The sequence below is a fragment of the Ptychodera flava genome, chromosome 11 (assembly GCF_041260155.1).
Source record: "Ptychodera flava strain L36383 chromosome 11, AS_Pfla_20210202, whole genome shotgun sequence".
Classification (NCBI taxonomy): Eukaryota; Metazoa; Hemichordata; class Enteropneusta; family Ptychoderidae; genus Ptychodera; species Ptychodera flava.
In genome coordinates, this window is record NC_091938.1 from 32,370,559 (window position 1) to 32,514,737 (window position 144,179).

Consider the following 144,179-nt stretch of genomic DNA (forward strand, 5'->3'; position numbering starts at 1 on the left):
TACTTTTTGGATTTTTCCTAATTTCAGAAATATGGGGCCTATGTTCATGCAGGAAGATTTCCATAATTTTAAACAGCTCTCTCTCTCTCTCTCTCTCTCTCTCTCTCTCTCTCTCTCTCTCTCTCTCTCTCTCTCTCTCTCTCTCTCTCTCAAGTTCACTGTGCACAATATTAAAATACAGACATTGACGCCGTTTCTTGCTTTCGGTTAAAAATAAAAATCCGTTAATGTATCTGGTGATTCAAAATTCAAAATAAAGGTCTAACACGAAAATTACAGGGCTAATTTAGAGGGCGCACATACAAGTATCAAGCAGCCAACTACAGCCCCTGCATGTATTTGTTATCGTCATCAAATGATAGCAGACGCACCGATAATGCCGCTTCTTGCAATTGAAGATATGTTACGCTTTGGTCTATGAGTATATGTAGGCACATGTTATGAAGACAGTGATTTCTTTAGGTAATTTGAAATCCCCATCCGACAAGTATTTATAGTTAAAAGTGCGTCGTGGAATTAATCGTGCAGACACCCAACTTTTGGAGTGTAATTGTTGAGAAATCATGGCAAGTTTTCGCCAACACTCCTGGCCTCCTAAGCTCACTTCAGGTGTATTAAGGCAATGAAGCCGAGTCAGAAGTTGGTATTCTAACTTTAACCCCACAGAATGTACAGTTGTAAGTTATTGACAAATACTTGGTAATTCAATTACTGCTAATGTGTGTTCACGCACACAAGCTTTTATCTGATTTTGACAACCACAAGTATTTTCGAACAAACAAGGGCGCTAGTGATACTGCGTGGCAGCAAACACGTGCTATGTTCTGAGTGCAACTGAGGTCAAGCATTCACAAAATTATTAGGATATTAAAACCAGGACAAACCTTAAAAACCTCGACCAAAGAAGGGTTGCTCGATCCGTGTTGGATGAAGTTTTGATTTTTTTTCCCTCTCGGCATGTGCCCATGCACGATTTTCTGTAAAGACAAAACCATTGCAAGATTACAATCACAAAATTCTCGACATCAGTGTGAAAACGCACAAAACATAACATTACCTGAAACGAACTTTGACCAGATTGCGTAGTACGTGTGTAATTCGTAGACATTTGACCTTTTATATCGCGTTGGTTGTCCTCTTATCTCAATGTGTGCACAAGTGGGCGACAAGCTCGGATAAAGGAGTGGACTTTTGTAAAAACAGTGTAGATTTCGTCGCTCTATTGTTAAAACACACAACGCAGACAGATATGCCATTGATAAAGTCAAACTAAGGGCCTGGGCATCATCACCGTGACAGAGAGGGTGGTGGCGGTTGCAGCATGTGTTTGGTTTGTTTAACTTGATACGTGAAAAATAGTGTTATGGTCAGTGATTAACGGTGACAGTGATGACGGACTTGACAGGGGATTTCGATGACGTATGTTTGTGAGATATGAGACGCAAAATAATTAATTGTACACTTTATAATATTATAAATTACCGTAGTATGCGTAAATATTTCATTCTGTAAGTATGATGATTACAGAGTACCAACACAAACAGAAAAAATTCTCGTTAATACAGTGTCAGCGGAGAGCTGACTAGAGATTAAGTTTTCAAGTTGACATGGTCGTTGAAAGTTCAAGTGACTGAAATTTCTCCTTATTCTCCGTATTCTAAGAAATAGCGAAAACATTTTACAGAGAATATATTCCGTTTGTACTCATCTTGCTTACATTGTCTTTCAAAAATATTTGTATCCAAGTTGAAACTATGTGTTAAACTATAGGTTTCGAAACCCTATGATCGTCTGTGTTTGCGAACCCGGAAGTGAAATTCAGGTCTTAACACCTGATAAGGATAGCTTCGCATCCGGGCTTCGCATATTCGCAAGAATATATTGATCAGTGTTTGAGTAGTTTTCTAAATGTAATGATATTCCTCAAACCAATGCAGATCATAAACAAAGGATGCCCTTCCACAAGCGCCTCTGCCCTCCAGCATTTAAATGCTTATGCCCTAGGTAAAACAGTTGTATGCTATAATTCACTTGAACTTTGGCCTGAAAGGCAAAGGGGTCCCGGTGGCGTTTGTCCCTGAAGGTTTGATCCAACGTATGGTTTCTGAATAGCAGACTTCTGATAAATTATTACCGTTCAAGTCGAGAGAGTTCACGGACGACTCGGGTAACGACTGCCAGTGGTGATCTAATAATATACGACGTCACAGCATCGATATGTCCGATAACACTTACCTTAAACAGCTCACCGTCGCAGGTTTAGCAGTGTGTGCGTTTGGTGCTGCGTGGATGTTATGGCGTAGATCGAAACAGGCAAGAAGGACAATGGTCGCGGTCGGTAAAGTTTCGGGGCTGTTTATATATCCCGTGAAATCGTGCGCAAGAATCGAAGTCCAAAGCGGTAAATGTTGTAGAATTGGCTTGATAAGTGGAATTCTCAAGGATAGGCAAGTAAAAGTTATATTGATGGTGTTAATACTGCTATTATTATTACAATGAGTGGTTCAATTGTGAACCCATGACCTTAGAGTACCATAACCTAGTTAACAATCCAAGTGAATGCCACGTCGTCACATTTACCGATCACCAAGAATTGGCTTTTCTTCACCCTTAGCGGGCAATCATTGGTATATTATATTGAAGTAGCTGTAACGTTTGATGATTTTTATTCACACAGTTTATTGTTCTACTCTCACAGCATGTTGAGAAACACAGTATTCGGGTTGTCAACTCAGCCAGTACATGTGTAAACTGCATTGTCATTGTTGACAGGTGAATTCTTGTCCGGACTAGAATTCATGTTTAAACAATAAGGCCAAAGTAATTAATTTGTTTTGCGTCCCCATCCGCTTATGTTTTTAAGGTTTTCATGAAAAACACACATAGTGTATTTGAATAGGAAATTTTAGGACATAACCGCTTAGCTTTCTGAACTAAAATTTTGTAATACAATATTTTATTTGCTGCAATCAAATACATTGTGTTAATTTTCATGTGTGTGTTTTTCAGCCGCTCAGACGCGTGTACCACCCTTTCCCATTTAGAGTGGACGCAAACAAAGAATTAATTACTTTGGCCTAATAGTACATTTCACATGTATAGACGCCGTGCTGACGAACTGAATGGTAAATATTTCAACATGCTTTGGGGGTTAGAACAAAAACTTGCCATCAACAGAACAAAAATATGTAAAACATCATCAACTTACAGCTACGCCCTTCAATAATATTTTACTTAAAATCATTTACATATATTTTTCATCTATTTATTATTTACTGATCGTTTATTGTTTATGATATACACAACAATATCGTTACGGTTTTCAGAGTAGAGCACAGAACTGCAATGTGCAAACAGAAACAATACTAGAAATATCACAAAAATCATAGTGGGAGCATTTAATGATACCAGACACACAAAAACTGTGTAATATTTACCTTCAGACATTGGATGGTCGTTGATGGCGAAAACACATTTATGACGATCGGCAAAGAACCAAGAATGTGCCTGATTCAACCAAGTTTATCAGAAGATGAACGGTATTTATATTTAGATGCTGTGAACATGCCTAGACTGAAAGTGCCAATCGATTACAACGAAATCCAAGACAGTGGACAGGAAATTATCCAGACAAGGTACAGGGCTAGCACGGTGATTCTTTTGCTAAGTTGACCTGCATTCATTCGCGTCTGATCGAAGACGATATCAATCTTTTCATTTTAAGGTAGTACGCGCCTCGAAAGTGAAAGATTTAAAGTTTTATTCCATCTTTTCTCAAGGAATCTTCCGATCTTCTTTTAATATCAAGAATAAAAGTCGGGGTCACCGTGCAAATTTTGGTACCAGAGAAACAAATCACCAAAGATTTACCGATATTTGAAATTCAAAATGGCCACCATCCCTTTGTTAATTTTATGGGGAAAAGTAAAATTTTTGATTTTCGAAAAAGTAAGACGGTAAAATTTTTCTTACACGGAGAATTTTAAAATAAAACCCCACAAGTGGTAGATGAGAAAATAATTGAAAAAGTTTAAGAGTCCGGTTACCTGTCCCCGAGACGCATTCTACCTTAAGGGTAGGGTATTCATGTCCCGATTTTAGAGTGCATGCCGTTGGACTAGTAACATTATGTACAATATATGTGTACTCCATACGTCTTTGACATGTTAGCATATGCTTCACTAAATATTCAAGTGTACAAATTTAAATGTGGAAAATGGAAACTTAATAAACTGTGGAATGTTGCCACATGAAAGCGTTTATTGTCAGAATTAGTGTGTAGTAATACTGTCAACCCATCAATAATACGGGTTCCGTGAACATATTGATTGACAACTTGTTGGTATGGTTATCACACTATTGTGGCATTGGCCATCACAGCCACCAGTATGATGTAAATACGATTGTTCAGAGAAGTCGTGAACACTTGTGATTGTGTTTTCTTTTTTTCCCACTGTTCTACTGATCATTTTGCAGAGTATGGCGACACGACATCAAGGGAAAGTACTGCGGTAAAGAAGCAGCGGAGTGGATCAATACTTTCCTTGGCAAAACTGACTTCAAACTGCTCGTCCTCGATGATTTGCCACCGTCACTCTGCAGTGAAGACCCAAAATACTCAGTATTTGCCCAGGAGGGCGATATAGTAAGCCACGTGACCTTTCTGATTTATCTGCCTATTCTTTGCTTTTACATATTTCAGCATGCGAACTTTGTTCTGACATCGCGAGCGTGAAAGGTACATGTGCGGAGAAAATGGTTAGTTATAAGTATTTCAATCTCCTTCAGTTTAAATTTGCCGTAGTTTTTGACTACAACTCATTTGACTACTACTCATTGCTATTGTGCACCCATAGATCGCTTACCAAAACAACAGTCCTTACTTGGTCCTCGGGGAAGCGTCTGTGGAAGACCTGAATCGAAGACTGGATAACCCTGTCTCTATGAAAAACTTCAGACCAAATATCGCTTTATCAGGAATGACAGCACATGAAGAGGTATGCGTTGCTTATACTAACCTCCATACTACGTACGCCGCATTTTTATGGTGTTATTTTATCGCTGAGATAAGAATAATTCACGTCAGCTGCAATAATTTATCGTCCAAAATAAACATCGATATCGAAGGAAAGGGATAATTTCATGACGTGTGTAATTTCATGATGTATATCAATGGATTCTGACATTAGATCGATATCAAGTAATACTTCAATACATGAAGTGGCATTGTGCACCCGTTTACTTTGTAGGACTGTGTAGTACAGTACAAGTCAGGCAGCTTCCATAACTCTTCCATCCTCAGCTACATGCCATTATCATCGTGATTGAAATCGAATATCACGTGATTTACTGAGTGATTCCATTTAAATCACATTCACTCCAAATGCAAATCAAGTGATTATGAAGTAGTAGTAGGAGAAGAATGTGCAAATATTAATCATTCGAATTTGCAGTTTGTTTTCGGAATATGCAGTCTATATTCTAGCATGTGGTACTCCAACATGATAAAAAGGATTTTTGTGTTGCTTAGATGGCTACCTCGATTACGAATCCTTTATTATCTATCAATTGTTTTCGTCGAAATTTTCTTTTAGGACAACTGGACATTCATGCAGATAGGTGACGCTTTATTCAGACGTTATAAGTACTGCCAAAGGTATGTACGTGCAGAGAATTTCATATCTGGCTTGCAGAGGAAATATGTGGCTAAAAACGTACGTGTATGTTTCGACAACACGCTCGTATGAAGCACGTGAAAGAATTCAAGCTTCTGTTTACAAAGGGAACGGTGTGTTTTAATATCCATGGGATAACGCATATCTAATTGAATTCAAGTCCTAAGCTTCAATATGTGATCCCTACTTCTGCGCGTGTTTGGCATGCATTCTGAACATTATACTATCAGAACGGCCAAGATACTGCCATAATTATCGTCAATCATTTCCTAAAAATTAACCTCTCCACCCTGTATCCTATGTTCTTTTGTCCGCATCAAAGTGTTCGATGTTGTACATTAACATTGGCTGGGGTATTTATTGATTTTTGGTATGTTAAAATTAAGGTTTACTGTTAACGGCACGTAATGTTTTACTAATGAAGTTGATTATTAATCACAAATTTGAACATGCTTGACTGGGATCGACAGAATAGAGTTTCAAACCCGTTTTCAGAGAGGTGCGAGGAACGAAACCCTTTCTTCTTATATAAGAATCAAGTTACCTTCTCGTTTCAGATGCAAAATCACCACAGTAGATCCACAGACGGGAATAATGCACAAATCAGAACCTATGAAAACAATGAAAAGGTAAAGTTACTGTAGAGTGATGATGATTTCAATGTCACGTCGTAGATTATGTCAGCACTTTCATTCACAGACAATCAAATTTCCCTGTGCTTTGGAAAAACTACAGCACTCACTTGAAATATCGTCCAATACCTTATGGACGGATTTATTGTGGTTTCATTGTTGTAGTCTACCCTAACACGTGGAAAACGGAGCTTATGGTCACCGTAATTAGCAATAACATCGTAGTTTGTACGTAGCGGAGCATTTGCGGCATAATTGCCGGTCACAATTTTCGCAAACATGGCGATAAACTCTTACGTGTAATAGGTAGTTGCCGATCGTTCAAACAGTAGTGATCATAGGAGATCCTAACCGCGATTATTATGAATATTTTCCAGCTATCGACTGTGCAACGACGATCCTGAAAGTAAGTCAATGTACGGACAGAGTCCTTTGTTTGGAGTCAACATGGCTATAGTGGAAGAAGGCACAGTTAACGTTGGAGATACTGTGTATGCATGCTACGATTAGATGCAACCGAGTATACAGTTGGCAGCTACTACCTAGGATAGAAACCACCTCGTGAGAACATGAATAATACCATGTCCTGCTGATTTTATCAGAAACATTGAATATTCATAAAATATATAAGGTGGTGTATCGTCAACAGCAACTTTGGGTGGCAGCTGAATTAGAATTACTCTATTGAAATTATCTGTTCTGGTACAGGCAGTGGCACATTCTGCAGTCGTCATTTAATACCCCATCACCTTTGGGGAATTGATGCAAAGGTGGCAGAACCAAATCAAAGCTGTAATGAAAACGAAAGTTAATTTCGCTAGTGTGGAGGAACATTTTGATTTCAATATACGTGCTTCAATGAAGTGTTGGGGATAATCTTCACCGAACACAGAGAGACGTGAATTCGGGATGACAGATAAATTGAAGAGTGGGGGGGGGGGGGGGGGTTAGAGGCTAGCATTTTTGTAACTTTCTACATTGTGGGAAATTAGTTTTAGGCGGGTGTCATAACACTGGGTCTCGAGTTTGACTAAAATCCATGAGAGATCAGTTTCCTACTTGTCGCCGTATTGAAGGTGAAAGCGTCATCTCCATTCCACAGATAATTTGATGAGATCATGACAGAGAGAGTGACTCAAATCGATGAACACGGAAATAAGGAGACACAATATATTGTAATTGCATGAAATGTGTGACTGGTAATTTCCTGTTTCCATCTTCCGATCTAAACAGATTTTTCATCCCATAGCTTTTACGGTAGTAGTTTTGACACTCGGTTGTGATAACAGCAAAACATAGCGGTTATTCCTTGCTTACGAAAGCACAGAGTAAGTGGAATCCTTTGCAAATCAGATTTGCTTGGGCTGAGTACATTATGGAGTGCAAAGTTTGCTTGATTCCATTATGGACCAGAACATTATATTGTTATTTTTTTATAATTTTGACAATGTCGGTGAATTTGTAGATGCAGAAAACATCTGGGATCACACTGCAGGATAATCGAATACATCATCAGTAATAATCTTGGAGGATGACGTCACAAAATTCACTGGTTTTGATAAAGCTATGATATGATAATATATCATTTAGCAATTTAAAATATGACATTTATATATAATACAATATATCATATGTAATTTAAGCAATGTGAATGAACATATGCTCTTCAAGAGCGTAATGTTCCTATTGGCTGTACCAATTACTTCCGAGTATCACGCCGTCATGTGATCGTTTACTAATCCGTATAAAAACAGTCACTGTGGACTTTGGTGTACTTTATTTTGACAGCATTAAGCCAGTCACAATTGAAACAATGAAATTTGTTACAAATGTGTTAGGCTCACGACTATAATAAACACAAAAACGATCTTAAACGTTCATCCCATAGATGCGGTAAAGAAATTCTATTTCCAATTTACAAACTGAAGCTGCAATTCCAGGGAGATTGTTTAAACAGAATTGTATTTATTTAATGAGGCATTCCAAGACTTGAATGTAAAGTCCACGTTTGTTACCAATGGAAATCAAGTGCACGACAGTGCAGGGTATAATACCTTACAATGAACCACATGGAGCGAAATGCCAAACTCCGCCAGTTGTTGTTGATTTATACGAGGACAGTCTATTATCTCACAAAAAAGCATTGTACATGTTAAGAAACACACACCTACTGACGTCTAGACATATGGTTCATTGGGAGAATGTCACTTTTGAACACCAATACAATATTAATTTTAGCATGATGTGACGATTTATTTGCATTCTGCTTCGTAAGGTTATGCTGTGCACGACAACAAAGTTACACATTGTCGAAGCCTACATGTGCTTGCCATGACAGAGAAGTGCACAACATGTACAAGTTGAATAACCCGTTCAGCCATGGATAAAGTCTGTTATACAGCGAGTAACGAGGTTGTCACGATATGTACTACTCTGGGTATATCAGATGTACCCAAAGTTTGGATGTATACATATACATGTTTGGTGAGTATATTATTGGCTTTGCAATCATTTGAACTTGAGATCAGACAGATCCATTCCACCGTCTACGTACAAGCATATACACGAGGAAGAAAATATTATTCGACATCAATTAAATTTTTAGAGTGTGAAAACCACCAGAACAACAAATATTAGCATGGTGAACAGAGAACGGAGACAAATGAAGTTCGGAATTCATCAACAACCATCCTTTTGAGGCTCTAAAAATATTGAGCCCCTTGAACTTCAAGCAAATGTTAAACATGTTTGAACTTATGGCAGCTTATATACAACTGTTTCAGTTCTGTGTGTCTTGTCTCACCAAAAATCAACATGGACTGTCGTCAAACGCGTTAATGGTATACCGTCTCTGATTGGCTCTCGCAACTGCAATGTTCCTTTGACGCTGGAACGCAGTGTACTGAATACTTGCACCGCAAAGAAGTCCAGCGGCGAGTAGCGCAAGTGCGATGGACATCCAGCCTATCACAATTGAGTATCCCCAGATGATATCAGCGTTGGTGTCTTCTGCATGCTTCGACGTTCTGGCGGCGTACCATCCACTTCCAAAAAGGGCAGAAATACCTGGATTGTGATGCCAATAAAGGAAAGAATGGAGAAAAGAGGAATGATAATAGACAAAGCGGCTGACAGGTGAATAGACAGGCAAAATGTGGTTAAAAAGACTTATTAATTTCTCGCCAGGAGATTTGATGTCATTTTCTCATGATCAAAGTCTCTGTTGATGAGCATAATACTTTTACAGTAGTGACCACCTCAAAACTGACTGTTTTGCACCTTAACTCAACTTTCCCTGATAATCTAATTATACCTCAAGCAATTCCCGTCAATAATCGAGCATAAAAATCAGAGATCATGGATCAATTTTTATCTGAAATTCAAAATGTGGCTTTTCCCAGGTTAATGTTCGATTCTCATGTCAAAAACAATACGATGAAAACTTAAGCTGCATAACAATTAACTCACACACGCTCATGCAGCAGACCAACAAAGCATCAAGTTGTAAATTTTTAGAGTTCTAAATAAATCTGTCACTTGTAGAGAGCCTTAAGTCTATATTCTAAACTCACAATTCTTTATTTGATTTGGTAGTATAATTTTCACATTGAAAAAGATGGATGTACTTGTAAAAATGTAAAATGAAGACATACTTGACATCGACATCAGAATACTGACACATTTCAGACACCCTGCAGTTAATCGTCCACTGAAAATGAAGATCATCATCAAAATGGACGTGACGGATATTATACATGCCAGAACCATACAGAACTGTGCCACCTTTATCTGAGCTGATGAGAGAGAGAGAGAGAGAGAGAGAGAGAGAGAGAGAGAGAGAGAGAGAGAGAGAGAGAGAGAGAGAGAGAGAGAGAGAGAGAGAGAGAGAGAGATTGAGATTTGCCGATTAAAGAATTTCATTAAAATGCAAGATCTGTTGATTAAAATGCAAGATCGACTTTCAAGTATAGAACAGTCATATTTACGAGCATATAAAGGAACAATCATTTTGGGCTTTCAGCTGCCAAACAATACAAAGTATATAGTAAATGATGAAACAAAAAATGGCACAACATCAATTTTGGAACAGTTAAAATAAACAATGCGAACATGAAAATCGCGGAAGTAAGATTTTAGAGGCATACGGGTAAACCACTTTCGCTACATTAAGGGAAAATACTCAGATTTTGTAGGTTTTCATGATATGATATGATAGTATATAATTTAGCAATTTAAAATATGATATTTATATATAATACAATATATCATATGTAAAATATAATTTAAGCAACACTTGCTATTCAAGAGCGTAATGTTCATACTGGCTGTACCAATTTCTTCTGAGTATGACGCGGTCATGTGATAGTTACTAATACGTATAAGAACATTGGTGAACTTTATTTTGACAGCATTCATATCAGCCAGAGTCACAATTGAAACAGTGAATTTTGTTACAAATATGCTAGGCTCACGACTATTTGAAAAGTAGAATTAATGGTTGAAATGGTTGAAAGTAAAATTACAAAAGATGTGCTGCTTCATTTTGATATTTAGTACCACTAGTCAAAATGTTGATGCCAAGGTTAGATGGGATTTAATTAAGAAGGATGTTAAAGAGTGTACCATCACTTACTGTCAAAATACAACAAAAAATAATAACATCCTTATCCCAGAGTTAGAGAAACAACTGCATATAGCAGAAAAAAACATGATTTATGAGCCATCAGATGTTAACATTGAGACTTACGCAACAATTAAACAGCGTTTAGAAGATTTGTATACTTTACGTGCTGAGGGTGCGCAAATACGCTCCAGGGCACGATGGGTAGAAAAGGGAGAAAAAAGCACCAAGTACTTTTTGGGGCTAGAAAAGTCAAACGCCTCTAAAAAGGAAATGAATGTCCTCCATACTTCTGATGGTAATTATGTCACAGACACTGACGATATTCTTGATGGGCAGAAGAAATTTTATCATAATTTATACAAAGCAAGACAAAGGGATACGAATTTAAATGATTTTCTTGGAGATACACCTGTTCCACAACTGTCAAATGATCAGATGAATATTTGTGAAGGCGAGTTATCTGTTAGAGAATGTTTTAAAGCATTATGCAGTATGCCTCAAAACAAATCCCCAGGCTCTGATGGGTTGACTGTGGAATTTTATCGTTTTTTCTGGAATGATATTTGTGATTTTGTTTTGTCATCCTTAAATGAGAGCTATCGGAGTGGAGCACTTTCGTTATCTCAGAAACGTGGTGTTCTTACACTCCTATTTAAGAAGGGTTCTGAAGATGATCTCAATAATTGGAGGCCGATTTCTCTTTTAAACATTGATTACAAAATTGCTACAAAAGCCCTCTCTAATCGTCTGAAACTTGTCCTCCCATCGCTGATCCACAGTGATCAAACAGGATACATGAAGGGCGTTTTATTGGTGAGAATGTCAGACTCATTGCTGACATCTTTCATTATTCAAAGAAACACAACACTGGAGGTGTAGCCATTTTTATTGACTACGAAAAGGCTTTTGATAGTGTCAATTGGGACTATCTTGATGAAACACTACGACGCATGAATTTTGGGCGTTCTTTTCGTCAATGGGTGAAAACGTTCTATACCGAATATTCAAAGTTGTATCTTGTATAAAGGTTGGTGCTCTAGTTACTTCAAGCTAGAAAGAGGGGTCCGTCAAGGATGCTCACTTTCAGCTTTATTATTTGTTATTGCAATTGAAATGTTGGCATGCAAAATCAGGCATGATAAGAACATAAAAGGGTTTCGTTTACCATCTCATAATGACCAAGTTAAAGAAGCAAAGATTTCTTTACTTGCAGACGACACAACTGTTTTTGTTCAGGATATTACCTCTGTAAAATCTGTTCTCACTGTTATGGAAGAATTTCACGATTGTAGTGGTCTGAAGTTGAATAAGAAGAAAACCAAGGCCTTTAAGTTGGGCGCATTACAACTTTGTAATGACACGGTTGGCGATATTAGTTGGACAAATGACCCCATCAAAACCCTGGGGGTCTATTTTGGTTATGACGATCTGTTGTGTAGAAAACTGAATTGGGACAGTAAACTTAATTCTCTGGAAACAATTTTAAATACATGGAGAAGACGACAACTCACAATTTATGGCCGTATTCTTGTCACTAAATCTCTTGCTATTTCACAGATTTTGTATCTTTCATCAGTTATTGGCATTCCAAGCGATGTATGTTGTAAAGTACAAAGTCTTGTTGAGTTTTGTTAAACGGAAAAGAAGAATTTCTAACAAACTTATTCAAAGTGATTACAAGCTTGGTGGTGTTAGACACGCAAAGGTAAAGTGTCAAGTCGATGCCATGTTGGCTTTGTGGGTGAAAAGATTGATAAATTGTAAAGATGTGACTTGGTCTGTTTTACCATGGTCGTATTTTCATTTAGATGCTACTAGTAACCTTCTACACCAGTTTACAATTTGGAAGACGATTCCAGAAAACATATTACGTATTCTTCCAGATTTCTATGTAAATGTGTTAAATGCATGGTTTGTAGTGAACCGCAATGCTAGTCAGACTGGTAATCAGGTTCTGTTAGGTTGGTCCTCCAAATTCCGTTGTTTTTACGCAATTCGCACCGCAGGGGATGATTTTAATGTACGTCTCTGTAATTCTATTTCTCCACTTCATAAATTAACCTGTAAAGCATTGTATTCACATCTCATACAAATGTATTCAGCGCATGCTGGTAATAAGCTCTTGAAATGGTTCAACAATCTTAATGTGACGCCTCTTGAATCACTGAGTGATTGCAGCAAAATCTGGACTAATGTTTACAATTTAACAAAAGAAACAAAACTTAGAGAGTTCCAATGGAAATTGTTACATCGTTTAATACCATGTAATAAGTATCTGTATTTTTGGAAGTTAAAGGATTCTATGTATTGTCCAATATGCCAACAGATAGACTCTTTAGAACATAGATTTATACATTGTCAAATTGCTGCCAAGTGTTGGAATAGAGTAAGACTCATTATTTCAAGGTATTTTGAGATACAGGTAGATATAACCCAGCCAATATTATTTTACAGAGGTCTGTGGTGACATAAACTTAAAGAAACAGGATTGTATTGTTAATCTTCTTATCTTACTGGGTAAATGGAGCATCCATAAATATTGGATAACTAACACAAATACACCAGTTGAAGTGATACTTAAAAACGAATTCATCTTGAGATATAAATAGAAAAGCAGATTGGTACAAAAGAGTATGTATTACAAACCTTTGAGAAAATTATTAATTTAATGTGAATTCTCCTCTTCAAGATATAGACTGTATCGTATTTCATCATTACACTTTACCTCGCATTGTATATATTTCTTATAAGCTCATGATGATTTACAATAAAGATAAAAAAAAAAAAACAAAAGATGTGCGGCTTCAAGGTAAAATGGAAACATAAATATTTCAAGAGCTCTCTCATTAAATACTAGTTTTTGAACATTATTTTGCTATAAAGAATATACTTTTAACGCAGGTGACGAAAATTTGTAGTAATTTCCATGGTTCTCAACCTTACCACACTTTCATCAGTTTAGGTGGGGACACCATACCTGCAGTAGCAGTCCAATCCAGCGGTTCGTAACTACAGTTCTGGGTCCTTGTCCTTGAAACTGACGTTACGCAGTGCTTCCAGAGACCATAGGTGTATTTCAGTCCATTGTCCTGGACTGTGTGCCAGTCTGATGTAGCGGTACTCACGATTTCGGACAACAACGCAACCGCGGTGATAACGAAACCAAGAACGGGTAGGATAGGAACCATGGCGTTCGCTTCATGGCGAAAATACCAGTCGGCGTACAGATGGTCCGGAAACAAAATGTGTTGTGTTATTCGCAGCTATTTAAGTCGATCATATAGGTCTAGACAATGCGGGGGACACCAAGCTTACAAATAAATGACAAATCAGTGAAGCGAGAAGCGGTGTCTTTCCCAAAGATCGGCACTTTTTGAAAAGGTTTCTACTGTGTGTTAAAAGGCGCAAAAAGTGAACATGGGGGGTACATTCTCGATCGCTTAGCTCTGTAGCTTGGGAACTAATAGTCTTTTTCGTGCCATGGTCGATCTATCTCTTTAATTTTATTGGTGTTTGCTAAACCTCTGTTCATCTGCGGCCGAACTTTAACCTTGCAACCAAGGTTAATAAAATACTTTGAATACGTATTTGTAGTATGTTGCCATAGTTACGACCACACGCGACTGAGACTAAAGTTTTGTTAGCTGACATACTATTATCGAATGGCTAATATACCAAGTCATCAATTTCAATCATGGATAGCAGTATAAAAGGAAACATATGGTGATATGGTCCAAATAAAAGGCGTAAACTTTTGGATATAAATGAAAATAGCGTTAATTACGCCTCCCAGTCGGCGGTGAGGCATTGTCTGTAACATCTACTAGTTCGCTGTGTGCGTGGTGCGTATCGAGTCTACTTCAGAACTCGCAAAGTTTCACAAGAGCTATGGACACGACTGGAACTAATTTGGGATAATTGGATTTTCATATTTTTCAAATTTCTCAAAAGTGAGTATTAGGTGCCATATAACTGAATGTTGCAATATCGCAAATTAACTCATAAAAACAAGTGTGTAGGCTGATATAAAAAGAAAAGCAGATGAGATAACATGTGTAGATCAAATCGACATTACTTCACCATCCAATTATCCCAAATTAGTTCCAATCGTATTTGTGAGGCCTTCTGGGCTTTTATATTAACTGATTGAACAATCGGAGTGACGGTGTTCTCAGTGTCGTATTTTGAGGAATCCTGTCGGTGAACTTGGAGATCATGTTCAAACACATAAAAACCAAATTTCAAAGCATCAAGCTATAGAGTTGCTGACCGCTTGATTTTAGGTGAAGTTGAAAAGAGCGCCCTCAGGGCGCCAGTGCTGTTGATTGATAAGAATTTGGAGGAAATTTTACTAGATACAAGGGGTTCTCGAAAATTTTCGATTTAAAAAGAGACATATATTCTAAAAGTAGAGCATTAATAATGTCATTTTTCTATTAAAGGGCCAGTATGCTAACTTTTGATAAATTTTTCACAAATTTTGTTTTGAATGTGAACGATAATTTCGTATTCTACTGCACAAGGCATGTTTATCTACACGTGTTCAGCTTGTCAACTCTGCCCGTACGTATGTAAACTGCATTGTTATTGTTGAAAAGTGACTTCTTGTCTAGACTAGAATTCAAGTGTAATAAATAACAATGCATTTTATATATATAGACGCTAAGTTGACAAGCTAAATAGTTGCAATTGAGATACAAAATAAAAATTATGAAAAAATCATCAACAGTTAGCATTACTGGCCCATTAAGGTAATAGGGGCCACGAAGTGAAAGACAAACTTTTGCTCAAACTTTCCTCCATGAAACTTTCAACCATTCTCTCACCAAATCATGAATACAAATCAGGGGTCACTGTGCACAGTTTGGTTCTAGAGAAAAAATTAGGTAACAATTATCGATATTTGAATTCAAAATGGCCATCATGCCTGTGTCCTGTTCCCGCAACTCTATTGGGAAATAAATATTCGTTTTCGTGAACCTAAATCCACTATAAGGTGGCTCATTTGATTATGACTTGATCTTTGAGGCTATCCCAACTTCCTAAAGGCTCCCCAAATATGAATTATTGGATGGAGGTTTCCATGAAAATGCTCTTCACAAACTTTGGATTAGAAATGTTTTTTTCTTCAACACAAAACAACATAAAATACATTTTATGTTACATAATAGGTAGGTACATGAAGGTGACAATTCTTGAAATGTGAATTAGGCTTGTTAGTTTCTTATGGACTATTCTAACCCCATGGTATGCATTAAATGTAGTCAGATCAATTCAACATTGAAATTAAGGTTGTACAGGCATGCGCCTCAAAAGTGAAAGACTGAAACTTGTTCAAAGTTTTCCTGAATGAAACTTACAACCATTCTCTCACCAAACCAAACTAGAAATCTGGGGTCACCATGTAAAGCTTTGGTACTGGAGAAACAAATCAGCTAATATTTACAGGTATTTGAAAATTCAAAATAGCTGCAATCCCTGGGGAATGGGGAAAAATTACATTTTTGAGTTTTGAAAAATAAGACAGTAAAAGTTTTCTTATTCCAAGAGCTTTTAAATGAGCCTACACATGTGGTAGACCATAGACCATAGACTTCGCTGGTCTACGGGTGGACCAGCAAAATATTGGAAAAGTCTGAGAGTCCAAATATCTGTCCCTAACCCAAGGTGAATTCTACCTTAATTATGCCGAAGAAACTAGTCACACAAACACATACACAAAGTCAAGGACAGGACAATATATGATACTTAGTGTCTTACTAAAATATTAATATACTTTATTTCAGTCACTCAACTCGTTCTATAAGATTTGACTGAATACGATCAGTGTATCAAAAAATCAGACAGTGATACAAGCTATCATCCCCTGATGACAACTTATACAAAAACCTTTTCATTCACAATGAACGGATCAAACCAAAAACGGCAGTTTCATAGGGGTGTTGTAGCTTGTTTGATGCTCTTGCTCTCTTCAATAAGGAACTGTTTCAAGACACTGAGTAGGTTGTCATCACATCTGGCCATCTGTTTCTCCATGGCGATTTTGAAATCTTCCTCGCCACCTTTGGTCACACCCCTGGTGACAGTCCTGGTCCTGAAACGACAAAGGGGGAGAGACGTGGCTAAGGTAACAATGCCGGGCTATGTTTGTGAGTTGGCTAAATAGGAAATGCATAATTGATAGTCTGTATACTTACGTTTGTGATCTACTGTACATGATGGTAATTACAAATTGAGAAAAAGAAGGAGACAGAAATGAGTATAGGCAAGGAAAGGTATAAAGGTCATACAACAGACAATCAGAAACCTTGTCACACAAACACGACAGTGCTAGACAGTATTACTGTATTTGTGGTTGGATTTAGATTCCATGCAGCTTTTATTACAGCATACATGTACATGTACAATTGACAAATGAAGCAATCCTACACAAAGGCTGTTGTGCTTGGTAGACTCTATATTTCACTGAATCATTGGTATTTCTGTTTCAGTGTCATGCACGTACACGGCTGAACACAGTAGAGTCATGCTACGGCATGCACAGAGGTGAATTCACCGGAGATCAAAATAACAGTGTGCACACACACTGCAATATGCATGTCAATGTTGCCATGGTGCAGGTAGATTGCCAGAAATATGTCTACATACTGCGTATGTTGAAAATAATACAGAATACATTCTGAGGTTTACCTGAATATAATGATAACAATGTGTTTTGCAAGTTTTCCACAATTTTAGTGTTTCATTGAAAAAATTGAAAAATAAGCTAAATTCACTGATGGCAGTCAGTAAAATACAATTTTGACATGTATTAAAGTACATGTGGCCCAGCAATTAAACTTTGAAGCAAAAGCTGGTAAAACACACACCAGACTGAACACATGGCCATGTGGTCAACAAATACAAAAGGATGGACTTATATGTGGGATGATAACCTAATCAATGTAACATATAAATCTGTAACTTTTTATTTGCATTTCCAGTGTCCTGTGTAATTTGTTGCTCCTATGGCTTTAAGTGAGCCCCTGCTTTAAAAGTGTTGCAACAAATAGATAAATAAATAAATACAATATATTATTGATAAACTATAAACCAGTCTCTGTGCATATAGTGGGAAGCTGCTGGATTTTGATGTAATAACTGACTAACACAGTGTGCATGTCGGCAAACTAAATGTTGTTTTTTTTTGCATCCCTGTTAATGTAGAGTTTGGATGGAAAACAAATCTGATAGGCAATCAAAAATGCCAGTCACCGAACACAAATCATTGAAGACACAGTTTGGGAGAGTGGTAATCAACGAATAAGCAACAGAGTTATATGAAACAGTCTAGGCTTTGCACAGTGGAAAGTTTTTAAAGGCTAGTGCCAACACTGAATTAATCTAAACACAACCTTGAAGTAACTATTTTTCCCCTGACTTTATATTTCAGAAGGGAACATTAGAGATGTGATGACAATTTGCAATTTCTTACCTTTGCAGTGCCACTGGGTGTGGTATGAGATCTAACTCTACTCTACCGCCCTCATCTGTCTTCAGATAAGCAATTTCTTCAAGAATGTCAATATCTGTGTTGTTCCCCATGAAAGGATAACACTGCCACACAACAACAACAAACCGGGCAAAAATGACCAAAAAACATGAAAAACACACATATCAATGCATAACACTGAAATGGAAACAAAATAGACATTTTTAACAAAATTGCTACATTAAATTTTTAATCTAGTTTTGGAGGGAATATGAGATTACCAGTTGCATTGTTGATGAATCACTAACAGTTTTATAGTTTATTGATGTCATTGTCTTTCCTTACAAGATATATCCTGGATCAAAACACATGATACAAAGCACTGGGGACTGATGGGGTCACATGCACTCTATTACTACCCTGTAAGTCATAATATCAAATGTGCATTCATCGCTCACACGGACATATTTCACTAACACGATCTGACACAATGCTTTCATGCCTTGCCCCACAAGTTTACTCCACTGATGGTCATAGACCCTACTGTCTGGTGCAATCAGCAGACATAAGATAAATCACAAAGAAAACTCCGCCAAAGCAAAGCACATCTGTACTCACTATTTTTTGTTAATACACATTTCTATGACATGATAGGCAGACAGTAATAATACTCAATCTGGCATTTCTTGATGTTTCATAAGAGCAAATCATAGGTTATCTGTGTTGCAACAACTGATTCAACTTTGACACAAGATGAAACATGTACTCAGAACACTCATCACACCAACCAAACAACCAAATCTTGTTTAACACAATTCATAAACAACTTTACAGTGTTGTGCCGTTTCATTGCAAAGGATACTGATGACATAATTGAAGAATGGGAAGTAAGTCAGACTGCCTTGCTGACAAATGACGTCTATTACTTGTGTGAATAGCTTCTCTTCTTTTGGCCAATCATACTGCATCATTGTGATCATGTGACCCAGGGCCATTTCATTTACACCACCAGAGTTGAAGATTTTCTGAGGAGAAAATGAAAGTATAATGTTCATGTAAATACATCAGCAGTAAGGAATGAGCCGTGGTGATGAATATGAGAAAAAGCAAAATGTAGATTTCATGAACTACATGTATGATGAAGCTTTTACAAAATAAAGAGAATATACAACTTGCATGTGTAAAAAGCTTCTAAATATTTCTGGTTACTGTCAAAGAGAAGTTCATCATGTGTAACAAACAAGAACATGCAACAATAATAGGAATTGTATTATTGCTCTGTCAATACAAATGCATTTTGTGATGTCATTCCCCTCAGATTATTGCTGATCATACATCCCATTATCCAGTATTGCCTCCCCATCTACAAAGTCCCTCCCATTGGCAAACTATAAAATAATAGCAATAATGTACCCCTCTCAGTCAATAATGGACTCAAGCAAACTTTGCTCTCCATGATATACTCGGCGTTGCCTCATACATTATGTCATGCAGATTTCACACAGTATGAGCCAGGACTGAATACATTATTGCTCAAATCCAGTGCAAAAAAAAATTGAAAATGAATGGTTTGAATGAACTCAGTTCACCAGTAGCAATGCACTCTTGTGAGAAAGTCACTTAATGTATGTTATGGCGTACACTTACCTTAAAACACATAAGTACAAGTTTAATACAGTACGGTAAAATGTAGGTAGGTGTGCATGATACAAACTGAAGATTATGGGTTGGCTTGCTCTCCTCCTGATGCGGTGGTTTACAATCCATTGTTTCCGGTAACTTAGCAACTGCATTCAGGGCCATGTCACAGGCTTTCTGATGGAGAGAGTGTGAATTTATGAAGTTGAAGCAACTTTCATAAATTCCTTTGAAATTTCATATAAATAATATTCTTGATTGAAACAATTTAGGAATTACTTTCACAATTTGATTTGTCAATTTTTCATGCTTAAAAATTCAAATGTTGCCAGAGCATTTAAATCATGTGTACAATATACACACCATATTTTGCAGTCATGAAATTAAATGCGTGAATCACAAACAACCGTGACTGTCAGCACTTCATACCTTGTCTTTCTTTATCAAATGAACAGAAACAAAACTCATGAACAAAACTTACTTTGTAGAGCTTCATGGCAAGAGAGCAAGATGATAGCTGAAGAGCTGCCTCCAACTGACCCTGAAGGAAAAAACACAATTATAAACACTATCAGCCTTGTCTGAATTCTTGGCAAAGGATTTCTGTCAGCCATGGACATTAATAATTCCTCCTAGCTTTTGTTTTGTATTTTATTCTGTATGCACTTATAATACTAAGCAGTCTATTGATAGACAATGAAAATTGATTTAGTATATTTTAAGTATTTGTATCTACATATTAATTAAACAATACTTCAATGTTGTTTCGCACTAATATAGTGAGTCCTCTTGCAGTATACATTGCATTCTGCCCTAGCAAGTACATGATACAGAACATATCATGAAGCTTCATTTTTAAAGTGAAAGAAACCCAACAGAGATCAATAAAAAAGTATCTTAACATTATAGGCTTCATTTTGACATTTGAGTCAATTATAATTATTATGGAAGAGGTGTATCTGCTTGCCTATGTACAAACTCATTCAGACACTCATTAACTCACTCTCTCTTTCTCTCTCTCCCCAACCCTCACCTGTACTTCACCTGACTCTTGCCTGTCTTCTAACATGATCAGCGCCTTGGCTGTGTCTCCCTGTGAACAGTTACAGTGGAAACCATGTATATTGTGTGAGCATGGAATTTCAGTTGCAAAATGATTTGTATGTAATTGATGCATGGAAACTTTTCGTGATTGCTGTATGAAAGCAAGTTACAATTATTTGAAGGCTTTTATTTGGAAGACTATAAACTTTGAAAAAGGTTTGAACTGCGATGCCCCTTTAACATTACATTTTCACTGATATCTTAAACTTTGGTACAAAGATGATTAATTGTATGGTAAGGTACTGTATGAGTTGTGCAACACATGACGTTGAGGGCACCCTTAAACAAAGTCTGACTGTGCCAAATGTGTGCAAGTCGTTCACAATGATATTGATTGCGGCACCAAAGCCATGCTTGCAGTTGAATTACTGCTCAAGAATAATTAAAGAAAAAATCATTATCTTCAAATTATCATTTCCAATTTCTAAACCTCAATTTCCAACTCCACCACAGAAAACATTCTTGATGTTGTGATCACAATAACTTGAAAAGGACAATGACAAAAAGTTCACTTACAGAGAATATGCCCATATCAATTTGGAATGACACCAACCATGTCCATCTTTCTGATCTCCAATGATGTAATAACCACTTGAAATCTATAATATGAAAAGTTTGCAAAAATTGAGTGTAAAAGCGATAGAGTAAAGAAAAAACTTGTGTTTCTTTGATTATGAACTGACAGAAAAGAATATTTATGATGCAATCTGGTGGCAATAGTTTTGTATTTGTCTGGGCAAATTAGCTACTTACATGCATTTATGCAGGGAAACTTTAAATTCTTCGGTAAAATAGTCGTTACTTTGGTGAAATAACTTCTGATTCACTTGATGATACCACATCAAGTAATCAAATGCGGCAGGATAAACAAATTCTATCCATTTTCAAAACCTGTTTATTGTATAGCTACCCCCTTTGAAAAACACTTTCCCATTTAAAATCAAGATCTGCAAGTCTTAAGTCTGTACTTCTGATAAATAATCTTCTGCAAATCAATCTGGGATAAAAATTGCTAAACAAGGCAAGCCCCAATTCTGAATTTACGAAACACAGATACTTTTATTGTAATTGGAAGGGCCTTCACACCATTCCATATACTAGAATGGTGCCAATGTCACTTTCAAACTCCAATGGGGTTCATCTGAACAAAATTAGCATTTACCTTTGTCAAATGTTTCATCTGATTGGAGTAACTGCCAACAGTGTACAGCTGTAGTGAATGATTCCAGCAGATCAGCTTTGTCTTTGCTGACACCAAACACACTGATTTGATCTTTACTGCCTTCACCGCCATCCTCCTGCTGGGGAGATAACAAACATACGCATGGTGTGCTCATCACATGCTTTCTCATAGCTGCTGCTGTGGCAAAGTTATCTTAGTATTGATTCAATTTGGGACACATACTGTACTCTACTACGCAATTCTGGGAGTTGCGAGAGGTGTATAACTTACCAGAACATGCAAGTACATACCAAAATGTACACACATACATTCTGATAATGTTTGTGATCTACAGAAATTCCAGTAACTAACATATTTTCTTTGAATTCATGGAAGAATGAAGGCTCGCATATCAGGAAGTGCAAAGTCAAAATTGAGACTTCAGGCTAATATTGTCAATAAACGATTCATTATAAATTTTCTAATACCAACATGCAATATCTGTATGGGCCCTTTAAACCTACCAGTAGAACCATACATGGTAGACACAGCTGTAAAGTTATGATGCTTGAAACGTTGTGATATTTGATAGCAAAACAGTTTTCAAATTTGAACCATTAGTATGGACAGTTCTATTCTTATTTCATTTGAAAACATGATGCATAACCTGTATTCCAAAACCGACTGAAATATATACTCTGTCAATGATACAACATGTTGATTATGGGAATGGATTATTATTTAAGAACAATTGGACATTAACTTACAAGATATACTGGCTTTAAGTTGTATTTATTTATAAATTCTTTGTACTTTCCATACCTTTTCCAACCTGGCCCTTTTATGTTCACCTCTGTCTTTCTTTTTCTTCAAAGCAATATCAACATTGTGAAGTAGAACCAGTGTGCCGTACTGAAAGCCTGGTGAACCACTCCCTGTGGAGGCAATGCAAGTCTGTGTCAATAATTACAGCCACTGTCAGCATAAAATTGACAAATTTACATTAATACATCTACTGGTATATACACAACTTGAAATCCATAAATGCATGTACATTGTAAACTAATTAAATAAGTTGAAGTATTGTAATTGATAGTTTTGCAAAAACAATTATTCAATCTTGACATGTACACCCCAGGAGCCCAGCAAATATGTCCATAATCACTATTGATAACAATGGGTATGAGTAAAACCATGGCAGTCATAGGGCAATGCTGCATTCATACTAAACTCTACATACATAGTTGCCTTGCTTGACAATATTAGCTTTCTAGCCCAGAGCAAGTATAAACATACTACTTGGTGCATTTGGATGCTGTATCACTGAGTGTCACAAGGTGAAGGTGAATGAACTTTTCTGTACAATCTCAGTGTATATTTAACTTCATGAGTACAGCTTATGCTTATGCTATGTAAAACATTCAATACATTATCTGGATAGGAACAGAAATCAAGCAAGGTAATCATAGAAAAAGCAGCATGCTATGATTTGCATTGCATTTGCATTGTCTGCAATGCATTCCATGTACACATACAGTACAATTGTACCATATCAACTCATACCATACATGTACTCTTTTAGCAATCTTTGATTCATACCTGCAAACTGTTCAGGGTCTTTGTATTTCAGGAAACCATGGAGACACTGAAAGAAGAGCAGTATCAGGGAATAGAAGATTGGTTTCAAGTTAGCTGTCTTGTTTTCCTCCACTACTTTACTGCAAGATTTGTAGACTCTGGACAGATACAACCACTGCTGTCTGCTGCTCCTGTGTGAGAAAGAACAGAGGCTAGCATTTTACAACATAGCAAGATTATCAAATTACTTGATGCTACCTTGCGGTCTGCCAAGATTAAATGCTTTGTATGAGAACGGAAATTGATCAGTAATGCGTGATTAGTCATAAATTTTATGTGAGCAAAGAATGTTTGAAATCATGAGCACTTGTAGAGTTTTGTTGCACATAGTAAATTTTCATTTTCCTGTAATGCTAAACCTTTAGGTTTCTTTAAAATTCCACCATGACTGCAGGATGATACAGCAAAAATATTACTAAATGTTGTCCAATTTTCATGCGACAGAACAAAATTTCAAATGTTTCTGTGAGTGGAACTATTAATTACTTGCACAGGTTGTCTGTACTTGTTCACCTTTCTAGAGGTGTATGTTCATATATGTACGTGTATATACAGCACACTTGGAGTCTGAGTAACCTTGCCTTCATTTATTGAATAGTCGCAACACACATGTACATGTACATGTATCCCCTGGACATGAAATTGTTTCTCTCAAAAATGTATCCCCTTTAAGGATTACATTACCTGTCTGTTGGTACAACATTCTCTGTGTTCCATCCAAGTCTTGTGGCTGATAACATCAGTAAATTGTGTAAGTTGGTCCATGGTTTGTCAACTTGGCTCTCCCGCTCTGTCAAACCATCAATGTGAGTGAATCTGTCACAAGAGAAATGGACAAACATTTCATGTGACTAGAGATTTGAAATGTGGTTTGCTGTGAGAATACCGGTAGTTATGGCTAAAGTACCGTATATTTTATGGTTTATGACAATATTTGTTATTGCATGTCGCACCAGACCGTTGTGCATTGCCAATGCTGTCAGTAGGTTAGGCAGACCTACTATGCATCAGGAAAATAATGTGGAGGGTTATAACTACTATTTTGTACAGATTAATGAACTTCCCTGCCATAAGTGATGTCTATGTGAAAGTGGAAAACAATGGTATAAATACTACAACTGAATGCTAATGCGTATACAGTATACAGACAAAACAGCGGATTGTGGGTGGATTTGATTTGGTGCACTGGTAGCTCTAAATGTCCTCATTCAATTTGTTGCTTGAAACTAAATTTCATATTTTCCACTGGGGATTAGGCTTCCACTATTACTGGTATCATACAGTCACTTATGACAAACATTCTTTTTCACAAAAGTAAATTATTACAATTGACAAAAGTGGCTGTACTGGCGATTTACCTGGCCGATGAGGAGTCAGGTGATTTCAAAGGACTCTTGAAGCCACCACTATCATGTGATTTAGGTCTGACCACAAAGGTGACGTAGAACTCCAGTGATTTCTGAAGCCATTTTGATAGTTGTTTATGACTGCACTGAGTGTCATGGTTGGATAAAATGATAGGAAGTACATCACAGACTGCAAGAAAATGGAAGAAAAGCACCAAAGGATGAGTTTCTGATGAAAGAGAATACATGTATATACATGTTAGTATGGATATTTTGTAAATTTACAAACTCAAGTCTGATGTTGAGATTATTACTGTAGATTAACACAGTTTGTAATGTGTATATAGATAAAATTCCAGTAGACTGAGTATAAAACAGGAAATGGGTTAAACCCGGAATTTCCACGGACGACGGTACAAACAATACCACATGCTAAAACATGCATAGAAATATGTGTCTTTCAATACAAGTTTGTACATGTGAGTTTGTTTGTACAGCTACCTTGTGTTCTCTTCATACTCTCTGGTGCACTGAGCCTGAGGAACACCACATCCTTTTCATTACATAGTAGAACCACTGATGACACATTTGTAACAATGTTTATATCAGTCATGCTACTGTGACTCTCCATGTATTGGATAACTAGTATCACATACATGATTATGCCAGGTAACTTTTACTGAGAATGACATAAATGTAATTGAACGTAGTGGTTCTAAAAATAAGATAATCCTTCAAGTCAAATCATTCTAAGGGCCAGTACATACCGAGCAGTTTGCGGAAACAGTTGACTGGATTCTTGTCTGATTGAAGCTTCTCAGCATTCAATAAAGTCTCAACAAGCTTCACCTGGTATCAAATGAAATTTAAGCATTTGTAGAAAAAGTGAATTGTGTGATCTACCATTAATGTACAGTACGGTACATGTTACCAGACACCTTTACAGTCATGTATGATTTTAAATTCAAGTCTGTCCATTAGAAATTGATTGTTGGTGAATCTTTGCATTTTGAAAGGCGAAATCAAATTCTGTATTCATAGCCGGATCAAACTTTTATCTTTGTTGGGGTAGAATGCATCTTCAAGACAGATATCAAGACTCAACTTTTTCCAATACTTTTCTGGTCTACCACTTATTTGGGCTCATTTTAAAGCTCTTGGAGTAGGAAAAGTTTTCACCTTCTCAGATATCTTGAAAATCGGAAATATTGTTTTTCTCAATTGAGTTTTGATTTTTGAATTTCAAGGTAAATGTTAGCTAATTTTGTTTTCATGTACTAAACTTTGCATGGTGAGCCCTCATTTTATTCTTGATTTCAAAAGAGAATGGTTGAAAGTTTCATTAAGAAAAGTTTCTTCAAATGTTTAAACAGGAAATTCCCCTATAAAAAGCCAGATTATCGTAATTCTATGCAAATGTGAAAAGGCACGCTACTGATTGGACGTGCCTTGTTTGGTCCCAGAATCTCATAAATTTACCATGTTTCAGGCGTTCATTGTCATTGAATCTTGCATAAGATGTCTGTGAATATATAGCGACTAAACTTTAGTCGAAAATAAACTGAAAAATGTTCCGTTTTCTGTTGGAGGATGCATATGTTTCAAAATGTGTTCCATGTACGACCATATGAGCCCTTTTTGCACAAGTCACGAAAATGCCCATCATGATTATTCAAATTTATCATACAGTCAAAGCGATGCTATGAGAATTCAAAAACTCCCGCCCAGTGTATGCGAATGGCTGCGTCATCAGTAATCCCCCAATTGTGCACCTACAGTCCTGTAACTTCCCATTTAAGTCCTTGTAATTTCTAGGTGCATATAACACAGGTAAAATACATAACACTTACCCCATGAGTCACAACAGCTGATGAAAATCTACCTAGCAAGAGAAGTTGCAATTTACAGTGTGCTAGAATGTCCTTGGTGTGTTCTGTAAACAAAAATAGATGACAGTCATTATCAAATGTCACTAATTTACCATTTGTTTAGGAAGTACAGTAACAATAACTATCTCATAGACAGGCAACAAGTTATGAACAGATTCTACAGGAATTATGATAAGAGTGGTACATACAAATTATTCGTTGGTGTTTGATATGCTGATCTTATTCACATTTAAAAATGAAAAACAATTGCGCAGTTCCTGTACACCAATTATCAAAGTAAATGTCAGTACAACACTGTCACTTCATTCACTTCAATTATGAAGATACAATTTCAACAGGTTATAATTTTAGTTATGACCTGTTTACAGAAACTGGCAACCTTCATGTGCGACACAGTGTCTGAACAATTCCAATTCCAGTTCATTGTTCAAAGTCACTGCTTGCACTATGAAAAAAAAGACTTTCAGATTTGTGTGTTTGTATGAAGTTCCTACCTGAAACCTGAAGAAGTATATCATGTTGTGCTTGACTTGGCAGTGTTTCAAATAATTCTGCAACACAGAGAAATAACAAAGTAACAAAGTAACATGATTTGGGAGTTGGAAACTACAAGTTCATTGTTTAATAATATGTGCTTAACGAGCATCATTAAAATGTGAATTTTGTATGAATTCTACATGGGTACATAGCCTTTATTATGAGAAACAGTCATAAGTCTAATTAAAAGCGATGAAAGACATTATACACAATATGAATTCTCATCACAATGATTCAATCAGCTGATACATTGTTGAAACATATGGTCACCAATATCTGGAGATGCTGTGGGATGCTCATTGAAATTGAAATCAACACTGACACTGGTATGGCAAGACACAGTGACTGAATAATCCATGTTTATTTCCTTACCTGAGAGAAACAAAGTGTAAGGGTCTGATTGGTCAGATTGCATCGCCATGGTGATACAATGAAGTTCTTGCCATAGTGTGGCTTCATGGTGGAACTGAATAAACCTAAAGATTTAAAGTTGTTAAATATATATTAAAATTTGGTTAGAACTCTTGCAAGGGAATCCACAATATTGTACATTGTACAAACATGGGGGGTATTTTCCATTGGAAATGCAATGATAGACTGTTGACAGTCTCTAGTGTATAAAATAACAAAGGAGTCACTGTTGCAGGTGCCGTGTGCATAGAGTATGCTTGTCCAAACAACTGAGAGCTGAAGCCTCAAGGCCTAGTACCATAGACATGAGGCTTGTGCCCATCTATTCAAAATGCACTGACAGCCTCAATGCTAGAGGTGGCTGTCAACAGTCTAATATAACGGTGACGTCATATATGTACATGCTTCTTGGATAAACTTCATTTGAAATTAAATGATGGGTCTTTTGAGGAGAAATGAAAGCCAGAAAATTCTGTTCATTGTTAGGTGACAATAAATGATTGTTTTGGAACATTTCAATTGTCTATTAAAATACTCCTATTAATTCAGCTTCATGGATTCCCTTAGTACCATTAATTTACAATTTGACAAGGGGTCACAGGTCATGCAATAAAATGAACAACGGCATCTTATATGATTAATTCTGCCACGGGTCAATGATTCTGCCAATCATTTTATATAAAGCCTCAGAGACACATAAGAAAACAGAGTAACATATACAGTATTGTATTCATTTCTACAACGATATCAATAATAGAACACATTTATGACTACTCAAATGCTGAGCAAAGATGACAGCTGGGTGGAGATACAATGAACTTTTCTGTCTGAGACCATAGCTGTAATGACCATGGCTGGAAGAAGTTTTTTAGATACACATGATGAGCACAAGAATATTCTATAAAGGACTTACAGATTGTACAGTGATCTGGCAGCTTCCTTCAAATGCCTTGATGATTTTGCAATACAGTATGACTGGTACTGTGAAAAAATACAACAACTTTGTTATTTACATTTGAAAACAACAATATTTGTTTATTTTTGTTTATTTTCGTTATTTTCGTTTATTTTGTTTTTGGGTGATGCACTGGAAATACAGGGCAATTTGAATCAGCACACAGTGTATGAATAATAAATTTTTTGCAATAATCATTTTTAAAAAGTCCTAAAAATTAGCTTTCTTATTCTGTGATAATTATACTTTTAAGATCATGTGAGCACCCACAGATACATGTACACTTATAGATACATGATGTGCCGGTGTTAAGGTTCAAAGACAAGAAATTGACCTTTTTAAGCTAATAATTCTCTAGTGATTAATAAGTTGAGAACCCAGTAAATTATATATTTTTGGAAATCCCGATATAGGGGAACATTTCGGTTACCATAGTGTCACCATTGTTTACATAACTATCATGTGACATAATTTGCATAACCTTTCAAAAATCGGTTTTCCCTATGTTTTGTTTCAATGCTTTGAGATAAAAGGCTGAAATTTGTGTGAGTGCAAGCTGTCCTTAAGATCTTCCAAATTGTGTCTAAAAAATTTTTTTAACCTTCTCAAACAATTTTTATGCCAGAAAAACTTCCAGAGTGGTGAATTTTACCCTAGTTGATTTCTTTAAAATTGTGTTCCAAAAAAATAAGCAAGATATAAAAAATCTGAGACAAACTCAGGAAGAGCGTTGTGACAGCTTGCATTCCAGAAAGTTTGAATCAGATATTTTGAAGTATTGAAACAGGACATACGGAAAACCTATTTTTGAAAGGTTATGCAAATTACCTGTCACGTCATGTGATATTTATGTAAATAATGGTGACCATTATTTACATAAATATCACGTGACGGTACCAAAATGTTTTCCTATATCTAGGCTTTCAGAAAATGTATAATTTGCGGGGGCTCTGAGCTTACTAACCACCAGAGAATTATTAGATTAAAAAGGTCAATTTCTTGTCTTGGAACCTTAAGTTGATGAGAGAGAGTATTGATAGATTCATTGAGCAAATGAAAGAGAAGCTGCTAGTCAATTTGATACCACACCATTTTGATTCAAGTCACTTAATTTAACACCTTTGCTTACCTATTTCATATTGACATGTATAATCTGGCTACTTTGATAAAGTAAAGTATCGCCTGATAGCCTAATTGGTATGTATACAAATATGGCGTGTCTATTGTGCCGTGCATTTATCAGCGATTGAAGCAACGTCTGCAATATGCAGTATTGTGGCAAGTTTATTTGTGTTTTCATAGCAATGCTAACAATACTAAGAAGTGTACATCAGTAAGTGGATTTTGTCTATTGACAGGTGCTTGTTGATTCATAAATCATCAATTCTGCACCATAGGTTTCCATTGAAGATCATGGGTAAATCATGGACAGTAGAGAAACTACTGTCTGTGGGTAAATCATGTCTGGATTGAACAAAGATTATTTGAACTAGAAGAAAATGTGCTGTTTTGTGTATTGAAATGCAACTCTTGTAGTACATGACACATGTACATATGATACAACTGTAATTCTTCAAGATTGCTGTATAGTTGACAAACAATAAAATCCATGGAATCCCTGCTTGCATTTTCAATACTGATAGCTCATCTGAATGATATGATTGACCCTATCACCTTGCTGGAAGTACCCTAGTGATTTTTGTAATGCCATGGCCATAAAACTATGTAGGAGTGAGTGCTAGTGTTGATAGCCTGAACTCACATGTTCTTTTAAACTCCTGTTCCTTACCACCAATGTGTTAGTTCTGGCTGGTTTTTTTAGGGTTGTGAACGGTATGCCAAACATGTTTACTGCACTGTTCATGGCTATAACTGCACGCTTGACATCGGACACTATAGCTGTACTGCTTGAAATGCAGACAAATTTTGGCAGTGTTGTATGTATGGCTGTGTTGCAGCTTGTAGTCTGAGCCGTAAATATGTCTTTTTTAATGTGAGCATAGAGGTACTATTACCTCTACAAAGTGAGCATTATGCATGTGATCACCAGGCCTGGCCGCAAGTGCCGTACATGTACACTGAAAACGGTGTACAGTGACCAGTGTACTGCAGCTCTGCATGGCAGGGCTGTGTGTTATCAGCCATAGGCCTCATACATGTACCACAGGCCTACGGCAGGTGACACACAGCCCTGCCAGGCAGAGCTATGTAATTAATATAATATATGATGTAGCTGCAGTGCAGTTAGCTGCAAAATTGTAGCTCTACAGTGAGGCGGTCGGTGAGTTTTGGTTTTTGCGACATCGCTCACCAGTAGAGCTACAATGCCGAAGGCCCTGTAGCATACAAAATAAGCGCGCCACACATGGCGCGGCATTTTCATGTAAAATCCCACATATTTACTGCATTTGGTCATACCGATTTATCACTACTGAAGACTAAACACTATACTACACTAACCTTGTCGTTTATGGGGTTTGGTATTAGCACAGACACGTCGATCGCGTTCCATAAACATCGAGCGTGTTTCTGGGAGCCGCCATTACCGGAAGTTGGTAATGGCGGCTCCAAGAAATGTTTTTGGAACGCGATCGACGTATTTGAACAAATACCAAACCCCATACATGACAAGGTTAGTGTAGTATAGTGTTTAATCTTCAGTAGTGATAAATCGGTACGACCGAATGCAGTAAATATGTGGGATTTTACATCAAAATGCCGTGCCATGTGCAGCGTGCTTATTTTGTATGCTTCAGGGCCTTCGGCATTGTAGCTCTACTGGTGAGCAATGTCGCAAAAACCAAAACTCACCGACCGCCTCACCGTAGAGCTACAATTTTGCAGCTACAGTGCAGTAGATCGACGTTTTGCCTTGGTATTTGGGTCAGACAAAAGCAAGCTACAGCACTGCAGCTAAGCTATGACCAGTGTACTAGCGTAGTAGTAACATGTACCCGATATTACTATTTTGGCTAATGATGCGTTTGATTTGCCTGTCTGCTTCTCGTAGTTGCGATACTTAGCATGGCATCACAGTCGTTTGGTGGGCTATTCAGCTCTGGGACTATTCGCCCCATAGACGAGTGTACAGAAGCGAGAAACAACCCAAGTCTGGAAACAGAATGGCTATAAAAACCACGCCATGTCACATTCCGTGTCCGATTTCACTGTGAAAATTAGCAAGTTCATCTATCATGCAACCGTCGATCGTTCCCTATCATTCTAAAATTTCATACCTGATACTTTATCTGATTCAAAAACGCTCGTTTCGTGTGATTTTCGGCCGAATTCGACGGACACCTCGCCAAAACCTGGGGGTGAGCAACATTCCGGTCACCTCACAGTGGACGTTGGGCACCTCCACTTTACTGACGTTAGCGCTGCGTACCCATGAGGGGTGACTGGAAGGTTGTTCATGCCTTATGTTTTGGCGACGTGTCTTCTGAACTCGGCCGAAAATCACACGAAAATTCATACCTGATACTTCATCTGCTTACAAAATGCTCATTTCCTGTGATTTTCGGCCGAGTTCGAGAGACACCTGGCCAAAACATAAGCGTGAGCAACATTCCAGTCATCCCTCATGGGTAGGCGGCGCCAACGTCAGTAAAGTGGAGGTACCCAAGAGGTGACCGGAATGTTGCTCACCCCAGGTTTTGGCGAGGTGTCCGTCGAATTCGGCCGAAAATCACACGAAACGAGCGTTTTTGAATCAGATAAAGTATCAGGTATGAAATTTTAGAATGATAGGGAACGATCGACGGTTGCATGATAGATGAACTTGCTAATTTTCACAGTGAAATCGGACACGGAATGTGACATGGCGTGGTTTTTATAGCCATTCTGTTTCCAGACTTGGGTTGTTTCTCGCTTCTGTACACTCGTCTATGGGGCGAATAGTCCCAGAGCTGAATAGCCCACCAAACGACTGTGATGGCATCCTCCTCTGCTGTCTATGGATTAAGTTCGGCTTGTACCACCATGTTGACTGAAACACGAAAATATATTGTCGTTCAAAATCCACCATAGCCCTGTGTACGATGCTGTGTTGCCGATGTTACGCCGGGAACGGGAACACAGCATCGTACGCGGTGCTATATCCATAGCTCACCCACCGTCACTCGTGACCGTGGCTCACCATTAAATGAAACCACCGGGCATAGCTCACCTGGATGCCAAAATCTCGTGGAAACAGTGCCCTTGCTGTAAGTAACCAGGCTTTCGCCGCTGCTGGGTCCTTTCCGAGTAGACTTTGTGCCGTTTCAACGAGCCACTTCTGATCTGCACCTCGGAACGTCGCCATGTTGTTGTCCGCACTGTTGCCGTAAAAGAGTATGATTATTCTGTCGTAATGAACCAAGTTCGTTGTGACTGCTGTGCTGTAGCGGTAGAGCCACTACCCGTTTACAGTAGAGCCCCTACCTGTAGCAACGAATAGCCAGCTTACCCACCAACGAGAATGGTTTGTGCGATATCATGTTTCTGCGATTCATGAGCAATCAGGACACGGGGCGCTTTCCCGGTGGGGATGAGGGAGAGGTGGACATTATGGAATGGAGGGAGTGAAAAATTTTCAAATCGTTTATAGGGGAGGGAATTCCCCTTCTAGTGGGGGTGGGGGTTGCGAACAATTAAATAACTTTCCCTAAAATGTCATTTTTTCGGAGGCCTATCCGAGATCGATCAGGGGGCATAAGCTTATATAAGCTTACAATTAAAATGCTTCCCATAATAATGTCTTACAATAATTACAGGTTGGTGAGCAGAAGAATTTTCACCAATTTTAAACTTTCTTACATCTTTGGGGGCTCTTTTATTAAAGAACGTTACCGCCAGGCGCCAGCGACAAATACCCAAAACAGTGAGCGCCGCAGCACATTAACGTGTTTTAATTATTTTTAGAAGCCTAAGAGCCCAAGGAAGTGTTAATGTTCACTTATTATGGCCGGTGGTCAGGCAAATTAAAATTGAGGGAGGGAAGGGGTTATCTGAAATTGGAGAAAAGCGAAGGGATTCCTTTTTCTCACACAGCACTTTGGCGGGGCGTCTCAATTTAAATTTCTAAAGCCTTGTTTCAGTATGCATAGATACTCCTTAGCCTAAAGAAATAAGCTAAGCGGTGTTTCTCTGCTTGCCTTCGTTCTCTGGAGTCATTTAATTGTGTAGTCGGAAGACAAGTGACCTTAACAAATGTCTTACCGTGGCAAGTCTATGATAAGTTTCATCTTGTCATATAAATGTTTATGCAAAAATTAAAGATTTATTACCGTGATCCTTGCGTGGATTATGGGTTCCTTGCAACTTTTTGCAGAGATTAGGCAAACGATTGGGCCGAGTAGAATTTTAAACGTTTTTTTTTTTTTTTTTTTTTTTTGTTATTGCAATATGTTAGCCTAATAGAAGTGCGTTAAACCGGACGATCGCTTTTTCTATCGAATTCATCCCAGATCTTAAAGTGATATGGTTTCTCGATTGCGAAGAATATTGTGGTTGGACTGACCTCGTTACAACATTTCTGTAATTGAAACGAAGACCTGTCGTTGTTTAGAAATTCACTTCGTGATGTTTGGTAGAGATACTGTCGGCAGTTGTTACTTTAAAAACAGATATCGATGCACAAACCTATCCTGGGAAATAAAACCCTTAGAAATATGAATGAATAGTTTGAGTTTTGTTTTGTTATTGTCAATCAGCATTAGCATCAGCTAATATGTAAAGTATATCATCATAGTAGCTCTTTTACGGTAAGGGACGATTCAGAATTTACTTCAGGGGGAGGGTGGAGGATTTTCAGGGGGGGGGCACCCATTTTTCCCAAGAAAATTTAGGGGGGGGGCAGACAAAAATACCACAATCTTTTAGGGGGGCCAAGGAAAAAAATCATCAATTCAATATTTGCCCAGAATTTCTGATCTCTATAAAAGAGAACCATAGATGCTACCTGGGTGACAGATAAACTCAACGTGTTTAGTTAAACTCCTTTAGCTGCCAAATTCGGTAATATTCACAGTGGTTTGTTTTATGCATCTACTGCAGTATCTTGTTCTCCTCCCTGAAGCGTCATGAAATGTCCAGTATTTAGCATGTCAACACAAACCATACAGTAAACAGTCGGGGTTGTTTTTGTTGAAAAGAGATCTCGAATCAAGTCCAGGCTAGAATTCATTTATCAACAATAACAATGGTCATTTATGTTCACACTGGTATGTTGCTAAATACAGCATTGGGTGTTCTATGTAGTGATAGAATAACAAACAAATGCTGATACACAGAGATGAACATTGAACAAATGCTAAAAATTACAGCAAATATTCAGCATCATTAGGTTGGGTTCACCTTGTAGCTTGTAAAGCAGTGTAAAGTTGCATGATAAAGAAGTGTTAATTTGTGCAAATGTATGCAAATCACCCGATTTCTTGGCTTCTTTTGCCTCCCAATTTCAAAATTTCCGAAGAATATAACTCCACTCCGACTGGGTCAAATTTTCTGAAATTTCACATTATGTTTTTTAAATGCTATATAACAAACGACTATCAATTGGTTTTGTTTGGCAATAAAGCTCTTACATTTTTAAAAAGAGGTATTTTGAATAAGAGGCATTTTAATTTTGCTGATCATGATTTTAATCAATTATTAGAGTGTCAGTCTTTAAACCCCTACAATTTTAAAATGAGGATGGATAATGCCAAATAAAATAGTCGTTTTATTCTACATATACTCTCCTTTCAAGTGAAATATTACATTTCATGAAAATACTGTCTAGTTTTTGACTTAAAGTAATTTTTATCATTAATACCAAAATTGAGGTTTTTTACCCCAAATATACACCCACTTCATCCTTTGAGTAACTACTGCTACCATACTAAACTTTAGAGTCTCTGCTTTTTGAAAATATATGGTATGAGGGGGTTTCCTTGTCATCTTTGATGAGAAATATTGCTTTGAAAAAAACTGTGTTGGCAACATGCAGCTCCACCTTAATTCAAAAAAATACCGTCAAGGACAGTGTGCTCACATTCGGTTTGAATTGGTCCATTCGAGAAATATTTAAACCAGGAAAAACAAGAATGACAAAAGCAAATAAGGTCTCCAACTTAGGTAATGGAGGTCATCTTTAGGAACATGCGTATCAACTTCTGTAGCAATGGAACAAGCAGATCCTAAATACATAAGCAAATGTCAACAACAAAAAATAGACAGAGAAGGCTTGATAAAAAGAAAAGGTGGGAGTGGGTAAAAAAATGTAGAAGGGATCTGGCAAAAAAAGTAATGCTACCTCATCAATCTTCTAGACCCTACCCCCTCCGAAATATCAAATGTTCCATCCCTTGGTATTACATAACGCCAGATGACAGGAAATGTATTACAACTTGGGGATGTTTTCAATTAATGCGATGAGTGTTATCATTCAAATGTAACAACACTTAAGTACGTTACAGATAGGGAAATGCCTTCCACTGTGGGCGGTGATTACAACATTGGAATTATCCTGGATCCAAATTTCTCATCAGTTCTTGTATTTCTTACAAAGAAAAGTTGCAAAAATTGGTCCGCAATGAAAAAATTCACCTCAGCTTTGTTTTCTGGATCAAAGTTTCCTACAAATTGATACCAAATATGACAAAATTATGTTCACAGCCTTCGAAACTGTCTCACAACATATCCTGGGTTGGTGTAGGTCATTTAAGGTCACAAACTGAGAAAATTACCTAAAATATACAAATTTGGGGGTTTCCAACACTTTGAGCAGAAAATTTATCTAATGACATCTTTCGGGACTTTATACCAAATTACAAAGCTATCAAACAAGTAATTTTGAGAACAAGTTTTCTTGACCAAAAATGACAATATTATCTTAAAAATACAAATTTATATATTTCAGGACAATTTCCACATATCTAACTATTGTCATCTCTGTAGTCTGTGTACCAAATATAAAAACAGTCTGTCAAGGGGTTTCAAAAAGAAAATATTGTGTAATTTTTTTTGACCAAAAATGACAAAATTGCTCCAAAATAGTAATTTTCCCAATTTTGTCATAATTTCAACAAATTAGAAGAGTAACACCCTTGCAAAGATCCAACCCAAATTTGAGAGCGATTGGGCTGGCGGTTTCAGAGAAGAAGAATTTTTACTGAAAATGAAAAAAATCACCAAAAAATTCGGCAAAAATACAAAATTAAGGATATCTTCACAATATTCATAAAACTGTATAAGGTTTACCTAAGGTACTTGCACACAAATTTTTAAAGCAATCAAAACAGCGATTCTCGAGATATTAATTCTTGACCATTTTTACATTTTGTAAGCTCATTTGCATAATTTTGGCAATGCAAACTTCATTTGAACAAAATCCCATCTATAGCCCAGGATGCATCCACACACCAAATACCAAGCTGAAATGTGCAGCGATTTGCGTGTTTTTGATGTTGATGGACAAACTGTACATACATACATACATACATACATACAGACGCCATCGACTTCAGCTTATACGATAAACTCACATTAGTATAACCAAATGTGAGCTAACAAAACGACTTGCTACTCTGCCACTTCTTAAAGTAACATGGTCACGTTTGTTCTCTGGGATTTCGTCAGTTCAGTGTCTGTGTCACTATTATATTCAGAACCAACACCATCATCATCACTCTCAATGACTCCATTGACAGAGATTTCCAATTCAGAGTCACTGCTATCTGACTCTGACTCATCTGTGACATAAGTTGTTACATCTTTCCCTGACAGTTTTCTTAAATTGAATGAAGGTTGTGCATGTATATGTGCGGTTATAATTTGAACTTTTTCAGCTTTCAATTTTTTTTTTTTGGTAATTTATGTTTATCAAGGTATTTATCTAATTCTTTTACGTTTAAATTTTGAAGGTTCCCACTCAAGAGCAACTTTAACCAGTCATAGTCCTCGTATTTTTATCCTCTCTTCTTTTCTGCTCCTTTTTCAATGTTTCATTCTCATCAATTTTACCCTTTCTAAATTTTTTAAATGTTCTACATAACTTTTTACAGTGCTTACATCTACTATAAACTTTTTGAAAATAAATTTATGGCCGTCTCATCTTCAAGTTGCTTTCAGCGAATAGTTTTTTAATGTTGAAAATAAAAATATTATGTATTACTGTCAAAAATATATGGTGAAAAATTTACAAAAGGGTGATTTTCCAATAATCCTGTATGTGCATCCAGAAGATCATGTGGCTCTGCATCAATGCTATGGTGTCGGATTGTTGAAATATTGTGTACACAAGAAATTTGCTGTAGTCCAAGAAGTGATCTCAGTGTGTATGAGGCTAGGAGAAATGTGGATAGGCTTACACATCAAGTTGTGTATTGATGCTAATACTTTTGTGTCCCATTCATTCTGATATGTATAATCAAAGATTTCTCAGTGGCGGCTGGCAGAAATGGCAAAAAAAAAACAAATTAATATGTATTGTTTCGTGTCATCTGAAAACATACGCATCATGACTATTTTAAAATTAAAGTTTGTTAAAAAAATTGAAATATGCATGCTCTGTCAATTTTGAAAAATACTGCTGTGAACTTTGACTTCCACAGGGTTATCTGCATTTTAATATGAACTTTGGATTGTGAATGGAATGAGCAGAATAACATGTGAATTCATGTTTTGGATAAGGTCTTTTGTTCAAGAAATGATCTAAAATATTCCTCAGCATTGTTGCTTTCCGTGGCAGCTACTTGGTTTTATGACAACCAAATTAGAAAAAAAGAGAAAATTAAAAACAAGTTGGCTTTCACCAATTTTAATTCCTAATGTTTAAAACTTTCACCGTGAGTCTGCATTCAGCATCATCAAATGAAAATGTATGCTGAACTTGTGCATGTACATGTACATCTTACTTTCCAGAAATATCTGGATATCTGCAAAGATGTACAATTAAACTTCTAGATATATATCACTTTGCCAATTATCTGCTCCTTTGATTTCCTAGCTGTTCACCATTTCTAACTGACATCTTGCTTGTCTTTGTGTGCATCATATGTATCAGTGAGACATAACGAAAGACGTATTCATATTTAGTAATTAACTTTTCTTCAGAAATTTACAACCAGATATGTTTATTGCTACCCTTTCCAAAAGTGTGCCACTTGCAGTCCCTGCAAATCATTCTTTTTATAGTCACATAACCCTGAAATGATTTGTTATATCATCGATTAAATGTCCACTACAGTTCCTGCAACTTGTTAGACTGGATATGTCTATAGTGTATAAGCATGCATGTATATATTAGGGGGGGCATGGAAAAAAAACACGAAAGATGAGGGGGGGGGGCATAGATTTTTCTATAATTTACTAGGGGGGGGCGTGGAAAAAAAATCACCCAGAAAATAGAAAATCCTCCACCCTCCCCCGGAAGTAAATTCTGAATCGTCCCTAAACATCAAATACATAAACACGCTGTAAAACAGACTGCAATTCGGGTGGTACGTATAGGTGTGATGGCCGTAGCACTGCTGTCACTAATAAGGAGTTTGATACGAGGATGATTGCAATATTCTGTAAGCTTATCCTTGAGCGAGACATTTCAAAGTTCGTTCTATTTGCTTCTTCATACTTATAGTGGCCGTGGACACTCGGTCGTTCAATGACCCGGACGAGGTGGACATCCCGGTATTTTTAAAGTGCTTCAGTGAGTGAATCCAAGTAAAAAGCAGTTTTCCTTCACAGTTAGCGCCACGGAATTCTGTGAATATGTCTTGAATTTGCCAACCAACGTGAATAAGGAAGGCAAATTGTATTAACGCAAACACATTTGGTGAGCTCATTAAAAATGTAACGTAGGCCTAAGGCAGGAAAGAGACAGATATAATCTTGCTAATAACTTTGAAGCTGTACAAAACGTTGACGGTGACAAGCAAAATGCAGAGAAACTCTATATCGATGATACCGTCTGGAAACTGACAGCAACATAAATAAATCACTTAACAAGATTTGTAATCAATTTTCCAACACCATAACCGAAGATCATAAGACAAAACATCGACAAAGTAACCAAGGTTATTTTAGCAATCCCGGAGACGCCATGAAATATTTATCTTCCAGTGGTTGGTAATCGATGTCTTTTTGAGGGGTAGGAGACGAACTAATACTGACAGAGGCATAAGAACTACTTCTGCGGCTCATTGACGAGAATAATATCTGGATATTCCGTAATTAAAGCTCCATAAGCTGTATCTTTTGGCTACTTTTTTCAGAACTTTTGTTCTGTGGGTTCCTACACTTTCTGCATTAAATCCCTATACTGTAATTTAATGTCAAGTATTTAGCATATCAACACAACCTATATGAGTATAATCTCCATTGTTATTGTTGAAAATGTATTCAAGACCGGACTAGAATTCATTTGTAAACAATAAACAATGATCACTACACACATACAAACTGTGTTGACAAAAAGAATACTCGAAATTTCAGCATGACAAACGGATTAGAGTCAGACACGGTAGTGAGAAGCAGAATACTGAAAAACTTGCCACAAGTTACAGCTTATGTCCCTTTAACCAAAATACCAAAGTGTCGACATGGATACACTAATGCAGACACCTTTGTTTTGATCACAGACCAAAAAAACGTCCAGTGTCTGTGCTTTCATTCCCTTAAACCTGTCTGCAGTAGGGTTAACGGGCTTTTTCTTGCGTCGCAAAATCATACCGCAGTCATATTCATATTTCTGTATTTCTTTAAACGTATTCACATCCAAATATGAAATACAACAGACGATTCTTACTGGCGAAACAGGCTTCTATTCAGTATGGTATAAGACTTGTATAACTTTAGATTACATTAAATCTGTGTTATGTCTACATCTCTGCTGACTTAAAGATTTAATCAATATATGACAATAATACATAACTTATATGATCAGTCTGGAAATAGTATTTGTAAAAATATTTACGTACTGAATCCTCACCGTTTAGGGCAGTATGACAAAGGTTTGTATACCATACTGTGTGTTATGAGCAGTATTTTTCAGAAAAGTCGACATGAATTTCATACGCTATACCAACCACTTGTTCTCTTTTCATGTGATAAAACTAAATTTTGTGAATTATAACATTTGAATCAGTAGGCCTACATGTTAAACTTTCTACGAGCTAAATTGATTCATTGAAAATATTACTCAGTGTATGTCCACTGATGACTATAATGCCAGATGCACACTACTACATGAAACAAACTTAACACTCTTCATCTACCTATACAAGTATTGTATGGCTGTAACAGAAAATAGCCGTGAAAATAGCCGTGACAAATCGTTTTGTCGTTGAAACACATTCGCTCCAGGAATGTCTTTAGAATTCAATTTAGCAGATATACAGGAACACTATTGTACCTAGTTCTGATACTTTCATCCCTATCTAAATACATGTATGAGATACAGTAAAACCTGTCTAAACCGAACCCTATACAGGGACTGAAAAAATTATTCGGTTTAGAGAGGTGTTCAGTTATTTAGGTCCTTTTAACACAGAGTTAAGAATGGGACTAAGGAAAGGGTTCAGTTTAGACAGGTTTCCAGTTTAGGCAGGGTTCGGTATTGACAGGTTTCACTGTAACACATTCTTCGTAAACAGGGTGTAAGAGAAATCTTGTGTAAATACTGTGCATAAAAGTTATTGAAATTGCATTGTCTTACTAAATACCACACAACACATAAAAACATTTCCAGATCGGTGGCTTGTAAAATAAAAATTAATATTTTCTGAGAATGATTTTCGTTATTTTAAACGTTGAAAATATGTTGTCAATAGCATGACCCTGCAAAATGATTGAATGGCCGTCTACAGCGATTTTCTTCGACGGAGAACGGTACGAATCCAGCGTAAAGTGTAACCCTTGATGTGATTCTGTAAATGGATATTACTTTGGATCGTTTACAGCAACGGTGCATTTCCATTCCCCAATGGATAATTGATATGTTTACTTTTTCTTGGTTGCCTGGTAACGAAGAGATAAAATATATTTTATGAACGTTTCGATGTAAACGTGAGCACATTAACTAATGAGGTTACACCAAGACATTTCTGTTTCGATAATTTGGATGAATTGCCGAGAACAATGAAGTTTTAATTCTGATATAAACAAGCAACGTATGCTCGCCCAGTGAGGCTTGTCATAACTATGAACTTCACTAAGATGTTGCATGAACATGTAAGGCTTCCTGATAAAAATCTGCTATATCGCCATGGTGAAATTCACTTTCCCTGGGGCTTGTGTATCAATGAAGAGAGATGTCAACGTAGCTTTAATTACCCTCCGGTCAAGTTAAATGAATTTCTCTTTATAAAAAGTGGAGATATTTGGCTGAATGTATGAATTATTCCATACTACGTTACCATTACAAAAGATTTGAGTTTGTTTCGATTGTGTTACATTTCTATTTTATCGTAAGTGTATTGTTCTTTTTAGTAAACATCGAAGATTGTCACCTGTACCATGTAATTTACAATGTACGCTAACGCTTGACGAACTTCTGGATCGTATTTTCAAAATTAATGTCGATATAAACACCATTCACGTTTCGCCATTACTACAAGGACATAAAATACTCACCTCATCGAAGAGAGTAACAATTCTTCGATGTTTCTGAGTCACGTTCCTTCTTGTCACTTCGTCTCGTTCCTGAACAAGCTTTCTTGTGGACTCGCGGATGGATTTCCTTCTGTCAAAACGCGCATGCTCGATTTGCTTGTGTTCCTTCAATGCTGCTCTCCAGGTGACGTCATCTTGAAACTTTATTCGAATGGCAGTTAAAACCTAAACACCAAAAGGAAAATGCAATGTGTAATTTGTAAATCTTTCTAGCCTTGCCGGCTTAGCAATGACGGATAACAATTATACATCACAAGATTTGTTGAAGTGTAACAACGGTACTGATTTTCCAGACGTCAGTGAATGATTGCGTAAGATGAAAGTGTCGTCTGGTTTTTTTTTAACTGTTCAAGGTCTACGAGATAAATCTATGTCAAAGTAAAGCATTTTTTGGCTTCTGTACCTAAATGTATCAATCCCAGTTCACCTCGTACAAGTGGATCCACGAAAAATAGAGATATAGATAGCCTGGGGGGAGAGAGAGAGAGAGAGAGAGAGAGAGAGAGAGAGAGAGAGAGTGTGTGAGAGAGAGAGAGAGAGAGAGTGTGTGTGTGAGAGAGAGAGAGACTCGGTGGAGGAACAGTCAGAAAATGTACAGAGAGAAACAGACTGACAGAAAGACCGAGACTATAGGCTTTTTATATTGCACTTCGTAAGATTTACTCTCACCTCGGTATTTGTCGCACAATACGCGAGAAAGATCATTGACCCCTGAAAAGCAAAAACAAAAAGAAAAACGATGGCAACGATGCCATATCAGATAATTTGTGAGAGTTCTAAATTCACTGTTGAGGTGTTAACATTATGACGAAACCTATATCTCCGCCTACGTAAAAGAGCTTGTGTCAAAAGAACAAAGAGCCGTTCTCTCAATTCTAAGATGCTTTAGAAAAATGCACTGCTTCTTTCGGCAACTCGCGTAACTCTTGTCAACGATGATTGCTCAATTGTTGGGTTTCAAAGTCTAACAGAAGTCTTTATATTCTGCAGTTTTTAGATTAAAGCCTGACGAAAGGCACACACGCTTTACAAACACTGGATTCATATCTGGACTTCAAGTTAAAAATGATCCTAATATGACTTAATGTGAATGATGTGTGATTTCAATGTATACGTACCAAAGAGAATGACAATCCAGCGAAGATGTATCCAGCTGCAAGATTGCCGGTTGTGATGGCGAATGTACCACTGAACCACGTCAATGACGTCACAGGTAAAGTAACCATTATTGTCCGAAGTCCTGCCCTACAGATATAAATATGCAACATGTTTGTGGACGGTTTATGTATATGTATGTATGTATGTATGTATGTATGTATGTATGTATGTATGTATGTATGTATGTATGTATGTATGTATGTATGTATGTATGTATGTATGTATGTATGTATGTATGTATGTATTTATGTACGTACGCACGGATGGAATGATGGAGGAATTGGCGGGTGTGAGGGTTTTTTTACCTGTCAATATATCTTTTCAGAATGTAACTGATTGCCTCATGTGTATCTTTTCGTACTGCACTTAAGTGAGTGCATGGGAGTGAAGTGGCATGCGTGAAAGTCTACTCGGTCGCACAAGCACGACTTAGAGTTGTTGACAAGCTGTCTAGTGATCACCTTACCAGAATGTATGCCACTCTTCGTATTCAAAGTATCGTTTGTCCTTGTCAAAACTTCGTTTTGCCATATACAACAGTACGATGCTTATCTGGAAAAATATACATGGTTGTCTTTACCACAATATCGATCTTCACTGGGAATGTACCCAGTCCATGAAGTGTTTGTGACCATTTTGTGTATACATGCATTTACACGAATTCGCTTTTGCATGTTACTATAGTTCGATTCATTCATGAATATTCCCTGGATCATGTTTTATGAAAGAGAAATGCATATCAGTTCTCATATATTGTGTGGAATGCTTCAAATAATGTACGATTCTTACTCTCTCGTCTCAGTGCACCCAGGAACTACGTAACTGGATGTGTTTGTGTTTCCAACTTGTCCGTCTACTTAAATATAGCAGTGTACATGTAATTGCGATATTTATTGAGTGAAATGTCTGAGCGAATCATAACATTATATTACATCAAAGATCTCGATTGCAAACTGAGATGATCACACATTTTTAAATCTACAGGTATTATACGAGAGTTCATTAGATAAGTTTACAGTGTATGGCTGGATCGCCTTGTTCATGTACTTGAAAGAAAGTGCGAACTACTTTGTGTCGTGATACTGCAAAATTTCTCTGGCATTTGACTTTACTCTGTAATGGCACGATTTAAATGTCCACCTCATTCATTATGGTTATAGTGTATTATCAAAATAACAAGAAAGTAAAGGGTAATGAGTGTTTATGATCACTATATTTACCAGATTCATAGCTGCCACTATTACAACACACATGATGACGATGAATGGAAACGTCGGAAACCAAAAGCTGTGAATAGAAACAAGAATACTGATTGTAACAGTGGCGAGAGTTTGCAGATAAAACTAAAGTGATCTCAATATATACATTGTAAACACATCAAGTGTGCTTATTTTAACCATAGCACCATGCGTTGATGGCAAGGAATATTGTATTTCACGAACAAAAAACATTGAAAGATCATGAACAGTGTTACACGTTTCATATCCTCACCTCTGTCCTTGGTGGTAAACATCGATCTTTATCCAAAGACAGATTAACGTCACAGTCAGTGGCAAAACCCATCCAATTACGATGTATGGCAGCCTGGTTAGTAAGTAATATTCAAAATAGAATTTGTTATGATTGCTATGAGAATGAAGTTTTCTTGTCAGATTTTGTTCAATAAAGCATTTTACATGTAACACTGTCTTGCTTATACATTAGCTTGATAACAATTTCTTTGGTGAATTACTATATTGTCGATAAAGGAACGGTACTCCGGAATTTGAAAATCTTTGTTACGTGTCTCATTCATGCTTCTAAAATGATGTCGAAGATGTAAGAATATAACTGAGAATTCATTTCAAAATATCTCCATTTCTGACATGGTTGTATCAAATGTGTTCATGGAATGGTGCGCTCTCAACGTATACTTGGCGTGCGTGCAACATGTCGAATAAGTGCTTGGCAAATATGTATTAGCCAAAGGATGAATGGACGCAATGCTCAATGAAATTCACGTCATAGATCTTGGTTCTCTCAAATATGTGAGGTACACATGAGCTCTAGAGAGAAGGCTTTTGGGAGGCCAAGACGACACTTAACACTCGCGATAGGTATACCATTACCTTTATTGCTCTTCTACAATATTTTCAATTTCTCGTAAAACGTTTGTTTAACTTTATGTGATTGCCATTCATTTTCCTGGCTTTGTCGTCCTTCATGGTACAGAAGGAGACAAATTTTAACATATGTTGAGTATATACAGTCACTCTGATGCAACTATCGATGCTGTAGCAATGCCAAATGAATGTAATGATACAATCAACAAACATTTGAATCAGATAAAGGAAAGATCAATACAGCAGCAACGTTCACAATTTAGTCCGGTGAAGAATGTTAACAATCAGTAAATAAATTTCCAACCTTCGAAGTCGACTTGAGTGAATAAATGACGCTAATCTTCTGTAGGCTTCGATGGACAGATTCAAAATCCATGCATTGGTGGCCAGGAATGAAAACTGAATGACAGCCATGGAGATACTGTAAACCTTGATGTAAAATAGAACAAAATAAGTGTAAGTGTTGTTTTTTCTGGGAGTTTTGGAGAGAAAGATATGTCGTCATTGAGTATCGTAAATATCATAATGTATTGTCTATCTTAATGAAACCAAGCTGGTGACACTGAGAATGAATTAAGTTACGGCGTGATCTCTGTGGGATGTGATAGAAGTTAAAATAAAAAAAATAAAATTGTTGTTCTGGGCAGTTATATGTTATTTCGTATGGACACTGGCTTCCTATAAATGGCGTTAATAAATCCCAATGTTGACAACTCTTAGTCTTTATCGCACGTTCAAATGGTTTCTTTACACAGAAAGTTCGTCAAAACCTGGTAATCAGCGGTCTCCAATGTCGATAGTCACTCACCTTGCCTGAATTTGTCAATTCTCCGAGGAAGACGAAGAATGGCATTGGCAGGCACGATACAGTGAAATGCCAAATAACGGCATATTGATCGGTTGTCAGTCTGTAAAAAAATATAAAGTAATAGACATGTAAATGAATATCATATATGTCATGAATCACTTATTCTTAGTGAAAGTGAGATAGCTTAACATTTGAAGAAGGGTAGATTTTACACCACTTCAAAATCGCCCGCAGTCATGGATCAGTTGATGAACCAATCAACACAGAACTCAACATACAGATAATCTCACCCGTCTCTCCGAAACCAAACAGCGATATCAGGAACAGCAACTATCCACAAATGTTACACAACCAGAATGTGCAAACAAGTATACATCACTATAGATAGCACGCATAGAAATGACTTACCCAGAAAGGCTGAGGAGGATGGTTGACATTAAGACCAGGGAGAATGCCAACCCATTTGCTAAAGCGATTGCGTCATCCTTAGCAGCAACTATAAACGCCTGAAATGTGGTGTAAAACATGTAGTCTATAATTTCATCTTCTAAACTAATGTAAATCACGCAATGCATTTTAACAACCCTTGCTGTGCTTTCAAGAAGAAGGCCCATCCATTTTTGAAATTATGAACAAGATCTTGTGATTCTTTGAACTTTTGAATGTGGGATGCCTTTTATCTATAATGATATACATTTTTCTCATCTGCAAGTAGTTTTTGCATTGCGCTGGGGATGAATGAATGAATAAATTTACCGATCAATCGATCAAAATTTTTGACAAATGATAAACGGTGTGTGATACGAATGTCGCTGGAGTTTTGTCCCACATGAACAAAGCACTCCTTGTTTGGAAAATCTGGACTCACTTTAATATGCACTGTCAGATAACAATGTTGCATGATGAGCTACTGTTGTTTTCTGATCAATGAAAAACAATAAGGCATTTAAGGGTTGTAAATCTATACTTCAACGACAATCTCAGAGTTGACGGTTATCATATTATACATCGACAAAATATGAATTCACTGTTAATTTTATTTTTATCAAATATGTTTCATTTTGTTTCGAGTTATTAACAAAGAACGTATCTACATGTACATTGTTTCTTTAATAAGATGGTAGTTATACCTGTGGTCTTTGGCCAATTGTCATGACAACCGCTGCAATTACTGGTTGGGAACACTGGCAGGTTGTGTGGTCTTCGTCGGATAGTATCTTGACGATAACACACTTATCATTCTTCCAAACACTACAAGATAGGTGTTAGTTTCATACCATTACATATTATCACAGAGCAATTTTAGCTACAATCGCTGATAGCGCTGAAAATGGGATTTCGGCATAGTTAAATTAAATGAACAATTCAAAATTAATGAGGGTATCCGTGTACGTTTTAGCTCTGAAACATACAATTCATGTCATAAGTTTCCATTTAAAGCCGATGTCCATTTTGTACAAAACTTCGGACACATCGTTCTCTTTGTAGATTGTGTACAGTTACAGTATATAGATTATGTAGAGTATTTTTTATCCGATGCATGAACAATTTATATCCTCTCTCTGTGGCTATTTATTGCCTCACTAATAATTGATGTAAGCGAGAACAGTGCAACATGACATATTGTCAAAATTGATAAAGTCAGTTCGACAGCTTACCTACTTGGTTCATCAAATGACATTGTGACACATTCTGCATTATAACCGACCTGGAAAAAAGTTTACATTCATAAATATGATTACCAAGCCCTAAAAATAGAAGCAAGAATTAATTTATGAAAGATCTACAGTAATGCCCATTTTCAAACATACTTGGGTTACGTTTTTAGGTTTTTTAAAAAGCGTAAATTTTATGGTCAATTGCCTGACTTTGAAATCGATTGCAACAGATAGGTAGAATTTGACATTGACACGGACGAACACCGAATTTGTTTGCACTAAGTTTTAAGTTGCATGAATACTGTCGTTTTGAAGGGATAACTGAGGGCTGAGATGATAGCATCATCTTTTTCATTGTCTTTAAGTCCCTAACTAAATTGTTACAGGTTGTAAATTTCGCGTAGGATAAACATTATCAGCTCGATCTAACCATGAATCGACACAACCTATCTGTGCCGCCTTAGACTTTGCGAAACCACTAGTGCGTTTTTCTACAGGACGAGTTATGCATGGCACTTACAATCAGTGATTGTATGCAGAGTAACGAACGAAACTTTTACATTGTAATAAACTATATCTATGAGATTTTCTCCTAAAAAAGCTTGTTCTACAGGTTGGTATCTTCACAGGCTGTTGCATTTCATGTACAAATCTCTCGACCTCGCAATGAGAAGAAAGCCGTTTAATACATGACACAGTTCACGCTGTAGTGGCGCTTTTGATACTGAGGTTAAACCGGTGTAGTCATTCTTTCAAAGTCGCCGGTGTTAAGGCTGTGGCTATACTTGTTGTACATACCTCTTTGTGTGGTATCTTCAACGTCAGTGTCTCAGACTCAGAGATTGGTGTGTGGTCGCTGTACATTTTCACAGCTACAACAGGGCTATTCACCTTCTGCACTTTCTTGGTCGCTGTAATTGAATCGACTCGTCTTTGCTTCGAAGATCTGCAAAATTAGTAGATTACAATGAGGCCACGTATGCAACGCTGATGAGAAATAACATGCCGTTTAAACGGTCCTTAAAATACAACCATTTATTCGCCATTCATCCCCACAAATTCATACATATATAAGTTAACTACGCGCGGTCGACGACTCCACATATATTGACGGAACATCAAATGCGACTTCCAATCATAAAACAGAATGATGCTCGGAATATGACGATGTGACAAACTCCATTACGGAGTTCCCTCTGCGTTAATACCGAAACTGATCATGATGGCTGAATGATCAATTTTCTGACGAAGTTCAGATCGAGTGTCATCAGCCGAAAAGGGACAATTTGGAACACCTAGGTTGTAGCAGCGAAACGAAATAACCGATCATCATACACCAGACTATGAAGATTGAGGTGTGCACACTGTTTTCGGTGAATAAACTGGTGAATTTCACATTCAGGCTCTAAGCACAAGGATTCTACGAACGGTAATTACAAACCAGCCTCGGGCTATTACTCCAATTGAAACAGACCAATCATATGAGAATTAACATCTGTAAGACGAAATTTGTTGATTTTACCGCGGCTGTATACTTTATGACAAGTATTGGTATTAGAAGTAATGACATGTATATCAGAGGTACTGTATTATTTCGGTGTTATGCCGATTCGAACATAAAATAATTATATTTGGAAAACTATGAAGAATTGTCTGTTACTTTTGCATTCGTATCATATCTCAAACGAGTGATTTGCTAGATTGCCAAGCTAAGACTCTGAGGCCCCGTTAGTAAGTGGGTATATGACATTGTGTACATGGCGTGATCCCATCAGTTAAATTAATTATCTTCCCTTGATATTAACCGATATTAACATTTACTACAGGTAAAAACGTTTTCATAATTTAAATGTAACACTCGAATGACACTTTAAAAATTGAAGCATTGTCAATGAAGACAAAAATTGGAAAAAAAGGAGAGTCATGTCTTTGCTTTTTAATGAACTTTTCAATGACCTGACTAGTCAGATGTCTTCAGGGAATTTTATACCGTCGTGATGAGTACAGGACTGGTAATTGAATGCTGACGAGCTTATGAAGAAACCGGGTGTCGTAGCCTATACAAATTTCCATCGAAGATGAGCTTATGATCTATATGGAAACATACACAGCTGAGGCATTGCTAATTAGATGTTTCTTTATAGTAGGTATTACTTCGTTTAAAACATGATATGGATTACAGAGCGGAAAGAATTGCTTGAAAGAGTGAGAATGTTATGGAGGTAGTTCATTCGTTAAAGACTTTCTCAATATGTTATATACAGGTAAATTAATCTTATAATTAGCGGTCCAAAACTTACACTGAGGGAACATGATGATCATGTACTTTACTTTGGATATAACGCTATGAAGAAAACAACAGGCAGCTGTATTATATTGAACACGATTAGAACTAATTTGCGATAATTGGATAGTGAAGCAATGTCGGTTTAATCTGCAAATGTAAGCTCATCTGCTTTTCTTTTTAAGTTATAGGCTTGTTTTTATGAGTAATTTGTTTGCAAAGTTCAGCTATGGGGCACCTAATACTTTTGAGAAATCTAAACAACATGAAGATCCAATTCTCCAAAACTAGTTCCAATTGCATTATTGCGAATTGTTAACTGTGAGACCATAACAACAATTACAAGTGCAAATACTAGAGCTACACACTTGTCATCCCAATGACACCAAATGTACGTCTCGGCTGTCAGTGTCAGCTACATACGTATAAAACATATTTAGCTAGATGTAAATTTGTGAAGGAACAAGACAATATCCTCAAGTACAAAGACAGAATAAATGTAGTCATTAAAGCAGGTATGTTCAGTTCACCTTCATTGATCGCAAGTAGTTTGTACAACGCTTACTGACATTTGTTGATCTATTCGCGTTTTAATGCACTGTGGCTAAATAAAATGACAAGTCTTTGGCTGTATACAATTTGGCCACACTCATACATTCGTTTCAATTGAAGATTTCAATTTTATTGCTTTTTAGCTTTAATATATGAATTAATGACGATCAGTGCATTTTTCAAAGTTCATCCGTAAAACATACCAAAGAGAAGATCAACGCTCTTTCACTTTACTCAGTTACAACCAATACTAAACTAGTCTGCTCTATATCTACTCCTTACCTGTGCACCGATACTGGCAGGACATCGGCTGGGTTTCGATATACGTATGTTATGATTACTGAAATATCTGAATATTAGAAATTTGATTTAGTGGACATGCATTTATGCTGAAATTTTACGATGGGTGGAAGATACTATATTAGCAATGGATGATTTTTCTACAGAAAAATCGTATTTTGAAACAACATTGGACTGTTTTGGTTTTATAAGTTCATTGATGGCAGGGGAATTTGTTATGAAGTGGAACAAAACTCAAACAGTGTCGTCATGGTCTCACGGGGATTGGAGATGCTCAAATTGATAGCTTATACATATTCCACTACACTTTACAAACTATTATCTCAAAACCGCATGAGAACATCGCTCTACCACAAAATTACCGCAAGGCACTGACTGTAAAAATACACCAATAAACGATCGGTAGTGATTATTTTTGAGCAAATTTATGAACATACAATTCCTAATTTATCTGCAAAACTAACAAACTCGCTACCCAACTGTATACCAACACGCTCCCAAGATAAAGGTAAATTCTCACTTTATTGTTACATTTATGCATAAGCCTTGGAATGTCGGATATAAAATTGGATTCCTGTGTTAACCGATTATTAATTAATTACCTTGCTACCCAAGAAGTGTTCACTCATCAATCAGACAATTTAACGATTTTAATTTCCGATGATTGTAAATGACATACTCACTGGATTCGCTCCTTAATACATCTGGCGAGAAGACCAGCTCACTTTTCAGTTTATCGTCAAGCTGATCAACGGTCCGTTTCTGTCGAGAACTATTTATCCGAGATCCATTTATTGACAACCATTGCATCTTTTTGCGTAATTTGGTCACCTGAAATGCCTGGTACTCTGAAGTACGCAAAACAAAATCCTTCATCGCAATGACAGCGGAAAAGATATCCAAACAGATATTTTTATGACCCCAAATGACCTTGCATCCTGTTATAAATCTCTCAGGTTGATTAAAAACTGTGTAACAGTAAACAATACAAGCTCTGTAGTTTCCGTTCTCGATAGTATAACAGTACACAATACTAGCCGTTAAGTTTCCGCTCTAGATAGTAAATACCGCGTATTACCAAAACTTTAAAAATGGACGGCGTGGAAGAGGCAATCACATTTAATTTTCCCATCGCACATATTATACAAACCATTAGCTTGCAGACGAAATATAACAGTCACAGTTTCTGTACCGTTAGCAACGAAACAGAAGATATATGGTGATCGCTGCCGAATCTTCTATTTTCAAGAAAGGGTCGTCTTGAAATTTTTCATGAGGTCTACGATAGCTTTTGGAGATGTATGACTTATTTGATAAACTTCAATTAATAAGCAGTCCATTCATGCGTGGAAAAAATTTAAACGTAAAACTTCACTCGTTAGTTAGCGGTCTGTTCATAAAAGTAAAACATGCCTGTTATTGCATCGGCGTGGTATCTTAGAGATATTAATGGCAGCTTTATTGTTCATAGCTTTGAACCAAACATGGTGACCTCTGACAATGTACTGAGTCAATTGGGAATATATAGGGCATTAAATTCAGGAGATAGCCTTACCTAGATTGTCATATTTCAAATACACCCTAGTGTTCTTTAGTAGTACGTGGGTGACAACTTTATCGTTGAATGCGTCTAGAGTTTTAAAAACGCCAGGAGAGCCTTTTCCGATTCCCTTGCCCTGAAAAACAGAAACGAAGGTCAGAATGCATTGCAATTAACTTGAAACAATGAAACTTAGGCATTACAGAATGCAACCACTCTCGGCATAGTGCAAGCCAATCAAAAGCTCATTTAAACTAAACGTATTTCACATGTGTATATATCAATATATGTAAAAACGTAGGTATGCATATATATATATATATATATATATATATATATATATATATATATATATATATATATATATATATATATATATATATATATATATATATATATATATATATATATATATATATATATATATATATATATATATTTGTGTGTGTATGTTTGTGTGTGTGTGTATGTTACTGAAGTTTCATGCATCGTCTGATCCTCAGACAAACTTCTTTTTATCCTGCGACTAGTGTATGTGGTTTGGACGAAACGTTATATAGTACTAGGGTCCTAGGTAGCGATGATGTATGAATTTAGTTAGGTAGATAGGTAGTTAGATAGGTAGGGAGGTAGGTAGGAGGGTAGGTAGGTAGGTAGGTAGGAGGGTAGGTAGGCAGGCAGATTAATAGATAATATTTATTTTCTTATTTTTCGTATTTCTATCCTTATATTACCTCGTGTATAAACTTCCAGTGACTTTCCATGTCGGCATCCAATAGATCATTTGCCATTTTGACATATGACTGTTAAGTAAACGTAAAAGAGTATTAAGACTTCGAAAAAATCCAGGGTGGCAACATGATTTTACAATCTCTGTCTTGGTCCAAAGATCTCTATTCGTCTGTTACTATATCTGTCTTTACCATATCCGATTTTCATGATTCGTACCAAGTTCAATAAACTCGACAATACAAATATTTTTGAGAAGCTATTTTTGAACTTATCATTCACATATAAACGAGAAGGGGCTTAACTAACGACTAGACGACAACTCACATCTATAAAGGCCACGGTATTGTTTGCTGATCCTGACATTGCTATCGGATCGGTCTCCTGCACTCGCTGTAGTACATCCACGGCGCTGAGCAAGTCCCCACCAAGTATGTTACCCGGCTCTGACAAAAAGTCAGCAGTTGAGTCTACAAGCTCTGTGGCATGCTCCTGAGAAGTTATGCTTGTTATCTGTGGAGGAGGAGGAAGGCAGTAGACAATTATGGAAGGTCGAGTTCTGTCGTCGGTGATAATCATACAGATGTACAGTATCATACAGACAGTAGGCTATCAATACTATGATTTAGTCCAGTTTAAAGTTGTATCGTAATTCATTAGTAAGGTTCGATCGAAAAGCTTATGTATGGTAAAATCAAATGGTATTCATTGAAGGCTTACCTTTTTTGAAAATTCTGATAGAATTGGCGATTTGCAAAATGTTGAATCAGCTGGCTCCCAGTTACCATATTTATCACACGTCCGCCACACAAGACCTGTGACAGAACAATAAAAACAAATTATAGGCAACAACATAGTACACGTCGATATGTCTCCATGCACGTCTTTTTCGTTGATTGACTGGCGATGATAATCTAACCCACCGACAGCCAGGCTGCTTTCCGGACGGAGGTCAGTTATTGTTCCATGTTTTCATTATTTCGTTTCGCCGCATAAGTGACTGAAACGACGCCATATGTGCAATTGTGTGACTTTTATGTTTTAAGGCAAAACTACATACATACATACATACATACATACATACATACATACATACATACATACATACATACATACATACATACATACATACATACATACATACATACATACATACATACATACATACATACATACATACATACATACATACATACATACATACAGACAGACAGACAGACATACATACATACATACATACAGACGACATTTTTCCACCTTATACGAATACCTCCCATTTGCATATATACATATGCATATTATATGGGAGCTGTTAACATGACGTAGCCTACATTTCCAAGAAGTCTGATGCATGTGCTTACCAGTGCTATTGTTTGGGCATCTTTGCCACTCTGTGGTACACTGGGCCTTAGTATCTGGCCACAGACTGCCCATTTCATCCATTTCTTGCGGACAGAATAGGTCATTGTCGTCTTGTTTATGAAATGATATTTTGGAAATAAGAAAATAGCCTTTTAGCGTTTATGAAAATCGTCATCACTGCATGTTATCTACTACAAACACCTTTGTAAAAAGATGGTGAACAAAAACATAACGACATGATTGAAATTTATTTTTTTACTACGCTTCATTACGTTTAGTAAAATTCGTCCCTCCTTGCCAGTATATTTTGTCACTCTTGCGAGCGATGCAAATTAATACATGGACAGCTTTCTGAAAATAATTATCATCATGCCTATTATCATTGAGAACCAACACATAATTTCTACGTCGCTTGAATAAGTAGCTATAAACACTTATTGAAAATTTATTGATTAGATTTCAGTACAAGAACGTGTGTGTCTGTTAATTCGCTATACACTTTACCAAAGTGACCGACCTTGAGCCTTAGCTATTTAACATACTGTGACGCCTTTCCGTGGATCCAAGCGATAGGTTCTGGTGGACCTACTCAGTACAAGCATCTTTATATTTGAAACGTGGTAATTTAGGTGTTTGGTCTTGTTCCATAAAACTCATAAAACTTGCTGACGTCATTTTATGTATCTTTTTGTTTTGCAGTAGTTTAATGGTACTGCCTGTCCCGTCCCTATTGACGAATAGCTCCTTCTTTCCGTGAGCGGCTTGCAGTACGATTTAGTCAACGAATAAAATTATGTACAGGTCATCACTTCTGCAAAAGTAATATGACGTAATTGTTTTCACTAACAACTTGTTGTCAGATGGTTATTGCATTTTTCCGTGACTATAAACGCCACACTTCATTTTCAGTTTACTGCTGTTGAGGATGAGCAGCTCTGCTTCTAATTGTGTCAATTAACTTAATGTTTTAGCTCGCCCGTCTCAAAATGTCCCAACGACATTATTTGTAGACGACCAGGTAGCACTCAAATCAAACGACTCACGATAGGAGGCGGTTTAAACAAAGTCTTTGTTTGCCGTTCGCGTGCTGGTAGGTTTCCAGAGAAAATTATGAAAATAAACACAGTGTTAACACTGCTACAAAAAAGAAACACTTTTTTACCAAAGGAAACCAAATAAAAATTGAGCTCATGTAAAACTTGTGTTTTTTGTCTGTGTTTGATTTTTTCCTTGGCTGGCTAGTAGGTTTTTAAAAAATGCAAGGACGGCAAACAAAGAATTTTTCTTTAAATGGCCTTAAGTCATGTGCGCGAATGACCAGAAGGAAAACACCTTACCTATAAAACATATTGATTGGTCGGTCAATACTTGTCGTTTTGATATTGGTTCACATCTACCTTCTATTCTCTCATATTGTGGTATACACAGACACGTATAGTTCCCTACTGTGTTGTGACAGTATTCATTTCCATCGATGAAGTCACAATCATGATCACCGTCAATACACTCATCGACATCTGTGGAGTCATAAATTGTCAATATCTGGTCAACTAAACCTTACAAAAACAACAACAACAACAACAACAACAACAACAACAACAACAACAACAACAACTGGTTTCTAGTAGAGTATAGTATTCTCCAGTGAATTGAGTTGATGGGAAAGTGATATAAGATTTAAGCTTACGATTCGATGTATGCGAGTACATGTACATTTACATTACTGTAGCTGAAATTCCTATGCGTCAAGTCCAAACATTTATGGTTACATGGAGACCATATCATGTGCAAAATACTTCGCATGTCAGCGATAATAGAGACTGGTCAGTATTGTGATTCCAAAAAGATATATCTTGAAAGGATATACGAAATTTCATTACATCTTTCCCCAAAGCCTCGATTATCTGCTAAAAACGTTTGAAAACGTTTGTTAAAACGTTTTCATGCTGGCAATAAGGTTATTTCACAATGTCTAGGATTTAATTGTTTTTACATAGTTTGTATATGTATGTGAGTCGTGACTCTTTAAGTATTGTAATTGAAAAGTGAATTTTAATCCGTATCAGAATTCACTTGTCATTTATTTGTCGCATATTGTACACAATGTGTTATGTTGGCCGTAATAGAATTGATGATTTGACACACTTAAGCTTCAGGATGAATAATAAGAAAATATATCCGTTTACTAGGTCAACGAAATATTACAAAATATTATCGACTTGAGCCTGTAAAAAGAACAGCATTGTATACAGATTAACATATAGCAATTCCGAACGACCTGATAAAATGTTTACACGCTCAGACAATACGCCATCAAGCATCTTTTGATATGTTTAGCTTATTGCAAAGATAAAACAACTCAGTCCAAGGAGATTTATGTTAGAATAAGAAAAAGATGGACAGTCTTTCTTTAAACAAATAAACTCAATTTACTTCCCTTGTAGAGCGGCACGCTCTTGAAAGCAAAACATTAGTAAAGAAAACATGAGCGCGAACAAACGAACAAACAAATAGAAAGACATGCAGGTAGTTATTCACAGGCTAAACAAAAAAGATATTGTCGCTGGACAGACGGATAAAATCATATAACAGAGACATTTATGGCGGGAAAAAGAGAATTGCGACAGAATGACTGACATACACATTATAAGAAGGTAATTAATTCTCACCAACACAGATGGGCATTGTTCCGTTGAGTGCCCCGTCGACGCATTTGACTGGCCGTTCGTCGTCGAGTTTCCAACCCTTTTCGCAAGAAACTTTGACCATGTCACCATGGATAAGATTGCCGTTTAAAAGGTTATTGTGACCCTTGAGATTTAATGAACATGATGCTGAAAACATAGAGAATACACGGAATAATACATATTAACGATAAGGAATCTATGTAATTGTCTATTGGTTATATTAACACTGATATGAAGGAACAATTGCTGCAGGTCTTCTTTTTTGATAATATTTTTATTACTCGAATGCTATAGAACAAGTACTCTCTAGTGCTGTTTGGCTCAATAAAACGCACTACGTGAAATGTTATTATTGACAAACGAACTATTCGACTGCACGTCAGAGGCTGACAATATTTTTGTAGTTTGATACATACAGGACTTGGATGCGTTGACAAGGTGAACAATAAGAATTTGGATTTCTTTTGTGAAACACGAATTTCTCTTGCGAAATAAAATACTGCATGAATTTCTTCAAAAGATTGTAGTTACTTGAATTTTAATGAGGCAATAAGAGGCAAGCATTGCTCTCCCTCACAGTGGCCTTCAGTATTAAATTTAAGTAATTATTTCTCCTGTCCTCTTATAATTATTAATGATGTCGTACTAATCCTCATTTATTCGGTTGTGGAGGATCATTACAAAGAAATAAGATAAATTAATCTCTTAATCGATATTTCGCTACACATCACTGATAATGCATGCGTCGGGGGTTAGTTGGACTCCCACTGACAAATTGCAATTGTATATGACAGACTTTCTCGTACATTACCTCGAACAGTGACGTTAAAGGAACAGTTTGCTTGATTGGCTGACTGGTCGTAAAAGACATACGTCACTTCCGTAGTGTCTTTGGCAAAACAGTCTCCGGGAGCCGAAGTCTTATCGATAATGACTTCCTTGGAGTTGTCTTGAGCGATGGGTTCTTCCCACGTGACTGATTTGCAAGAAAGAGTGTGATGAGGCAATTTCTCATTGATGTTACAGCATGGTGATGCTATCTTAGGATTTTCATTATCTATAAGAAAATAGATAAGCGAACAATATTCATGGGTTGTATCAGAACATTACATGGATTATATATAACTTCACACTAGATCTATACTTCGTCTACTATTTTGAAACGCGATTCCTTCATATTCGCTGACCCTCAATTCCCAGAAATGTTTGTTTTGGTGGAATTAAACAGTATGAAGAATGAATAAAACTCTGAAAAATTCAAATCGTTTGTATTTTAGGGAAAACTGTCTTGAGAAATTGTTGTTAGAAGCAATTTCAACGCATCTAGGAACCAGGTGCACTGGATCAAAGACTAAGGTATTTCTCTATCTTATCGACACTTCACACTGTAATTGATCCAGTACTCCAGATGTGACAGTTACGATTGGTTGTTTTTTTTAAGATGTAAGAAGAGTTGCTTAATTACATGCCATACCTTCCCTAATTACCTTCATTACCCGTTTTTGAGTGCCGCTGAGATAATTTAAGTAATTGGAATTGTATATATGGCTCATGGTTCTTCAACGTAGTGCGATTAATTATCAAAGTCGACGTCGGTATGACATCCCAAAGTTTTATTTATTGATGCTCACTGTGCAATTCACAAAGATTCACCGAATAAAAGACAGTCGCAATTGTGCGCTGACAAGACAGAGAGTCGAGCGCGAGAGGAGAAAGACTCGGGCAGAGAAAGGCAGACGTCGGACGGACTGACAGATAGACAAACAAACATACAGAAGTCACATAGACAAAATGAGCCAGCACCAGACAGACAGACAGACAGACAGACAGACAAACAGACAGACAGACAGACAGACAGATAGATAGATAGATAGATAGATAGATAGATAGATAGATAGATAGATAGATAGATAGATAGATAGATTGATAGATAGATAGATAAGAGTTAGTAGGGTATGCGAGCAGACAAACGGACAGACTCGTTTTGATAAAGCAAATCGGATACGTTAATTGGCAGACATATGAGCAGAGATGGTGTTGACTAATTTACCTGTTATTGTTATGTTAAACGAACAAATATACAAATGTCCACTTTCATCAGGCGTGTCGCAATGTTCAATGGTTGTACCGATTGGAAATAAGTCGCCAGGTTCGTGTTCACACCGTACATTTACTTCCTCGGGTATGGATGCATCTTTGCTCGTGTTACCAGGAATATTCCACTGTATAACACCGACATCAGTGCCGGGGATTGTTTGGTTTACCACATTACTGAAGTTTTCACAGTTGAAAACGAATTCTGAAAATTCGAAAAGTGAAATGGTCATTTAACTGTATGCAAAATTGGCCTCGCCTTCTTATTTAAAACATGTTTTCCTTTAATATGCATTGCTTGCTTGTTATCATCTGGCAATCGTCTCTCCTGGAGTAAAGTAGTAGGTAGTTATTAGTAAATGCCTCCCCCACGACTGTCAAAACTCATACATAGATTAGAGCAAACTGTTTGTAGACCTACGATATTGATTACACCGTGCATGGAATCACAACTGTGACAGAAAGCTAATATAAAGAGTAAACTTACCGGCATATACTTCCACTTCACACACGTTGAAAGAATAGACGGATTGCACATGTGAACTCACAAAATGAACGTATTGCCCCATAATGTCATCGCAGAAAAGCAAGATTTGAAGGACGCTGCCTTGCGCATCTCTCTCCATCGTTTCACATGCTGACGATACCGGGTCGCTCTTGAGTTTGGAGAAACCTACTCCTACTGAAATGGAGCGATCGGCAGCTGCAGGAATTGAGATGAATTCACGTCAGATAAAGTCAAGAACAAATTGTTACTGCGGTATATAATAATACCATGAGTTATCATTCCGATAATCTCCTTATTAGGCCTATCCAGGGTTATCTGTGTTGAGGGTCTGTCTTAGGTGCAATGGCATTTGCCAAAGAAGGTGATTACAAGATAATAAGAAGCAAATTGGCCCAAATAAGACACTCAATGTATGAACGTTGTTTTTCATATGCTTCCTACGTTTTCTCATCTGGGTGACAAGCACACGCCGCTACACATCACCTTCATGCATTTGTTGTCCCCTGTAACATTATATTTAACTGTGTTACTTGTGCATGTACTCTGCGTAGGCAGATTTCTATCGCTAAATCAACGGTACAAATTTATGGTGTGGAAAGTATTCCCTCAACCGCAGCATTCTGATTTTACAAACTTAATCGTTGAAAACCCGACAATTATTTATGCTGATGGTGACTTGTCAGGATTAAGCCATGACGTTTGGTTTTTCAAACACACGAAATGATCATAAACGACCTGTAAGCTTATATCGTAGTAGCATTAGTCATTTTCATCTTCCGTTCCCACATGACGAAAATCAAACATTGCGCAGGATTGTCACTTGATAAAATATATGAAAGGATTAAGGTTGACGTTTCAGATATCTGTACATAACCAATATTGGAAGTTTTGTGGCTGATATATTATAGGGCGCGCAACATTCTACGAGACAAATCGGTTGCGTCAAAATGACCGCATCACATATTATCACCAGATGGATGAGATTAGTTGTTCGATATAATTGTAACATACATCATAATTTTTACTTACGATATGCTAAATCAACGTACAGGACAACATAGCGTATAAAATAAACGCCATCTAGATCAATTCGCAGCCATGGTTGAACACTTTGAGATGTACCGTCGCAACTCAGAATGTTTCCATCCAGAAGCCTGTCCATTTTTACCTTATTATATCCGTCTATCAAAGTCTTTCCAGATGCGACGTTCGCGAAACCTAATGGCAATCGAAAAAGAAAAATTATAAATATTTGAATATCGTATATAAAACGATTATGAAATATTATGTTTGACAACGTTCAGAGATGTTGACATATATATAGAGACGTCATTAACAGAATGAAGGGCTGTACTTTCCATGTGTTTAAAGTATAGTAATGCCAGTAGTAGGTAATAGTGAGAATGCTATTATTGTTTTCTATGTGAGATCGATATATGTCAATGAATTCAAAGTAACTATCCTTTTATAAAAACGTCTATAACCTCGTCACTGTGGTTCAAAACGCGAAAAATGGGTGTTTTGTATTCATTTACAAATCCACTTTGGCTTGGTCAAGACGATATCTTACAATTTCAACCACTAGTTGCATGTAAATGCATATAACGCCGCGACTTGAACTAAATTGGTCAATATGCAACTGCATCGAATAAACTTTCTCTGCAATCTACACAGGTATTAAATTTTGTTACATATAAAACATGCTGAAAGCGTGTTTCTGCTTCTTAAATTTCATTTGTCCACGTACAAGATGCTGTGTTTAGTTGACACATTTGCCAACATCAGATCTAATTTGTCAGCAACTCTCCGTGGTGGAAGTTTTCTTGACTTTTCTTGTCTCGAATCAAAATCGTTCATAGATTAGATGGATGAATGGAATTAATCGATAAACGATCACCATCGATTGGGGTTTATTATGTCGCATCACGTCCATTCACCTGGGTGGAAGACAAGTCCCATACTGTCCTTCACTTTTATTCGCGTAAGCCCATGGGAGCCTTCGGTATAATTACAATAATCCAGTTTGCTTCAGAATGAAACTTTAGAGTTACAAGGGCAGTACTTTTTCAGTTCATTGCAATTGACTTACACACATGCAGCGAAAAATGCTGCAGCATTATCTTGTCTTGAAACCCTGACAAAATACAGCAGACGAGAAGCCCGGACGAGAAGCCATATTGAAAGATAATTTTTTTGAAATCAGTGTCTCCTTGCATGACTCAGAGTTAACTGGATAGTGTATTAAAATTTATTTCTGTCCAAACATAACCGGGAAAAAAATCTCAATAAGTTATTTGATAATTTTACCGCATCTACATATGTGCTGAAGTGACATTTTAAGTAATCACTGAAAGTAAGTAGAATAATTTGTTTGAACTTCGTGGTGTACTCACATTGCTTCCGGATGTAGAATTCTGTCTCATCAACAATATGATGCAAAGTAAATTTTGATGACATCCAGGACACCAAGGCTCCTTGGGTAAGACCTTCAGATGAACATAACATCAACTTTCCGATTTCCTGGCCGCTGATTTGTCGACTCCAAAAGTTGACTTCTGTCATATCTCCAATAAAGGCCTGGTTTTCCTGAAATCCGCCACCGCGCGAGTCTTGATCTTGTCCAAAAAGTAAGACACCATCACCGTTGATGGAGTCAGGCGATGGCACATCCTTTTCCTCCTTCAGTAGACCATCGAGATACAACGCCTGCTTTGATGTTGTAGAACTCCAGGTAAAACACCAAAACGTCCAGTCCGTAAACGTATCCCCTTCAACAAACCATTTGCTATTTTTCCGCAATGATGCGAGTAATTTGTACTTAACGTCTCCGGAAGAATACTGATTTTCCATTGTTATTTGATGCCCACCCGATGCGAAATAAGATACAAAGGTATACACGTGATTTACGATAGGGTTGGGTATCCGTACCCATAGGCACATGGAGACTTCATTCAAATCTGGAATAACGACATTCTGATCGAAAACTATATAAGAATCAGTCGACATTTTGAGCGTCTTACCATAGAGTCCAACATCTGCAATGAAGAAAACGCAGCAAATTATTGCTGGCATAAAATCAACAAGAGAAAATACAATCATTTTATTAGATCATGGCGTAACATTAGCCGACAATATGGTGCATTGTGTGACATATTTTCATTTAGACTGCTTAGTCAAGGACAACTCCGACTGCAGTCGGTCCTCCTTTCGAAAATAAACATTTGCACAGTGTAAGTTGGTTTAGGAAGAATACCTTACAGTGAAGTTCATCCATTGCTCTCCTAACGACCTACACAATAAGATGGAATAATGCGAAATCATTTATATGAACTATTTGAGCATTGATTAGTCAATGGGTATTGTGCATTTTCTCAATTTTAAGCACTATTTAAAATAGCTCTTTTATTAACAAGGAAATTCAATGTTGCTTTGGGATATATGAAGGAATATTTCTTGGGCAGTATTTTACAAGAGGCATAGCCAATAAGTGATGACGTCAAAGATATATGTGTGTGTGTGTAATTTTGGAAATGAGGTCAAATGTAACTATCTTAAAGGGATCTTAAACTATTTTTGGGGTAAGAGTTAGGAATTGTTGAGGAGTTGCAACATTATGACAAAAGTGAATATACGTTACGATACGTACGATACGAACACATTAGACTACATGTTATACATGCGAATATGGCAGGTTAAAATTGAGAAAACGTCATTAAAAATCTCGCAAATTCATTTAATGATTTATGACCTCCACTTTATACACTTGTCACCTACATAACAGATGTACGAGGCTTTAAATGCTATTAAGTTTATAGTTGAAAAGTGAAGTTTGTCTTTCTGGAGAGTGGTTCACTTCATGATTAAATTTACTTGAACGAGTGGGACTGATCATTTATCAAAGCTATTATGCCCAAAACGATAAACATATTTACATTTTTATTTTTGCTTGATTCTCTTACACTTATTATGTACCATTGTATTCGTTGACTTATTGAAATTGTCATGCTGGTTAATTGCCTGTTATTTTCCGCTGTCTCTGATCACTTTGTTTTTTTTTTTTATTGCGAGTTCAACATTGACTGTAGCCAGGCCTTAGGCTAACTGCTACTTTAACGTAAAAATTATCTTTCACACAAGGTGAATAGGCGACACATATTTGATTTCAAGAAAACTATTGAGTTGCTGAAGTATTATAGTTAAATAATTAAGTATTTTAAGAGGTTGTATAATACTAATAATAATCAGTAAAAGTAATACACAGTCTTCCATAACGGTGACAGCGCCCTTCCTTCCGTAGAGATTGTGCACCACCGGGACTACGAATTGGATTTGTTATGAATCTGCGCATAAACGAGAAGAGTATTTTCTGGTAGTGTGTTTATTTAACGGTGTATCATATTCAAATATTACGAGGATAAGGATCATTGTTGAGAGCAGGAACCTCTAATGTGTTTCATCATTATATCTAAACTTTGCAGTATGACATCAATATTTGAACGTTAAACGGCTCTAGCCTGACTTTTAGAGGCCGTACTTTTCGTTTCTGTAGGGTCTGCGCAGTATAAATTTTATGACACGCTACACACCGGCTGTTTCTGAATTTTTAACCGTTCACTCCCATTTTGCTGTGTATAAGATTCGACTCTGCGATAGATAATTCAAATTGAGGCGCTAAATGTGCGACACGTTTTTAATTAGCATTTACACTGAGTGGTATAGTTATTAGGCACGATTCGTAGCCTTGCAAAAATCCGAGGAACATTGTTTTGTTTCCTTTTTCAGTTTGACCTCAGAAAAAATGTTTCCTTCATCCCCGTTTATGTCAGGTTATGGAACTAATTCGTATTCGTTGCATGCTTCACTTGATGGTAACAGTAGGGACAGGCAAAGAAGCAATTAGCTGTTCTAATTCATCACTGATGCGTTAGTGAAAAATATTCAATAGGACATTATTACAATGGTGTCATATTATACATGTCAAAGATATTTTGGACCTTGAAATATCGAATGATCATGTGAAGTGTTCTTCCACATCTAATGAAATATGTTTGAAATACGTTGCACGAGATTGAAGTTTTCCAACTCAGATGGATTAAGTTAAAGACTTCTTGAAAGAATGCGTTTTCCATTTTTAAGTTTTGCAACGGTGATATAACATCTTTTCATATGTAACGTAAAATGTACTTGGACGATGAAGACACTGTAATTTAACATCAACAAGTATGATCAAATAGTTACCTACCTTGGCAAATGAAGCATGGAAAATTAAAAAGACAAACAACCAGTATTTTTGTCGCCAGTGATGGTCCAGTCACATTTTTAGGGCCCATCTTAGATGACGTTCTGTGTGTCATTGTTGATTAAAACCTGCTACATGTCTTATCCTTAGTCGTAAGTGGGCGTAATACGTTCGCTTTACCTCCAATAAGCTAATACTACGTTTATGCAAATACTGTCTGACGCAGACGCACTTAATCATTCAATTATCTAAGCAACGATGCAGATAAACATCGGAGGGACTGTTTCGGAAAACGCGATAAAGAAGGTGCACGCCAATGTATGCATTTCTAGTCATTACAGAGACGTCTATCACGCTATACCTAGCCTGATGTATGGCCCAGAATCATGCAGCATTATGTTTTATACACTTGCTAAGATATATTATAAAGAACACAAGTCTTTTCTTTCTTACGTTTACTCAGTTCTTAAAACAAAGAATGCACCCTCCGGTAAAGCAAATATGTAATACAATGCATCCTTCCGTTTACTCAGAGTTACAAAAAATATATTAAAGAGGCACTCCCACTTGGTAACATTTTTAAAACACATTTTTTAATGCCAACTTCTTTTTTTAATGCCAACGGTCGATATTTGACGTGGCGACTGCGCGCGGATCGCGAGATATCGATAAAAACATGTCATTTCCCGAGCGTATTTTTCACATCCCGAAGTTTTACGATCGTTTCTGATTATGACGCGAAATCCACCGAAGATTTGTTGTTGTGCTGATTGACGATATTCTAGGGAGTCCATAATAAGTTCGAACGACGCAATTTTACCTCCCGCTGCGAAGACTTTATATACGGCATTATGCCTTTACCATAGGTCAGTATATGAAACTTCTTCTTAGCTTTGTCGTTGTCATTATTCTAAATCAGTTGTATTATATTTTTAACCAATACCACATAAACATAAGTTTTTACGTGTTAAATATTAGCCGCCTCCGATGACTACATTTTGTCGTCTGCCACACAGTACGTGTGGTTCGCCGCGCGCGTGGTATGCGTCTATGCATACCACGCGGTGGCCGCTATGTATCAACGGCACGTAACTGGGCTAGTCACCTATGCGAATTCTGGTGGAATCAGCAAAAATTGTTTTTCGTTTTTTCACCAAGTCAGTAAGACTCAGCTTTCTCCCACTGGGCATGACCGATCACCGACGCGTACAGCAGCGTCAGCGTAGACTCGTACTCCATAGCTTAGTTGACAATATCCCCAGTGCCGAACGTTCGATGTTCGGAAGCTGAATTTAGGTGGGCCACCGGAATTCAAACTTTTACTTTTTTGAAGACATGTTTTTATCGATATCTCGCGATCCGCGCGCAGTCGCCACGTCAAATATCGACCGTTGGCATTAAAAAAATGTGTTTTAAAAATGTTACCAAGTGGGAGTGCCACAAAATATATTAACTTCCTAAAAAATAATTTAAATATTTGCATCGGTGTTGAAAGCAACTACTGTACTTGTCCGAGAATTTCCACTAAGTCCCTCTACTACTTAGAATGATTTATGGAAATGATGTACAGACGTGTATATACCCGTGGAATACCCCATGGCGAATCACTTTCTATCAATATTCTCTTTACAACAAAGGTCTGTAATTGATTATCCATCTCAGATTTCTTCAAGTAAGTGTGTGTGTGTGTGTGTGTGTGGGGGGGGGGGTGGGATCAGGAAATCGTGAGTTCATCAGCAGAGGGGCAGCTTTATTACAGACAAGAAGAGCAAAGTATACAGTACACATTATAACTGGGTGCGGGAGCTAATGGCGTGGCGGAAGCGGTTGAAATGTAGTATCCGCGTCACCTGTGCATGCCGTCCAGGAAAAACCAGAGGTAAAAAACCTTAGATTAGGGAAATTCTCTGGAAACCTGTGTCCGAAAACAGTGCATAACACAGGACCACGGGGTGGTGTCGGACTTCACCACTTTCGATCATTCCCTCAATACGGAAACACAACAACATCATTGTTTTTGAAGATAACTTGGACGAACCCGTCTGTAGGCTGCTGAAGTGCCTGGCTAGACTGAATACCTAATTCCAAACTTCCAACTTAAAGCTCCGTAGCCCCGCCCACGCATTTATCATTAATGCCACCTGCCAAATTTACAGTGTAAATAACAAAGTAAGCTTACTCTGTTCTTCACTGATATAACAGCAAGTTTGTGACCAAAACGCAAAAGGAATAAGAAAACGGCAGGATATTCAAACTGGCTACTATTATAGTATATTGTAGTATATGTACTATTTATCATATAGAGAGACACAGAGGCCGTTGTTCACTAGTCTCAAGCATGAGGAGAGTAATCCTTTATTCTGCACATGCGCACTACAATAATACGTCACTACATGAATATATTAGCATGTATTACACTGCTTCCCTTTTAAAAAGAAAAGTGTTACATGCCTGATTTCTGCAAATAAACTACATTACAAAATCTACAGATCTAATTTCACTACTGGTTTTCTAACTCTATTTGATCTTCTAACTGGTTCAGTAATTCCACTTGGTTTTACTGACGTCTCCTGACTTGGTGTTACTTTGTCAGATTTACTGGTACTGTTAACTGCAGTATTTTCTTTAGGTTTTACTACATTTGGTATTTCAGTCGGATTTGCTCTAGGCATTTCTTTTACTGGTTGTGGACTGAAATCCCTTACGTACACCTTTGATTCACTATCCACTGGTACACTCGTTTGTTTGAACTCTGGCTCACTTTCCTCATAGGTTTTCACCATATGATCCGCATGAACCATTTTAGTCGTGGGCCCAATTTTGACCATGTAATTTCTAGGTCCTTTGACTTCAATTACAGAGCCTAATAACCACTTATCCAGTTTTGACTCGGCTGTAGGATTTTTCACTCTTACAATATCACCAATTCAAAATATCTCTCTTGTTTTCTATAACGATTGAACTGCTCTTTTTTTGCTTTTTGTTTCTTTTCTACTCGCTTTGCAAGACTGGGTTTTACCAATTGCAATCTAGTACGAAACTGACGTTTGCACATTAACTCAGCTGGACTTACACCTGTTGTACTGTGCCACCAAATTTACGTAACGTGAAGACATCAATTTCTCTCTATACTATCGAACCGCGAGAAATTATATGTCTTCTCTATACTCTCATTCTAATAAATGAATTACGTTCCACTCCATTCATTCATTAATGATGGATCAGCCAGAGGGGCAGCTTTAGACTTCATTAAAGAAAGGGAAACAAGACGATACCCTACAGTCCTAAGTTTTTGGAAACCAACAGTCGGGATTGCAGTGAATCGTCCACGTAGCCGTCTTTCGCTATCTCAGATCGCCACCGACCGTGACGTTTGAAGCACCTGTCATTCACTTGGGCGTTGGCTGCAGCTGTGGCGCCTCCAGCTCTCAAAGATGTAACCCTATGTTAGCACTCTCCCCGCTACCTCTTTCAATCTGATTACGTGGAGTGGAGTTAAATTCTTTGGAAATTTTGAAATTGGGAGGAAAAAGAAGTCAAGAAATCGGGTGATTTGCATACATTTGCATAAATTAACACTTCTTTATCTCGCAACTTTCAACTGCTTTAGAAGCAACAAGGTAAACCCAACCTTTAAAAGACATTTGCTGTAATTTTTAGCATTTGTTCAATGTTCATCTCTGTGTATCAGCATTTGTTTATTATTCTATCACTACATAGGACACCAATGCTGTATTTAGCAATATACCAGTGTGAACATAAATGACCATTGTTATTGTTGACAAATGAATTCTAGTCTGGACTTGATCCGAGATCTCTTTTCAACAAAAACAACCCTGACTGTTCACTGTATGGTTTGTGTTGACATGCTAAATACTGGACATTTCATGACGCTTCAGGGAGGACAACAAGATACTGCAGTAGATGCATAAAACAAACCACTGTGAATATTACCGAATTTGGCAGCTAAAGGAGTTTAACTAAACATGTTGAGTTTATCTGTCACCCAGGTAGCGTCTATGGTTCTCTTTTGTAGAGATCAGAAATTCTCGGCAAATATTGAATTGATGTTTTTTTTCCTTGGCCCCCCTAAAAGATTGTGGTATTTTTGTCTGCCCCCCTAATTTTTCTTGGGAAAAATGGGTGCCCCCCCCTGAAAATCCTCCAGCCGCCCTGGAAGTAAATTCTGAACCGTCCCTAATGAGTGTTGGTGCGGCACACATGTTTTTTGGACGGTAACTGCTCCGCCTTGTTTCAAAACCGGGTCACTTTTGTGTTACATTTACGCTTCGCTTTATTTAATATACAAAATGGTTATAACGTTTAGCTCCTTATTGTTACTGTGTAACAAATGAGGCAATTGCGGAGGTACCGTGCGGCAGTGATTAGGGTACCGAACTCACTATCAGAGGATGGTGAGTTCGAGACCAAGTAAGTTCAGATTAAGATACTCACTATCGGAGAATGATGAGTTTGAGACTCCAACATGGTGTTGTGCCCTTGAGAAATGCACTTGACTCCTCCTCATTGTTCCACTGAGTGGTGGATTAACGGTACCTCGTCCCTGTAGTTGGGCGTTCGCCCTTTGGATGATTGATTAAATTAAAAATAGTGTCAATGGCTCTGAGCTCCAATTTTACAGAAATACTCAGTAACTGTGCACACATAACATTGCAATCCTTATACCTCAACAGATATAAAATACTTCAGCTCATAATAACCAGCTCACTTAATTTGAAAGTAATGGGATAAACAGTTTCTCAGAAGAAGATGTGTTGACCAAAATTGCTAAACATTTCCCCATAAATACAAATATGTATATTTCATCATAATTTCAATGAATCCTATTTTGGTCATTCCTAGAAACCTGCAAAGCAAATTTTAAAGCAATCGGACTATTGCTTTCAGAGAAGAAGAGCTTTTGATTAAAAGGAAAAAATAGAGAAAAAAATATACTTAAAATAGAATGCAGCAATTCTTGGCATCAAATTAATACAGTTAAATATGCGTGGCCCAAGGTACCTTAAAACCAAGTATAACAATAATCGATTAAGTAGTTTCTGAGGTCTTGATTTTTGACCATTCTTAGCTTTTTCCTACCTCATTTGCATATTTACAAGGCTGATAGGTTCATTTGAACAACGGCACCATCACCCCAAAAAATCAGCTTAACATTTGCAGCGGTATTTGATATGGACGGATAGGCAGACATCTGGAAGGATGGACATAGATAGATAGATAGATAGATAGATAGATAGATAGATAGATAGATAGATAGATAGATAGATAGATAGACAGACAGACAGACAGACAGACAGACAGACAGACAGACAGACAGACAGACAGATAGATAGATAGATAGATAGATAGATAGATAGATAGATAGATAGATAGATAGATAGATAGATAGATAGATAGATAGATAGATAGATAGATAGATAGATAGATAGATAGATAGATAGATAGATAGATAGATAGATAGATAGATAGATAGATAGATAGATAGATAGATAGATAGATAGATAGATAGATAGATAGAGATAGATAGATAGATAGATAGATAGATAGATAGATAGATAGATAGATAGATAGATAGATAGATAGATAGATAGATAGATAGATAGATAGATAGATAGATAGATAGATAGATAGATAGATAGATAGATAGATAGATAGATAGATAGATAGATAGATAGATAGATAGATAGATAGATAGATAGATAGATAGATAGATAGATAGATAGATAGATAGATAGATAGATAGATAGATAGATAGATAGATAGATAGATAGATAGATAGATAGATAGATAGATAGATAGATAGATAGTAGATAGATAGATAGATAGATAGATAGATAGATAGATAGATAGATAGATAGATAGATAGATAGATAGATAGATAGATAGATAGATAGATAGATAGATAGATAGATAGATAGATAGATAGATAGATAGATAGATAGATAGATAGATAGATAGATAGATAGATAGATAGATAGATAGATAGATAGATAGATAGATAGATAGATAGATAGATAGATAGATAGATAGATAGATAGATAGATAGATAGATAGATAGATAGATAGATAGATAGATAGATAGATAGATAGATAGATAGATAGATAGATAGATAGATAGATAGATAGATAGATAGACAGATAGATAGATAGATAGACAGATAGATAGACAGATAGATAGATAGATAGTGGGCCAATCAAATGTGGATATTAAAGAACTCCAAAGAATTGTTACATATTTTACAAAATAACAAAAACATGTACAATTTAATCCACACATTTGATTTTTCAAAGTTGTACACAACCATCCCACATAACAAACTTAAAGACAGGCTATCATCTCTCGTGAAGAAAGTCTTCTTTTACAAGAATGGTAGTCGTAGGTATGAATACATTGCCATCAAGCGCAACTTGGGCTATTTCACCAACAACAGCGATGCCAAACTCAAATACAGTGATGTTGAGGGGATTCAAATGCTATATTTCCTAATTGACAACATATTTATCAAGTTTGCTGGCATGACATTCAGGCAAACCATAGGCATTCCCATGGGCACAAACTGCGCCCCACTTTTTGCAGACTTTTTTTGTATTCGTATGAAGCAGAGTTCATACAATCACTTCAGAAATCTGGGTGTAAAAGGATTGCCAAGCGATTTAACAACACCCACAGATATATCGATGATCTCATCAGTTTAAACAGTCCTGGTATATCCAATAATCTACACCACATCTACCCAGATGATTTAGAAATAAAAGAAACAACTGAAAGTGTGGACTCGGCTTCATACCTAGACGTATTGTTTGAAATTAGACAAAATACACTATATACTAAGCTGTATGACAAAAGAGACGATTTCAATTTTGAAATCATAAACTTTCCCTTTTTTGGAGCATATACCATCATCTCCAGCTTATGGTGTGGATATTTCACAACTCTCAGATACAGTAGAGCATGCAATTCATATGAAGAATTTCGAGTTAGACACAGCCTATTAGCTCAAAAGTTAGTGAGGCAAGGGTTCTCAGAAAGTAGATTAGTGAAATCATTAAGAAGTTCTAGGTAGATAGGAGATGTTGTATCAAAATAGACCTATCTGTTCTCAAATGATGAGTGACAGCATACCAAATTTTGACTCACAAAAGTAATTTGGTGAATTCACCAAATAACAATGGATTTGTCGCTTTGGGTCAATCTTGACGGATGCAGCTAGCTGGCAGGGTACGCTTACCCATTCCGGACACCTGGTACCACCACTATTTTGTGGTTCAAGATGACCCCATTGCCTTTGTCATTTTGAATATGTTCCTGGACCTGGTAACTTTCTTAGTTACCTTGAATGATAACGATTATTGCACCTGATTTGATGTCTATCTATCTATCTATCTATCTATCTATCTATCTATCTATCTATCTATCTATCTATCTATCTATCTATCTATCTATCTATCTATCTATCGATCGATCGATCGATCGATCGTCGATCGATCGACCGACCGACCGACCGACCGACCGACCGACCGACCGACAGACCGACAGACAGACAGACAGACCGACAGACCGACATACGACGTACGTACGTACGTACGTACGTACTACGTACGTACATACGCACACACACACACACATACATACATACATACATACATACATACATACATACATACATACATACATACATACATACATACATACATACATACATGTGGGAGCTAACACTGCGGGACGAAAGTATGCCTGATTGTTTCATATTCCGCGAAGCATTTTTTCTGCCTTAGAGCGCTTTCGGCCAGTTGCTAGTGACAACAACGAACATTGTATCAATTTATTTTCAATAGAATATCGATCGAAATCTGCTGGCTTACCGGTTCATGTGTTCCGGTCACCTCATGAATATATCCACAATAACCCGTATATATACCATAACCATCAACGTATCCGTTGGTTTCTTGTACTTAAATAAAATCGTCGACGCTTTTTTACAGTTTTAGTGATGCGTTTATATTTCAGCACATTTTGGCGCACTTTGGCCAAGTTTCGCGCCATTGTCATGCGAGTGAGCAACACTACATTGTATCAATTTCCGATAAAAGAATATCGATCGATAACGTTCACTACACGATTACAATTGAGACTCCGTGCTCGTCCGCCTCCGTTCTGTGTTATTTTTTTCAAATTTACTGGCATTTCCATCGTTGATTAACCAAAATTTGGTATAAATTACAACAACATGACAGGTATTTGGTCTGTACAAATTACGAGACGCATACTGATTGAAATGCGTCAATTTAAGACCCGTGTTCTACATATGTATACGCCGTCAGATCGCCAAATTATTGACGGCAACAGTGTATTTCAGTGATCCGAAAAAAATAAAATGCAAATAAAAGAAATTTTGTGAAGAAATTCAAAAAACTAAAACAATAGAAATTTTGTATATTAATCAAAGGATCGCTGTACCACTTTTCATCATTATTTGTTCAAAATTGAGGATTTGCACGGCGAGAAGTGTGCAATCCGTTCGGTGTGTTAGACGCCATTGTTTTCTATGGGAAATCGAGCATCGCATCGCATCGCGTCGTCGAGTTTACAGTTTGATCATAGGGTATTCAGTAGTCATCAATGATAATAAAGATATATGAAAAATAATATTATTATTGTTATTATAAAGAAATATGGAACATATGAAAATAATTAAAGGAATATGAAAAATATGAAGTTATTATTGTTGTTGTTATTTTCATCATCATCATTAGGGACGATTCAGAATTTACTTCCAGGGGGGATGGAGAATTTTCAGGGGGGGGGGCCACCCATTTTTCCCAAGAAAATTTAGGGGGCCAGACAAAAATACCACAATCTTTAAGGGGGGCAAGGAAAAAAAACATCAATTCAATATTTGCCCAGAATTTCTGATCTCTACAAAAGAGCACCGTAGGCGCTACCTGGGTGACAGATAAACTCAACATGTTTAGTTAAACTCCTTTAGCTGCCAAATTCGGTATATTCACAGTGGTTTGTTTTATGCATCTACTGCAGTATCTTGTTCTCCTCCTGAAGCGTTATGAAATGTCCAGTATTTAGCGTGTCAATACAAACCATACAGTGAACAGTCAGGGTTGTTTTTGTTGAAAAGAGATCTCAGATCAAGTCCAGACTAGAATTCATTTATCAACAATAACAATGGTCATTTATGTTCACACTGGTATGTTGCTAAATACAGCATGGGTGTTCTATGTAGTGATAGAATAACAAACAAATGCTGATACACAGAGATGGACATTGAACAAATGCTAAAAATTACAGCAAATGTCTTTTTAAGGTTGGGTTTACCTTGTAGCTTGTAAAGCAGTTGAAAGTTGCATGATAAAGAAGTGTTAATTTATGCAAATGTATGCAAATCACCTGATTTCTTGGCTTCTTTTGCCTCCCAATTTCAAAATTTCCAACGAATTTAACTCCACTCCGGCTGGGTCAAATTTCTGAAATTTCACATTATGTTTTTTAAATGCTATATAACACAACAACTATCAATTGGTTTTGTTTGGCAATAAAGCTCTTACATTTTTAATAAGAGGCATTTTGAATAAGAGGCATTTTAATTTGCTGATCATGATTTTAATCAATTATTAGAGTGTCAGTCTTTAAACCCCTACAATTTTAAATGAAGATGGATAATGCCAAGTAAAATAGTTGTTTTTTTCTACATGAATACTATCCTTTCAAGTGAAATATTACATTTCAGAAAATACTGTCTAGTTTTCGACTTAAATTAATTTTTATCATTAATACAAAAATTGATGTTTTTTACCCCAAATATACACCCACTTCATCCTTTGAGTAAACTACTGCTACTGCTACTCTTCTTTTCTGCTCCTTTTTTCTATGTTTCATTCTCATCATTTTACCCTTTCTAAATTTTTTAAATGTTCTACATAACTTTTTACAGTGCTTACATCTACTATAAACTTTTTGAAAATAAATTTATGGCCGTCTCATCTTCAAGGTGCTTTTCAACGAATAGGTTTTAATGTTGAAAATAAAAATATTATGTATTACTGTCAAAAAATATGGTGAAAAATTTACAAAAGGGTTGATTTTCCAATAATCCTGTACGTGCATCCAGAAGATCATGTGGCACTGCACCAATGCTATGGTGTGAATTGTTGAAATATTGTGTACACATGAAATTTGCTGTAGTCCAAGAAGTGATCTCAGTGTGTATGAGGCTAGGAAAAATGTGGATAGGCTTACACATTGTGTATTGATGCTAATACTTTTGTGTCCCATTCGTTCTGATATGTATAATCAAAGATTTCACAGTGGCGGCTGGCAGAAAAGGCAAAAAAACAAATTAACATGTATTGTTTCGTGTCATCTGAAAACATGCGCATCATGACTATTTTAAAATTAAAGTTTGTTAAAAAATTTGAAATATGAATGCTCTGTCAATTTTGAAAAATACTGCTCACAAAATGTGATTTTGACTTACACAGGGTTGTCTGCATTTTAATATGAACATTGGATTGTGAATGGAATGAGCAGAATAACATGTGAATTCATGTTTTGGATAAGGTGTTTTGTTCAAGAAATGTTCTAAAATATTCCTCAGCATTGTTGCTTTCAGTGGCAGCAACTTGGTTTTATGACAACCAAATTAGAAAAAAAGAGAAAATTAAAAACAAGTTGGCTTTCACCAATTTTAATTCCTAATGTTTAAAACTTTCACCGTGAGTCTGCAAATATTCAGCATCATCAAATGAAAATGTATGCTGAACGTGTGCATGAACATGTACATCTCACTTTCCAGAAATATCTGGATATCTGCAAATGAGATGTACCATTAAACTTCAAGATATATATCACTTTGCCAATTATCTGCTCCTCTGATTTTCTGTTCACCATTTCTAACTGACATCTTTGCTTGTCTTTGTGTGCATCATATGTATCAGTGAGACATAACGAAAAAAGTATTCATATTTAGTAATTAACTTTTCTTCAGAAATTTACAACCAGATATGTTTATTGCTACCCTTTCCAAAAGTGTGCCACTTGCAGTCCCTGCAAATCATTCTTTTTATAGTCATATAACCCTGAAATGATTTGTTATATCATCGATTAAATGTCCACTACAGTCCTGCAACTTGTTAGACTGGATATGTCTATAATGTATAAGCATGCATGTATATATTAGGGGGGGCCATGGAAAAAAAACAGGAAAGATGAGGGGGGCCATAGATATTTTCTATAATTTACTAGGGGGGGGCATGGAAAAAATCACCGAGAAAATAGAAAATCCTCCACCCCCCCTGGAAGTAAATTCTGAATCGTCCCTTATGAAGTGCCATTGGCAATGTTGAACTCCTACCAAAGTTGGCCAGCCTAGCGAAAAGTACTCTATCTACATACACTCAATGGTTGCAACTTGCTCCATCCTCTAATCCGTATAAGTCAACTTTACTTGCCAAAATATTACCAAATCAACATTTGAACGGCGAAATTTCAACCAGAGGCATGCTGTCATTTACCATATTACTGTATTCTGGTCCATACTTTACCTTATAACTTTCGTAAAACAAATTAAAAAAAAATCAGATTCAAATGCTAATTGACGTTGGTACTCAGACGAGGTGCCACAAGAATATACCACGGACAATGGCAGAATGCTTTTCGAAAACTACCAATTTTCTTGTTTTACGAAAGTTATAAGGTTGAAATTTCGCCGTTCAAATGTTGATTTGGTAACGATGACGTCAAACAGAGAAAAATACGATGGGAAATATATATAAATATATATATATATATATATATATATATATATAATATATATATATATATATATATATATATATATATATATATACTTGTTTAATTCAAGATCAGCTGGAGTAGAGTGCTCAATACTAGAGTAGAGCTAAATATGTATATAGGCGGCTCTGCAGCCTATACGAAACAAATTTGTAGTGGAAATGTAATATTTTAGATTATCCTGATCAACTCAGTTATGTATATATATATATATATATATATATATATATATATATATATATATATATATATATATATATATATATATATATATATATATATATATATATATATATATATATATATATAAACAGATTACTTCAAGTACAAAGTAATGAAATCTATTACTTAAGTTTCATGCATCTTGCAATCCTCAGATAGAGTGAAAGGATTACTAGCTCGACACTCTTACATATATGATCGGGACGAACCATTCTATTTGTAGGTAGTGTTAAAATTCGATAAATAATATTTGTTTTGGTGGCGACATTTTGAAACCAACTCAGAGCGTTTGTTTAACAGTGTAGATTTGTCAGCATTGATAATATGCAGCTTTTCTGATATGCAAAGACTACATCGTACTTGAAGTAATCTGTTTATTTATAACGCTCTGCTTTTTGCATTGAGCACTGTAATTTCCCTCGAGGACATTTGTATACTTCAATATATATATATATATATATATATATATATATATATATATATATATATATATATATATATATATATATATATATATATATATATATATATATATAATGACGTCACCTGTTAACATGTGGTATTCGCTAAGTACATGTAGTAACAAAGAATGAGGTGGGCATTTACAATAAGTTGTAAGAAGAACAAAGGCGTGACGCAAAATATCGTAAATTACTGAAACGGTAACGATCGCGAGATCCTAATATCAAAAAAACTTCTCTTAGTAGAATATTATGAATTTAATTAAGTTTATAAACATTTTAAAATGAAACCACATAGAAATTAAAATTTAGAAACGAAAGGAGGCGGAAGACGACGGCTTTCCTGCTGTAGCATAGCGTGATCACACACCATTTATTGTGTTATTTAACTTTACTTTCTTATCTTTCGAAAAAAAAACCCGCAGAGATTATCAGTTAGGACCCTTAATTTACAGATGAATTTTACTGGAAATACCAACCAATATCACAGGGTTCACCTTCGCCACTGTGATCATAACAAAGAGACATTTCTCAAACTTGTCGCCGGCTTTCTTTACGAATGATTACTTTTACTTTTAAGGGTAATAAAGAGATTAAGGTAGGGTCTTCTAAACACGTTTGGAATTAGACAGGTCTGCAATGCCCCTACCCCTAGCTCTTTCAACTGCTGGTTGGCACATATTTGTCATATACCATGATTTTGCAAGGGGCATGCCGAAAACGTGTCAATGTCATTTTTCTGACTTGACGTAGGTTGTGCTTTGATTGGTTCTATCAACAACTATAAAAAACACAAAGGGGGAAGTCGTGAACTACCCCTATCGCACGCTTTCATTACTGCAACCAGGCTCTTGTTTTTCTTATTTTCGATGATATCGGTAAAGCAGACGCCTAAACTTGTTACGACGGAATACCATTGCGACCCGCAGGGGATGTGAACACAAAAACAGGCAGCAGACTTGAAAACCGTATAATTAGTTATTTATTCGATCTGTAAACAGTAACATTAACGTATACAACGTCCCAGTAAGTTTCCAACAACTGAACACAACATAGGCCTAACCTTGAGTTGCAATACAAAACGCTCTCATAAACATCAGTAAACTGTTCGGCGTTTAGTGTCCGGTAAATCTCTCAAATCTAAAGTCTAAATTTAGTGACACAGCAGAGTTTCTCTCAGCGTTCACAGGCGATTGTGCGTTTTCCGCGTTGTATGCTGAATTACACATGGTTTTGGCAAGTATGCATCAAAACGTCAAATTACTGACTGAAAATATATAAACGGCTTAATAACAGTATAAATAAAGAAGTTCTTACTTCTTTGCAAGACTCTACTGAAAACCTTTGAACAGTTATTTGGCAAACAGACAGGAAAATTGCTGATTTCACTGGAACATCGTCCGTACAGTGTACAGCGCAGTGTTACAACTGTAAACAGAAATGGCGGCAAAGCCAATAGTAGTAAACAAAAGAATCATACTGTCTCAGCGTGAGAGCGGGCTTCATGTACCTACATGTCTATTTCTCAACGTACCATTTTTCTCCCCCTCGGTGAGGCAATTGGGCTCATCTAATAACCTTTCTCAGGGTAAGTAACTGCAATCTTCGTGACTGGTCTCTTGTACATTCCGTGGCTGTTTTGACCTGCACAGTACGTACTTTACCATCTTGTCCAGGATGAACTTCAAGAATACGACCAATATGCCATTTACCTCGGATTGCATGAGAGTCAGATACTATTACAATGTCATTGATATATACACTGCATCTTTCTACTTTCCATTCTCTGCGCGGTACCAAATGCGGTAATACATCTCTACTCCATTGCTTCCAAAATGAATCTATGGTCTTCTGCACAAATTCTACACTGTGTCTTGGGTTCTTTGTCTCTCGAAATGGTCCTTGTGGTATGGCTGTTGATGCTCGACCTAACAGGATATCATTTTGGCATAAATATGCTCCATCATCAGGATCATTTGGAATTCTCCCTATGGTCTCTGGGTGATAAGAGATTGGCTACTTCAAGTAATACAGTGTACAACTCGAACGGTTTCCAATTGACTGGTGTTGCTTTGCATGTCTTTACAAGTGATTCTGCACATCCATTCTGATGTGGGGTTGCAGGCGTGGTAAATTTCCATTTCATACCTTTATCTGCACAGAACTCTTGTAACTTCTCTTTATCCCATCCCTGCACTCTACGTCTGAGTTCTTGTTCTGCTCCTACTAACTGACTTCCATTATCACTGGTCATCATTGCTGGATATCCTCGGATCGTGAAAAACCGGCGGAGTACTTGAAAAACTCTATGGTTGAGTAATCTACAGCTAGTTCTAAGTGAACGGCTCTGGTGTGCAGACAGGTGAAGATCACTCCATGGTGGTCTTATTGTGGCTGATCTTTACTTTATTCGGTCCAAAGTAATCACAAGCTGTGTAATTGAATGGTTGTGTATATGGTGCAAATCTTTGCTGTTGTAGATCTCCCATGAACTGTGTTTCACTTTTCTTGTCTCTTTCTCTGCAGAATACACATCTGAACTTTATAGTATTGGCTAGTCTGTGGGCTTTCAAGATCCAGTATTTCCTTCTCGTTTTCGCTACTGCAGCTGCAATACCAGTGTGTCCGTACTGGTGCATGTATTGCGTAATCAGTAGTGATATGTGATGTCGGTTCGGTAACAAAGCTGGATGGCTGCTGTCATATGACATGAATGAAGCATTTACTCGACCTCCAACTCTGATTATTCCTTTACCTGTGAATGGACTCAGTGTCTTGAATTCTCCTGCAGCAAGGCGTTCATGGAGACTTCTCTGTGCTCTGGTTATCCAGTACGTTTCTGCATCCTTGAGTTCATTCGGTGACAGTGGACCTTTTTTCATCGGTGCTCTGTTTTGTTGCTTGCCGCGTAGATTGTCAATGAATCTCAGGACATATGTGGTTACTCTGATCAGTGTCATCCATGACGAAAATCTAGTACAATCGAGAATTTCTGAGCTCTCTTGTGTGATAAGAATCTGCTAAGTTGTACATTCTTCTTTTACTAGCTCAGTTCGGTCTGGACAGGAAGTATCTTGTGGCCATTCAGACTCGGGTGAATACAGGAACTCTGGGCCATGCTGCCATCGTTCAGTTAACTGCTTGACAGATATACCACGTGACACATCATCACCAACATTGAATTCTCCTGGTATGTGTCGCCAGTGTGACGGATCTGTAGTGCTCTGGATTTCTCCAACCCTGTTAGATACAAATGGCTTGAATCTTCTTGCTGGTTTCTGAATCCATGCCAATACTATGCTGCTATCTGTCAGAAATATCGGCTTACTGATCTCAAGTCTGGTTTGTTCAGTGATTGTCTTATACAAACAACTTGCTATGACTGCTGCTTGTAGTTCAAGTCTCGGAGTTGTCAGTTTCTTCAACGGTGCTACACGTGATTTTGCTGCAATGAATCTGACATCATATGTACCATCAATCAGTTGCCATCTGAAAGATGCACAGGCTCCGAAGGCTTCTTCAGATGCATCAGAAAATATACACAGAATCGGATCTCTGGTGGCATCAGCTGGTGTGAGACATCTGCTGAAGCTTACACTATTCAGTTCACTCATTTCTTGGAATAGCTTCATCCACTGATGTTGCATTGGCTGAGATAATTCTTGGTCCCAGTCTATGCCTTGTAACCATAAATGCTGCATACCTATCTTTGCACGGATCAGGAATACTGTTTCAAAGCCTATGGGGTCAAAAATGCGTGCAACTTGACTAAGAACTCTTCTCTTGGTCAGTTTCGGATTACCAGAATCTTCTTGATTTGCTACATATCTGTGTAAGTTCATGCTGACTTTGAAACTGAAAACTTCTTCTTCAGGCTCCCATACTGTTCCTAGTACTTTCTCTTGACTTGAATATTGTAACAGTTTATTGTATGGTCTCCCTAGTCTTCAAATGAAAAAAACTTCAACTACTTCAGAACTCTGCGGCACGGTTTATCACTAGAACCAAAAAGACAGAGCACATTACGCCAATACTGTCTAGTTTGCACTGGCTTCCTGTATATAAGAGGACAGAATTCAAAATTCTATATTTGACATATGAAGTTGTTCATGGTATGGCACCTGTCTATTTAACGGATTTATTAAATGTTCGCACTCTTGTCCGTTTGCTGCGTTCAATTACTGAAGGGGTAATGACTTTGCATCAACCGATTTGTAACACAGTATACTGTGGTGAGCGATCTTTTGCTGTCTGTGCCCCACGGTTGTGGAACAAACTGCCTTTAGGGAGCCGTCATTATTTATGGCCTGGGGGGGTCGGAGGAATCTGAGGGGGGGGGGGTCACTCAAAAATCGAAAGCTACAAGGGGGGTTGCTCAAAAGTGGAGAACAAGAAGGGGGGGGCTACTCAATTTTGTTGACATGTATTGAAGCATTTAGTGGAGTTACGAATTAATACAACAATAATAGTAAAGATATGTATTCATACCCGGTATTTGTGTACACACACACACATAATACATATATATTATATATATATATATATATATATATATATATATATATATATATATATATATATATATATATATATAAATCATAATACAGGTGGTTTCAAGTAGAAATTAAAATCTCATTACACTATGTGTTTCACGTTATTGTGATCTTCAGAAGAGAATGATCAGCTATTCGACGTGGCAAGCCTTATGTTAGAGGCTAGTACTGAGTACATTTTTCAGTATTTCCTGATTAAAGATTGATATACTTGCCTGATCATTAATGAGAAACGTCTGCTTTCTATATTCTACATTGTATAGGTTACCGATAGGGGAAAATGTGTAAAGCAAGCTTATTCTGATGCTATAAAGTTTAAAACCAGTTGAATGCCTTGACAACAAACCCATCTTTTATTGCAGGAAAATAATAATAAATAATAAATGTGAATAAATGTATGTCTGTCGCTATTTTTTCGGTTTCAAAAAATATAGTTGAAATCAATGAACTGAAATATAAGTTTTGGAATACTGTCTCAGATTTATTTTCCTTTGAGTTTTTTATACGAAAAAAATACTCCCCAAGTGCCATCAAATAACATCATTTTAATCTTTACTTTTCAAAAGCTCCAATGGAGGAGGGGGACACCCCCCTCCTGACCTCCCCCCCGCGACCGCTTATGCGGTCTCTTGTGGTGCTTTCGCACCACATCTTCCCCCTCTTGAAAAAATCCTACAGAATAACTGCATGTCACCAGAGCACTGGATACAGACCTGTACATCAGCCCCTGCCACAGCAATTGGAACCTCCTTCCGACAAAGACCTATACAACAGGGTTTAATCAGGGTCTGTACAGGGCCTGTCGCAGCAGCAATCCATTTTACTGTAATTTAACTTTCCCAATTTTATTTGGGGGGGGGGGAGGGGGGGTCACTCAAATTTTCTGTAGCAGAGAGGGGGGGGGTTACTCAAACACGTCATGGTTGGCAGGGGGGTTACTCGAAATTTTGGAGTTTCGAAAGCAATTCCTCCGACCCCCCCCCCAGGCCGTAAATAATGACGGCTCCCTTAGGGGTCAGAACGTCTCCTAATTTTAATGTTTTAAGTCAAATCTCAAGACCTATCTTTCTAAGAATGACATTGTATAGTTTTGAATCAGTGACCGTCTTTTCATTTTATTTAATTGTGATTTTCAGTTATAATTTTTTTTACTCTGGTAATTTTCGTTCATTGATTGTGTTTTTTGAGGCGCCTTGAGATGTTCCATTCATGGAAGGCGTTTTTAAAGAAATAAATATTATTATCATTATTATTGTTATTATTATCCAAGTGAGACATCCCAACTGGTTCGTGGTTTCGCTGTCAAAAGAAGAAGTAGTTATGGAAAATAAAAGAAAACATTTCAATTTTAATTAAGGTGATATGTGCCAAGTTAATTCACCAAAGTCTTGTTTACTACGCTATTTGGCAATTCTTGGCCGATTTTTGACTAGTTTATTTACTACTCATCTAACAGGCGAACCCTGTTACAAGATGAGGTACCCATAATCCACAACCCAATGGAGCAATGTGCGCATGTGAGACTTTCTTGTTTACAACCAATGTATTTCATGCATGATATGTAGATAGATTACGTCGACATAACTGCAACATGTGAATTTTAATCATGCTTTAACTTTCATTAATCGCCAACCTCACCAAGATACAGTGTTTACATCGGTCGTAGGGGTCCCTGGCAAACTTACAGCAGAGTTCCGACAACACCCTCCCTTTAAGTGACTGAACAGTATGCAGAAACTGTGATTTTTTTACAAGTGAATATGTTGCAGGGGTGAAAGAGTGGGTTTTTTTAAATGGTGAGACTCTTCAGTCGTTATTATGGCTTGCAGTCTTGTTCTCGTCACCAAATAGAGGTAAGTGTTTTGCTGCCTGACTCTCGCCAGTGATAACGGAAATTCTCGCTGTTCGCCGATCAGACTTCAAAGTCTCAACGGTCACTTGTCACTTGTTTATGACAGCCAGCATTTGCACACGGCCCAAGGACATGCTGCTGTTGTGGTAATAACATCTGCATTTACATAATTTGGCGGTCATTGGCTTCAAAAGGCCAGGCCAATCAACAACACTCTTTCATTTGCTTTTGTCATTGAACGTGCTGGTCAGAAAACGGCTCTCCATGAGATTTGAAAACGCAGAGGGAGACCCTGCCGGGGAGCCTCCTACCCTTTTCAGGCATTTCTACTGCCACGAAAGCAAATAACGATAAAATGGCGACCGTATTCACGGAAGATATCAGTTGGGAAGCCGTCCTCCTGGATCAAATTTACAGATCCTCATGTGAAAGAAACTATAATTGTGTAGCAGACTGTAGCAGAGACTACAAGCCATGCATCGATGGCTGTAAGTTAAGTGAACAAAGCCTAGATGTGAACTTTTTATGATTGACGGCAAATTTGGCCCTATTAGTGTGATGGTTCACACTAATGACCCGAGAATATGACGACATTGCTAATTTGTTTTTTAAAATATAACATGGTTAGTCTAAGATTTGATATCAGAAGGAATCATCATGCGTAGCAGCTTTATTTTGTTTTGATGTAAAAATCGTTTGTATTGCGATCAGTTCCATAATTTATATCGTCGAGTTTGGATTGACTCCACTTTTGCCGAAATGACCAATAATGTCAGTCCTACAGGGACATGTATCAGCACCACGGAAGAAAACTGCACGTCAACCTGTAATATGACCTCCAGCATTGCTCTTCAACTATGCTCCTGTACACAGATATTTTCGTCAGGTTTTGCTCTAATTACACGTGTCTCAATTTGGGCCGTGGTCAATATGTTCATAAAATACCATAGGTTCCAAAATATGAAGGACATTGGTAATTGCAAGAATTATTACCAGGCGTTCGTTTTGCAATAATCATGTCATTTCAGCAAGTCAGTTGACAACAAAACTGTTATTCACACAACTAAGTGAGGTTTAGAGAGTCAGACCTTATTCTATGTCTATATGTAAACAGCAGTCGAGGTTCAAACAACTAAGTCTGTCATAAACGATAAGACTATTTCTCTCAGAAGAAAGACTATATATGGCCTGAAGTTAAAATAAAGGTCATTATTAATATTCATAAATAAAAAAGGTGGTATGAAGTCAATTTATTACTCAATTAAAATGAGATCTATCAAATTTATAAAAAGTTAAGCATAAAAGATATGGATAAAGAGAAGCAAGCGTTTTAACGATGCAACAATACATCAATATTATGCATATACTTATCAGAAATCTATGAATTGTGAGCTGGATATTAAAACCATGCAAGTCCCCGAAATGAAGGATTTTTAGAGTTTTTACATAGCTTCGACATTTTTTGTTTGGACTATAATAGGATTTGGTGATGACCAACCGTTTTCACCTTTACTAAGGGCATTTAATAGTAAAGCAAAACGAATGTACACTGTATGCTTAGGTCATATAAGTCGTTGAACGGGTGGGAGTTGTTTTTTAAAAGGCCATTTATGGTGCCAATACCCGGATGATCGGTGTTTACTAAGTAAATTAAAAACGGATATTCTTTGACGTCACATGTTGCCAAATCAAATATTTTGTTCTCTAAATGTAAATACGACACGTGGGAGTAATACTCATATTTCATTCTGTGCTGATTAAAATAAATATGGCAAAGGGCAAGTAAAAGCTGTCTGGCATTTCTCAGCTAAAGAGCCTAGGCCGTGTCATATCAAAGTATTGCTGTAATATCAAATCGAATTCAGTTCCTCGTTACTTAAGGCAAGTCAGGAATTTCCGAAATTAAACAATAAATATATTAAATCAGTAGTATTTAATGTTCCTGGGATATCTGGTCTACGCATCGTATTGGATGATTTTGAAAAAAATATAGTTGGTGTTACCTCTGAGTGCTGAACAGCGCAACTGTTGGGGCGGATTCCCAAGGTGATATATAGAAAATGTTATGAACAATTATCCTCCAATATAGTTTGGTCAGGATTCCAAGACATGTATTGAAGCCTTTCAATCAATGAACTCTGCAGAGAATTTAAGTCATAACCCAATCAAAGTATATATTTTCTGAAAGCATAGATATTGACAAATACTGTGTTTTGTATTATTTGGCAATTGTTTATATAAGAACCACGTGACAGTAAATTTGAATAACCTCTTAAAATCGGGTTTTTCGTTTCCCTGCACTAATGCTGCGGTGTTTCCTGTTAAAATTAGCATTATAAAAAGTGTCGTTCAGATTGACCAATTTGCGCCGGTGTAGCACCGGTGCTAGGCCCAGATCGATGTAAAATAACCAATTTGGACATGCTGCGTTGGCCAAGGGCCGACACAGTTTGGTAATAATAATAATGCGTTTATTGCGTTTAAAGGCCTCCGGCCCATATGCAAGTGGAGAACCACACTAACATATATATACAGAGCATTCTTAAATTTTGAGTCGTAAATACGAAAATTACAAAATATAACAGTAACAATCTCTTACGATAAATTCGCAAGAGTTGCGTTTCTCAGTGCCATTGCTTTGTGGACAAATTTGCACAGATTTGTGAGAATTTCTGTATCTGATGAATCCATAAGTCTTTTGAATTTATAAAGGTTCGGGACAACATAACTCTCAGATGGTAAATATTCATTCCTCAATCGTGCGTAAAGTGGACATATTAGTAAAAAATGGTATTCATCTTCAATATCTTGTGTTTTACAAATACTGCATCGTCTATGAATGGGGTCAATTCCAGATGTCGCCCTTCCTCAATTGCTAAAGAATGACATGAACTTCTAAGTCTAGCAAATGACTGAATATATTTACAGTGGCAGCTTAAAGAGAAGATATTTCTCTGGTTCTAACAGACTCTTAAAGGTGTTATAAGTGCGTAACTTTGGTTTATTTGTTACGTTGGTAGACCAAATTTGTTTGCAAACATCTGTTACTCTAACGGTAAAATTTGACAGAAAAACTTTCTTGTTGCCAACTTCTTGAAGTACCAAGCGTGACCAAACCCCGTACGAAAGAAGAATATTTTTGACGGATGTCGCCCAATTGTGTCTGCCAAAGTTGTCTAAATTGAAGAGCATATTGTAAGCTTGTCGAGGTAGTCTGGTAGGTGGCATTTCTATACTATTTGAGCCAGTACGAAATACATCTGCGTAAGGTGGTAACAAAAATGGTACACGCCCACATTCTCCAATGACAGCCTCATTACAAGTACTTGAAGATACAGAAAGCAAATGTCTGCACCATTTTCTTTGTACCTTTTCAATTTCGTCAAAATATTGGAAGCCCCATATTTCTGCTCTATAACTTAGAATTGGTAAAATCATAGAATCAAATACTTTAAAATGGGATTCGAATGAAAAATTACCAATTTTTCTGCTTGCCGCAATTAAGCTATACATAGCTTTGCTAGCTTGCCCAGCTAAAGTACAGACAGCTTTGGACCATATGTTTCTTGATGAGAATACTAACCCCAAATACTTATAATATGTTACCACTTCTATAATAGTGCTCCCAAAATACCATTTTTCTCCCTTTGCTCTTCTCCCACCTTTACGAAATATCATAATCTTGGTCTTATCTAAGTTCACTTCCATTTTCCACCTTTCACAAAACGTTTTCAATATATTTATAAGAAATTGTAAGTTTCCAATGGAATCCACAAAAATTACAATGTCGTCTGCATATAACAGAGCAAATAAGTCAAAAATATCCTGTGTTAATTGAATGCCTATACGACTGGATTTGGAAAACATACAATTCAGTTCTTCAATGAAAAAAGAAAACAATAAAGGACTCAAAATACAGCCTTGTCGTACACCTGTAGGGCAGTTAAAATAATCTGATGTAACATTTTTTGCCCTTACACATGCTTTAACATTCCCATAAATAGAGTACAGAACACGATACATTTTCCCATCAATACCAAGTGATTTTAATTTGTACAGTAAAAGTGAATGATCCACCTTGTCGAAAGCCTTTGAGAAATCGACGAACAAAGCATTAAATTTCCCCCGACTGTAGCTTAGATATTTTGAATCGTGGCATGAAGTACGAAAATGTTATCAAAAGTACTATGTCCTTTACGGAAACCAGCTTGACAGTCTGAAATTACATTATTTGACCCTGACCATTTTGTAAGATGATTGTTGAAAACAGTGGTGAAAATTTTGCCTAATGAATTTAAGAGAGAAATCCCACTGTATTTGTTTACATCACTTCTTAAACCCTTTTTAAAAAGTGGTGTTATGATGGCGCTGGTCCATTCTGTTGGAAATGTAACCTAATCAAAAATATAATTGAAGATCTCAACCAAGAGTGGGAGTATTATACGTCCTGAGTATTTGTAAAATTCATTTGGGATCCCATCCGTTCCCTGAGATTTCCCTTCTTTCAAGTTTTTAGACTGTACAATATTTCCGGTTCTGTAATTGGAGAATTAATATGTGTACTGTGATCACTGACGGGGATTTCTTCCCCTACTTGCCTGTCAGTATTGGCAAGGAAAGCACTAATCTCCTCATCTTTTGAGCTTGCATCATTGCTATTCGAAGCACAATCACAGGACCTATTAAATAAGTTACGAAAATGGTTGTACCAGTCTTGGATATCTATTTCGTTACTCACACTTTCACGTTTATGGACAATTTTTTTAAGGACTGGCCAGAAGTCTTTAGGCCCTTTAGACGATGCTTCATTTAATAGGGCTCTTATACTTGTTTGATAATTTAGCTTACTTTCTCTACAGGTATTTCTAAATTCTTTCTTGGTCTGTTTATATTCCTGTAACGCCACATCTGTACCCACATTCTGAAACACTTGAGTTTTCATACATACAACGTTTTAACTCCACGCACTGTGCCCATACCATGGAGGTTGGCTACCTTTTTAATTGTAATCCCGGTTTTTACATTGACCGTCAGATCCAGCTAGTTTCAAGGCATCATTTAATCTGGAAATGGCAAGACTGACATTCGGCAATGCATCCTTTGCCTCAGAGATCAATATCTGAGGAGTTCTTGACAGCATATTCTGATTAAATGAATCTTTACAGCTGTCTGTCCAGAGGAAACGCGCAGCGCTTTCAGTTTTAGCGGAATGTGAAGATTGATTCTTATGCAAATTAGTAGAAGACGAAACCAGTTTGCAGGCGAGTGGAAATTGGTCTGATTCAGCTCTGGGAATGATATTGAAATACGTCATGTGCTTGAATAACTCAGATGACAAAATAACGTAATCAACAATACTGCAACCGTTAGCAGTTACACATGTAATGTTGCCAGCTGTGTCATCGAACAGTCTACCATTAGCAATATGTATATCAAAGCATTTACACAACTGCAAAAGAGCGCTCCCAGCTGCATTGACCTCATCATCTTTCGAATTCCTATCCATTTTAAAATCATCTGAAATGTATTGCAAGTTATCAAAGGGCAGATAGCACGTAGAATCATCAGCAATGTAGTCATCTTTTGTTCCTGTACGCGCATTAAAATCTCCACCCAACATAAATAGTGATTCTGGATACAAATTACAAAAATTGATTAAGAACGACTCTAAGGCATCAAATTTATCTAACAAACTGTCGGGTCTGAAATAGCAGCATCCAAGGATCACATCCCTATGGTGTTTGAAAAGAGATTTGTCAAGTTGAACGAAAATACAATTTTCAAGGTCACTAGGCAATTTTTTAACCTTCGTAACAAGTTCATTTCTGATATAAAGAGCAACACCACCACTTGGGCGTCCTCTATGGCTATGTCTGGAAGCATGGTAACTTAACACTTTGTAATTTTCTAAAAACTCAATATTATCACGTTCTGTACAGAACGTTTCTAACAAACCAACAATGTCGTAGTTTTTGCAAATAGAAATAAAGTCCTTGTCATTTTTCTTAGCCTTTAGACCTCTAATGTTCCAGAATAGCAATGAAAGTTCTTTTTCCTCGAGCTCAGGGCTTCGGCCACACTCCTATGGAGAGAATTGTTGGTTATGAGCTTGTACTACTTGGCCCGTTGATTCGTTCACTATAAACTCAGATCTTCTTCCACTTTCATCTATCAAATCAGTTTATCGTAGCGAACGAAGGTTTTCAAAGATTTATTGCTGTCTGTTAGAGATTTGCGGTAGGCGATTTGTTTTGATCGTACATTTCTAATTCTCTTTGAAAAATCTTCACCGATACTGATATTTGTGCCACGTAGTTTATGAGCACTTTACTTTTCAGGACTTTACCTTTGTCTTTGAATTTGGACAGCATTGCAATAATTGGCAAGGGTCCTCTGGTAGCACGTGCATTCTTGAGTCGGTGGCATCTTTCAAATTCAATGTCTTCTGTCATACTCAGCTCATTTTCTAGAAGAGATTTTATCTTTTTTTCTGACTCTTCCCATGTCTGGTTTGGACTATCCTGTTTCACTCCGTAAAATACAAGGTTGTTTCTCCGACTCTTGTGTTCTAAATTGTCCTTATCTCTGCGAAGTTTCTGATTTTCTCGTTTCAACTGTTCTATGGAGTCATGAATATCGCCGAGACATTTCTGTTTCTCTTCCAATGAATTTAGTTGTCTCTGTTCTGGTTTGCAAACTCTTTGAGTTCATGCATTTCGTCCTCAATATTGTTCATTCTAGTTTGCACACAGTCGAGTTTAACATTTATGGCTTGAGTGTCACGGATCAGCAAATTCAATTTTTCCACAATGCCTGCCACGTCTTCTTTCGTTGGCGCCTCCTGTGTCTCTGAGCGTAGCTTTGGTGGGCCTGGATTCTTTTCAACATTCCCGCCTAGCACAAGTAAACTCAATAAGCATAGCCTTACTGTGAGTAACACCTTGCAGTTGAACAATGGAATTCGCAGGGTGGCCATCTTTGGTAACTTCCGTTGGCGGGCTGGGTCTCTGCCGGCAAATATCCCAATTTTTGCCCTGTATTGCTCAATATCAACGCTCATCTTCAGGATACCTGTTCACAAGCCTAAACTAAAGCGTCCAATTGAAAAATTACCTCAACATGGATGTAGAATGCCCATAACACAAAAGGTCTTTGCAGAGCTCACTTGCGAGTGTGTTCACTCGGTGACGTCGTCATGTGGACTCCCGGCAAGGAGGGGGTTCAGGGCCGATCGCGATGTCAAAAATGCCGCGCACTGGTTATTATTCCACCGCTGTCGTACATATAGTCTAGTCGGAAGGTACATATAGTCTAGTCGGAAGCTCCACGGATGTATTTTTTAACCTACATTTTTGTAATCCTAAGGGTCTATTTAATGAATTTTGATGTTCCCAAATCAATAGTGTCCCATGGCTTTCATTTGGCGCCATCTTGGCCGCCATGTTGGATTTCAACAATGCAGGGTTCTCCCAACGCCGGTCGGCGCTGGTCGGCCCGTCCGGCACTCAGAATTTCCGACCAGCATTGACAAGTGACCGACCGGCACTTGCAGTTCAATGCTTTGAACAATCAACATGAATGTCTATGACACTTTTGAGGTCAGGCAGTTCATAAAATTGCATGAAGAATTGATGAAAACAATGGTACTATAGAATGCCTTTCAATAAAATGCTATTTAAACAATACCACTGGTTGATTACCGTACGCTGATTTTGCATATGAAAAGCTGTTCAGTTGTTGAACGTATGTTCACAAGATCATTGCCCTAATGAACTAGACACGGTTTTCCTGTCACATAGTATCTCTGTACGATCGAAAGATGGAGAAAAACTGAAGTTTTTATGCTTTGTATCAAGGTTTATAACACCATAAAAATGAAGTACGGTAGCGAAATCAACACAAAAAACAGGACTTCTACAAAACCGTACTCTTCCATGTTCAGTTCAGACTCAATGAGTGGCATTGTGGAAAGACTGCATGCAATGAAAGTCACGACGCAAGTTTGGTGTCAACGAATCCAGTCTTGAATTATCGATGAACACTCACTTATTTTTCAGGTCAATAAGCCAAAAGTTACTTGTCCGTGGCAACAAGCCTCTCTCTTTGTGAATTTTTCCATTCTACATTGACTATCAAGGAGCAATTGAAGTGAATTTGACATCGAGAAATTCAACTTTGAAAACTATAGGGTCACGTATTTACCGCTCGAAGGAAACAGAAACAATACAATACTATAAACGTTACAAATTTAAAAAGCCAAGATCATGGACTTTTCATTGATGTATAACTTAATAGGGATAAATTAATATTCGAACGTCGTTTAGACTTTATATCCGCCATTCACCGTAAATCGTAAAATTTGCTAAATTTCACACCCAATAATTAAATTCCCGTTCCTCCAAACAATTTTTCATGAGGTATTTATATTTTTTGGAAGGACTCGGTGCAATAAACAAGAAAAACAACGTTAAAAGTATGTGTCTTGAGATTTAGTGGGGTGCATGAGCTTGTTTTCTTATTACGCGGTATGCCGTATATCCGTGTGAACATAAGGGGTAGGGGTAATGTCTCCTTTCTGTTTCGAATCATGAATGATGAAACCATATAAATGCTACATTTTTTGAAATTGATGCATTAGACGTTTCTAAAAATATATAGATTTATGGTAAAAAGGTGCATATTTAAAAGTTACAAAGCTTAAACCTTTCAATTTGTGTCGATTTAAGTGATTTTTTAAGAACGAAATTACAACATACGGGGTAGGGATAATGTTTTCCTTTCTGCCTCGAACCATGAATTATGAAAACCATATAAATGTTATACCGTTGAAAGCTCTGAAATAGGCCTTTCCAAAAATGTATAGTTTTGTTGGGAAAAGTCACATATTTGACAGTTACAAAGCTTATGCCTTTCAGTGTGTGTCAATTTCAAGTGATGTTTTTGAACAATATGAACAAAACAGTTAGTCCGTTGGCCAGGTATCGAAATAATCCCCTCTAAGGCATTTTACCCACTATGATTTTCTGTTAGCTAGTATTCTCAGCTGTCATAATCTGCTTATATTCCATTTAACTGATGGTGTTTAAGACTGTAACGACTTATTTTGTATGGGGCTGTCACGCCCTCACTAGTAAAATAGGAATGGGTAACATATTTACCGCTAGTCGGAAACAAAAACAACAAAGTACCAAACAATACATTCTGAGAAAGCCCAGTTAATTCCCTTACCTTTGGTATACAACTTAATGGGGATAAATCAATATTCAAACATCGATTAGATTTTATATCGGCCCATTAAATGTATGGGGCTGTCACGCCATCAGTAGTAAAATAGGAATGGGTTAGGGGGAACATATTCACCGCTAGTCGGAAACAAAACAACAAAGTACCATAAACAATACATTCTTAGAAAACAAGATAATCCCCTTAATATTGGTATAAAACTTAATGGGGATAAATCAATATTAAAACATCGATTAGGTTTTATATCGTCCAGGAAATGTAAATTGTAAAATTTGCTTAATTTCAAACTAACAAGGCAGTATTGCTGAAGGCAATGAGTACTTGGGCCGTGATAGAGTAATTTTGAGGACAATATATACTACTATTCAAATATGGTCTTGAATTTCCTCCTGTCAATGAGGCATTTGATTAACTGGTTATTAAACGAAGCAATGGCATGACAACGGCAAAATATGTCTAGCAACTTTTGTGGAGTTTGAGGCAGGGGTTCTTTATTTATAGCGGGAATTGCTTAAACTCCTTAAATATTCAAATTACAGCAAATTTCTTTTGTTCTCGATGGTAGATGTCTAATATTTAGATGGGCATATTTAGATTTCTACCCTATAGTTATCCCTATATACCAAAAATCGGACATCCAGCTCTATTGGCTTGCTCAGAATTAGATATGCGCATAATTAATGAGGTACAATATGTGGTGTCATAAGGTGTCCCATCATACCATTTATGAAGGGTGTAGCACTTGTGGTTACTGAGTTGTGGACAAATATATCTATTTGAGGTCAAAGGTCATGAGGTCACGTGACATTTTGTCAAAATAATTGTATTGCTAAGTTATCCTATATACCAAAATCAGACCTCTAGCTCTATTGGCGCGCTCAAAATTATATATGCGCATAATTAATGAGGTACAATATGTGGTGTCATAAGGTGTCTTATCGTACCAAATATGAAGGATGTAGCAAAACTGTGACGTGACCTCAATGACCTTTGACCTCAAATATATATATTTGTCCAAATAATTGTATTGCTAAGTTATTCCTATATACCAAAAATCAGACCTCTAGCTCTATTGGCTCGCTCAAAATAAGATATGCACATAATTAATGAGGTACAATATATGGTGTCATAAGGTGTCCTTTCATACCAAATATGAAGGGTGTAGCACTTGTGGTTACTGAGTTGTGGACAAATATGTATATTTGAGGTCAAAGGTCATTGAGGTCACGTGAAGTTTTGTCAAACAAATTATATTGTTAACTTATCCCTATATACCAGAAATCAGACCTCTTGCTCTATTGGCTCGCTCATAATTAGATATGCACATAATTAATGGTGTACAATATGTGGCATCATAAGGTGTCCCATCATACCAAATATGAAAGGTTTAGCACTTGTGGTTACTGAGTCATGGACAATAATGTATATTTGAGGTCAAAGGTCACCAAGGTCACATGATATTTTGTCAAAATGTCTGAGATATCTGCGTGAACCGATGGACTCACTGATGCACTCACTGACGGATATGAGCCAATCTATAAGCCCCCTGGACTTTATCCGTGGGGACAAAAAAACTGTGTCACTGCATCCTTAGGCAATATGAATACGATGAGAAACTAAATTTTTATTTTTCTTGGCATCATACATGCGAGTCTATGGAGAACTGCCTATACATGGGAGTCTATGGAGGTGTAAACTAAAAAGTCCTCTAACACGGCCAAATTGATAGCATTGTGAAACAAATCGACGTGCATCTGTATGGGGTTGGGTACTGTAGGCGTGAACGGACGGACGGACGCACGGACATGACCAAACCTATAAGTCCCCTCGGACTTCGTCCGTGGTGATTAAAAACAACGCAACAGTTATTACCACCGGCGTAGGTTCATATCCAGAGCCCGTACGGTCTGCCGCCGTCGCTTGAAAACAATCTCATGCACCCGGCCATATGGGCAGCTGGCCGGATCACAGTCGCTTGAGAGCTATTCAGCTCTGGGACTATTCGCCCCATAGACGAGTATACAGAAGCGAGGTATTTCTCGCTTCTGTATACTCGTCTATGGGGCGAATAGTCCCAGAGCTGAATAGCTCTCGAGCGACTGTGGCCGGATGCATGACTTCCCGGAGAAGGCGAGCTGTCACGTTCACGCTCAGGATTATTTGTCGATCAAATTCAGTAAATTTACCTTACCTAGATGAAATTTTGTCTATAGGCTGAAATTTCGCCGAAGTTTGACAAAATTACATCGATTTTTCAGGTTCATATGCGACATTTTTGAGTTTTGAGTGCAGACAGAAATAAGTTTTGAGGCAACATGGCTGCGACCCCATGTTGACCCCTAGCCCTGCGTACGATGCTATGTGCTACAGCTAACACACAGCATCGTACGCAGGGCCAGCGAGAGAGTTGCCGACATCGACGGTTATTTACGAGAAGTGAATAAAAGACTGTCATTTTTGGAAGCGATCGAGTAGCTGAGGTAGGCTGGGATACGACTTGGGCTCAAGAACGCTGAATTTCGGCAGTAATTTGGCTTTTTACGTCAAGTCCCAAAATGGATTTGAAGTCACCAACCCAACGTACGGGTCTTTGCAGGGCTGTGGTGAGCGGGGCGGTTAGCTGTAGCGGAACACACAGCATCGTAGGCTAGTTGACCCCCAAGTGAAAATGTGTTCGCGATCAAATCTTCCTATATTTTTTTCAGAATTTTCAACAAAATCATTGCTTCTTACATCTTTTGTAAAATATAAAATACTAAAATAAAACTGCGATGTGCCATGTCTCCAGATTTCTAAAATATCGTTCGTTGACCGTTCGACGCAAACTTGTGACGCAGTTGAAATTCAATACTGACCGCCAAATAAATGAGACGAGATCAGTCTAGACATCCTCCAAATTATCCAACCATTCGCATTGGAGTTCAGCTCGCTTAGAGTATCATAACATTTTCGGCCTTTTAGATCGACCCTAATATCTCCCATTTAGGAAATAAATACACAAGCTACCTCGACAAAACTTCGTGCACCATCCAAGACCAAACGCACTACAAATCTGTCTTGACGTCATCATCTCCTTACATGGTAATCGGCTTACCGTATTTTTTAGCAAAGGGGACACAGAATACGTCGGGGTATTCAGTTTCAAAACGTATTACATTGTGTGATGTTGTCAAAAAAAGTCATGTTACTGCAGTGGTATAAATTACAAAACACAAAAGTTCAAATCAGTTTATTTTGGACTGGCTTTACCCAACATTTCATATTGTTTCTTATGCCAGATTTGACCACGTGCTTACTGGCGACCCCTTTTCATGCAAATTTTGTGTCAAATGATGTGTTCCCCTAGAAAAACAAACGTACGATTTCTAAATGAAGGAGGCGAAATTTGCCCTCAAGACTCGAAACCACCCCTTACGGGGTGTACCTAGCTATTTTTAACGAGCTTCTCGAATCTGCAGCTCTATTTCGAAATGATGGTCTGGTTTTCTCAGCTCAAGGATAAGTGTTCTCCATCGCTGTGCGTTACTATTCTCAACCGGGGGTACAGTTTCCAGTCGTAATGTTTTTCATTGTGTCCGGGATATAAAACCTTTCCTTTTCAAACTTTCTCTTTGATTAACATTAATCCACATCTTGTCAGTGATTAAACATGTTTCAAGTTTAAATGTTAAATTCTGGTCTCGAGCCCTCCTGTTCGACCAAACCGAAATTACCCCTCCCACTTTGGCTCGTCCAGTGGGTGTAGCAAGGGTCGTGCCATCGCCTAGTAAACGGAGGGTGCATTAATTGTTGCATTTCGATGCACATTTTGATTATATTCAGAAGATTTTGTGGCAAAAACTCAGATAGAGAAGCATTTATATTCACATCTCACTTATTCAAGACTGGCTGAGAGCAGCACTTCCATTCAGTTAACATCATTACGCCATTTATTATGCCAAGAAAGATGAAGCCAATACATTTTGCCCTCCCTGGTCTCAGCCAGAAATGGTTATACCTTACAGTTTTTTCCCACGGAATGAAAACAAATGTACTTGGGCTGAGGCCCAAGTACAATAATTAAGTTCTTGTTCCTCCAAACAATTTTAGAGGTATTTTATATTGTTTTAAAAAAACTTAATGCAATAAAGAAGAAAAACAATGTTGAAAGTGTATATCTTGGGATTTAGGAGCATGCAGAATATGTAGTATGTCACATACCTCTCTGTAATAGACTTAGGGTTTGCTTTGCGTTGAGGAAGAGAATCCTAACAAGAGTAAACCGTAGCTTCTAGCTAATTTTTGTATCTTGTGCTTTCGTGTGTTGTTTGTGGAGTCCCTGTAGACTTGTGTTTGAATTTATTTTTCTCTTTCTGTTTCCGTCGAGCGGTAAATACGTGGCGATACGATGCGGCAAAGATGGCGCCAAATGAACCCCATGGGACACTATTTGATTTGGGAAACATCAAAATTCATTAAATATAGACCCAAAGGATTACAAAAATGTAGGTTACAAATACATCCATGGGGTGCATGGGAACCCTACCTTCCGACCCAACTAATATACCCTACGCTCATCCAATTAATAGTGATGATCTCTCCGACAATTAAAATGGCGAGTTGTGGTCATATTTGCCCTTCTTATGCGTAAAAAATACAGGAAATCATAAACAGTAGAAACAGTGTACCATTATTCAAATCTGCCATTTTCAACATCAACAGGTCAGAGGTCACAAAGGAAGGCAAATTTACGTCGGCCCAAATTCTGCTACCGGTAAGTGTGAATAAGTTGGGACGCGGCCCATATCTATTCCCGGAAGGACAATTGTTTTACGTCGGCCAACAAATTTCAGTTGGATTGCAAATGTGAACAACTTAAATCTTCAAACTTCTGTGTTTTTTTAATCTGTCCTACTTTTTGTGTTACATACTTTGAAAAGTGTTAGACCAGGGATCAGTTATCGGTGAGATAATTGTCGCGTCATAAAAAGCGTTCTAGAGCCGAAAACAAAAATGGCAGACACAATTGGAAGATTGACATGACATTCTTTTATCATGCTCATTTCTACCGGAAATACTGCAGCCACGTTAAATAATTACATCACTTTAAATTTCATTTTCTTGTTCCTTCTCGAATAGTTCCATTTAAGTATGCATTTATCGATCAAAGTCTTTTTTGTGAAGATTTTTCAGCAAAAATATAAAGCTGCCAAAATTCAGGCTTTCAGTATCATCGCTACGTCATAAAAACTACACAGGCCAGTTATTTATCATTCAATGGTTGCCATATTTTCTTAATTAGCTAAAGTGCAACTAAATTACTTGTTAAATTTACCATCTCGTAACCATAGTGACTTGTATCAAAACATGGTTGGTCTCGTGACTAATTAGCGATCGAAAATAAGATGCATACTCTCAATCAGATATATAACCGAAAGTAGCAAACTCTCGTAACAGTACATTTTATTCGTGATGGGCTGAAGACAACATGGGAGCTCTGCTGCTTAGACTGTTGACTTTGTTCACTTTACAAAGTGGATCATCTGTTACAGCAAGTATGTACAATCATTTCCTATTTAAAGCTGCATGGATGGAAAAGCTGCAAAAATGCTGTATGGGCAGTTGCATAATTGCGTCTCGTGTCCCGTCCCGACGATATGTCAACAAATGTGCCCCTAAGATAAAACAGTTGCAGTTATCCAGTTCTGATAGAAGAACACACTCAAAGCGATCCAACGAAAGCTTTCAGTAAACTTAATGAGTGTTGTCAGGGATGCATGTTTTTCGGATTTGAAACTGCTCGGCCTAATCAAACACGGCGTGTTTAGTGTTACATTAGCACTTTCACTGTATTTAATATACAAAATGGTTATGACGTTCAGCATCTTATTGTTGGTGTCGAACAAGGAGAATGCTATCTGTCAAAGCAATGGTTTGGAGAGATTCGGTCCTATGAAGTACTCATTCTTGAAAGTGATTTTCACAGTTTAATGACCAAACGCGCATGCAACGAAGCTGTTTGGGCAAATGTTTGCGTCATGTGAGTCCGAAGCAGCATAAGTTTATGTTCAATCACCGCCGTGAAATGAAAAAGTGACAACTAATGGGGCAGCACGAACGCAATTCGCATTTCTGGGATACATCTATGGTATTCTGGAAATGTTTATACGCTTCTTGTACTCTCAGAGTCTCAAAAACGTGATCGAGGGAGTGTCGTCTCCCTTGCTGTGAAAGATCTGAAGTCATTCTTACAACCGGTGTTTGCTTCAGGTACTTAAAGCATTACGATGTGATATTGGTACCGTATCACTAGATAACCGTAAAAAAATAAAATAATTTGCAGATTCTATAGAATATCATGACTTTTATTTGAAAATCGTCTAAAATAGGATGAATGCCATGGACTTTTCGCAGTAAAGCGGAGACCTTGTAGCAGTGGACAAAACGTGTCAATGTTGATAACCGCCATACTTTTGTTGTGTGTATTACGGAGAGTTTCTAGTTATTCTACCTGGGAAACACAATTATTCACTTCCGATGCCAACACAAGCTGTATTTTATTGTAACCACTAGATATACTGCCAGTATATCATAGTATACACATATTGACTGGCCATGAGGGCAAGCACCGCATACGTCTGTACCCCGAGGGTCTGTGAGTCACCCCCAAAAACAGACTGTTTCCCGAGGCCGTACAGCCACGGGAAACAGTCTGTTTTTTTGGGTGACTCACAGGCCCGAGGGTTAAAGACGTATGCTGTCGCCCGCATGGCCAGTCAATATGTGTTTTATAACACACCTCATCTGTAGCCATGCATAAGAACGTGCTATACACAAAACTTGTCGCATGAATGATGTAATATGTTGAAGTGGTTCGGCAAAAAAAGTTTTTCCCGACAGGGTCGAAAATCTTCTGCAAAACGTTCAGTGCACTTTTGATTATCGTTTTCGTTCGTTCCGAGTCCTTGTTGGAAACCAGAGCATTCAGTTCTTCTTCAGAAAGTAGGATAAACCGAGAAATTTCTCAACTATCGTTTCGCTCGGCTGCAGACGACATCTTTGTTTACATTCCAGTTCGCGCATGCGCCAATGTTTTTTTTGACGTCAGCGGGAATCATTTTTCAGAACTGATGCCTGGCAGGCACCATTTCGACAAATGATGCTAATGACGTCGTTTACGTGGATCAGCACAAAATCCCACGTGACTATCAATTGGCGAATTAGAACACAGACTGCGGATGAGGTGTGTTATAACACTGTTGACGCGCCAAATACTTAAATTAGGTAGTGAAACAAGAAACTGTTGACACAACATATAAGAAAATATCATGGTCGGCTGCTGCTTTTTTTTTCAAATGTCACTGATAAAAATAATTATTTCATGCAGGCTACGTTCGACAAGGTGAATGCGTTAGACTTTGGCATGGTTTGTGAGGAATGTTTATAAAAAAACATGTAATGTTACAGTTGTAAATATTATCGTATTTATTTCAATATGATAGGGTGTAAAATTAGAGTTTAGAGTTGTTGAAAATATCAAAATAACTTTAAAAATTATCAAAAAGTTGGTTTAAATATTGAGTTGATAAATGTTTGGCATATACTGATTGGGGATTTGAACTGGTGTGGGGTTCGAATCCTGTTTGGGTTATAGTAAAATTTATATTTGAACGGCCGCTATATATCAACCACACGTATCGGTGCTAGTCACCTATGCGAATTCTGGTGGAATCAGCAACTTTGTTTTCCGTTTTTTTTCTCCGAGTCAGTAAGACTCGGCTTTCCCCCCCGGGGGGGGGGGGCATGACCAATCACCGACGCCAGCCTGGTACTGAGGTATCCAGCAGCGTTAGCGTAGACTCGTACTTCATAGCTTAGTTGACAATGGCCCCGGTGGCGAACGTTCAACGTTCGGAAGCTGATTTTAGGTGGGCAACCGGAATTCAAACTTTTAATTTTTGAGGACATGTTTTTATCTATATCTGGTGATCAGCGCGCAGTCGCCACGTCAAATATCGACCTTTGCATTAAAAAAGTGTTTTAAAAATGTTACCAAGTGGGAGTGCCTCTTTAAGAGGGGGTTGAAATGATTTTTAGGGCACTGAGGGGGTCTTAAACACATTAAAATTTCAATTGCGATTCTTCAAGCTCCTAGTCTATAAATATGGCCTAATGTGCGTTAGTTGTTCGGTTTCTAGGCCAGTAAATATATCTGTTCCCAAAAAGTCGTATTTTGTAGGGCAGGGGTTCAGACAGAAGAGTGTAGAGGGCTCAATTCGTTGCTAGGTGATTTAGTACCACGTAGACAAGATTTACAGTTAAACTGCCAAAGTTTTACGGAACTGTGCGTTCCAAGAGTGCCGCGGTTTGGTATAATACTGGTCGTTGTGTGCTTGAAGCGTGTATTGCTTGCAGACATTTTCAAATGCCGACTACTTACTATACTCAATGTGGGAAAGAAATTAATACGACAACCGTAAGCTCTTGGCGATAAACTAAAAATTCTACATTCCATTTGTCATAACGTAAGAATTAATTATTCTAGTTGCAAATTAATGCTGTGTTCGATATCATTCATGACTCACCCTTCCTTCGCCTCCCGAAAGAAGGGTGAACCAATGACACCGCAGGTGATATGGCAAACTTCATAGTTTGTCACAACAATCTAACAACAACATCAACAACAATTCCTTCCTTCGCCTCCCAAAGAAGAATGAACCAATGACACCACAGGTGATATGGCAAACTTCATAGTTGTCACAACAATCTAACAACAACATCAACAACAATTCCTTCCTTCGCCTCCCAAAGAAGAATGAACACAATGACACCACAGGTGATATGGCAAACTTCATAGTTTGTCACAACAATATAACGACAACATCAACAACAATTCCTTCCTTCGCCTCCCAAAGAAGAATGAACCAATGACACCACAGGTGATATGGCAAACTTCATAGTTTGTCACAACAATATAACGACAACATCAACAACAATTCCTTCCTTCGCCTCCCCAAAGAAGGGTGAACCAATGACACCGCAGGTGATGTGGCAAACTTCATAGCTTGAAACAAATGTAACAACAACAACAATTCAGCTTCACTGATATCAGCCCATCAGTTTGTCAAGGAACGTCACGATAGGGCATTATGTAGTTCTATGTTACTTTTTCAGTTAGCCTTGACCATGACCGTGGGCCTTGGGACTTTGCTTGACACTGTTTTTAACAAACGAACAACATTTTGCAGTGATTCAATGGAGTATCGCATCTGTTTATTTTGAATGTGTTTTCAAAATCGTATTTGCACTGCTCTTACTGAAGAACTTCTCTATATAACTATATTAAAATAACCAAACTTGTGACGAACGTCCATTATCAAAACCATGTCCTTTGCGTCATCCACAAATACAATTCACGGCATTGAGAAGTTAAAAGGTCCCTGGTAATATAAAGTCACGAAAGAAACCCAAGTCAGAGTGTCTGAAAAAATGATCACCCCAATAATCAAAGCTGGAAAATGTCACGAAACGTTACGGCATCTATCACGGCTGATTCAGTACTGTGTAGTTAAGAGCGAAGCGTCATTTACACCCTCTAAATGAATCTTGTTTTACAAGTCGGAAACAGAGTTCGCACGAATTTATTGATAATTCGGTACAATATGGTGGCATGCACAGAAACATCAAAAACACTTCCAAAGTACCGACATCCGTCTTTAAATCTAGCTCAACAATAAGTTCACTACTGTTTCTGGTCAAATCTAAAGATCGCACTGTATTAGCTGAACTGATCACTGCACTTAGTCTACCACTTGCTCGAACAAGTTCAAGGATTTCGTTGACAAATTACTAATAAAAGGGCACTTTTATTTCCATGTGAAGACCGTCTATAAGGTTTCTCTCTGTCACTTATCCTTCTGATACATGTGATATTTTGAAATTCTTGTAATGGAACTTCAGATCCCGTTTAAATAAGTGACAAAGGGTACGCATGGCTGGCTGGGAATCAACGTCACAATAGTGTCCAACAGATCCTCTCGAATTTCATCGACGGCAATTCCGTTTTCAGATACTTTAATATACTCATAGCTACTGTAGTAGGGTACTGGCCACTGTTGGTGTGAGGGATGTCTTTTCCTCTCCAAGCTGATTGATTACCACCCGACTATAACCAAAACTGAAACATTTCAGACTGGGCGTTCGTACTCTCTCTCGGGTCTAACGACATTTTGCATTGGTTAGTTCTATTTTTACTAGGTGGAGGGACGTAAATGACTGATCGCAAACATCTCATTCACCAATTTCTAACCTTGCAGTCAAATACATTGAAGATTGAGCAGACTGAAAAATAAGGGTGATAAAGGAATGACTCCCAGCGAAACAAAAAGGCCACAATACGATAAAAATACTCACATCCACCAACCATTGACTTCATACTATATTATTTCAACATCCTTGCATTAAACAAATTTCAGAGTTCCTGCTTTTAAAAGGACATGTCTCTTTTTCTGGGAATATTCAGCTTGTGCAAGACATGTTAAGGGAACAACAAAAGCGTACATATCCCTTGCTGATTATTCGCGCAAGGGACTAGACAGAAATTACAGGGGGTCGCCATTTTTCGCGCAAGCATTTTTGAAGGGTCACGAAACTATCAGAACTATAAGAAGGCAAGGTGTGGCTGAAATGGTTCTTCGCCAAAAAAATCCCAACAAATTATAATTCATTGGAGTCTATTTGGCAAACAACAATAATTTTACTTACGAAACAAGATATATATGTAAATTTATATATCTTTGATAATTTATGTAAATTTGCTATGCCTAAATTTTGACGTATAAAGTGCATGCGTATACAAGTTATTAGTTTTTTGTATTCGATCGCAATCTTGATTCACTACACTTGGTAATTTATAAAAAAAACGTGGAATTTTTTTCCGAACATAAAACAAGCAACATCTGTGCATGTATAGACGTTTGGTATAGATCTAAATGTACTTGATCAGAATAGGGTGGTTAGAAGTGAATATGTGCTAGAAATTTGATTTTGGAATTTCACAGAAATGATGATTCACTACACATTATTTCTATGAGGAAACTATGAATAATGTTTTACAATACAAAAAACTAAATCTGTCCTTGTACGAGATTTAAATAGGTTAGAGCAGATGCGAACAACAAATATGAGATTTGAATTTCACTAAAAATATGTATTCACTTCTCATGACGGTAGTGGAAAACTATTAAACATTTTCCCACTAAAATATTTTCTATCTATGTGAATCTTTATGAAGATGTTGTTAAATATAGAAGTTAAGGCAGTAACAAGTTTGTTGACAAACAATATCAGTGCTATCTGTACAGCCAAACTATAAATGGCGGTAAACATTGCAGCTATTGTTCCTTTTGATTTGAATAGTCAATTGTATTTAAAGTAGTTGATACAATTATTTATAATTATTTTTCGGGCATTTTCAGCCATAATATTATTCTAGTGTGTCAGTTGGCACAAATATAAAACGTAATTCACATAATTGAAGTCAAACTTTGAAGGTCAGACCTTATTCTTTATTAGGGTGGAGAGACGTAAATGCCTATTTGCATTGAACAGTCGAGGATATTAAAATCATGCTAGTGTTAGGGTTTTTAACATGTCTCAATTTTAGAGTCAAGCAGTGCTATGACATCACAGTATTGGTCATTTTCGGCAAAAAGTGGGGTCAATCCAAACTCAACGATATTAACCAAGGAACTGATCGCAACGCATGCCATTTTTACATCAAAACAAATTGAATTCGAATTCGAAGCTGGTATGTCATGACACCATCTAATAACAAATCTTACCATGTTATATTTTAAAAAAAATTAGTAATGCTGTCAAATTCTCTGGTCATTTGTATAAATCACCACACCCATAAAGCAAACATTTTCGTCAATCACACCTCGGCTTTGTTCACTTGACTTACAGTCATGTATTCATGGCTTGCAGTCCCTGTTACAGTATGATACTTTGCGACAGTTTTGAAACAATATCATGTAATATATCATAACTACTATATTTTGTGAGTGTAAATTTTTAAAGGAATAATTCAACATTGAATAGATAGAATTAGCAATATGTGATGTCAAAGAGTATTCGTTAATTTATTTATTAAACATCGATCATCCGAGTCTTTGTATTACCCTTTCAATGGTCTTTTGACAAACAACTCTCGCCTGTGCAACGATTCGTATATGACGTCCGTATCAATGTACATTCGTTTTGTTTAACCCTAAAATGCCCATAGTAAAGGTGAAAAAATCGATCATCACCGAAACCTAATATAGTCCCAACAAAATAATTGTCGAAGCTAAACATTGAAACCATATTGATGTCATAGCACTGCTTGTCTCTAAAATTGAAAAATGTTAAAAACCCTAACACCAGCACGATTTTAATATCCAACTCAAAATTCATAGATTTTTAATAAGTCCACGTATAATATTGATGTATTGTTGCACATCAAAACGCGTGTGTCCCTTTTATCCATATCTTTTTTGCATAATTTAAAAAAAATCAATAGGTCTCCTTTTAAGTTAGTAATAATGTGACTTCCTACATCTGTCTATTTATCAACATAAATAGTAACCATTATTTTTATTTATAAATATTAAAAATAACCTTTATTTTCACTTCAGGCCATATATATTCTCTTTTTCGAGAGAAATTGTCTTTTTGTTTGTGACAGATTATAGTTAGTTGTTATAACCTCGACTGAAGAAGTCCCAAACCCTATAAAGTAAAGCTTTAATGAAAGCCCTCACACAGAAATTCCAACTTTTCCCCGCACAGAAACTGGCCAGCCTTTGATTATAACACATGCGATATAAAAAAAAACATTGCATGGTTTTACATCATGAAATGTAACGCACTGAGTGTCATGATACTGAACTTTAATAGTAAGCCTGTCATCTTGAAGGCAATACTGTAGGTGGCACGAGGACTTCAAACGCACAATGGTACAAACAACACCACAGGTGTAGCCGTCCCCGTCTCGGGGCTGTTCTCGGAGCGGGGCCGTTTTCTCTGGTTCGGTCAATGTTTTCCACAATGGACAATTAGTAACAATACTGTACGAAAACCTTAATTATCTGCTTGTAACCCATTTTGTGTCAGTGCCGCCGGTCACGCGCACCACCCAAAAGTTTGACCGTCGCTTAATATCGAACAGTGTTCAAAGAAACGGTCCTACTAATTACTGCCGTCCCTGCCCGTCATTCTTCTAGCACTGCCCGTCACGAAATTAGCCTATTCAATACAGTAATACGTCGATATCTTAATATTCCACAACATTTACTTGTGATATAAACTATAAAATCATAGTCCAGGCCCCCAAACCGCCGATTTACGACCCGATATTTATGCCGCTGACGCTGATATTCATCGGTGGTGCCTGTGTGTGCGTACATGGACAGTCTGCATAGCCCACGAATGTGATCTCGATTTTGATCAAACTTACAATTTCGGAGTATATATCAAAACTGATAAATCATTTATGTTTTCACAAGGATTCACAAACAAATTCGCCCCGGTGTTCATTTTTGGCCCTGGAATTCCATCTACCCACCTTTGCAGAGTAGTAAGCTTCTGGGGCAAGTAAACATGGATGCGCCGGTGCGATTCAACGATCAGCCTGTATATGGGATCGAAAGTCAACAATTTTGCGGCTCGGACCATGACTTTATAAGTTTATATAAAAAGTTGAGGCGCGGGGTATTATATATTGACTGATTACTGTAGCTATAGATAGGCTACATTCAGGACGGGCAGCGACGGGCAGTAATTAGTAGGCAAAACAGGTGGTTTTCAACGTGGGCAGAACTCGGTGCCATGATACTGAACTTTAATAGTAAGCCTGTCACCTTGAAGGTAATACTGTAGGTGAAACGAGGACTTCAAACGCACGATGGTACAAACAACACCACAAGTGAAACGTACACATAGAAATACACGCGTTCCTACGTTGTGCCCACCCGGGCCACGCGATTAAAATATGACTGATACTGCTGGATAGTGTTAATTGGGTCGGTAAACAGTCAATTAATAGTTTAATTGACTACCTGGGTGATTGGCAGGTCGTGTCCAACGACGTCATATGCAAAGCAGGCCAAAAGACAAAAGCCCCCAAAGATATTGACAGCTGGCCAGGGGTTACCATGAATACGTAATGAATCTTCACTACGCAGAAATCGCGTTGTCAAGCCCTTCTTAACCGGTCAAATCCTCTTGGCATTTCCTCTCATGGTTAGATCAATTCAATGTTTTGGCACCTTTCACGAAACGCGTATATGATTGGATAAAATGGCTGTTCTGAGCTTTTGCAATTACCCCTAGGCCCATGTATTGGTCAGACATCATGTTGCCTTTATAATAGTAGTTCTAAACATAGACAGTAGAGGGGGAAGTCCCCCCTACCGCCTATGTTCTGAACTAAACTACAAAAAGCTGTTACAGTACTGAAACATTCGTTTGAGACGCCATGCCGAGTTCCTTCTTATTGTGTTTTAACATGGGGTAGATTTAGATCAGCCGGTACAAGACAGCAAACATTAGAACTGACCATTCATCTACATTGAAACGTTGAATATATTGTATAGTATAGCAGTCGAAAAATCCGAACTTCGGTCATATGTTTTCACCGTGACGTGACGCAACAACAGAGGTAGCTCCATGCAACAAATGACTCAATCGCCACGCTAAAACCCGGATGTTTCGCGACGAGAATATAGAGAAGCCGTCGGGGATTCCGGGGCCTACTAGAACTGCAACAAATCGACACCAAATTTCTCAAGTTGATGACGGTCATATCAGTTCAGTAAAGATAAAAATATAATCAAATTAACAACAGACGTGGTTGGGCCGAAAAAAAAGAAAACTAAATTCCATGGTGTCCCACCAATCCACATAGACTGGATCCATGGAGTGAAAAATTATGATGTCCTCTACATTACGGACAAGGTCTCACAGTACAATAAATTACCCACAATGCTGTTTGATTTGTACCAACGACATTAGCATTCTTATAACTTTTTCAGTTCTGCATAAAAGCAATAATGTGAAGTCTCAAGATAATTGATTATTATATGTATTAAAAGTACCTTGACATATTGTAATAGATTTCAAAGAAACCGTCAATTAACCATAAAAGTCACACATTCTGCAGGTACTACAAATGTCACAATTTTGGGAAGCAAGTTATCATCAACTGAAGGGGTCATCCTCTGAAAAAAAGTTAGCATGTAAATTTCTTTTGTCTTTTCTATTTGGAAAAATCAATTTCCTTTTGTTTCATTAAACAGGTGCAACTAGTCTCCGTACTTTCCATAGTAGTAAGGAATATTTGACCTCCAGGACAAATAAGAATTTTACACCCATTTTATTCATTTATCTACATGAAGCGAAGGAAAAATTAACCATCCATGTAACTAAAGTATGACCCTGACCTATATACGAACTCACACATGCGCAACAGGGGTTTGGCGCAGCCTGAACTAAGCAGGGAAATTCCCTGCTGAGCATGTTTATACACGTTCCGAAGGTGGGAAATTCCGTGTGAGTCATCACCATCAAACTAGCCTATATAAAGGAGCTGTGTTGTCAGTCCGGCCGACCGGTCGCGGAGTCTAGCTGAAGTTAACTAACTTTCATATCCATTCAATCCATAATATCGTAGATATCGCTCCAGCGGTGGACTAAATCCTTCTTGTTTTTGTATTTCTAGCGCCTGATGAAATATGTTCTGAATAAGTTCTGACTCCGGAGCCTCCTCGTTCCGAAGGGTTGCGCCTTTTTCTTGTATTTGTGTAAGCAGCTGTTTATATTGAACGTAATAATGTTTATACTTCTCTCTTCTTTTTGATACTCCCGTTTTCCTTGTATTACATCAATAACAACACCTGGTATAGGAGTTAAGGCTAACAGTACCGGAACTGTCGGAATTGCTGCTATTACAGCAGAGCTTACAAGAATTCCTTTAGTAATATTAAGAGCCATATCAATTCGACCCATTAATTTGTAACTTCGTCGATATGCAGCACTTGTTCTTTCTATATAGTCGGCCAATTGTTCAACGCTTTCAACAACTGAGATGTGCATTTTTACTGTATATGTAAGGGTGATAAAAAATAATTGTAGTAATATAGAAATACAATATGGCAGAAGGAGGAGAAGAAAATATACACTCCAGGATATCAATGATGCAAATTTGAATGATGATGATGATGATGCTGAAACATCTTTTATTGACAATAATACCCCTGCAGAAGACGATACTTTCCAGGCTAGATTAAGCGACAGACCCGCAGGTGAGTCGTTGTTTAGACAGAGAGAAGAACTTACAGATATAACGGCTAACAAATACTTAGATAGTAATAGGATTACTGATATGGATAAACGAAGATTAATGCGTATAAATGCTAGTATTAGGGATGGAGAGCTGTATTATCGAGAAGCCAGGCTGACATCAAATGAAGGTAAGAAGTCTTAATGCCCTCCTCAATAAAAGGTAAGGGAGCTGCAGAATTTAAAAAAGATATATTAGGAATAGATCCAGATTTTGTATCAGAATTGACTGATAATGAAGCAAAAATGTTATTGAAAAGGCCGGCCGATAAACTCAAACCCTACGACATTGGACGACTCAGAGATAGAATAACAGATTTACGAGAAAATTTTAGCGATAATGCCGATGAAATACATACTATCGAAAATAAAATCGAAAAATGGAATAATGAAAACCCTGAGTATAGAGCTATTAATGATGAATTAAGGATTGCGAATATGCGTCTTGGCGAGCTTAACAATGAAAAAGTTAAAATAAGGCTAGAGAAAAGAGAAGTTGAAAAACAGTTAGAGGAAATTCCTGTAGAACACACCCAAGCAAAAGTAAAAGCTGAAAAACTACTAGCTGAACTCATAACAAGAGAAGCTAAAGTTGACAATCGAATTGAATACGAACATGGTAAGATCAGTGAGGCACGTGAAAGTCTGGCTACGACTAGGTCTCTTCGTGATGTAATTTCTGATCCAGAATTATCACTGAGACTGAAGCTGACAGAGTTATTTAAACGAAATGGTATAACAATCGCTGCAATACTGACTGCCATTGGAATGGCAATATCAACAATTGCCATGGCTGTAACTAGGGGAGGAGCGGGAGCAGGGGGAGCAGGAGCAAACACAGGAGGTTCAGGTCCACCCAAAGTATATACAAAGCGAAAGAAATTGTAAAGCAATTTGGCGAATGGTTAAAAACATTGGCCGCAAAAAGTGCTGCTGCAATACCAGGTTTAATCGTTCCCTCGTCAGTTTTCTATTAAAAACAGCAGGATCGGTGGTTGGATTTGTCGGAGAACAGCTATGGATATTTTTAACTGGATTAACATTAGTCATTATAAATAAAATTATGTACTAATATGGCATCAACATGTTTGGTGAAAAGAATATTGCAAAGTTTCTTTCTAAAAATAAAGACCTGTTTGGTTTCTCTGTCGAATTGGAATGGTGCAAACTTCGGCGGGTAAATCGACATATACTTCGAGCAAATCCAGGTGTCCGACTCAAAGATGATAATCTGTATCATAACATATTAGCTTTCGTGAAGGAATGTCAAAAGACTAACTTCTTTAAGCGCCTAGAATTCATAGCTGTATTCCAGGATGTTGAGGATGACCAAGAGGCTCATCATCTCCAAGAATATTGGGTTCTTCGATTGATTCGCGACACAGGCAATCGATTTATATTTCAGTCAGACGGAAATATTTATGTAAAGATGTGATTTTTTCTTCTAAGTCATTATATACACGAAGTGAAACTTAATTTTCTTTTTTTCTTCTACTATATACATTACACGAAAATGGGGTACGATAGAACATTATCACCGACTTTCACCAACCGAATACCGAATGGAACAAAGTCAGAAAGAACTCATCACGTGATTGCTCATAATCCAAGTGAGGCAGATCCAGGCCAGACACTTATCATACGATGTCCAAAGTTAGAAAGCGGAGTATCCTAGTTCCAGATACTTTCAACCTGGTTTTTGATCTCGAAGTAATGGGAGATGAAAATAACCGAGTAGTACAAAATGTTGCAAAAAATTTGGTGGAGCGTATGAAACTCACATTTGAGGGTCAGACACTTTTCGATTTGAATAAATATAACCTTATTGAATGTTATCGCGATCTCTTCAAACATAAAAAGGAGAGATCGAACATGACACTGTACGGAATTCAGAACGAAAATCTAAGAAAATAAGAAGCGGTGCGACCGATGCAGATCAAAACGTCGTGGGCGATAATTACTTTTCGACACATATAAAACAAAATATGCTATTCGTCTCACTCATCCCCTAATAACAGGTCATGGAGTTGCATATCCAAAAGCGTTAGGGAGTCATATTGAATGGGAAATTACGTTGGCACCCATCTTCCAATTAATTATCATGTATAATCGTGCTAATTTTCCAGCCAATTATAAATTAAAAAACATTCAAATGGAATACGAAACAATTTCTGACCCCGAACTCGCGAGGTCAACTGCTGGTTATTACAACGGTGGAAAAAGTTACCTTTACGAGCATATACATTATTTTAGAACAATCCCATTCAAAGAATCGGACACGGTTATCAATGAAAATATAAATGTACCACGACGTAGCATTAGAGGTATCGCAATACTCTTCACTAAATATTATAGTAGTGAAGAAATTAATAGTGACTTTTTCTTTAACCCATCCATTGAATCTGTGTCTGTATCAATCGAAGGCATTGCAAACAAAGTGTACGCTCAGAAGATGATACCAAGACAATTTTGGCGAGAGGCGCGACGGTATTTTGCTGAAGATAAAGATTGGTGTGAAATTGACATAGATGAAGTTGATTATTTGAAGAATAAATTCTGTCTGTTTATTGATCTGCGTAGCTTTAAAGATATTGAATTTCATGGAAATGGTTTAAAAGTAATGAACACAAAGGACGGAATTCAACTTGAAATTCTGAAGAAAGACACCTCATCTAGGGTTGGCGATTACGTTCACGATGACAATATATTTGCCCACATTTATGTTATCAGTGATGCCCAGGTCACTGTTGAAATAGTAGATTAAAGTCTTTACAATATTAAACCATGACCCTCGTCCGTCCTATCGGCCATGTTTCTGCCAGCCATTCGCCCGTGTCTGGATTGTATAACTGCACACGTTTGATATCATTTGGCGCCATCATGATTTTACTACGCTTTTCACTACGGATTTCTCCAGCCTTTCCCGTACAAACTGTGTAAATTGTGCCGGCTCGGGCTCCTTCCCAGTTTCAAATAGATCTTTATAATCTTCAAAGTTCAAATGTTTTCTAACACAAACATCTTTCACCCCTTTATTTTTTTTCGTCTCCGAAACGGGAGTTCGAAAAGCATACACTTTCGAGCGTATGCCGACAAAATCAAGAATAGGTTCACCATTCAACTCATCTTTAAATTTACCTATCACTTTTTTATTAATCTTCGGAAAGTTGGGCCCTATTGCGGAGCTCATCCCACTAGTATCATATATAGACTTCTCACCATTCTTTTCAACATCTTCTCGGACTATATCATTGAAAGTGCTGACGCGCGAGCCGTCCGGGGAGGCGTTCGGGATCGGCACACTGTAAACAAAACTATCAGTATCCATGTAGGCTAATCGTATTCCAGGGAACTGGACCCGAAAGTAATTGTAATGCGTCTCATACATAAGCAGCTTAGAAAGTTCGAGTACTGCCGCGCCAATGAAAACTGGTTTTACATATCTATGCTCATCCGTTTTCAGTTCCAGTAGGGCACTGTCGCAGGAATCACCATCCTCTTCGGAAGTTATGAAAGTTATATGTTTCATCTTTGGATTATACTTCTGAATCTTTTTACGACCACTATCCGTACCGTTCCAGTCCGAAACAAATTTAAAGTCTCTGTACTTTCGAACATCTTCTATTGTCTTACCGAACATTGCATTATTCATCAGCTTATAGAAATTCTTTTCAAAATCTGTCGTCCCCTTTGTCCTCATTTCAGTGTTAAAGTCAATATATTGTTTGAGACATGGAGTCTCATCGAAAGCAAGCACCCAATAAATCTTTTTCAATCTCATTCCCATCCGAAGATAGAATTCCAGCAACTTGTAGTGTAAGACTACCGCTTTCTGTCCATCACACTTGTAATCAGTCGACCGCCCTGCCTCGGAAATTCATAGTGATGCGGCGCTAATGGCAAATCGCTGTGTTCTTCATGTAATTCGGCTGGGTATTCTAAGTCTACTTCTAGAAAACTTGGTGGAAAGGTGGGACATGGTTCCACCCCTCCACCCTCGGCTCCGCTCCCTTCTTCCCATTCTATCTTCATCCAATGAAGTCCGCCCGTAGGCATATCCTGACTCATTGCCCAGCCGTAGAGATTGTTTGCATCGAGATATTTTATTTCGGTCACCGGTTTTTTTTCCGGATTGTAATTCCCGTAAGCAGGATGATTTGTCTGTAAATAATGAATATTACACTGGCTGATACCTCCTCGAATCCCTCTCTGAATGAATTTCATCTGCTCAGCATCTTGAATGAGCCCAAATTTATTACCCGTGTAAAGTAACATAGCATCCCATGTCAAGCCAGGCGCTGACATGTAATGGGCGGATCTAACTTATATGCCCTAAACATGTGTCACGGAAATTTTCGAATATATTTGCAAGAAGTAGAACGTCAGTCTCACAATAGAATTCCATATAATCTTAATCGTCTTACATCCCACTTCATCCCACACCTTCAATGCATGCTCATAATCAGATTCTGAAATCCCCTCTTCCGTCAATTCGCTATAAAATTTGCCCCTCGGTGGTAGCTCCTCTTCTTCCAATCGCTCTGGAGAATCTAAATATTCGTAGGGAAGAAACCTTTCGCCTTTGAATGTCCGGGTACGTAAGTGGTACTGCCGTCCATCCGTGGTCCGGCACAGTCGTTGCCAACTTCGCCAATGACCCATCATCAGCTGAGCACTGTCCATAAACTTTATAGAAAAGTGGCGTCTCTTTATCTCCATCTCCCCATCGACAACAATTGAGGCGTGAAAAATAAATGTTTTCGAGAGACCCATAATTCCACCATTGCCCGTCTTAGCTATGATTTTAGGCTCTGGTCCCCCTCCGACGTCGATTTCATGTAACTTTTTCAAAATAAAAGAACCATCGTATCCCTTGAGGTTGTGAAAGTAGATAGGAATGGTTCTCAACGGACGGCACTTTTCACAATAAAAAGTATCATCACCGTCTAGGTATCCTGCCGGCTCTCCACATGCAATACAGACTGGATTGCCGTAATTAGAAGGATCCCCCATCGGTTTTATTTTCAAATAATACGATTTCGAATAATTCTCAGCCCGTTCTTTCATATCCTTTAGAAAGTCTGTAACACAGGAGAGACCCGTGAATGTTCTTTTACCATAAACAGTGGGTCGGCCCGGGCCTCGTTCCGAAGAGGTCCACCCCCGTTCCACCATAACATACGAAAGACAAATTGGAATATGTCGACCGGTCCCCTTCTCAATAATTGCTTCAGTATCTGCGTAGACGACGTAGGGGGCGGGGACCTTCTTCCGATGTCCTTCGAATTGACATACTTCCTTAGGAAAACCTGGCTGGGCAGTGTCTGTTCCACAATAATTCTCATGTTCTTCCAACTCTCCTGTTGACGCAAATCCTTTTCCACAAATCGTACAAATACACTTCCGTCTGTGCACATTCTTACGATTTTTTATTAGAATTAATAAGGCGATTTTCCGCAGTAATTGGTACATAGTGACTCGCATCGGCGCCGACTATTAGTAAAATCTTCGCTGTCTGGACGGTTCCGGGACGGGTTCCCGGAACCGTTCTGTTAGGGGCTCCGTAAAACACAGTTATCCGGACGGATCGGGATCGGACTCGCAGATCTGAAATACTTTGAGTCTGATGCTCGGATTTTGTCGCTCAAAACGCTCGAAAATAGTATCATCGGCGGGTGTTGGAAATGGAATGTCGTCCCAACAGTAATCGGCTATAAATGGAGAGTACGTATTCCAATTTTTTCTGGTATTACCAGCCTTCTTTTTACGAAACTCGGGGTCGGCTAACTTTAACTTGCTACGACGGCATACTGGAAGCAGTTCTCGGCGCCTCTGAGTAGCACAAGATCGCTCACACATTTCTTATTTTTCAACCATTCCGGCAGTTGGGGGCCGGGGCCAGCCCCAAGTAGTAATTCTACCAGTCTTACTTTAAAATTAAGTATCTCCTCGAGAACTAGACCAGAACCCTCAACAGCTTCAGTTTTATCAAGCCATTCTTTGTAGTCTTTTACTAATTGTTCTTTCACTGCCGCCCCTCCCTTATCTTTTGTGTATATACCCCCTTATAGTTAACATAGTGTGTACGATTTTGCACACTTTGATCTTTTGGATTTTTGAATTTGACTTCCATTTCTGTAAAAACACGGTACATCTTTCGGCTCGCTGCCATACCTTCGATATCAATCTGCGCGATATCCTCGACTCGCTTGACTTCGTAGGAAAAATCTTTTTCTATAACTACATCTTTGAATGCTCTCCGTAAGCGACGTTTTTTTATGCTGTAATGCACAGTAAGTCTCCTTGGAATAAACTGCGGCGGCACCTTCTCCCATTTCTTCACCAATTCTTCTCTAAGATCATTGAAATCTATCCATGGTTTTTTACCGAAGGGATTTTCTAGAGTAAAACCTTTACCTGAAGAATCTGTTAAATCTGTGTGAGTCATGGTATACAGATAATTCTGAGTGTCTAGCCCTCTATTTAAATCGAGGTCAAGTATATCGACCAATTGGTTTATCTTATATTCATTCACGATTGGATCCATTGTACTGTCCTATATATATCATAAAAATTTTCTTAAAAGAAATATCTATTCTAATTCATCAAAATCCACTATAATATTTTTGGCAGCATTTATTTGTTTATATATCTCGCCTAATCTTTCTAAGTCGACTAGTTCTTCCGCATCTTGAATTTCTGGTTTATTAGGTGCAGCACAAAATATTAATCTCTCAACAGTGAAAGAAAGAGCACGCTTACTTAATCGCGGTTTAAATGCTAAGAATTCTATCTTACTACCTTTCCTGATATTACGAGGTACAATAGCAGGATTTTCTCGGACTGCACTGCTTTAAAAGCACAGTCAATTTCTTGAACCATATCAATACATGTAGCGCTTTTAAACTGAAATTTAAAATACCTCATGCCCGGCTGAGGCCCCTCGCTCCCTCGCTTCTGATACACTTTAGATGGATTGTAAAATCTGCACCCTTCGGTGACGGTTCCGATAGTATTCTTGGAGTGAGCGGCCAGGCTTGCAGCATAACTTTTAGCAGTAGATGCATCGAAACTTTCACCTAGGGTACGGAATATTATTAAATCAGTAAACTTTTGAAGACTCGGTTGCCAACGGACACACACCCCATCGCATGTAGCAGGATCTACTCCCGAACCATATTTAGGTCCGATGTTGAAAACTACTTCTAGCTCACTGTCTACGTATATGAAAGGATCTACATATTCACCAAATACTAATTTGCCTCCATCATCAATTTTGATGTTTTCTCCGGTTTCAAGTATTTTTATTGCATCTGAAATAGAAAGGATTGTCATTGTCTTATCGTATATATCTTAATAAAAAAAAATTTTTTCTATGATATAGTATCCCCCAAAATGTCATACATATTCATAAATGGACCAACTGGAAGTGGTAAGAGTTACGATGCAATAAATTTGGCGGAGGGACCGGAGGTGTATCACGTACCAGAATTTGACACTAGTTTTTCCAGCAACATTGCCGACTTTTATAATGGGCGTGTCACCCCCGTTTCGATTGCCGATTTTCAGAACCAGTTTATAGAACATACGCTTAGTTTACAATGTCAGGCTGGGAGGAGGAGGAGGGAGGAACAATACATTATTTGTGACTCTTCCATAATTCAACATCTGACTTTTTCTCGAATCCGGGCGTTTCCACGGAGTGGGAAGAAAAAAAGATTGTTTCTAGAGCATTTGACCATTTACCCAGTTTCATTATCATATTCAAAGATATGCCTTGGGATTATTGCAGGCGGAATGTGTTGACTCGAGCCAGGTCGTACGAAATAACCGCCTTAGAAGAACTAGAAGAGATTCACAACAAGTCAAACAGACTTTCTTAGAAATTTGCCACGACTACAGGCTTCCATGTTTGGTAATTAGTCAGCCCCTTACGCCTGAAGTTCTCAAGAATATACTTAATCCAACGATTGATACAGAGACAGTCGGACCAGTAGATTTTCCACAAGCTTTTGACTTTGGAATTGCATGGGGCAGCGGCCCTTCGGCACGCGATAGCTGTGGCCAGGGATTTTTAATAGACGGTTTCGGCGAGGAGGAACTTGAAAAAGCTTATTATCCACCTGGTCAAGAACAACTAGAACAACCTCGAGTCTCACTAAAGAACCTACACAAACTTCTTAACGCTTGTGAATCTGTGTGTGCTTATAATGCTTCGTTTGACCTACGAGCACTTGATATGATGCCGAAGGAACCCTACGGTTCTGTAACACCGGACTTTGAAGTTACTTGTCTATGGCTCATGTCAGTTGTGTACATTATACTTCAACCAGAACTTATAGATAAAGCTGAAAAAGGGGGACTCGAAAGAACGGACTGTGGTAACATGCACAGTCGCTTTGAAGATCTTGCAAACTTAATATGTTCAGGAACCTCCCCTGTACCACCTCATCCACATACTGCCGAAAAAGATGCAATAAGTGAACATTACTTACGACAGTACATGATAAATACTTGGCCAGGTGGTTGGAAGAATAATGGTAAGTTGTCACTTTCTTCTTTCAAGAAATTAAGACTTTTTCCATGGTACTTATTGAATAACTTTCGTAAATACTTACGTTAGTACTTACGTAGTACTTACGTTAGTACTTGACAAGTACCATGGACAGGAACTTACGAAGTTCTAATAACATTTTCCTCCGGCTCCCAACTATTGAAACTTTCTGGATAACCTTTCCATTTTATCAGATAATATTTCTTTCCTCTAATTTTTTTCGTCTTCAAAATTCGTTCTACTCTGTACAGCTCGTCGCGTTCCGAAAGGGCGCTCTGAAGTTCATCAGAATAGAAAGTGCCGAGTATTTCCTCTCCATTCAGATCTTTTATTTTGTAAACTGGTGGTGTTCCCAAGTCCAGCTGCGTACACAACTTTTGAAACCACGAAAATCTCCTCTGTCCAATTTGGTAAATATCCTTTCTTAAAAGTGGTCTTGTATTTTGTAATTCGGACACGTTCTCCCGGCTTGAATTCAGGGTCAACTCCCCCGGCTGCCAACTCAGGACCGAATAGTGTATAAAATGCCTGCCAATCGTTCTCCTCTGTTACGTCCCTGGTTTCATTTTGATACTTCCGTGAACGGTGTTATTGTAATTCTCAAGAAGTTCTGGTAAAATAGAAAGCCATTCACGTGTCTGTCTGTATGTAAAGTATTTCCACATCATCGTCTTAAGCGTCCGATTAAAACGTTCAACGACGCTAGCTTTTTTATCACTGTAGGTGTGAAACCAGTGAATTCCCACCTCCTCCAACCACCCCTGCATTTTTCGATTAGTAAATTCCCGCCCCTCATCTGTCTGAAGTTTGTCGGGCCTTCTCCCGGATTTCTTAATCACGTCTTGTAGTGCCTGTAACGTATCATCAGCCGTTTTTGACTGTATCGGCCTGGCCCATGCGTATTTCTGAGCACATCGATTACTGTTAGCATGTATCGAATGTTACGATTCTCTTTTGCGAATGATGAAGGGAATTCCACGAGATCCGCTTCCCACTGAGGCGTCTATCGATGTTACGAAAACGCGCCGGCCCCTTCGGAACGCGCCACGAGTACGAGGGACCGGTTTATGAAGATTATAAGTTAGCTGAGTTTTAACCAGTCCTGTACCTCTTTCTTAGTAACGTGGAGTCCGCTGGCCCGTGCTGCGTCATACAATTTTTGTACACCTCCAAAACCAGTTTTCGGGTTGTAATATAATTCTCTAAGAGTACCTTCGGCTTCCATAATTGCTATATTATACGAAAAATTTTATGTCGTACGGATGCCGTAAATGAAATACTAGTTTACTGAATGGCCTACTTTTCAATTGTCTGACCAGGTCCGTGGCCTCCCGTTCTGACACCTCCATTCCATATTCTTTTATAATAGTTTTGTTGTCTGTCTTGCTCGGTGTGTAAAAAAGTACTAACATCTGTATGTTTTCCCTAAATGGTTTACTAATACTAGTATATTGCTGAGTCAGAACCCAGACAGATAGTCCGTCGTGTCTTGCGCTGAAACCAAGTTGACTAAAACGTCACTGCGCTTCTTCATATCTTTGGACGCGGCGCAGTCGTCGAGTACTATTAAAGTGTTTGTACCGACCCATTCGTTACGTACGAAGGCTAGTGTATCATCCACAGCATCGAGTCCGACTGGAAACACAAACACATTGTCATCAGTGAAAATGAATCTTTTATTATACGTTTTATTGTTCATGAATGTCGGACAAATGAAAACTATATATTCGAATTTTCCTAGGTACGGACCGGTGAGGAGATCCATTACATATTCCGTTTTGCCAGAATTTGTCGGTCCAGTTACAATCATGTTGAATGGTACAGTTGCATACATCGGATCTATATACTGTACATAAATGTAATGAATATTGCTAAAGATAACAAACCAATTTTACCATATTCATGAATAGGGTCTGCGCCGGTCACGGCTGCTGCCCGTTCCGAAGCCTGCCGGAACGGTTCCGAAGGGCCTTCGGGGACCGAGTCGTGTCATTGTGAGGTGGTGGTGACCTCCGGGCTCGTCCTGCCACTTCACAGGATCCGGACCCCCCCCTCCATCTCGTGTACAGCACTTTCTCGAACTTCCGTGTTTATATCACCATTCACCCCGAAGGACATAGATTCTGTTGCGTATTGCAATTCATTATTATAACCTGAGATTGCCGGGCCCGAAAGGATGACCATCTCAGACGGTAAGAGAAGTAAATTTGGTGAGACTGCCATATCAAGTTTGACACCAGTATTCATTATTGTGTCTTGATATCGCCTATAACTAATTACTTTGTCGGTATTGCGAATTTCATCTTCGAGGAGAACACCGAATTCTTTTCGGACTTGCTCTGCACTGCCAGTATCGCCCACTATGGTACTACGAATATTTGCTTGTGCGCCAAGTATGCAATATACGTAGGCTTCAAGGCTTTCATTGAGGCGGGCGAGACCGGCCTTTGTTAGTCCCGAGTCTCCCTTCAGAGGAATGAAACTATTGTATTGCCCCTCCGATCCATCATTTCGGAAGAAATAATAGTGTGGTCGGTCTTTGTCGGACAGTACATGTTTTTTCTTTCCAAAAATGGTATGTGTATAGAAAACGCCTCCGTCGGCGGAGAGGAAAAAGTCCCGACCGTTGTATATAGCTTTTGGCTGTCGAACGGGGCCACGATTAGTGTAATATTCATAACCATAACCAAGACCTGATTTTGGACCTTTTCGATATCGAAAGTCGGACTTCGTGGCTTATATTTCCAAATTCTGTACATAGAAGTTCATATTGGACGAGATTGTACGGATTGTCGCCCGCTTTGAAGGTGGGAGGGGGTCGTCTGGAAGTGCAACCTGCATTTCGTGAAGGATACGACGTATTGTAAAGTATACATGGAAACGGCAGAATGATCGTATTTGGGGCGGAAATTTCTTATCAAATAGATGGGCGAATGATATACCGCAACCAGTAGTGCTACACCATACAGCGAAATTCAGTTGCTGGTCCCAGTATTTCATCTTTGGCCTGCCCAGCCAGACATTACTTTCTTTCGCTGATCGATGAGTGATTACGTTATCTTTAAATATATCCCGTGGATGAAAAGTAAATTTATCTGTCGGGTTACATATATTTCTAAGTCCATGAGAATAGGTTTTATTCCCCCATTCGGTTTGGAAGGGGGGTATCAGCATGCTGTACTGTTGGTATGCTCGTCTTATTCAATTGAAAAGCAACTGGGAATAAGTCTGTACTCATTATTCGTGTTTCTATATACAGATAGATTTAAATGGAGGAGAATTTTCCCGGAATCCCTGTCGAGTACGGTTCTGTTAGGGGTACTAACATTCCAGACTATGTAATACTTTATTTCGGATTCAGGTTTAAACGAATTTTTTATTTTTTACTAAGAATAGATAACATACTGCAAACAATGGAGAATTTAATAAAGTCATCGGCAGCGGCAAATATGGCAGCGCCCTACCGGAACGGTTCCCCTATCGGAACGGAAGGGTCTTCGGCGCCTTCAGACAATAATCGATCCATAATAGAGACAAAACGTGAAAAATACTCTGTGTCATCGCAAGTGGTCAAAGCAAGTTATTTTTGGTAAGGAGATTTACAGTTAGAGAAGTGAAACTTGGAAAGATGAATTCATAACACGAGCCTTTAAAGTCTATGAAGCGAAATACAGTTCTCTTATAAGTGATACCATCACTCAAAGTTTCATAGATCTAGGAGCCCGTGCAATAAGTCAGGTAGTTCCAATCGATGACCGAGATAACTATGCCACTGATCTTAAAAAGGATTTTATTCTAAACAGTGAAATAAAACGATTATCAGGACGGATAGCGTACACGTGGGGGCCCCTGATTGCTCTAATTTCCACCGGTTTAATTACGGGTAAACATTTAAATTTAAAAAATCGGTTTAATATAGTACCTGAAATAAATGGATTCAACTTCGACGACTCAGCAAACGGCTCCGGCCCCGCCGACGGAGCCCACACCGCAAACGACTCCGTCAGGGACGACCTTCCCGACTCCGACACAGCGCAACATAGAGAAAGTGACGTTACCGCCGAAGCATCCAGGGAGAGTTGCTGCAGGGAAGAAATTAGCGGAATGGAACAGGCAAAACAAGGAGAAGAAACTAAAAGCAATGGGGGAGGGGAGTGATGCGGTAGCGACAAACTGTATAAGCCTACCGCCTACAATGAAAGAACAGTGTGATAGCTCACGCGATAGCTCACGCTGGTATAATAAATGTTATCTTGTTTTAGGAATTGTGGGAGTTTCATTGACTGCATTAGGGCTATATTGGGGGCGTGCTCGCATACCCCCTGTCCCGTTAATCGATCGAGTTCAGATCGGAAAGGGGCTGCTCCCCAAAATAAGAAAGCGGAAAAAACAGAGCCAGTAGCGGCTCCCTCCGGAACAGTTCCGACGGGGAGGGAGAGGGGGAGGGAGAGGGAGGGTTCCAGCTCCTCTACATTGTATGAGATGGATTAACTCCCCATATTTTTATTTTATTTTTTATTTTATATACTAGTCAGCAATCATGGATATTAAAACAGTTGTAAACACAATGTACGATGGTATTGTAATCGCAGGACTTGCGATGGGATATCTTATGATCTCCAGCAAATTTTTGAAAATAGAGGTTGGCGATCCAAGTCGACCAAATTTAACTCGCTTGGCAAAATTAGGCGGTGCGACTGCTGCCGCGGTTGCGACCAAAGATCTCTTGAACAGAAAAATATTATTCCTGCAGAACCTTATACTTCGTAATAATAATATTCATCGAACATTTATACTTAGTAATATATACATACAACGTACAACGATGATCATTTGGATTGAAAGCCAAACAGGTGAACCTGTTACTGTTAATTTTTACCCTTGCATTGACACGACACAGTTTACGAAGATAAGACTGCTAGAGTGCGGACTATATAATTCATGGCATAACATAACATCGACGAATAATGTAATAAAATATCAAGAAGGTGACCAACCGAAGAAGACTAAATCAATACGTCAGGTAACTACAATATCGATACGTTAAACAAAGCAATCGGGTTGAAGCAAAAATTAATTTTGAAAAACATCTGCCGACAAACCATGTTTATCTAACTTTGGGCTAAAGATATTAAAGTCTATTTCAATGCCACAGGTAGCTTCGCCAACGTCGTCGGCTTTTCAGATAAACCTGAGGACAACCCAGTTATAAAAGTACTATGAGTCCGAAGAAAGTGGATTTCTTAACAGTCACTAAATATATAGTTCATTCAGATGTAGTCGATGTTACTGGAAATTATGTTTCATTTGGCTTCGGAGGATACATACAGGGGAAAGTATCGAACTGTTTACAAATACTTCCCATCCGGGATACGAGAGAAATAAGTGAAAAGGTTACTTACGATTTTAAAAACGGAGCAATTTCTATGCCATTGAGAAAAGGGGGAGATTACATGAATTCAATTCGTATCTGGATAACAGATCAGGATGGAAACATGATCGATTTCAATAACTGGCCAATTAGCTTTTGTATTGAATTATTGTAGTCGTTCCGACTACCGGTGTAACCCTATCGAAGATAAACCATCCCACGACCAATCCTCCAGCAATATAGATCATCTCATATTTCTTTTGCTCAGGACTGGGTTGATAATAATCTGAGAATTGAACTGACCCTTCCGTTCGATAGGGGAAAGGCTTTGCACCGCTTCTGCTTCTTCCAGGATTTCTGCATCTGTATCTCTTAATTCTGCCGCAGCATGTGCGTCCTTTGCCTGATTTTCTCTTTCCCAGTCAGCCTGTAGTAATCTTTTTTCTGACCAGACGTTGCGATCATGTTCAAATTTTTCTAATGCTTTATCATGTCGGACTTTCTCTTCAATAAGAGCCTCACCATTCCAGAAAGCTTTGTCCGATAATATTTCCTCCTGTGAATGCCGTTGCATTTAATACAGCACCGAGAACTGTCATTCCTATAGCTGAAGCCATGACTGTGTATTGTATATTACAAGGTATTATTTATTTTTCACTGTATATAGGTTCCTACGGAGTATGTCTGATCCAAGTGGCTTCGGTCTAGGTACAATTCGTATGCAAAATCTTGAGCTTGAAGATCTGAGTGATGTTAAAGTTAACAATAATACTAAGATGGCTGCTAATCATAATAAGGATTACGTCCTTCGTTATAAAGACCGCGAAAAATATTTCGTTTTAGCCAATGCCGCGGCGCCACCCCACGAACATGCTGTAGAATTTTCCGAACTTAAAGACATTGATGAAACTGTAATTGACGCCACAAAGGCTTCGAATGATTCTACTCCTTTTGCTCTGACATGGATTCGGCTAGTCAGAAATTCATGCCTTATAATGTGCCGCGTAACATCTTAGATATATTGGGTAGTGAAATTGCAGGAGGTGTTGCTGAACCACCAGGAACTCCGAATGTGATTTATTTTGATAGCAATGTAAACAAATATAATTGTTAGATTTTCGTAGTTGGCTTACTCCTACAAATCCATACATTGCACTTCTTGGTATACCGATTCACCTTAAAATTAGTCCTCTTAATACAATAATGAAGGCAGATAATACACTAAGAAGGTGGATAAACGAGGGGGAGAATTATTGCTCGTATACAGCTAGCGGAGTTCCAGTTAGATTATTTTGGGACACAACTTTAAAGAAACTGGGTCTGAAAAGTGTCGGTGATGAGGCAGCTGTTCTCACTTTACAGACTGTAAATCAACAGATGACTGATAATATGAAAATACTTCAACATGGTACAGTTCTCATTAGATGTGTAAGTTAGCTACTGGAGATGAATTTGACGATTTGGTTGGATATTATGCTATGAAAACAGATAACAGAACAACTTGTGATATTATCATAAGTATCGATAAAGATCGGGGAGGGGAAATGAGTATTGAATGTTTTGTTGGTGGGAATAGAATAGAGAACGACTTAGGAACTACATTTGTACGTAGAGATAAAAGAGTGAACACTTTAGATATCAGTACCATTCATCTGAAACGTCTCATATTATTTGAAGTAATGGTCTTCCGTCATATTTTAAGTTCAGAGGAAATTACTAAAATTTTATCTATCGGGTGAACAAGTTCGCACCGATAGGAACTTCGTGTTCAACATCAGCTAGACTCCGCGACCGGCCGGACTGACAACACAGCTCCTTTATATAGGCTAGTTTGATGGTGATGACTCACACGGAATTTCCCTCGAACATGTATAAACATGCTCAGCAGGGAATTTCCCGCTTAGTTCAGGCTGCGCCAAACCCCTGTTGCGCATGCGTGAGTTCGTATATAGGTCAGGGTCACACTTTAGTTACATGGATGGTTAAATTTTCCTTCGCTTCATGTAGATAAATGAATAAAATGGGTGTAAAATTCTTATTTTGTCCTGGAGGTCAAATATTCCTTACTACTTTCATCCATCTCTCTGTATTGCTGAGGACAAAATCAGTGGAAAATTTACAAAAATGCCATCTCCTCTCTCAATCAAGCACATTTTTTTAATCCTTAAAAATGGGAATTGCGAAGAAAGTCCTTAAAAGTACGTTTTTAGAATTTTTACAACTAGTCCAGGAATGTGTCTACACATGGGAGACATTGTAGACTTCACAGGGGAATCTATGTTGGTACAAATCATGGTGCATTATGGGAAATCTCTAGTACTGTGGGTCTGTGCCTACATGGATTGTTAATACTAGCGGAAATGATTCAGGGTCAGTTTGTGTTCTCTAAAAAATTGCCACAAGCTTTAACTAGGTGCTAATTGTATGCATTCAATCCCTCTCTAAAGAGAAAAAATTCTCATGTTTTTCTGATGCACCATAGGTACGATGCTGTGTGGACCTTTGTGTACATGTTCCGTTCACTATGTTACCCTGCACCACAATAGAGGGAAACACTGTGGACGAACACAAATCACCATACACAGACTTAGGTGGCTGCAAAGTTTGCAAGGACCAAAGACCACATGTACAATAAAAGAAGGGCCTCGGCTACTTCTTTGGCGTCTACACACGCGCTACTCCACTCTGCGTGGCAGGGCTATAATACGGCTACGGCATAGTCATAGCCGAGCACTCTTGACTCATTCCGGCCGTAGGGCTAATAGCTGACCATCGCGCATCGGTTGATACCGTGGCAGAAAATTACTTTAATAGTAACCTCCATGACTTTATTTTTAGGTCACGCGTACGTCAGTCCAAGGAGGCAAAAAGTTCTCTTCTACCTCCATGGTTAGTAATGGAGCCAGGAGCGGAGCTAGTACCTCCATGCTATACGGCATTGAGAAATATGTTGGTCATTGCATGCTCATTGTGTTTCGAATGTCATTATACACGGCTTTGCTAGGTCTGCATAGTTTTCCTGTTTTGATGAACATTAGTGTTGTGATTGTAGGAAATTAATGAAACAAACATTACTCGAAATCGCAACTGTCTTACAAAGAGCATGGAGCTAGCTCCATGCAAAGAATAATCTGAATTCGCTGCCCACATGTGGAGGTTGTCAACCAGATGTAATGGCCATTCCTCAAATATCCATCGATAAAGGGTGTGCGTAAACAAGAAAAGTGAATTCAATAATTTTAAAAGACGTTGTGGGTATGGCTGATTTCGGCCAAATAGCCCATAGTCACCACATCTAAATCTGTGTGGGGGTAAAGCTGCCATGGAGAGATCCGACTGTGCGCAGTACACAGTCATTATTTGCATAAGAGTCATGTGACAAGCGTTTTACTGAACTTTCAAAAATCGGTTTTCCTCCCTTTAGCGAACACGCTCCAAGATTTCCGGCTTAAATTTGGTCATTTACAAGCCTTGACAATCAAATCCTTGTGTGCGATTTTTTTCTTGGCGTATGTATTCAAATTATACGCGTGACAATTACAATTCCTGGAAAAGCACCTTAGTCTAACACCTTCAAGAGCGAATAACAAAAAGCAAAGGCATATAAAGGAAATCCCACACAAGGATTTTGAGTTCATCATGTTTCAAATGAACAGAGTGAATTTCAAGCAGCTGGTGTGTGTGAGCGCGAATTGACGAGGTGTCAAAGAAGGTTATCTCATTCGCACATTGGATTCGAAAAAACCCAAAAACTTGTTCTGTTACTTCAACGCATCTGCATTTGATAATTAAACGTGCATTAACCCTTTCACCCACCATAATTTGTCCCAAATCCATTGTTTTCTATGGTAAAGTTGGACCTGTATACAGGCAACTGGGGGTGAAAGGGTTAAACTAAACACGGGCATACTTTGTAATCTAGCTGTTATATCGAGCGGGAATGACAGTTGATCAAAGAAAACGTCCCTGAAAATCGCGGAAAACTACAAATTTCGGAGCCTTCGTTTCAGCACCTCGCCACAGCGAATGGCTTCAGCGGGCGAAAACAATGACGTCAACAGTCATTACTGATGGCGTGTCCTAAATTCATATATAAATAAGCTTGCGTGCGTTCCCTAGAAAAATACTGCAACGCGGCGTACACGTGATACTATCTGACTAATAGTTTATTGTTCACAATTTGTGGGACAATAATCTAATAAATGACGAAAAGACGTCACGCACGCAAAGCGGCAAGTGTAACCTCCGACTATCCATAACTATAAACGTGACAAAAATCGATGTTAAGACCAAAGTTGTGATGATGGAAGTGCAGAAAGTCGGGGAAATTATACTTCAACTCGTAACCTATAGGTAGTTTCGAGATAAACATGTATAATTAGGGGTTATCATACGACGTGTGGTCGGTACCGACTGATGTTTCCGTATTTTGATGTGTAGCGCAGCAACTTTATTGTGCTCTAAACAAACAGCTCATAATAAATCGCCATGACATTTATATTTAAATTATTTAGCGACAATTTTCCCAGCCATATTGTGGTAACAGATCTATGGTTACACTGAGCACATGTCGACCTAACTTTTCAGCCATATAATTTCAAGGCTGTAGACTGGCCAACAATATGTCCCACCAGAAGTGTCATTTATTAATGCAGGTAAATCTACGCACCTTCGCATCAGAGGAAAGCTTGTGCCCTACTTTGTTGAAGGGTCACACCTTCCTGACACTTTGTAGTAAACAGTCTGAAATTGAGGATGCCGCAAAAAACTAATTAGTAATCACCCTCCGATTTATTTTTCTGGCAGTGTAAGTGACACGTGTTCGCCGTAAATTTCTGAGCCAGACAAGTATCACTGACCGTGGCTTTGTCCGGAGCGGCAGGATGAAAGCTATTATCTTGTTGTGTGGCGCACTTTCATTGTTTATCTTTCAGTTTCTGGCTCGTTAAGTGTAGTGGCCGACATCACATTTGGTCAAACAACAATTTGATCGCAGGTCTCGGAGAGTTACGAATGCAACTTGTTCTGAAAGTTGCTTGCAAACCGTGACCACGGGGCCCGGAGATAACAGAATGCATGCGTTGTTCTTAAACACCAACGACGTTAATTTTTATACAACAGTACAAGTAATGAAATACGGGTCGTGTACTTCGGTTCAAAGCTAAAATATCGCCTTCTTTGACACGTTGAAACCAGAAGTGGCATCGTTCGTTCATGACTGCTGCCCATTGCTTTGAGGTACGATAATCACTAATTACAAAAGTTTATTTAATATGCAAATGAGCTGTTAATTAACTTGAGACTTCTCTATACTTCCTGCGACAATAAGATATCCATCAGATCAACATTTGTAGCACGTTTAATTAAATTTAATGCTGTAATTTGAGAATAATATCAGTTATACCACTCATGGTCATGTGACACATTGTTCTTACCATACGTTTATTATCGCAACACCAATTACGGTTCATTGATATGGAAATTAGTAAACCTTACAGTTTAATGAATAGACTTTATTATCATATGAAGACAAACACAACGTTTACTACTTTCCATATCAATTCACACGAAATGGTTTACTTATCTATATACGAAAGAAAATCAAACATCTGGCAGATTGTACAGGTGGCAACTTTTAATGAACTTGCGAAATTACATTTCAATGACAACTTATCACCGTATTGATTTTGAATAAAATATGGCCTGATGAACTTGTGCACCAGGTTATTAAACGTAGTGGTATCTGACGAGCAGTACGGAATATGGTACTCTTCAGCTTTTACATCAACTTTTGTCACAGGTTGTGGGGGCTGTAAACCGTTAGACACGGTTTCTGCTGGAAATTGGTGATACGTTTGTACGTGCGAAATCCTTCGTCAGGACGATGGCCAGTGCTTTCTTAAAATAGTTGTTCACCGAAGCCCTTATACATACAGAGAAGTTGCTGCAGCAACCTGAATTTAATGAAAATAATCAATAATTGAAAAATATTGCCGACGAAAGGAATGACATTTGAGCCGAAAGTAATGGAATCCCGCACTTAAAACTCCGTTCAAATGACAACACTCAGCGGGCGGGGTAGACCAACTGCATCGAACGTTTCAAATATTATCATGCCATGTTAAACTGACCTTTCAAAAACACGATGGAAGAAACAATAACCATAACGGTAACGCAGGGAAAATGTAAGATAATAATTGAAACTAACCTGCCCGAATGGCCGGTATGATATCCAGATATTCGACACATTCACAAATGAATATTTCGCTGCTTTTAACTTGAGTTGTTTTAGGTGTCTCGCTTCCCCATGCATCCGACACTGACACGTCTGATCTGGTAGACTTGCGTGTATTTTGAAGTACTCGAGATTCTTGTATTTCAGTCAATTGTGTACTGTTCACGGCAGCAGGAAATCTTTCACGTTCCTGTTTGCCGTTAGCTAAATACTCCCTGTCATCCAGTGGTATCGCGTTATCAAACTGCGAGCAAAACCGTTCCACTTGGCTTGATTACATTGTATCGGAGATATACACGTATGCGTCCATACTGGTGGCGTGGCCGATACACATTGACATGCACATGCATCATACCACGAGGCAAATTGATGTGCACCTGGATCAGTGCAGTCAGTTTGTTAGCCAATGAGAAAGCTGTATTATACTATGCTATTGTGTCAGAATTTCAATCCCTAATGACACCAGGTGTTTTACGCCGCACTGTAAATTGATCATTCTGATAGCACCGCACAACTAGGTCATGTTATTTTTCAATTCCTTTTTTTTCCGTGGTATAAGTAGGTAATTGTACAGGTTCTCGTGTGTTTACAATTCTAAACCTCACGGCTTTAGCTGGCAAGTTGTAAACCGCACTCGGCCACTCGAACCCGTATAATTACCTTTACTCATTACAAAGTTCTATAATCTGCAATGAGCCCTTAATTAACATAACACTGTTGAATGTTTCATAGCGCAATTAAGTATTCATCAGATCAACATCTGTAGCACGTTTCACAAATTTGGCGCCGTATTTCAGAATTATATACCTAATTTCAAAGTTTATTAAATATGCAAATGAACCCTTAATTAACTTCACTCTACTAAATGCTGTACAACACAGTTAAATATCTGTCGGTTCAGTATATGCAGTAGTTTTCATCACATTTGATGCAGTTATTTCGGAGTTATATGACTAATTATTAAACTTAATGAAATGTGCAAATTAGCTATTTGTTAACTTGACACTGCTCAATGCTTCTCAGATCAACATCTGTAGCAAGTTTCATCAAATTTAATGCTATAATTTTGGAGTTATATCACTAATTCCAAAGTTCATTAAATATGCAAATGAACCCTTAATTAACTTCACACAAGTAAATGCTTTACACCACAATTAGATATCTGTCGGACCAGTATCTGCAGCAGATTTCATCACATTTGGTGCAGTTATTTAGGAGTTATATGACAAATCACAAAACTGTATAAAATATGCAAATGAGCTATTTCTTAACTCGAAACTGCCAACTGCTTCTCAGTGCAATTAGATATTTATCAGAACAATATCTGTACCGATTTCACTGACTTGTGTGCCGTAATTTCAGAATTATATACCTAATTACAAAGTTCACTAAATATGCAAATGAACCGTTGATAAACTTCACACTACTAAATGCTTTACACCACAGTTAGATATTAGTTAGTCGGATCATTACCTGCAGCAGATTTTATCACATTTGGTGCAGTTATATCGGAGTAATATGACTAATTAGAAAATTTCATAAAATATGCAAATAAGCTATTTATTACCTAGATACTACCAAATGCTTCTACGTATAATTAGATATATATCAGATTAATATTTGTTGCAAGTATCATCAAGTTTGGTGCAGGAATTTCAGAGTTATGTCACTAATAATAAAGTTTATTAAATATGCAAATAAGCAGATAATTGACATGACACTCACAGTATCATTATAATATTCTAAGATTGTCATCTGTGAAAAGTTTCATGAAATTTTTCTGGAGTATTTCTTGATATATGTCTTCACTGTCATTACTGTCCCTATAGGGAAACCATCGTACGGAAAAAAAACGATATTGCATAACTTCATTAATATTCAAGCCACACCAACCAAATCTAATCAGTTCTTGCAAGTAACATATGCTACTTCAGGGCTCGAAATTAACTTTTTACACTGATAGTCCACTTGGGCTACCATTTTCTGAAGTTGGTAGCCCAGTGACAATGGCTGGTAGTCCATGAATATTTTAGTTTAGGGATACTGTACTTGTCCGAGTATAAGCCCCGGTTCAGCAACACAAAATAGCAGTAAAACTAGGGGCTTCAACTCGAGAAACCCCATGTTATGTGTCACGAACGCTTAATTTATTCAAATTTATGTTCATTTTAACACTTTCTATCACTTTCAAAATCGGCTTACACATCCAAAGAAATTGTAACTTGAGTAAAGAAAAACAGAAAAAAAAATATTCTCATGATCTTTATGAACTGGCATGCCTTGTTACACCCGAGTCTCTCTATACAGAACGTAATACATTGATACTGATCGACAACCATAGATAAAAGACAGCGAAACTCAGCAAAGCTTAACTGACACAGTGTTTTATATTACTACAATCGCGGCAAAGCCAGTGCATAGATAACTGATTGTAATACAAACAGAAACTCCAATAGCAACAAGTACTGGAAAACCTTAAACCGGTGTGCGGGATATAAAAGACCCCTAACTCATCGAAAATTCATAATGGCGCTTGAGTGACAACTGGCAACAGCAAGGTAGACCGCTCCGTGAAAATCAGCCGAAGCGATTCTCAAACAAACATTATTGGCATACCATAAACATAGACTGTTTCATAAACACGTAGGCCATACAGGTATCCGCAAAGTTTCACAAAGCCTTTTAAAATTACGACGATTAGGGGAAAAATCGCTTTCATAACGAAGGAAATGGCCCCTAGGGAACAGTCGTTCCGCGATTCAAACAATTGTCAATCATTCAGTGACGCGCAGAGGTGTAAACTGGTCAAACATTTGCTGTGCATACGAGAATAATTACGATGTAAACAAACCATGTGTACGCTTAGAGTTAGGTACCGTTCAGTTTTTACGGCCGGGGGGGGGGGGCGGCAAAATCCAGGGGGGGGGTCATCATAATTTTGGAATTCGCAAAGGGGGGGTCATCGCTTTTTCACTGGTAGGAAAGGGGGGGTCACCACATTTTCAAAAACATAATACCAACAATAAAGTTCACTTTATGCCATGGCCATGATCGACCCTCTTTACCGGCGGGCCGCCTTGGGCGGCCCACTACAATAAATATACTTTATGTATTACCCATGACCCTCTTGACGGGCAGACGCCTTTGGCGGCCCACTCCAATTAGGTTTACTTCATGCAATGGCCATAATTGACCCTCTTTACCGGCGGGCCGCCTCTGGCAGCCCCTACAATAATTGACTTTATGTAATACCCCACGGCAATCTTACCGTAAAATTCCCAATTGAAGCCACGGCTTGTATTAGAAATAATTTTGAGGGACCCCTGGGATAACGCACTGAATAATGGTAATGGCCGCGCGCCTTCAGCGGCCCTGTCCAGTAAAGTCTACTTTATGCAATAGCCATTATTGACCCTCTTTACCGGCGTGCCATCTTTGGTGGCCCACTAGAATAAAGTTGACTTTACGTAATGGCCCATGACCCTCTTAACCGGAGGGCTGCCTTTGGCGAACCACTCCAATAAAGATTACTTTATACAATGTCCATGGACATGAGATGTCTATGGAAATGAAGTTAAAATTGCCTTACAGTCGTCCTAATTAACAGACGTTTCAATGGATGTGGCTGAGAAGTTTGTGCACTGGCATCGAATAAAGTGTGCCGCGTACCGGAGTTCAAATCCAAACCATGCGGATAAATTTGACATATGGGTTTTGGTTATTTTTCAGGGGGGGGGGGTGGTCATCAATTTTTTTCGTCTGACAAAGGGGGGGGGTCATCTTTTTTCACAAAAAATGCAGGGGGGTCTATATTTTTTTGAACACCGGCGACAAGATTTTGCCGCCCCCCCCCCAGGCCGTAAAAAGTGAACGCTCCCTTACATGGATATTGGCGTGCACACAGGATGACAACTTCGTGGTTGTCATAAACTATTTTACTAACAAGCGTTTATGATGCACAGACATCGCGAAAGTGAGCCATTTTCGGTCGTGACTTAGCAAGAGATGAGTCAGTACCGGTACGATGTTTCCTTGCAAAAAGTGCATACACTGTATTTTACAGAACTGCAGGCAGAGTACATAGTTTACAATGACATCGAAAACAACTACCGGTTAATATTAAAGCATGGCGGTGGCCCCCATGATCAATTTGATTAAAGTCAGTCAAAGAGAGCCACTTTTTTAAACAGCCCCCCCCCCCCGAAAAAAAAATCTACGGCCGAAAGTACCGGTACGCTACAGTCGCTTTTGATACAAATGCTATAGCCCTGAAAACGGCCGTATGGTTTGTACATGTACATGTGTTCTCACACATGGCAATGACATGTCGTGTTCGGAGGGTTGGTAAGGGTTTGACATACCGGTTGCCCCAGTAACGTTTGGACTTCTGTTATGAGAATGAAACAAAGCTTGTAAAGTCATCAAAACAGTATTTGTCAATGTCAGTTCAAGCTGAGCAAGTGAGCGTCGACGCGTCGTCACCCTATCTTCTTCGAAAGGCTTAGGCCTATTGATACGTGTGTTCGAGATCGGCTCATTGAGTTGGCACTATCGTATGATTTCGACAGAGGTGGGACTTTAATTTCTTCAATAACGAAGATATCTATGAACCCAGTCCGTGGTTAATCCCATTGCTCCGAAAATAAATATAACTCTTGATTAGTTGTCCGGGGTCACCCTCAAAGCAACCGAGCAGCCGACTCGATCGCTTACAGATATTGTGGTACGCGAGATTCATGGAAATTTCGATCCTTCCGTGATGTAGTGAACTTATATTTTTATTTTAAGCGCTCGGCCATGACGTCGCGTCGTTCACCTAAATTTCCCACCATTTTCCTGACCGTGTTTCTCAGTCAATGTTTAGATCGGTAATTCGTGATGAAGTTGCCAGCTTCGGATTATTTTTAATGTTTATGTTTATTACTTTCTTGATGATTATTTCCACAGCGTACGGCGCCATTTCCGTATGTAGATATGGCGGTCAGCAGCCAAATCATTCTCGAACGATGACATGACCCCGAAACTTCAGTAAATCAACTCAGCAAAAACTTCAGTAGATCAACTCAGCACGCTCCTGTTTTTATGAAATTGATATTTTTTCCTTCTTTCTTTTTTCTTTCGCGTATTGCGAAGGCTGTACCTAAGCTTATAGTCAGAGCGTGAGTTGAGAGCAAACATATTACCCAGATAATGCGAACGTAGCAGCCGTTACCAACAGACTCATTATGCAGGGCCATGCCCCAAAACGCCCATCCAAACTTGGCATTAATCCGGATCCCGGTACATTTCGCCCCGGGCTTTAAGTATAGAAGCGGCGCCTTTATTTTACTGATAAAGAGCTAATAAACCACGGGTGCTTGGTTTAGATATGAGAAGTCTCCTTGCCAAACATAAATATAGAAATCAACTTGGCATGGACTTCCTGAGGACAGTACCATTTAACGCCACCCTGCTGAGATTCTTACCGACAGCGACAAAGTATAGATAAACAAGGCGCAGTTAGACTACATATTAATTACTATTAGTGTTTGTATTACAATCAGTTACCTATGCACTGCTTTGCCGCGGTTGTATTTCAAATCAAACTGATTACACAATCTCTCGATACAGAAGTGACAGCTTTGTGAAATTTCAGCACAGGGCTCGAAATTAGCGGTAGTCCCGCGACCACAGACTACCACTTTTCCCTGGGGCTACCAAGTCCATGAAATGGTAGCCTACACGGACTACCAAAGCCAGGGACATGAAATACTTGGCGTGCGATGTCCGTCACTTTGGGACGAGCTAAATTCAGTCAACATGCAGTTTCATTTGTTCGAAGCAATTATCATTTCATCTGTGAAGAGGTTTTTAGCTCCCATATAATATGCATATGTATATATGCAAATGGGAGGTATTCGTATAAGGTGGAAAAATGTCGTCTGTATGTATGTATGTATGTATGTATGTATGTATGTATGTATGTATGTATGTATGTATGTATGTATGTATGTATGTATGTATGTATGTATGTATGTATGTATGTATGTATGTATGTATGTATGTATGTATGTATGTATGTATGTCCGTCCACATCAAAAACTCCTAAACCGTAGCACCTACTGTCTTAGTATTTGGTGTACAGGTGCACCTATGGGTGGAGATGTGAATTTGTTCAAATGAACATGTCAGTGCCAAAAATATGCAAATAAGGGGAAAAAAGGAAAAATCCTGCAAATGGCTAAAACTCAGTAAGCAGTGGTCAGATTTGGTTGAAACTTGGTATGCAGATTTCTTTAGGTATTTTAAAGCACGTGTGCAAAAATTGGGATGAAATTTGCATGTTTGTATTTTTAGGGTATTTTTTCAGTTTTTAGTCAAAAAATCTTGTTTCTCTGAAATCGCTCGCCTGATTGCTATGAAACTTCATATTCATGTTCCTCAGAATGACCTCAGTCATGCTTTTGGGGCAATTTTCCCGATTTTTGATAAAAAAAAATTTATCCAAAAACTACTGATTTGATAGTTTTGATGTTTGGTATACAGGTATCTAAGATTAATCTCAATATAATGCATTGAAGGTATGTTGAAACTGGCAATTTTTTTATTTTGGGGGCAATTTTTGCCTTTTTTGGTCAAAAAATTTTTGTCCTAAAACTTGTGATCTGGTAGATTTGATATCTAGTGTACAGGTTCCTAGGGTTTATGTTAATTAGATATATTTAAATTAGGATGAAATCTGCAATTTTGTTATTTTGGGGCAATTTTTCTCATTTTTGGTAAAAAATTTGTTTCTCAAATTTACCAGTCTGATTGCTTTGATATTTAGTAAACGGGTTCTTAGGGTTTTTGTTAATAAGATATATTGAAATTAAGTTGAAATCCGGAATTTTGAATTTTTTGAGCAACTTTGCGAAACTTTAAGTTTACTGGGATATCTTTCATTTTGTATTTTTAAGAATTTTTTTGGTAATTTTATACCTACTGGAACTAAGAGTGTATAATGTGGTGATTTAGTAAGCATTTGATGTGTTAACTTTATTAGGTGTTGAAATGCGGTAAAAAATCCTGGCAGATTTTGAAAAAATTCCAAACAAATGCCAATAAAAATTCAGCCAGAGAAGGTTTGATAAAAAGAAAAGGTGGGAGAGTGGGGAAAAAAGAATGTACAATGGATCGATAAAAAAGATAATGTACCTCATCAATCTTCCAGACACCATCCCTCATCAAATGGTCCACCCGATGTATTTTTGTGCGGTAATTAACCATGCAGTGTATTTTTTCCGATTGAAAACTATCCGTATTTTCTCATGGGGTGGTAACACTGCTGGTGGACAGAATTGTCCCCGAGGTTATCGTTCGCCCAGTTAAAGCGATGAAATTCGTTTCTCGCTTCGATAAAGTGTGTATGTGCGATGTATGATAGTGAGCATGCGTGCATGAGTGCTTCACGAACTCTACAACGTGTTGAGCGTCTCAGTCAGAAAAATTTAACAACTTAGCCGGCTATTGAACCACTCTTTTTTGGGAGTGGAGATTTAGCCGAGCGGGCCTGTCTGGGGCCTCTCAGCTAGGCGACTGATGCCGTATGTTGTGGGTTCGAATCCGATTGAAAACTATCCGTATTTTTAAGATGTCAAGTTAGGTAAGGATTTGAAAGGAATAGTCAAGTTCACCACAGTTTAACTTTATCGCTTGTGTCATCATCCTTGTGTACTTGGTTAAGTTTGTAAGTTGTTCCAGATATGGATGCACCAGCTGTTCTGGAAGAAAACAATGTTTACTTTTCCCTGTATAGGGTTTTCTGAGTAATGATTTTATGTTGAAAATTTCTCCATGTATCTGGTGTATGGGCAAAGTGTAAACATTGGTTGCATGTTATGTATTTCAGTCCTGTCAAATATTGTAATGAAAATCAAGAACAGTTTACTGTGTGCTTGTAAAAGATAACATATTTGTCAATACATAAACTGCCTTGCAGATTGATTGTCTTAAAGATTATCACAGAAGTAGAAAAGGAAAAGAAACTAATCAAATTGCTGTAACATATTCACTCTCAGTGCCTGTATAGGCATATACTTAATTATTTTATCATCGCATTCAGCTGTTTGTTATATCTTTATCACTCTCCATGGGCCAAGGCACACTTGGGGTCAATGTCATCACTCTATGTCAGTCTGTGTATGTCAGTCTGTCTGTACATGTATGTCCATGTTTCATACAATTGTTAACTTGTTTTGATAACTATATGGGAGCGAACAGTGATGTCGTCACTATTTTTTCTGGTGACTGTCAAACTTTTCCTTGTTATGTTGTTTTTTCACAAGTTGCCGAGCGTTTGATACTAGAATGTTGAGTTGCTTTTCCGTCTTTGCATGCCAGTTCACACTATGCTGTTGGTCGGCAGCATACAGACGTACTTGTGTCAAGTTTTGGGGTTTTGATGCTCAGGTTACCATCACTCCTTAGCAACCACCTTTATGATCGCAACGTGGAGCAAGCACATTTCGTGTAATAACCTCTAAATATTAATGAATTTGTAAACTGGATATTAAAATCATGATATTTCCCGGAATGAACTGTTTAATATAAAGGTTTTTAATTGGTCTTAATTTTCGAGACACACAGTCCTCTGACATCAATACGGTTTGAACGCAAAACTTCGACATGAAATTGGGGACAACAATAGGTCTTGGTGATGATCAACATCTCCAAATTTACTATGGGCATTTGAGGGTAGATACAACAATGTATTTTAAGCTGACGTCGTACGAGTCGTTGAGCAGGTGAAAGTTGTTTGTCAAAAGATCATTGAAGGGTGATGCAAAACTCGGATATCGACCATGATATTTATTATGGGAATTACGAGCTGATATCATTTGACGTCTCATGTTGCCCTCCAATCAACTTTCTCTCTATATGTAAATACGACATGCAGAAGTGTTACTAAGCTTTTATTCTTTGCATATAAAAATAAATATAGCAAAGAGCAAATAAAAGCAATGTGGCATTTCTCAACCAAAGTGTCGAGGCCGTGTCATGACAAGTATTGTTGAAATCTTAAAGGTCTGGTGAAATGCCCATGTTGCAAAATCACAGAAATACAGTTGATGGTCTATAAAACAGTTCATTCATTTCTTTTTTCGTTTAGCGCGCGTGATTATGAAATATGGCAAAAGAAAAATGCAATGTGGGCGTGTCCCCCGAGCCTCTCCAGTCGACTTTTTTCGGCTTTCCGAAGTTTGCCCGACGCCGTATCTCAAAACGGGAAGTAAAGTATTTCACACCTCCGTAAGCTCCCTACGAGGGGTAACTTCTAGGGTTTCCGCTTACATGATCAGGACAGTGTCCCTCCTTCACTATAGTCAGGTGGCTTGACAAAAATATCGTTACACGGATGACAAAAGTGCCAAATTTGCTACAGATGTTCGCATATATGTGTAGATCAATGTTAGCTATTGCTCCAAAAATATGGGCCGCCGGAAAGGCTCGATGACGTCATAAATTCAAAATGGCCGCCATTATAACGCTTAAACATGGTAAAATACGTCTAATTCAGGCAGTTTTCAATATTTTTTGAATAAACCGACACAAACATCCCAAATTACAAATACAACATAAAATTGATGCAAATCAATTATTATGATGACGTCATAAAGCCAAAATGGCTGACCGAATTCAAAATATCCCCCATATTATCGTCTAATAATGTTCAAATACTGTTAATTAAGCGTGTTTCCAGCATTTTATCACCTGTTAACACCCAAAATTACAGACAAAACATATAATTGATACAAATTCATCATTGTGATGACGTCATAAACCAAAATGGCGACCGAAAATTAAAAAATGACCTATTATGAAGTTCACTGTGCTTAGTACAATAGCCAATTTACGTGACAAAATAATAGTTTAAAGGTAATGTACAATTTGTCTTGATAATACATAAGCTCAAAATAAATCATAAATGTACTAAAACTTAGCCAATAAGCTCAACACAAATTACAAACTGTTATGAAATTATTTATTTTTAACAATGACCTCTGTCTGAAAAACTGAACCAATATAAAGGAAATAAAGGCATCTTTACCCATCGGTTCTACCTTTGAAAGTGTTACTATATAGTGAGTAGATCAATAGTGATGTGATTTCATGATAATGAAAAACATGGCGAGAAACCGGTGAATAAATCATGCCTTGACCCTGGTCATGTGACCTTGGTCCCTGAAAAAAGATTTTATGTTTGTGATTTTGGTCTTTTGCTTCCTTTGTTTCAGAAGCCTTTTTCGTTTGAATTTTCTTAGATTTTTATGTCTCGGTGTGTGGTGACATAGTTTTGTGCTACAGTAGTTCTCTTTTTGGAGGATGTGCCGGCCTGAAAAAGACCGTTTGGTCAGGGTTTTATGAACAAAGAGAAGACTATTTTTTGCTTTTTGAATCTAGCTTAGCTTACTTTTTTGCAGCTTTCGTGAATTTTATGAAAAGCGTCTTTGCCTTTCGTTGTTCACTTACCAGACTGGTTAGGAATTCAAAGATGAAGGAAACTGCAAAAAACGTGACCAGACGAGTTTTGCTGTTTGGAAACCCAAAACATAAAAACATAAAAAACACCAGGAAGAACATAAGCAGAAATGGAAGGTTAAACAAAGATAAGAACTCAGAAAGATTCTCAGATTCATCAACAATCTTGCAAATCAAACCTTAATCAAAGCATTAAGTGAAGGCTTGAAATTTATTCCCACTCCGGAGTGCCTCTACAGAAAAATTGTCGTATGAGATATCAACAAATTTATTCGCTTCATGAGATTGTACGATATCATGAGAAACAATCAATCAATCAATCAGACATCTCATGCCGGAAAATGCCGAGAGAGTTTGACCGGTTAAGAAGGGCTTGACTACGCAGTTTCTGCGTAGTGAAGCTTCATTACGTATTCATAGTGACCCCTGGCCAGCTGTCAATAACTTTGGGGGCTTTTGTCTTTTGGCCTGCTTTGCATATGCGTCGTTGGACACGACCTGCCAATCACCCAGGTAGTCAATCAACTATTAATTGACTGCTTACCGACCCAATTAACACTATCCAGCAGTATCAGTCATATTTTAATCGCTTGCCCGGGTGGGCACAACGTAGGAACGCGTGTATTTCTGTGTATACTTTTCACTTGTGGTGTTGTTTGTACCATCGTGTGTCCTTGTTTCACCTGCAGCTTACCTTCAAGGTGACAGGCTTACTATTATGTTCAGTATCATTGCACCGAGTTCTGCCCACGGTGAAAACCACCTGTTTTGCCTACTAATTACTGCCCGTCGCTGCCCGTCCTGAATGTAGCCTATCTATAGCTACAGTAATCACATAAATCATTTATCAGTTTTGATATATACTCCTAAATTGTAAGTTTGATCAAAATCGAGACCACATTCAAGGGCTATGCAGACTGTCCATGTAAGCACACACAGTGACAAGAAGGCGGCAAACACCTACTCACCAAGCACATCGAATCGGCGAAAAGAAGCATAAAAGCTAGGCTTATCGCCAAAACAAACGCGCCAAGCGCTAACAAAAACCCATACCAAGCGGCCCTTTTCAGGGCCACCAAATACTCCAAAAGGGAACTACCAAAAAATACGATAACATGACATAGAACACACAAACACTTAAAAGAAATAACAAAAATCGTACACATAACAAACAACTGAAACACAACATTAAATACAAAAAAACAATCACAGTAACGTAACAGAAAACATGGCCGTGGAAATAAATCAGCTATTTCCAAAGAAAAGCCGACAACAACATGAAATTCAACAACAACCTATCATCGCTCAAACTATGAAACTCCGAAAAATAGTACTAGGCAAAAGCCTTAAATTCATTCGGACACCAACAAAACCAAACAGAATAAAACCACCTCAGGATTTCAACAATAAAGTCGTATAATGTGACTACGCTACATCGTGAGACACAAACATCGCAACAACACCAATTCAAAGAAAAGTCAAATTGGACTCCACGAACAACAAAAAAACAAAAACTTGAAAGCTATCTGAAGCTGCTAAACTCGCACTTCTAGAGATACCCTTTCAAACAAGGAAACAAAACATGTCGCGTGCCAAAAGAATCGCGATAAACCAGCTTGCAAACATTGGACAAGTTTTGGGAAAATAACCCTTCGACAAGGGTCGGTTTTTCGTTATTGTCAACACAAACGATTACGTACTCGAATGCGAAAGGCAATTACGCAACACTCAGTATTATACACAACAAGCAAGAACAAACAGTAAACAAAGTAATGAACTATTAATTAAAATGTACGAGAACAAGCACATCAACCAGGATACTTGTAAGTATCTTGATCCAATAAACATAAAATCCGTACCCCGCAGTGGTACTTATTGCCTAAAAATTCACAACCTCCGCAAAAATCTAAAAGACACACCAGTCAAAACAAAATTTACCGAAGTAAAGAAATATAGAACAAACAAACCGAACCACCAAAGGACTCACAACGTGACCAAAATTAATATACTTGCCTCGCTAATCGGAAAGCAAGACCACTAAAATGCATTAAAATAATTTTCACAAACACAACTAAGGAAAGAATCTACACTGCGACTGATGAGAAACCACACTCGGGTTTCGAAACGCAAGCGTCAAAGGGCGACTCTATCAACTTTTGTAACAACATAGGTCCGGCTGCGTCTCGCCATAAGCTTTCCCCACACAAACAAAACATTACCGTACACACTAATCCAAACTTCTCTATAAATATCCAAAGCGAAACAAACATTTCATAACACAAACAATCGGATAAGAATGTAGGAACACATTTCGAAACGAATCAAACACAAACTCGACACAAAACATTTAGGATAGTTAGGTGGGGAGCCTGTTTCACATTTTTTACATCTCGCTATACTGTCTATGATTCTAAAAATAAAGTCATCTGCCACTTTTTCTGTATACGCGGTTTGGCAAAACTCATCTCTTCAATCGAAAGTCGGGCGATTTCATGGTTCTTTGGGGCACTTAAGTGTACGTCGAGCTTAAGGAATGTAGATACATTCGCGATGTTTTATTCGAAAATTATTTATTCCTTCAAGGGCAAATGCACATAATTTATGCTGTTGGAAATACTGGCCGCTCACAAACAGAAAATAAACTCAATATATGTGCATTTTTACTTATATTGTCAAAGTACCACCGACACCCACAAAAAACCAAATGGTTCATTCCAGGTATTTGCAACTCTGCCATCCGACTGGTCAACAGGAATCAACCATAGGTGTCTTTTGGCACGCGTATACGCCAGTCACCTAGGCGACGGTAATCTGCACCACTTATCACCATCGGGAAGGTACTCCTCCCCATATACCACTGGTGATCCACCCTCAAGGCACTGCGTCATTGGACCAAGCATTGTTATTGTAATTTCCTGCATAAAATTAACAGCGAGGTCAACCGGTCAAACTCTCTCGGCATTTTCTCTCATGGTTCTAAGATAAGTCCATGTTCGACACTACTAACCGGGAAAACCCAAAAATTGCAAAACTGTCTCGAAGCAACTTAGATCGATAGAGGAAATTCTATTCACAACCCACATCAGAAAGAACATGACTCTGGCAGAAAAGACTGTCCTGAACAATCTGTCTACAAACAAACAAATCTCAATGAAACCCATCAATAAAGGATGAGGCACAGCAATTGTGAATAAGATAAATGACATTAAAGGACAGCTGCAAAATGTTCACTTGGCGACATTGACTATACAGTGAATATTGCATACG

General features: G+C 37.9%; 5 protein-coding genes and 1 long non-coding RNA gene across 8 annotated transcripts; 1 reads left to right on the plus strand and 5 right to left on the minus strand.

The window, feature by feature from the left end:
* The first annotated feature begins 2,022 nt into the window (after positions 1 to 2,022).
* Positions 2,023 to 8,187, plus strand: LOC139144110 (mitochondrial amidoxime-reducing component 1-like). The gene is made up of 7 exons (XM_070714780.1): positions 2,023 to 2,447; positions 3,444 to 3,635; positions 4,477 to 4,645; positions 4,857 to 4,997; positions 5,595 to 5,656; positions 6,233 to 6,304; positions 6,685 to 8,187. The coding sequence occupies exons 1-7, from the start codon at positions 2,218 to 2,220 to the stop codon at positions 6,815 to 6,817; spliced, it is 999 nt and encodes a 332-aa protein (XP_070570881.1). The 5' UTR covers positions 2,023 to 2,217; the 3' UTR covers positions 6,818 to 8,187.
* LOC139144111 (uncharacterized) lies at positions 8,071 to 14,430 on the minus strand. Its single transcript, XR_011554743.1, has 3 exons — positions 13,909 to 14,430; positions 9,961 to 10,101; positions 8,071 to 9,373 (listed from the first exon to the last, which is right to left on the minus strand). It is a non-coding gene; the product is annotated as an uncharacterized lncRNA (long non-coding RNA).
* Positions 14,431 to 16,679: 2,249 nt separating this feature from the next.
* Positions 16,680 to 33,456, minus strand: LOC139144112 (integrator complex subunit 10-like). 2 transcript variants are annotated; one of them, XM_070714782.1, is made up of 18 exons: positions 33,251 to 33,456; positions 29,041 to 29,108; positions 28,089 to 28,192; positions 27,674 to 27,730; positions 27,141 to 27,223; positions 26,058 to 26,139; positions 25,303 to 25,480; positions 24,629 to 24,760; positions 23,906 to 24,075; positions 23,129 to 23,241; positions 22,307 to 22,445; positions 21,661 to 21,743; positions 21,074 to 21,133; positions 20,522 to 20,581; positions 20,050 to 20,217; positions 19,265 to 19,427; positions 18,406 to 18,499; positions 16,680 to 17,025 (listed from the first exon to the last, which is right to left on the minus strand). In XM_070714782.1, exons 1-18 carry the CDS (start codon positions 33,383 to 33,385, stop codon positions 16,863 to 16,865), a joined length of 2,052 nt encoding a protein of 683 aa, XP_070570883.1. In that variant the 5' UTR covers positions 33,386 to 33,456; the 3' UTR covers positions 16,680 to 16,862. The 2 variants fall into 2 exon arrangements, with proteins under 2 accessions (XP_070570883.1, XP_070570884.1); XM_070714783.1 differs by having other exon boundaries at positions 22,307 to 22,442; positions 33,251 to 33,440.
* A 6,647-nt stretch (positions 33,457 to 40,103) lies between these two features.
* On the minus strand, positions 40,104 to 65,883 carry LOC139144113 (uncharacterized). 2 transcript variants are annotated; one of them, XR_011554744.1, is made up of 29 exons: positions 65,739 to 65,883; positions 62,890 to 63,531; positions 61,526 to 61,714; positions 60,476 to 60,691; positions 59,945 to 60,193; positions 58,706 to 58,951; positions 57,877 to 58,041; positions 56,545 to 56,724; positions 55,207 to 55,317; positions 54,566 to 54,660; positions 54,173 to 54,358; positions 53,851 to 53,919; positions 53,132 to 53,252; positions 52,260 to 52,424; positions 51,559 to 51,625; positions 49,239 to 49,386; positions 48,441 to 48,490; positions 47,913 to 48,033; positions 47,191 to 47,288; positions 46,783 to 46,882; positions 46,279 to 46,403; positions 45,364 to 45,456; positions 45,093 to 45,159; positions 44,339 to 44,424; positions 43,833 to 43,959; positions 43,384 to 43,425; positions 42,676 to 42,879; positions 41,682 to 42,060; positions 40,928 to 41,509 (listed from the first exon to the last, which is right to left on the minus strand). XR_011554744.1 is itself a non-coding variant. In XM_070714784.1 (28 exons), exons 1-28 carry the CDS (start codon positions 65,824 to 65,826, stop codon positions 42,043 to 42,045), a joined length of 4,068 nt encoding a protein of 1,355 aa, XP_070570885.1. In that variant the 5' UTR covers positions 65,827 to 65,833; the 3' UTR covers positions 40,104 to 42,042. The 2 variants fall into 2 exon arrangements, 1 of the variants encoding a protein (XP_070570885.1); XM_070714784.1 differs by having other exon boundaries at positions 40,104 to 42,060; positions 65,739 to 65,833.
* A 14,731-nt stretch (positions 65,884 to 80,614) lies between these two features.
* Positions 80,615 to 81,205, minus strand: LOC139144488 (uncharacterized). The gene has a single exon (XM_070715187.1). The coding sequence runs from the start codon at positions 81,203 to 81,205 to the stop codon at positions 80,615 to 80,617; it is 591 nt and encodes a 196-aa protein (XP_070571288.1).
* A 60-nt stretch (positions 81,206 to 81,265) lies between these two features.
* Positions 81,266 to 82,087, minus strand: LOC139144489 (uncharacterized). The gene has a single exon (XM_070715188.1). The coding sequence runs from the start codon at positions 82,085 to 82,087 to the stop codon at positions 81,266 to 81,268; it is 822 nt and encodes a 273-aa protein (XP_070571289.1).
* Between the last annotated feature and the right edge of the window lie 62,092 nt (positions 82,088 to 144,179).

What these genes read in the sequence shown, in the direction of transcription:
- LOC139144110 (XM_070714780.1), top strand. Translation starts at nt 2,218, where the DNA reads ATGTCCGATAACACTTACCTTAAACAGCTCACCGTCGCAGGTTTAGCA. An exon ending in TTGCCCAGGAGGGCGATATA is followed by an intron (nt 4,646 to 4,856) that starts GTAAGCCACGTG and finishes GTGCACCCATAG; the next exon opens with ATCGCTTACCAAAACAACAG. An exon ending in GAATGACAGCACATGAAGAG is followed by an intron (nt 4,998 to 5,594) that starts GTATGCGTTGCT and finishes ATTTTCTTTTAG; the next exon opens with GACAACTGGACATTCATGCA.
- LOC139144112 (XM_070714782.1), bottom strand. Translation starts at nt 33,385, where the DNA reads ATGGCGACGTTCCGAGGTGCAGATCAGAAGTGGCTCGTTGAAACGGCA. An exon ending in CACGAGATTTTGGCATCCAG is followed by an intron (nt 29,109 to 33,250) that starts GTGAGCTATGCC and finishes ATTTTTTCACAG; the next exon opens with TACCAGTCATACTGTATTGC. An exon ending in CCTGACTCCTCATCGGCCAG is followed by an intron (nt 24,761 to 25,302) that starts GTAAATCGCCAG and finishes CTCTTGTGACAG; the next exon opens with ATTCACTCACATTGATGGTT.
- LOC139144113 (XM_070714784.1), bottom strand. Translation starts at nt 65,826, where the DNA reads ATGGGCCCTAAAAATGTGACTGGACCATCACTGGCGACAAAAATACTG. An exon ending in GTTTAACATAACAATAACAG is followed by an intron (nt 58,952 to 59,944) that starts GTAAATTAGTCA and finishes ATTTTCTTATAG; the next exon opens with ATAATGAAAATCCTAAGATA. An exon ending in TATCAGAATTTTCAAAAAAG is followed by an intron (nt 54,359 to 54,565) that starts GTAAGCCTTCAA and finishes CCTCCTCCACAG; the next exon opens with ATAACAAGCATAACTTCTCA.
- LOC139144488 (XM_070715187.1), bottom strand. Translation starts at nt 81,205, where the DNA reads ATGACACTGATCAGAGTAACCACATATGTCCTGAGATTCATTGACAAT.
- LOC139144489 (XM_070715188.1), bottom strand. Translation starts at nt 82,087, where the DNA reads ATGAACTTACACAGATATGTAGCAAATCAAGAAGATTCTGGTAATCCG.